General features: G+C 37.9%; 1 protein-coding gene across 3 annotated transcripts; it reads right to left on the bottom strand.

Annotated features, from left to right (window-relative positions):
* Positions 1 to 106,976: 106,976 nt before the first annotated feature.
* LOC149823495 (WEB family protein At2g38370-like) lies at positions 106,977 to 111,049 on the bottom strand. Of its 3 annotated transcripts, none has more exons than XM_090020064.1 (2): positions 110,776 to 111,049; positions 106,977 to 108,906 (listed from the first exon to the last, which is right to left on the bottom strand). In XM_090020064.1, exons 1-2 carry the CDS (start codon positions 111,037 to 111,039, stop codon positions 107,095 to 107,097), a joined length of 2,076 nt encoding a protein of 691 aa, XP_089876190.1. In that variant the 5' UTR covers positions 111,040 to 111,049; the 3' UTR covers positions 106,977 to 107,094. The 3 variants fall into 3 exon arrangements, with proteins under 3 accessions (XP_089876190.1, XP_089876191.1, XP_089876192.1); XM_090020065.1 differs by lacking the exon at positions 110,776 to 111,049 and adding an exon at positions 110,639 to 110,725 and having other exon boundaries at positions 106,977 to 109,217; XM_090020066.1 differs by lacking the exon at positions 110,776 to 111,049 and adding an exon at positions 110,639 to 110,712.
* Positions 111,050 to 144,179: the final 33,130 nt, after the last annotated feature.

The raw sequence follows: 144,179 nt of genomic DNA, 5'->3' as shown, positions 1-144,179 counted from the left end.
ATGTAGTAAAGACTCCATCCATTCCTTGTGTGTTGCTGCTTGTACCAAGACCTATTGACATATCCGTACTTATCTGTTGACACCAATTTCAACATTTACCTTCACTATGGCAGCCCTCAGCTGCAACTTGGGTGTCACTTGTTGTGTGCACCATAACATCTATGTGATAGTCACCTTTATTTCCCACCATATCTGTGTATATTCACTACACCATAGGCACTTCACACTACTGGTTATCCATTGTTCAACATCACTTTCACTTACACAAGCCTTCCACCTCATCATAGCAGTGCAGGGCATCATACAAAATTTGCATCAAGATTGATAAGCCCTGCATATTCTTCATCCACAGATTTTAGTTGAATTGAATGGCTGTTGTATTTCATTACATATGTTGTTAACATGTTCTTGGTGTCCACACTGCATGTACACTTATGACACCCTTCTCACTATGACACCTAATATTTTATAATATATTGGTTCACTATCATTCCATCTTACTGCTGAAATACTCACTGCTACCCAGCCTCTGTTTTCACACATTCCAACTACCAGCATACAATCTCCAGCTACATTCCCACCTATGCCCATCTGATCAGGTTGTCATCCAGCCCTATTGGTTGACGTGTTAAAATTAGTAAATGGATGCTGCTGGGAGTCTATTTGTTAAATGCCATTGAGACCCATGTAAACCAGCCTGTGGCTGCTGAAGGTAGCGCACAAAAACTCATTGAAATGGGTCCAGTAACTGTTGATTAGTCTTCCAGCAGCATATGATGCTTCTACCATAGGGTCATTGGCTTCAGTATGCCTGTTCATTGCGCCCACATGTTGATATTTACCTTAAAATTTGTATTTCACTTCCCATATTGTACTATCTTCTTCTCATATTTTACCACCTTCTGTTATGTCATCACTACAACCACTTTGGCTCACCTCCTCTTTATGACATATATGTCTATATATACATATATATACACCCATATATATGATATATGCATGTATATATATACATAATCATATATACCATATTTTCTATCTTTCCATCATTTACATCTTGATACATGAACATTTTTTTTTTTAGATATCCATGCGATATATGCAATTTCCTTCTATTTTTCTTTCATATTAATCAAGTGTTTTGCAGGAAATATGAGGAGAGCATCACCATTTGAGATTTGTATTTTCAAATAAAAACCTTGTAATAATTTAGATTTTAATGAGAATTTACATTCCTTGCTTTAGGTAGAATGAATGAGCATTGCAAATATCATAATTACTTGTTTTCATGCATTTTTGGCCTTTATTTCTCAAATTCTCACAATGGTGAAACACGAATGGCACGTGCACCATTTCGTAAGAGATAAATTAATCCTAAGTTGATGACTTACATCAACGGCCATAGTTGGGATGTAAACAAGACTTAGTATTTTTATCTTTTATGAAATAACACTGGATCCACACTGGATCCTTTTAAAAAATCATCATATTTTCAAATATTTCATCTTTTATCAGAGTTTAACTTAAAATTAATTAAATATATATACCAATGGCCATAGTCAGGGTATATTGAGAGTTAATTTCATTTTAAACTCTATAAAAGCACAAAATATGTTTCATTCTTCACCTGAATTTAAATATATATTATTATATAATACATTCAATGACCATAGTCAAGGATGTATTATATCTTCAATCTTATTTTAATTCATTTAAAGAATGGAATAGCTTTTCAAATTCCAAATTCAAAATCTTTAAATTCATTTCATCATTTAGGATATGATTGCATCATATTTTCAAAAATTCCTTTTAAAATCCAAGTGATTGTGAATATCTCTTTTCAAATTCCTATTTCAATTCTATCTCATTTTCAAAACTTTGAAATCAAATTCAAAGTTTAAAATTCAACTTGATTCATTTTATAAATTCCAAATTCAAGTTCAAAGTCCAATTTGACTTTAAAATTCATTCTCAAAATCAATTTTGAAAATTCAAAAATCCAAAGTCAGATCCAAAAACCCATTCTCAGATCCGGATTTCCAAATATAAACCTCCACTTTTGGATCTCAGATTGCAGATCCAAATTCTATTTTAGGATTCAGAATCCAACTTCACTTTGGATCTCAGACTTCAGATCCAGATCCATTCTAGGATCCAAAACACAATTCTACTTTGGATCTCAGACTTCAGATCCATTCTAGGATCCAGAACCCAATTCTACTTTGGATCTCAGACTTCAGATCCAAATCTATTCTAGGATCCAGAACCCAATTCTACTTTGGATCTCAGACTTCAGATCCAAATCCATTCTAGGATCCAGAACCCAATTCTACTTTGGATCTCAGACTTCAGATCCAAATCCATTCTAGGATCCAGAACCCAATTCTACTTCGGATCTCAGGCTTCAGATCCAAGTCCATTCTAGGATCCAGAACTCAATTCCACTTTGGATCTCAGATCTTAGATCCAATTCCATTTAAAATTCAAAATCCAATTTCATCTTGGATTCCAGAGTTTAGATCCAATTCTCACTTCGGATTCTAAATCCAGAATTCGATTTTAAATCTCAACTCTATTTAGAATCCAAACTTTGGATTCAAATTCCATCTTAAATCCCAGATTTCAAATCAACTTCTATTCCCAATTCCAATTCTTAAAACCAATTTCATTTCATCCCAAAATTCAAATCCAATTGCCATTTAGGATTCTAAAATCCAAGAATCCAATCTTCTCTTGAATTTCAACTCTATTTAGAGTTCAAACCTTCGATTCGAAATTCCATTCTGAACTCCAAATTTCAAAAAATCAAAATTCTATCTCTGAATCAGAATTTCATTCCAATCTTACCTTGAATCCAAAAAAAATCAATTCTATTTCTCAATTCTATTCTGATTTCTCAAATCCTATCTCAATTTCAAGCTTTATAATTCAAAATTCAAATTACATCTCTATCCTGATTCAAAGTCCTAATTCAAAATCCATTTATGACTTCGAATTTTCCTTTCTTCTTCTTTTGTCTCAAACTTCGAAATCATCTCTTTCCAAATCCAGATTTACTTTCCCAAGCACTTGATTATTCCAAAAAACTTAGAACTTTAAATCTTAAGTTCTAAGTTAGAAACCATTTCTTCACTCTATCATTTGATTCATCTTAGAAACACTTGGAGATTTCCAAATCATTTTGAAAAGAGCATACATCCTTGCATTTTGCACAAGCATGATTCATTGTGCATTTAGACTTAGGATAAATTCTTAGATAATTTCTTAGCAAAGCAAAAGGCATTAATTCGACCCTTGGTTTGATTACCCTTGGTAAAGGCGCCAGGAACGGTCGAACCTCGTACCGACGAGCGGATCCCGTCTCCCAGTTTTCCCGCAAATATTTCAAAACGGAGGTGAGTTATTTTCTCAAATATTTTCAAAATTAAGGTCAAGTGAGACCCTGTAAAAGAATTCCTCTTCTTCTTCTTTTCTTTTCTCTCTTTCTTTTCCTATCTTTTATTCTTCTCCTTTCAAAAAGGAGGAAAATAAAAGGTTAGAAAAGGAAAAGAGAAGGAGGAGAGAGAAACCACAAGAGAGGAAAATTTTTGCGATGATCACACCTCCCTAACTCTGAGTGACTGGAGGCCAAAGGGCGCTACGACTCCTGTCAAAACACGTGTCGTAGTAACGACAAGTCACTCAGGGCTGTACCATCCACCCTCTCCAAGGTGAACCGTTTTGTGAATGGGGCGAAGCAGGTTTATCTTTCTTAGGCTCATTGTTTAGTCATACCTCTCAATGAGGGTTTTGCCTCATAGTCCCCGCGGGGTATGCAAAATGAGGACTTGGCCTGCCCATCCACGTGCTCAGCCTCATGTGGCCAACAAGAGCACCCCGCTCGTGAAAGCGGTCACAACACCATATTATTTCTTTTCTAATTCAGGGTATAGTCACATATGAGTCCATTCACAATACAAGGGCCATTGCCCAAGGACTCCAACTGAGTCCAAAACACAAACCATGTTCATTCATACCCTATGGTGTTCAAGTTTCAGTCTTTTCATTTCATAAAGTAAGTGCACCTTGTGCACTCACCAATGCCTCAAGCACTGTACCAGCCGAGGTACACACTACTCAGTACCAGTGTCAGGATGTGCCACGTGCAAAGTGTAATAATACCACAGGCTTTCTATCTTTTGTACAACATAAGTAACAGAGGCATTATATGATTTCATTTCTGAGAGACAAGAAACATGCAAGCAAGTGTACAGTCTCATGCATATGACATTTCATCAATTCAAGTAGTTGTCTCTAAATCATCAATATTGGCACTTTGCATAACATGAAATTATTCTCGTAGGGAAAATTCATGATTTTGCATACTTAAGTGTTGAGATTGTTTTTAACAATAATTCCATACGTATGGGAATTACATTCGCATTTCAAGATGGGTCGTCGCTCTTGCAGAATGAAAGATGCAATCGCGACACGAAAGACCATCATACTTGATTTAACACACTTACGTGTTACGGTGAATTCTGAAAATAACCCATCTAATGGGGATTACATTGGCTTTCCACAGTTCGGGGTATCATGCCTGCGAACCCGAAATGAACCATTTGACAAGATGAAAGTAAAATAACACTAAGGAACTCATACCTAATTCGGAGTGTAAAATCATCTGAGGAAACACTTGGACGGGACACACGCGTGTCACATGTCCATTCAGTCGCACCGAAACACTCAATTACGTGCATTAACATATATATATCACGAAGCTTATAATTATCAGCATATATATATATATATATATATATTCATTTATATTGGTTCACTTAACGATGCCCAACCCTTTACATGTATATACATATACCTATATACCCATCTTACATATGAATATACCTATATATAAGGTTATCTAAAACTTGTGCATCCCGAGGCATGTGCACGCATGCCAAACACCCTAACCGAATCACGAAAGGGTGCGGGGCAAGACCACCCACGAGTTTTGGACCTACTAAGGTTTAGCTAGAAGTAGGTTTGTGCTGGCCTTAAAAAGAAAATGATTGACAGTTGATTTGATGGGGTTACGGGGCTGCAAGGGTGTCGGCGATGGATTCGCACATCCGCTGCCAAAGGGCCTATGTGCATACGTTGGTCTGGTCCTCCGAACCAGAATGCTGAGTCCACCATGCGAATCTGGTCCAATCACAGCATGGACCAGATCACGATGGTGGTCTGGTAGGTGCTGAAACAAGCTGCCAATGGTGACAACTGCGGGTATCTCTGCGGGTCTAGGTGTCAAAGGGGCTGGACAAGGGTCTAGTCCATGGGACCGGACCGCTGTCAAGCACACACATAGGTCTGAACCTTTTTGGTTCAGACGAGGACCAAAAAGAGAGTGCCACACATGGCCTGGGTGCCCAGCACCACACGGCTGGCACCCGACCCATGACAATGGGTAAAACAAGGCTGGCACCATATGCGACGCCCGAGTTGTCAACACAATCAGGTCTGAACTTTGGTTCAGACCTGAACCCAATAGGGGATAGCCGAAAAGCGACCTGGGTGCTCAGCATCTAGTGGTGCTCACTCGGCTCCAACGAGGGAAAAATCGGGCTGGCACCAAGTGCCAAGCCCGGGCTGGAGTTTGGCTCATGAACCAGCCAGCCCAAATGGGCTGTAGTACTGGTCTGAATTCATGATTCAGATCGGTACCTCAGCCCAAACGCTGGCACAAAAAAAAGAAAACACGAAAGAAATAAAATTTTGGACGCCTAATCGCTGAGCGCACGGGCCATCCGCAAGGAGCCCGGCTCTAACGCCTGGTAAACGTGTTGGCTGAAGGGTCTAGTCCGCTGGACCAGACCTTGCGCCTCTCTCAACTCATGAGCAGGAGCCCACTATGTCGAACTGCCAAACCAAAGGGGTTTGGCATCAGCATCTAGGCTTGCCTAGTCGGCTAAGCCATCCGGGCGACCCGGTGCGCCAACCAAAAGAACCGAAACATAAAAAAATATATATATAAAAGCGAGAGTGGCATTTGACGCCGGAGGGCCAGGGCCCTTCCAACTCTAATGGGGCTTGGTCACGTCGTGACCCAGGCCACGGGCATGGCTACAGCACCAGTCCCAACGTGTTGGGACTCGGTTGAACCCAACGCGCCAAACAAAAACCCAATGAGGATATTGACGGCTGCAGTGCACCAGCTGTGCTGCATGCACTCAAGAGAGTTCTCAAATGGGCTGGGTGCATGCTGGACGAGTCCAGCTCGGTCCAGTGCACCCCAGCAAGCTTCCAAGTCCACAAACACACCATGAACCCAACTAAGAGAGAGAGGGGCATGGCAGTACTGAAGCTAACCGAAAAAAATACATATAGGAGATGAAAAACTGAAATGCAAGAATGGAAAAAACAAAAGAAACTAATTTCAAATGGGTACAACAATCTAACAATGTAAATCATGGTGAACTAATGTAAGAAAACAAACATTTTCAAGCTAATCCACTGAAGAAGCATGCATGCATGGATGCATTGCTCCAGCGGTTTCATGTTGTTCCGAAACCTTGAGCAAACAAGTCGAGTCTTCACCTTGGAGTTGGAAATGAAGGTGGTGCAGCTTCCTTGCACGCCAAAGGTGGGGCACTCCCACGGCTGAAGGAAGAAGAAAGTGAGAGGGAAGAGTGGGAGAGAGAGTGAGAGAAAGATTTTTGGAAAATCGCCCCTCAAATGGGGGCTCGACTTTTCTAAAAGCTTTTAAAATAGTTGGGTTTGAGATGGAGGGTGGAGAATCACCCTCCATGATGTAGGGATGGGGTGGAACACGGTTTTCCACCGCCGCCCATCTCCTCCATTCATTTTATGAGATTCAATTTTTACTTTTTAAAATTTCAGAAATGCCATGGGGTTGCCGCCCCATGCATCCAATAGATTTTTGTCTACTCTAATCATGGCTCTTCCCTCTTGGGAAGAGCCCTTGGGATCTCCCTTGAGTCCCAAGGCAGCAAGCACTCAAGCTCCACGCCAAACCCAAGAGGGAATGACGCCCTCCTCAAGCCATGCAAGACCTCCTTTACTTCTTTAATGACATGACATTATTATTTAGATTAATTAAAATTTTCTTTTTTAATGATTTGGGTAGGGCCAATCGTGGCCCTCCCTTTATGAGCTATTAAAGTTTCTTACAATGATGCCACTAACCCAGTTGGTCAACATGACCAGCTGGTTCCATGGCCTTAGTCGTCCCAAGGTTCTCCAAAAGGGACGGATATGGCCTTGGTCGACCTTGACCAATAAAAGAAGGGAAAATTTATTTTATCGATTTCTATTTTTAAGTAAATTCCAAATGTTTTTCCATGATGTGTAATAATTTTATTTCACATTATCAATGTAAATGACATTACAAAGCTACTCAAGCAAAGAAATCTTTGTTTTGAACGAATTTGGTCTCGTTTAGGCCCTCGCTAAATTTCTAAGCGATCTCCCGTAATTCACATGCACTGATGGGGTTTTTTCGTTGTTCGGACCTCAAATTCGGGGTAAATCACCATAGACCTATTCTAAACTTGCTCTAAAAATTTTGGAAGTCAATTCGCTCTAGATTTCCCTCAATTGCCTTTTTACGAAAAATTATGCAATTTGACCCGTATCTCAACGTAGGCTAAATTACAAAAATTGCCACATCAACAAAATTTCATCGATCTCAACAAAATATACATAATATTATCACAAAATAAATCATGGACCTTACATCCTCCCCTCCTTAAAAGGATTTTGTCCACGAAATCACCCATAGGAGGTTACAAAAAGTTCTGGATATTTCTCTCTCATGCTCGCTTCTGGTTCCCATGTGCATTCTTCAATGCCATGGTGCTGCCAACGTACCTTAACTAGTGAAATAGTCTTGGTACGCAAAACCTGATCTCGTCGATCAACTATCTCGATAGGCCGTTCTGTCAAAGTCAGATCTTCCTGCACGTCCACATCTTCGTAGCGAATGATGTGCGATAGGTCAGGAATGTAATTCCTTAGCATCGACACATGAAACACATTGTGAATGTGGGCATATTGTGGAGGTAAACTCGACACGATATGCCACTTCACCGATCCTTGCCAAAATCTCAAACGGTCCAATGTATCTTGGACTCAACTTTCCTTTCTTACCGAAACGAAACACACTCTTAGTCGGTGAAACTCTGACGAAAACCATGTCACCAACTTCAAAAGATAACTTGTGTCGTCTCTTATCGGCATAACCTTTCTGTCTATCTTGCACTACCTTCAAACGTTCTTGAATCATCTCCACCTGCTGAGTGTAGTGCTGAAGAACAATCGGCGATTCTCTCAATCTGTCGCTGATATCGTCCTAATAAGAAGGTGATCGGCAAGGTCTCTGTAAACACCCCAAATTTTCACTCACCTTCTTGACATTTCCATCAATCATTACATTCTGGTTCTTCAAAATCAATGAAGGGTAAAATGGTCATTCTCTGAGATTGAACCTTGTAGAAAGTCCAAAATTTTATTCCTAAGCCTCAAAATTTCTCCATTTGGACTCAGAAATAGCTTCAAATGGCAAAATCTCAAAATCTTATTCTCGACAAGAAGCTAGAATTTCCAATTTTGAATTCAGAGCGGCATTTCAGGAAACATGTCTTTGCATAGCATTGCATGAGCATTTCATATCACCGCACTGCACAGCATCTCATTTTGAGATCCAAAACTCCTGATTTTCAAAATTGTCAATCCAGATTTGATTTCTAAACTTTTCAAAATTGATTTTCAAAACCCTGGGCCTTCAAAATTACCAATTCTTCCCATTTTACCCCCAGGACCCCGAGTTACAAAAGTTTTCTCAAGAAAACAATCTGGATGGTTTTTGATATTTCAAAATTTCGTCAGTTGGAAAGAGGGGGACACAATTTTAAATTTTGAACACCTTATTTCAAACTTTTACAAAAAGGGCTCCGGATTTCTCCGCATCTTTCTAAATTTTACCCTGAAGAACCATTTTCTTCTAAATTTTGAAACCGAACCAAAGTTCACTTCGTGTTTTCTAAACTTAACTTACTATTATGAAAATTCCAAAAATCTCACTTGGCTTTTATTTCCAATAAGTGACGTGGGACCCGCCTCGAGGTGGTGTCACACTCAAATTTTCAAATATTTCTCTTATTTTCAAAACATTGCCCATCCGAAAGTGGCACCGATTTATAAAACTCTTTCATTTGATTTAATTTTAATAAAATAATTAGTGGGCCCACGTAGGTGACACCCCACTAGAGTCCTCTGCAAAGAAAAACAAACTTTTTCAAAAAAGTTTTCAAATCCAGTGAGGTGGCACCACCTTAAAAAAGAAAAAAAAGAAAAAAGAAAGAAAAAAAACAAAATTCGTTTTATCACTTTTTTTGGTTTTTTTTTATTTATTACTTTTCAGCCCCAAATGGAGCCACCGTGAAACCCTACCCCCCCAAAAAAAACTTATTTTTACCTAAGTTTTCAAAAAAAATTGCAGGAGAAAGGGAGTCGTCCCCCCCCTCAAAACGGTGAGCTTTTCCTTTTTTTTTCAAAAGATTTCAAAAATTCGTTTTAAAAGAGTTATCAAAACCGTTCGGAAGACGGGGAAAAAGGGCGGATTTCATGAGAAAAAGAAGGAGGGTGTTCATTAAAAAGGGGGTCTGCGATTTGTTTTAAGGGTGCTATCTCTTGATCCCCCCCTTTTTTTACCTTTTATCCTCTCGGCTAGCAGGGACCGACCCCCAACTTCTTCTCCCCTCTATCGGTTGAAGCCCCCCCCCCCTTTTTTTGAACCTGTCTTTATTCCTTCTAGTAAAAAGGACCCACGACGCCAACTTTCCTTCTGGTTCGTCTGCGTTTTCCATACCCTCCCTTCTTTTAACACCCTTCTCCAGGATCGATGGAGAGTTCTCCCATCTTGCTGATTGAAGATAGTAAGCTTCCTCCATCTTCCGGCTAAAGATCTCCAAAGAGGTGACTGACAAGTGCGTTGCTCCTTTTTCCTTCCCCTTTTCTTTTTGTTGAAGTCTGACTCACCTCTGAAAGAGACGCCAGCAACAACCTCCACTTAGCCAAGGTAAAGGCCCCTCCTTCCGTTTTACTATGCATCTGCAGAAATTAAGTATCAGGTTCAGGCCATCAACAATGCAAATTCATTGCAGTATTCGAGGCGGTTTAGCGGCCCTATTTACAGCATCAAGAACCGATAATACCTCGCAATGGTATTATCGATTCAGCTGGAGATCATGTTTTGAATCAAACAGTCATTTTCCCTGCAGTCTTAACCATTTTACTTCAGTAGCATGAGCATCACGAATGCTTCAAAATCATTTTCTTTACCCCAAATCCATGATTTTCCTATGTGTACTCGACTCATCCTGTTATGCACCCATGTTTCATCATTTAAAGGGTTATTCTCTCAGAAATTTTAGTTTTTTTTGCAATCTGTTGCAAATTCAGTAATTAAGGTTTCAAGTGTTATCTATGACCATTTCTGCATTATCGCATGATTATCTTATAAAAAAAAATAGTTGTAAATCTTTATATATCAGGTGGTTCTTCCATTTTCTTTTTCTGCAAATGTGTGGGGTTTTGTTAAATCTGCATATCGTGGGATAAAATGATGGCTGGCAAGGCTCATCATACAGCAAACGGTGCTCTTAAACAGAGCACCACATTTAAATCTAGCGTTTTGCTCTTTACCAGATTCCATCGCGTCAATAATGTTCATACCTGCATCTTGTAACATTCCACAGTTTCATGTAGTCCCCAGTTTTTTTTTATTTCAGCTCATATCCTGTATTCATAAGTTTCACGTTTTATAAACAGTAAAGGATTTGAGCTCATTATGACTTACTGGACAGCATTGGATTTCCTAATCTTTTAAACAAACCAGCAATGTTATATTGTCATTCTCAGATTTCTGGTGCTAATGGAGATCTGATTAAGTACCTTTTTTTCTCAATTAATGCCAGCATCATGCCTTGGGTCCAGAGAATGGAGTATCATGTATGCTATCTTATATTTTCCTGCTCAAACCTGCATCTGCGTTTCCCTGTAACTACAATTCTGTTGTGTTAATAATAAACCCATCAAATGGGTCTTATGTCATGGCTATTTAATTTGCTTCAGCCATAGTAGAAGCTTTGTTGACATTGAAATCATAAGGGTGATAAAGATTACCTGTTGCTTGTATGTCTTTACAAAAAAAAAAAAAAAGAGAAGGGGAAGGTCTATGTCAGAGAAAAGTTCAGCTTGCAGAAACACTAGATTGATATTTGTCCTAGAAACCGATCATCTCAACAGGGTGAAGTTTTCCGTTTATTTATGAATCTCAGCATGATAATAATCCTGTTGATGGACCACTTCAAAGCAATGATTATTGGTAGGAGTATCATTTTCATCAATATACAGGTATGACATGTTTCATTTACTCATCTCTTTTGTGCATTTTATGCAGTAAGTTTCTTTTGGGAGTTAGGTTGTTCCATAAAGCTATTACTCACAGTTTTGTTTTGAATAACTATGAAGTTTCAAGATGCCAATCTCTAATTGACATTCATTCCATGCATAGTTAGGTACCTTTTGCTCGAGTTAACATTAGATAGTGAACTGGTCGATGGGCGTCTGTTAGCTTTCACCATTGAGGATACCGATTTGCTGTGTAAATCCATATTGCTGCCATTCATATGTTATGGATATGATAATTAACTATGGTATGGGCAGGCTGTAAGTGGCCATTTGCAGTCATTATGTGTAGGAGAAAGAGGCAATTGTGTTATGAGCCCCAGTAGAGTCATGAATGTCTTAACATAAGGGTGTGATAGTTATGATGTTGTCAAGGCTACATTAGATGGCATGTGGTCTTTATTGCATGCGCCGGCTAATGGTCCACATACACATTTCCCTTAACATAAACCTAAGAATTTAGGTGTATATATATGTGTGTGTCTTTCTTTCATTTAAACTCTAAGCATCTCGTAAGCGTCCCATATATACTTTAGGCCTCATATTGCCATTAATGTATATATTTTTGTTGTAATGTAGGCATAACTATGGATGCATTGGCATTAACGTAACATTTCCTTTTGGTAGGTTGTATCTCCGGTACTAACCCACTTTTGCAGGGGAATTAGGAGGAAGCTGATTCTTTTAACTCTGTATTTTTTTTTTTTTTGCTTTATGTCAGAGATGTAATAATCAGTTTGGAATAATATTTACTTTTACTGCTTAGGTTAGGATGCGTATCATGTAGTTTGATTTTGTAATATCCTGATCTTATGAATCATGCATTTTATTTCAAAATCACTGTGGATGAACACCAATGGCACGTGCACCAACTCTTAGGGAGTTGATGAACTCGATGGAGTCCATATTTACGGCCCTAGTCGGAATATGGACGAGACACAGATCCATCATCTTTCTACCAGTCACATTGGGCCTACACTCTTAGGCTATCTTAAAATGCACATCATGTTTTAAATTTTCAAAATATTGTGAATTAATTCAATTAAACTCTGAGCATGTTCATGGCCACAGTCAGAATATGTGAAGGATTTATTTCGACTTAATACACATTTTCCAACAAATTTTTCAGAAAATCTTTTCAAAGTGCATTCATTCATTCAAATCACCTGCATCAAGGCATCATCCGCTTTTCTCATGATTTTCTCAAGAAAATGTCATTCCAAGGAAATTAATTTCTCGAAAAACTCTGAAATTTTCAAAATTGGATTTCCCAAGTCAAGTTTTTCCACAGTTTTTTCTTGGAAAATGTTATTTTCTTAAGATTTTCAAAAGGACTTTTTCAATCTTTCTCAAGAATCAAAATCAATTTTCAAGGTTAAGATTCTCAGGGTTTCAATTTCCTGAGTTTCAATTTTCCTTTTCTAAAGAGTTTTCCAATGAATTTTTGCTCATTTTCCTGAGAAACGTTTCAAAGCCAGAATTTTCTTGATCAGCATTTTCTCTTCCAGTGTTCACCTTTTTCTCAAGAATGACTTCTATTTTTCCCAGGATTTTCAACCATTCATAATTTTCCCAAAACTTCATAAATTTTCTTGTGATTTCAAAACCCTTTCATCTGAATTTCCTGAGAGATTGATTTCCATCTTTTTACTGAGAAATGCTTTTCAACTCCAGAATGTTTCTAAGCATATATCATGTTTTTCCAACATATATTTTACAAAATCTCATAGCACATGCCTGAATTCTCTATGCATTTAGGATATAACACAATTTCGATGATTTCACTAAGTCAAGCACATTTTGGTTCTTGGTTCGATTACCCCTGTTAAAGGCGGCAGGAACGGTCGAACCTCGTACCGACAGGTCGAGCCCCATCCCATGGATTTTCCCACTATTTTCAAAACGGAGGCGAATATTTCAAAACAAATTTCCAAACTCGGGTCAAGTTTGACTCGCGAAAGCATTTTCCTCTCCCTTTCGCAGGGAAGGGAAGACGGGAAAAATTTTGCGATGATAACAGTTTTGGCGACCGTGATGGGACCTGTCCTTGTCCGATCAAAATTGTGCTTGACTTAGTTCAATTATCGAAACTGTGTTCACAAAATGTCAGCTCTTTTACTTCTTGATATCATGCGAACCTAGGAGCCTAGATTCTGAACCTAACTGACATTGACTGCATATAGACTAGGCATGGTTTGGTAGGACCAGACTGAGGAGATATTTTCATGCTCACATAGACTTAGGTCTAAATACAACTCTCCTCAATTTAGGATCTGAATGCAAACAATGTATGCTTCTTCAAAATTTTCAAAATCTATCTGTTTTAGGTCTTAGAGCCTTCTATTTCCCGCATGTGATCATTTTTTCAAACCCCCTTACCTAATTTTACCTGGTCTTCACGTTGCTGGGCTCTCTTCCAAAACCCTAGTTTGGGACAAAGCCTCACAACTGGGTCAATTATTTGGGTTAACACCCCCCTACCACGTACCACGGGCCACAGTCCGAAGTATATCGGTAGGCGCTCAAGGATGTTGAAAAACCTTACCTTAGAACCAGAGGTAAGATTATATGCCACATACCTCAGATTTTGGTTCAGGTATATCGGCATAACTGGATTGAACACAGATGATCTAAACTTAGAGTTAGGATTAGGGTCCTACAACTGTTTTTTAAAATGATGCATCTAGAGTCAGCCTTCTAGGGAGTGTTGTATGTGCATAAATGTTTGTGCAGGATATGATTGTTTGTATGTTACCTTTATTCCTCTCACATTTTTCCCAAAAACATTTTTTAAATATCCATATTCTCAAACCCTGAATGATTTTCTCAAATATCCAATTTCTTTCAAAACTCCAGGCAATTTTCCATTCTCCCATTCTACTGGATCTCAGATTTCCAGCCTTACTCCGATCTTGCCTGCAAATTTTTGAAATTTCAAGTTTTGCTTATATCTTCAAAAACTTTTCCATATCTTCCAGCATATCTTCCAAATTTTATCCAAAATTTTTGTTTGTCATCTCCTTCCAAGATTGCCAACCTGATCCCATCATTTGTTTTTCTCTTAAAAGTGTTGCTTTCAAAATTCTTTTTCCCATCATGCTAAACATCCCATTTTGTTCTGCAGAAGGCATTGGCATGGTTGTGTGATTCAGGCGAGATCAAAGATCGCGCTACTTCAGTATATTAGTTACAGATAGTGAATAAGAAATGAATCACATAAAGTCTGTCAAAAAGGGAGCTCAGACCAGTAAGGATGAGATCGATCCCTCTATATATCGGTTGTTCAAAAAAATGATGATTGAGATATTATCCGAGCAAGCTGAAGCCAATTTCAGAAAAGTTCCTATTAAAGAAGAGGCATCTATCACCATCCCTATGAGCATCATTGGCGACCACAACAGCGCAACCAGTTCTAAACCCAGCAACAACAAGAACAGTGGCAATCAAAGCAACAACTTAGAAGAGCCTAAGGGTTAGAAGGAAAAGTATTCCAAAATCCAGGATAGACCTTTTCAATCCAGCCCTCAGCAAAAGGAAAAAAATAAAGAAAAACCAAAGCGCGAAAACTAGAGCAAGGATCGAGATTTCACTCCTATAGATGAGCCACTCGACAAAGTCCTTGAATACATGTTGATCAAGGGATTAGTCAGGCTCCTAAAAGCCACGGATTCTCCCACCATCATGGGAAGATTCTTAAAGCAGTTCTGCAACTTCCATCGAGCAGTAGGGCATGACACTGATCATTGTTTTGTCTTCAAAAACATTATGCAAGACTGCATTAATAAGAACCTCTTTGTTGAAGACAGAGAAAAAGAACATCCAGTAGCCCTAACCAAGCAAGTTCGGTCCAGTTCCCAGAAAGAAGTCAAAGAAGTCATCACTTAACAAAAATCAAGCAATCCGAAGAAGATAAAGCATGATGGTTGGGGTTATGATCGCGAGTTTACTCCTTTAGGCCAGCCAATCGAAGAAATTCTTGGATATCTGCTCACGAATAATATGATCAAACTTCCAAGGATTGTTGATCCTCCCCGTCACCATGGGGAAATGGAAAGATTGTTTCTGCAAGTTCCATCGGGCAATGGGGCACGATACTGAACGCTGCTTCGTTCTCAAAAATATTGTATAGGACTACATTGATAAAGAGCTTTTGGTGCCGGAAGAAAGAGAGGGACGAGTTGCAGTCCTGACCAAGCCTCTCCCAGATCACTCGGAAGAATGACAATGCCAATGCCAATGCCTTCTCATTTTTGTCATATTTATTTTTGTCAGGACGATATAGTCCTAGTTGTTTTCCTTTTTTGAGTTGTCATCCCTTTTAAGACATCAATAAAATCATCAACTTTTCTCATTTAACTATGATATTCTTCTTTTATCGTTATGTTTCTTCTCAAAAGCCCTTTTTTTAAATATTATTTTCTCTTTCCCATTACACTGGGGCATTTTTTTTTTGAAAATTTGTTTTCAAACATTCTGTATGCAGGCAGGATCAAATAAAATCTCTCACCATTCATTTGCACTTCAATTGCATTTCATGTGCATGTGCATTTCATTTGCATTAATTATGCACCCAATTCCATTTCTCATTCAAGATAAGGGATAAATCTTGAGACTATGAATGATTTCCCATCTTAATCATCAATCTCCGACTCCAGTTTACAATCTTTGTTGATTTTTCCTCAAAATTCTTCAGCTAGAATCCTCTTTTCAAAAATCCAGTCCCCGCACTGACAATTTGCAAAATTTTGATCCCCTAACCGGGCTCTCCTCTGAAGATCTGAATTTCGATTCAGGCTTCTTTTTCTTTCAAAATCCAACTTTCAAGTTGGTCCATATTTTTCCTTTGAAAAACCGAGTTCTGACTCGAGTTTTCCTTCAAATTACTTTTCCTTTGGAAAACCGAGTTCCGACTCGGGTTTTCTTTCAAATTATTTTTCCTTTTGAAAAACCGAGTTCCGACTCAGGTTTTCCTTTAAATCAATTTTTTCTTTGAAAAACCGAGTTCCGACTCGGGTTTTCCTTCAAATCATATTTTCTTTGAAAAACAGAGTTCCGACTCGAGTTTTCCTTCAAATTATTTTTCCTCTTAAAATCTGAGTTCCGACTCAGGTTTTCTTTTAAATCATTTTTTTCATTGAAGATCTGAGGTCCGACTCAGGTTTTCCTTTAAATTATTTTCTTTTGAAGATCTGAGTTCCGACTCGGGTTTTCCTTTAAATTATTTTCCTTGGAATAACCGAGTTCCGACTCGGGTTTTCTTTCAAATTATTTTTCTTTGAAGATCCGAGTTCCGACTCGGGTTTTCTTTCAAATTATTTCTTTTGAAAAACCGAGTTCCGACTTGGATTCTCCTTCAAATTATTTTTTCTTTTAGAAATCTGAGTTCCGATCTAGGTTCTCCCTTTAAATTCTTTTCTTTCAAAACCCGAGTTCCGACTCGGATTTTCCTTCAAATTATTTCTCCTTTAAGATCCGAGTTCCGACTCGGGTTCTCCTTTAAATTATTCTCTTTGAAAAAACGAGTTTCGACTCGGATTTTCCTTCAAATTATTTCTCCTTTAAGATCCGAGTTCCGAATCGGGTTCTTCTTTAAATTATTTTCTTTGAAAAACCGAGTTCCGACTCGGGTTTTCCTTCAGATTATTTCTCCTTTGTTGATCCAGGTTCCGACTCATGATCTCTTTACTTTATTCGAGCTCTGACCCGAGCTCTTCATTTTCTTTGTTGATCCGAGTTCTGACTCGTGATCTCTTTACCTTATTCGAGCTCTGATTCGAGCTCTTCATTTTTCTTTGTTGATCTGAGTTCCGACTCATAATCTCTTTACCTTATTCGAGCTTTGATTCAAGTTCTTCATTTTTCTTTGTTGATCCGAGTTCCGACTCGGGTTCTCCTTTAAATTATTTTCTTTGAAAAACCGAGTTTCGACTCGGGTTTTCCTTCAGATTATTTTTCCTTTGTTGATCCGGGTTCCGACTCGTGATCTCTTTACCTTATTCGAGCTCTTCATTTTTCTTTGTTGATCCGAGTTCCGACTCGTGATCTCATTACCTTATTCGAGCTCTGATTCGAGCTCTGATTCAAGCTCTTCATTTTCTTTGTTGATCCGAGTTCCGACTCGTGATCTCATTACCTGATTCGAGCTCTTCATTTTTCTTTGTTGATCCGAGTTCCGACTCGTGATCTTATTACCTTATTCGAGCTCTGATTCGAGCTCTTCATTTTTCTTTGTTGATCCGAGTTCTGACTCGTGATCTCTTTACCTTATTCAAGCTTTGACTCGAGCCATTTATTCTCCTATGTTGATCCAAGTCATTTCAATCCTCAAGATCAGTCAATTTCTTAAATTTAACCTTTTTCCAATTTAAATCTTCGGATCATTCAATTCTTCAATTTTGACCCTCGGGTCAGCTAATTCTTCAATTTTGACCTCCAAGTCACTTAATTTCCAATTTCCAATTTCCAATTCCCAATTCCAATTACCAGATTCTCAATTTCGACCCTCGGGTCATTTAATTCTCCAATTTTGACCTCCGGGTCACCCAATTTCCAATCTTTCAAATTCAATTTCCAATTTCGACCTTTGTGTCACTCAATTCTCAATTTCGACCTCCGGGTCACCCAATTTCCCAATTTCCCAATTTCCAATTTTGACCTTTGGGTCAATCAATCTCAATATCCAATTTCAATCATTTTCTCTTGCGAGAGACCCTTTTTAGGGAGAGTTTAAGGGAGCTCGTTCTTTTCGCATGCTATCCTATTCATTCACTTAGCCCTGTTTCAGGGAGAGTTTGAAGGGACTCGCGTCTTCGTGAACCGTTTGCAAAACAATTTCCAATTTCACACAAGGAACCCTTTTATAGGGAGAGACTCGACGGAGACTCGCTTTTCTTGTGACCACCCCAATTTTCTACTAGGCCATTTTCGTCATGAAGGACCCTCTTTTCAGAGAGAGTGTGATGGACTCGTTCCTTTCATGACCCAATTTTCAGACCTCACTATTATCGGCCCCCTTTCTATAAGAGAAGCCTAATGTTAGGGAGCTTTGACGAAAGCTCAATTTCTCTTCGAAATTTCGTTTTGCAAACACCTCCTCTTCAGGGAAGAGAGGAGTATTTTCCATTTCCCATTCAGGTAAGGGCTAAGCCTCAGTCTCTCTTTTTGGGGAAAAAGAGAGGAGAATTTTTGTCACAGATGTGTTGAGCCGGACCTTAAACACTCTCCTTCACCAAGGATTTCAAGAATATTTTGTCAATTTTTCAATCAATTACCTGTTGATTTCAAAACTCTATTTCTATCTCAGCTTACCTTTAGCATTACTTCCAAAAGAGTGAAGCTTTTGCGAAAAGAGATTCGAAATTCAAATTCTTTCTATTGGCCAAACAAAGGATGAAGAATAAATCCTTGATATGGATAGAAAAGAAGATTCAACGTTATCGCAAGGCCATAGATGATTGATATTGATCGCAGTTATGGCACATCTCTAAAGATTATTCTTGTAAAGACGAGGCAGTGGAAATATCCTGAGCGCTAGAAAAAGAGAGAATTCACCCAAGCCTTGTCTCCTCAAAATCACCCAAGCTGCCATTAAATATCCGCAAAAGGGATCTCTCAATTATCGCCAAGATGAAGGCGAATTAAGCGAGTAGACCCCCGGGGCCAAAGAAGATTTGAAACATCTCCAAGATGACGGAGTTTGTGACGGATCCTTCCAGAGAAAGTCCAAAGCACTGTCAAGATGAAGGCAGATGCAATGAACCTCCCGACAATCCCTAAAAGATATTTAATTTTAGCTATCATCCAAAGATCTCTAAACCCATGAGCCAATAGCGTCAAAGAAGGATCAGAACATCTCCAAGTTGAAAAAGTTTGTGACGTACCCTTCCCAAAAGAGAACAAGAGAGGAAAAAGAAAGGGAGAAAAAGTCAGAACATCTCCAAAATGAAGGAGAATGTAGCCAAAACCCAAGAGAGCCAAAAGAGTGCAGAAAGATTATCATGAGAGAAGCTCCCAGGATATCAAACTGCCAAATCTATCAAGAATCTTCTTTAAATTTGTGAAATTCTATTATCAATATCCTTTCATCAATTGCTTTCATAATATCGAATTCTCTTTCGTGTTCATATCAAGGAAATTGATAGCTTCCTTGAAGAAGGTCAATCACAAGCAATTTGGATTCTCAGTCTTGATTCTACGAAGTGAATCTCGTCTAGAGGTAATGCTTCAGGTAGAAAAGAAGGAATATTTTTGCAACAATATGCATCATTTTCAAATATTTTGAATCAACAACAAAATTTTCAACATTTTGATGATATTTTCTAGCTATCCTGACGTGAAGTGAGAGCTTGATGTCCGTTTTTGATACATCTTGACACCAATTTTAAATCCCTCTTAAGGACTTGATTCATTCCCTTCTTTGAGAGCATGAGCTCTCACATCTGCACACTTCCCTGTGTCCCCACTGTCCCACCATAGACAATCCCATTTCGGTTCAAGGTCGAACCACCAATCATTTTCTCGCAAAAGGCAATTTCAAAAGCTATTTAGTCTCAGCAATGAGACGCCCAAAATCAACCCCTTTTCAAGCTTTAGGGACCCCATTTTCCTTCCTTTTGCAAAACCCCTGTCGGATTTATTATGCAAAATCCGAAGGTTCCATCATGGTCTCTTCTTTCAAGGATTCCATCCATTTTCTGCCCAATCAGGATAAGGGTACAAACATGAGCCTCATTCAAAGAGGTATTCCATTTTCTGCCCAATCAGGATAAGGGTACAAACCTGAGCCTCATTCAAAGAGGTATTCCATTTTCCACCCAATCAGGATAAGGGTACAAACTTGAGCCTCCCTTGAGGAGGTATTTCATTTTCCGCCCAATCAGGATAAGGGTACAAACCTTAGCCTCCTTTGATGAGGTATTTCATTTTCCACTCGATCAGGTTAAGGATACAAACCTGAGTCTCATTTCTATGAGATATTTCATTCTCCAATCAGGTTAAGGGTCAAACCTGAGCTTCGTTCCATACAAAGCATTTTCTGTCCCATCCAGGTTAAGGGCAAAGCCTAAACTTCACTCTTATAAAGCAAATCTATTCCTCTTCATTCTCAATTTCATATCTACCATCTTCCTCGGGCTAATTTCTTCATACCCAGTCAGATCCTTCTAACTGGGGCATTTTTTTTTTGTATATAGCCCAAATTTGGAGTGTTTTTCTTTGCCACTAAGCTCGGCCACGAGCCGGCTTAGTAGCAAAGAGGGACATCTGTAAACACCCCAAATTTTCACTCACCTTCTTGACATTTCCATCAATCATTACATCCTGGTTCTCTGAAATCAATGAAGGGCAAAATGGTCATTCTTTGAGATTGAACCTTGTAGAAAGTCCAAAATTTTATTCCTAAGCCACAAAATTTCTCCATTTGGACTCAGAAATAGCTTCAAATGGCAAAATCTCAAAATCTTATTCTCGACAAGAAGCTAGAATTTCCAATTTTGAATTCAGAGCGGCATTTCAGGAAACATGTCTTTGCATAGAATTGCATGAGCATTTCATATCACCGCACTGCACAACATGTCATTTTGAGATCCAGAACTTATGATTTTCAAAATTGTTAATCCAGATTTGATTTCTAAACTTTTCAAAATTGATTTTCAAAACCCTGGGCGTTCAAAATTACCAATTCTTCCCATTTTACTCCCAGGACCCCGAGTTACAAAAGTTTTCTCAAGAAAACAATCTGGATGGTTTTTGATATTTCAAAATTTCGTTAGTTGAAAAGAGGGGGACACAATTTTAAATTTAGAAGACCTTATTTCAAACTTTTACAAAAAGGGCTCCGAATTTCTCCGCATCTTTCTAAATTTTACCCTGAAGAACCATTTTCTTCTAAATTTCGAAACCAAACCAAAGTTCACTTCGTGTTTTCTAAACTTAGCTTACTATTATGAAATTTCCAAAAATCTCACTTGGCTTTTATTTCCAATAAGTGACGTGGGACCCGCCTCGAGGTGGTGTCACACTCAAATTTTCAAATATTTCTCTTATTTTCAAAACATTGCCCATCCGAAAGTGGCACCGATTTATAAAACTCTTTCATTTGATTTAATTTTAATAAAATAATTAGTGGGCCCACGTAGGTGACACCCCACTAGAGTCCTCTACAAAGAAAAACAAACTTTTTCAAAAAAGTTTTCAAATCCAGTGAGGTGGCACCACCTTAAAAAATAAAAAAAAGAAAAAGAAAGAAAAAAAACAAAATTCATTTTATCACTTTTTTTTGTTTTTTTTATTTATTACTTTTCAGCCCCAAATGGAGCCACCATGAAACCCTACCCAAAAAAAAAAACCTTATTTTTACCTAAGTTTTCAAAAAAAATTGCTGGAGAAAGGGAGTCGTCCCCCTCTCAATACGGCGAGCTTTTCCTTTTTTTTAAAAAAGATTTCAAAAATTTGTTTTAAAAGAGTTATCAAAACCGTTCGGAAGAGGGGGGAAAAGGGAGGATTTCGTGAGAAAAAGAAGGAGGTTGTTCATTAAAAAGGGGGTCTGCGATTTGTTTTAAGGGAGCTATCTCTTGATCCCCCCTTTTTTTACCTTTTATCCTCTCGGCTAGCAGGGACCGACCCCCAACTTTTTCTCCCCTCTATCGGCTAAAGCCCCCCCCTTTTTTGAACCTGTCTTCATTCCTTCCAGCAAAAAGAAGGACCCACGACTCCAGCTTTCCTTCTGGTTCGTCTGTGTTTTCCATACCCTCCCTTCTTTTAACACCCTTCTCCAGGATCGATGGAGAGGTCCACCCATCTTGCTGATTGAAGACAGTAAGCTTCCTCCATCTTCCGGCTAAAGATCTCCAAAGAGGTGACTGAGAAGTGCGTTGCTCCTTTTTCCTTCCCCTTTTCTTTTTGTTGAAGTCTGACTCACCTCTGAAGGAGACGCCAGCAACAACCTCCACTTAGCCAAGGTAAAGGCCCCTCCTTCCGTTTTACTATGCATCTGCAGAAATTAAGTATCAGGTTCAGGCCATCAACAATGCAAATTCATTGCAGTATTCGAGGCGGTTTAGCGGCCCTATTTACAGCATCAAGAACCGATAATACCTCGCAATGGTATTATCGATTCAGCTGGAGATCATGTTTTGAATCAAACAGTCATTTTCCCTGCAGTCTTAACCATTTTACTTCAGTAGCATGAGCATCACGAATGCTTCAAAATCATTTTCTTTACCCCAAATCCATGATTTTCCTATGTGTACTCGACTCATCCTGTTATGCACCCATGTTTCGTCATTTAAAGGGTTATTCTCTCATAAATTTCAGTTTTTTTTGCAATCTGTTGCAAATTCAGTAATTAAGGTTTCAAGTGTTATCTTTGACCATTTTTGCATTATCGCATGATTATCTTATAAAAAAAAAGTAGTTCTAAATCTTTATATATCAGGTGGTTCTTCCCTTTTCTTTTTCTGCAACTGTGTGGGGTTTTGTTAAATCTGCATATCGTGGGATAAAATGATGGATGACAAGGCTCATCATACAGCAAACGGTGCTCTTAAACAGAGCACCACATTTAAATCCAGCGTTTTGCTCTTTACCAGATTTCATCGCGTCAATAATGTTCATACCTGCATCTTGTAACATTCCACAGTTTCATGTAGTCCCCTGTTTTTTTTTTATTTCAGCTCATATCCTGTATTCATAAGTTTCACGTTTTATAAACAGTAAAGGATTTGAGCTCATTATGACTTGCTGGACAACATTGGATTTCCTAATCTTTTAAACAAACCATCAATGTTATATTGTCATTCTCAGATTTCTGGTGCTAATGGAGATCTGATTAAGTACCTTTTTTTCTCAATTAATGCCAGCATCATGCCTTGGGTCCAGAGAATGGAGTATTATGTATGCTATCTTATATTTTCCTGCTCAAACCTGCATCTGCGTTTCCCTGTAACTACAATTCTGTTGTGTTAACAATAAACCCATCAAATGGGTCTTATGTCATGGCTATTTAATTTGCTTCAGCCATAGTAGAAGCTTTGTTGACATTGAAATCATAAGGGTGATAAAGATTACCTGTTGCTTGTATGTCTTTACAAAAAAAAAAAAAGAGAAGGGGAAGTTATATGTCAGAGAAAAGTTCAGCTTGCAGGAACACTAGATTGATATTTGTCCTAGAAACCGATCATCTCAACAGGGTGAAGTTTTCCGTTTATTTATGAATCCCAGCATGATAATAATCCTGTTGATGAACCACTTCAAAGCAGTGATTATTGCTAGGAGTATCATTTTCATCAATATACAGGTATGACATGTTTCATTTACTCATCTCTTTTGTGCATTTTATGCAGTAAGTTTCTTTTGGGAGTTAGGTTGTTCCATAAAGCTATTACTCACAGTTTTGTTTTGAATAACTATGAAGTTTCAAGATGCCAATCTCTAATTGACATTCATTCCATGCATAGTTAGGTACCTTTTGCTCGAGTTAACATTAGATAGTGAACTGGTCGATGGGCGTCTGTTAGCTTTCACCATTGAGGATACCGATTTGCTGTGTAAATCCATATTGCTGCCATTCATATGTTATGGATATGATAATTAACTATGGTATGGGCAGGCTGTAAGTGGCCATTTGCAGTCATTATGTGTAGGAGAAAGAGGCAATTGTGTTGTGAGCCCAAGTAGAGTCATGAATGTCTTATCATAAGGGTGTGATAGTTATGATGTTGTCAAGGCTACATCAGATGGCCTGTGGTCTTTATTGCATGAGCCGGCTAATGGTCCACAGACACATTTCTCTTAACATAAACCTAAGCATTTAGGTGTATATATATGTGTGTGTCTGTCTTTCATTTAAACTCTAAGCATCTCGTAAGCGTCCCATATATACTTTAGGCCTCATATTGTCATTAATGTATATATTTTTGTTGTAATGTAGGCATAACTATGGATGCATTGGCATTAACGTAACATTTCCTTTTGGTAAGCTGTATCTCCGGTACTAACCCACTTTTGCAAGGGAATTAGGAGGAAGCTGATTCTTTTAACTCTGTATTTTTTTTTTTTTTTTTTGCTTTATGTCAGAGATGTAATAATCAGTTTGGAATAATATTTACTTTTACTGCTTAGGTTAGGATGCATATCATGTAGTTTGATTTTGTAATATCCTGATCTTATGAATCATGCATTTTATTTCAAAATCACTGTGGATGAACACCAATGACAGGTGCACCAACTCTTAGGGAGTTGATGAACTCGGTGGAGTCCATATTTACGGCCCTAGTCGGAATATGGACGAGACCCAGATCCATCATCTTTCTACCAGTCACATTGGGCCTACACTCTTAGGCTATCTTAAAATGCACATCATTTTTTAAATTTTCAAAATATTGTGAATTAATTCAATTAAACTCTGAGCATGTTCATGGCCACAGTCAGAATATGTGAAGGATTTATTTCGACTTAATACACATTTTTCCAACAAATTTTTCAGAAAATCTTTTCAAAGTGCATTCATTCATTCAAATCACCTGCATCAAGGCATCATCCGCTTTTCTCATGATTTTCTCAAGAAATTGTCATTCCAAGGAAATTAATTTCTGGAAAAACTCTGAAATTTTCAAAATTGGATTTCCCAAGTCAAGTTTTTCCACAGTTTTTCCCTGGAAAATGTTATTTTCTTAAGATTTTCAAAAGGAGTTTTTGAATCTTTCTCAAGAATCAAAATCAATTTTCAAGTGTTTCAAGGTTAAGATTCTCAGGGTTTCAATTTCCCGAGTTTCAATTTTCCTTCTCTAAAGAGTTTTCCAATGAATTTTTGCTCATTTTCCTGAGAAACTTTTCAAAGCCAGAATTTTCCTGATCAGCATTTTCTCTTCCAGTATTCACCTTTTTCTCAAGAATCACTTCTATTTTTCCCAGGATTTCCAACCATTCATGATTTTTCCAAAACTTCATAAATTTTCTCGTGATTTCAAAACCCTTTCATTTGAATTTCCTGAGAGATTGATTTCCATCTTTTTCCTAAGAAATGCTTTTCAACTCCAGAATGTTTCTAAGCATATATCATGTTTTTCCAACTTATATTTTACAAAATCTTATAGCACATGCCTGAATTCTCTGTGCATTTAGGATAGAACACAATTTCGATGATTTCACTAAGTCAAGCACATTTTGGTCCTTGGTTCGATTACCCCTGTTAAAGGCGGCAGGAACGGTCGAACCTCATACCGACAGGTCGAGCCCCATCCCATGGATTTTCCCGCTATTTTCAAAACGGAGGCGAGTATTTCAAAACAAATGTCCAAACTTGGGTCAAGTTTGACTCGCGAAAGCATTTTCCTCTCCCTTCCGCAGGGAAGGAAAGACGGGAAAAATTTTGCGACGATAACAGTCTCCCATACAACGCTTTGTATGGGGCCATCCCGATACTAGCATGGTAACTGTTATTATATGCGAACTCAACCAAACACAGGTATGAATCCCATTCACCCTTCCAGTCGAGTATACAGGCTCGCAACATGTCTTCTAGCGTCTGAATTGTTCATTCGGATTGTCCATCCATCTGAGGATGAAAAGCTGTACTGAACTTTAACTTTGTCCCCAAAGAAGACTGCAACTGACCCCACAATCGCGATGTAGACCGGGGATCATGATCGGAAATAATCGATCTCGGCACACCATGCAGTCGCACAATCTCTCTGACATACAAGTCAGCTAGACTCTCGAGAGATTGATTGATCCTGATAGGTAAGAAATGGGCAGACTTGGTGAGTCTGTCCACGACTACCCAAATCGCATCATGCTTTTGTCTCGTTTGTGGTAAACCTACCACAAAATCCATCGTAACATCTTCCCACTTCCATTGAGGAATCTTGATTCTCTGCATGGAACCACCGGGACATTGGTGTTTTGCTTTGACCTACTGACAAGTTAAACATCTCGCAACGTATTCTGCTATCTCGCGCTTCATGCTATTCCACCAATACTTTCACTGCAAATCCTTAAACATCTTCATTCTGCCTGGATGAATCGTATATCTCGACATATGCGCTTCATCAAGAATCTCTTTCTTCAGCTCAGGGTCGCTCAGAACCCAAAGATGATCTCTCATACAAATGCTGTCATCATCTGACACACTAAAGAAAGTATCTGCTTGCTCTGCCAAGGCTAGAAACTTACCATATTGGTCGTCAAGCTTCTGAGCCTCAATGATTCTCGGCAAAAACTCTGATCAAATGGTTAGACTAGACAATCCGATTGAACTGCTTCCAACTGAAAAAGGCTTCCAAACTACGAAATTCTCAATCAGCTTCTGGCTCCACACGAGACTAGCCAGAACACCACTCGATTTGCGACTAAGCGCATCTGCCACAATGTTCGCTTTACCAGAGTGGTAAGACAACGTGAAGTCGTAATCCTTGATGAATTCGAGCCATCGTCGTTGTCTCATATTCAACTCCTTCTGAGAGAACAAACATTTGAGACTCTTATGGTCTGAGAAGACCTCAAACGATTCCCCATACAGATAATGTCGCCACGATTTCAAAGCAAACACTATTGTTGCTAGCTCCAAATCGTGTGTCGGGTAATTCATCTCATGGGTCTTCAACTGTCTAGAAGCATAGGCAATCACCCGGTCGTGCTGCATTAGCACGCAACCCAATTCTGTACCAGAGGCGTCCGTGTACACCACAAAACCACCTCTGCAGGTAAAGCTAACACCGGCGAGGTTGTCAGCTTTGACTTCAAGATCTGGAAACTGTCTTCACAAGCACTGTTCCACTCGAACTTGATACCTTTACGCAAAAGCTTTGTCAAAGGTAAGGCAATCCTCGAAAAGTCTTGGATGAATCGTCGATAATAACCTGCCAATCCGAGAAAACTATGAATCTCTGACACATTCTGAGGTTGCTTCCAGCCTAAACTGCTTCAACCTTAGCTGGATCGACTGACACTTCGTCCTTGAATATCACTGCCCAAGAAACATAACTCGCTCGAGCCAAAATTCGCACTTGGAGAACTTGCCAAACAACTGATGCTCACGAAGAGTACTCAAAACAATACGCAGGTGCTCTCGATGCTGCTCAGGACTCTCTGCGTAGATCAAGATATCGTCAATGAACACGATCATGAACGTATCCACAAACGGACAAAAAATCTGGTTCATCAGATCCATTAATACAGTTGGTGCATTTGTGAGGCCAAAAGGCATCACCACGAACTCATATAAACCATACCTCGTTCGAAAAGTTGTCTTCGCAATGTCTTCTTCTCGGATACGAAGTTGATGATAACCTGACCTGAGGTCAATCTTTAAGAAAATCTTCGCCCTCTACAACTGATCGAAAATATCTTCGATCCTGGGTAACAGATATTTGTTCTTGATCGTCGTTTGGTTGAGCATTCGGTAGTCGATGCACAACCTCAAGGATCCATCCTTCTTCTTCACGAACAACACTCGTGCTCCCCACGAAGAAGCATTGGGTCGAATAAAACCCTGATCTAAGAGTTCTTCTAATTGTCGCTTCAATTCCTCAAGCTCTGCCGGAGCCATACGGTAAGGTGCCTTAGAAATAGGAGTAGTTCCAGGCAACAACTTGATATAAAATTCGATTTCTTGCTTCGAAGGTAAACCAGGTAATTCCTCCGGAAACACATCAGAAAATTCTCGGACCACGTCCAAGTCATCAATCGAAACCATCTCCTGTTCGACTGGGACAATACTGACCAAGAATGCAGTCCCCCACTCCGCAAATACTTCTGGGCCTTGAAGGAAGAGATCATGCGACTATCGCGCAAGGGTCGAGGAAGCTTGATCTCCAAGACATGACGATCAGGCTGAAAAAGAACAACCTTGCCTTCTCGACAGAAAACCTGAGCGTGATACTCAAAAAGCCAATCCATGCCTAGAATGACATCGAACTCAGTCATGTCTAGCAGGATCACATCAGCTGACAGGTTTTGTCCTGCCACTGACACCTCGATGCTCAGAATATACGAATCACAAAAAAACTGATCACCAGTCAAAGTGCGGACCTCCAACAGGTAATTCAAAGACTCTACGGTCAAAGGTAAAGTACGGGCAAATCTAGCAGCTATGAAAGAATGCGAAGCACCATAATCAAATAACGTAAAGGCTGCATGTTCGGCAACTGAGATAGTACCTTGGACCAATTCTCCCTTGGTCACTTGCTCCACAGTTGTCGCGTAAGCATGTCTGGCAATGACTTTCTGGTTGGGTTGCTTCGGCTGATGTTGTTGTTGCTGATACTGCTGAGGCTGCACTTGTGGTTGATATTTTGGAAGTGGTATTTTTAAAACAATATTTTTCAATAAAATCTTTGGAAAATCGTCAACCAAAAGTAAATAACCGACTTTCCACGAAATGGTAAGTACGGGTCGAATCCACAGGGAACGGGAGTTACTCAAATATTTCTAAGAAATTTAATTTATTAATCAATAAACACTAGTTATGAGTACAATGCTAAAACAATTACAAATTAATACTACAACTAATAAGAAAAGCTCTTCAGTCTTCTGTTGCACGCCAAGGGTATTTCTGTCTTTTCGCCACTGCTCAACTTTCACACTTGGACAAGAATCCCTGGAAAGAGGTTATGCTTTTCAACCTAAAAACACAGCAAAATACAAAGTTAGTAACTAATTTAATGAAACTAAACTAAAATATAAATTAAACCTAATTCTGAAGAATTTAAACAAACAAAACCTAATTACTAATAAAATAAAAAAGAAAATATCAAACTAATTCTAAAATCAAATAACCTAAGTCTAACAATATTGAATGATGCAGATGCAGCACTAAAAATGCAGAAACTGATGAAAATAAACCGAAAATAACTAAAAGAATGAAATTATGAAACTACCCCTAACTAGTGCAAAATAGACTTCTGACAGCTCTTCGGAAAATGACTGTTTAACATGGCAAACGAGCTCCAATTTTCCCAAAATTTATTCTATTCTGTAACTGACAGATTCAAGAATCTGACAGTTTGTACATAATTAAAAAATGATATTTGGAACTCCAGATATAAGCGTTTCAAAACTGGGAAAAATCAGGATATCGCAGGTTCCAAAATTTTAAAATCCAAAAAAGCGGTTTTCACAAAACGCTTAAAAATCAGACCAAATCAACTCGGATCGAGCTGAAATTTGGTATGAAGACAGTTAACACACCAGTAAAGTGAATAGAAAAATAATATTTGGAAAACTTGAAATTTTTTCACATAAAATGATGACAGGACGACAGGGAAAAAATCAGGTTTTGCTTTCAATGCACTATTCACTTTGTAAGTCTATTTTAAACACTATGAATGCAATCTAAGTGCAATGCAGACCTAAATGATACTGAATGGTAGTTTTTTTATGCAGATACTAAATGCAATGATGCTAAGTGTAATGAAAATGGAATAAACTATGCAAATTATGACTAAAGCTATATTAAGTACTAATGCAAATACAATTAATATAATAAAAAGTGCAAACCTAACTATATGAATGAGAAGCTGCAATTAATACAAACTAAATACACTTTAACTAAAGGAACTACTTAAATAAAACACAATGAACAATTACACATAAATGCAACACGGATTTCTAAAATCTAACTAATGTAAACAAATGAATCACTATACTAAATTATACTATATCTAATATGGGTTAAAACTAAAGTCAACTAGATCACAAAAAACCAAAATGGGGTGGTTTTAGGATATGACTAGGACTAGGTTCACGCCACACCTGGCTAGATCGACTTGACTTGGCTTAGACTAGGTACACGACTCATCTACTTGGGTTAACTAGTTTGACTAGGTTAGGTTGACTATCTTAGACAATGACTAATTTAGATACTTAAAATTAATACCTAATTAATTAAAACTAACACTAATGACTCCACTACTTACACGCCTAATATATAAAACCCTAGTTAAGACCTTCCTAAACAATAATCCTAATTACTAACCTAAGGTTAACACTATTACTAAAATAATTAAAACCTAATTTATAATAACTTACTATGGACAGTTAGAGAAATAGGAAAGAGTAAATGTCAAAGATAATTTTGGAAAGTTGATACATCCAAGAATTGTACAACTAGAGGGGAGTTACAATCTTTGATTAAATCGAATTTGATATTTTGGTAAAGTAGAAACCGTCCCAACCAAGAGGAGTTATTGCCTTTCCTTAAATGATTTGCAAAATAAATTTAGAAATCACTAAAACCGCCCAACTCAACAAAGACCACACGTTTTGACTTTCTCAGAATGAATGCAAGACAATTAAATTCTCTTTCTCAAAACCGTTGACACCCCTTTTGGCAACTCAATTGGATTTCAAACTGAATTTCCAAAACTAAATATGTAACTCCCTTCTACCTTGACTCATTCAAAATTTAAATCTTCCTATAGACACTGTTATCATCGCAAAATTTTTAACTTTTGCGAGTAAAACTGACCTTTGAAAAAAAAATTGAAAATAACTCTCCTCCGTTTTAAAATGCGGGATAATTCCGAAGAATGGGACTCGCTTGTCGGTACAAGGTTCAACCGTTTCTGGCGCCTTTATCAGGGGTAATTGAACCAAGGATCAATTGTATGCTTAACTTTGCTCAACTTGTCTAAACCATATTCTAATTCCTAAATGCACAAAGAATCAGGCATGTGCTATGAATTTCTGAAAATGCATATTTGAAAACATGATGTTTGCTTTGAGATTTGAAATACTTGGAGAATAAACTCTTTGAAAATCGTGAATCATGATTGAGATACTGTATTTGAGAAAGTAAAAATCGATTTCTGAAGAAATATAAGGATTTTGTGAAAATTGATTCTGAGAAATGTGAAATAACTTTGGAGAACTTGATTTCTTTGAATTCAAACTTTGAAATTGAAAATATAACTTAGAAAAATCGAATTTGAAACTTGGGAAATACTTGAAATATCATTGGCAAATCAATATTTTGAGAAAATCGATTTTTGAATAAGACTTAGAAAAATTTGAGAAAACTGATTTCTCTGAATTGAAATTGAACTTGAAAATTGAATGAAATGAATGAATATGAATTTGAAAGACTTTATTTTGAGGAATTGAGAAAATCCTTTTTGTATTTTTGAGAAATGCAGTACATTTTGAAGTTAGCCTAAGAGTGTAGGCTAAATGTGGCTAATACGAAGATTACAAATCTGGGTCTCATTCGTATTCTGACTATGGCCATAAATACAAATTCCACCAAGTTTGTCAACTCCATAAGAGCTAGTGCACGTGCCATTCGTGTAGAGCATAGTGAATTTATAAAATGTGCATGAATTGGCATACAAGCAGTTATATATCAAAGTTCAAACTATATGCAATGCATCCTATTCTATGCAAGAATTGAAATTCTTATTCCAAATTTACATTTAATTTACATCACTAATCAAACTTAAATACAAGAATTTAAAAGAAAAATAAAGTCTTCAATGTTCCTGCAAAACTAGAAAACTTGTTAGTTAAGATATGTTGGCTTTTCTAGATTTATCCAGTAATATCTATAAATTACTGGATTTTGCTAGATATAAGCCTTTTCCATGATTCCCTTAAATCAAAATGATAAAATATGCAATAAAATTGAATAAATACGAAATATAAGATATGAAATTTCAAAATTGGCATCAAAATGACCAAAATACCCCTAATAACAAGACTATGGCCTTGAAATTAGGGTTTTTAGAATTTCAAAATTGAGGTCAAATGACCAAATTGCCCCTGATAGCAAGACTATGGCCTTGAAATTAGGGTTTTTTGAAATAGATTTTGATAAAAATTTGAGATTTATGATTGAAATAAGCATAAAATCAAACATCAAAAATCCTAATATGATTCTAAACATGAAAAACCCTAAAACTACACACTTATGCACGAAAATCAAGAAATATCACCAAAATTGTGATTTTATTAGTGTTTTTGGATCTTTCAGGTATCCTGTTTTGCAATTTTATTAATTCAGGCATCAAACGGATTCCAAAACTCATAAAAATTGGTACCTGCACTTTTTATAACCCTAAAATCAGATTCGAATTGCAAAAATAATTTTTTGACATTATTTTAATATGAAAAGTGTATTAAAACCTTTAAATATGCTATTTTTAACCTAGGTCACAAACCAGTTTCAGAGTTGGACCTGAATCAGGGGTCAATCCTCCATGAAAACTTCTGAATTTTTACATAGATAAACTAGGAAGAAAAAAAGAGATTTCCCAATTTACATATTAGAAAAATCATCTCTGGTTAGGGAGAAACCCTTCCGGCAATCTGAACTAAAATCTAACAAATCTAACAGGGGTTAAAACAGCTACTTATGATTGAAAATACATAAATAAATAGCAAACCTAATAAAAAATTTCTTAACTTTTAGAAGTGAACAGATAACAATAAAATAACAATACTCACTTTTTACAGATCATGAATCGGATTTGTGGTTTGGGATCTATGAATAACACAAGTCTGATTAGGGTTTTGGTAAACCCTAACGAGTTTTAAATTTAAAATCACACTTTCTGTCAGAGGAAAAATAATAAACTGATATCAAAAAATCTCAAAATTTCCCAGTAGATATATATAATCAATATAAATCCATGGCACTTTACAGATCTTAAATCGAATATAAGATGAGAAAAATATCATAACAGCAAGTTACCTTCTTGATTTTAACAATGATTTTAAAGCTTTAAAAACCCGATTTGATGTCTGATTTTTCTGACAAGGTTTTCGAATCCCAAAATCTATGATTTTTTTACAGTAGTTCATTTACATATGCATGTATCACATATAAAAAAATCAGACATTAACAACAAGTACTTCAATCCGAAATAGTATGATCTTGACTGTTCTAAACTTAAAACACACAGAAATCTAAGAAACTTAAGAAATCATGCATTAACTATTGAAAAACAATAAAACAAACCATAAAACAGTAAATAAAAATTATTTCTATGCTGTAAAACGTATAATAAACATGAATAAACAAATAAATAAATAAAAATTCGGAAATCAATGGCTGGAATTTAATATTACCTTTAAAAGCATGGATTTAACCCATTAAAAGTGTAAATCACATGTTTTATTGGTTAATAATGAAAAGAATAATGCTAAAATCGATTCTAATGGGTTAGAATCCCTGTAAAACACAAAAAACAACGTTATATCATCTTCTTGGACCGTTCTTGATGATTCTTGAGATTGAATCTTGGTTGAATCCACATAAGGAGGGGTGTCCAAGGCTAAATCTAATTTTAAAGCATTAAAAACACTAAAAAAAAATAAATAAAAGTGAAGAAATTATTCCCTTGGAGTTGCAGCATTGGAGGAAGGGCTGGAGAGGAGAGATAAGCTCCAAGAATCCAAGGAGAGAGCAATTGGGAAAATCGTCCCCCTATGGGGAGTTTTTATAGAAAAAAATAGGTTTTAGAAAATCACACCTTTAAAAATTTTGGACTCTCTAAAGGGGGGGGGGGGGGCAATTTTGGGGTGTAGTTACTATCCTACCTCTAGCCTAAATTATCCTAACTAATTCCTAATTAACCCTTAGGCTATCCTAGAAATCCCCCAAATGTGATGCCACTTGGCATTTTCCACATTTGGGTTTTTAAAGCACTTTTAAAAACCTTTAAAATCACTAGTTTTAAAAACTAACTTTTAAAATGAGTTTTTGAAATAACTTTTGACTCTTCTAAACCACTAACACTAACCAAGACACTGACTATCCCTAGTTTAGCCCTGACTTACTCAAATATGGCGCCACCCCGAGTGGGCCCTACTTGAGTTTTTCAAAAAGCAATTTTAAAACTTGAAATTGAGAAAGTTTTCAAAAGATTTTCAAAAGTAAACTTTAAAACTGTATTTTTTGAAATGACATAGGGTTCTAACTGGGTCAGAACTCCTCTAAATATGGTGCCAACTGAGTGGGCCTACATCGAGTTTTGAAAATTTTGAAATAAACACTGAAAACAACTTTGAAAAGGGGTTAAAATCAATAGTTGAAATTCAAAGTTTTGAAAGTAGAGTCTCAAGCGAACTGGAACTCCGGGTTAGAGTCCTGGATTTTTAGGACTCTGTGATTTTGGTTTTTAAAAGCCAAATAAAGGTTGTTTTGAAAGATTTTATCAGAAAATGGTGAAATGAGTTAAAAAAAACACAGTCAGGGTTAGACTCCTAACTCGACTGAACTCTGAAATAGAGTCCTGAACTAACTAGACTCTGCAAAATGACCTAATTTTTTAAAACAAATGGAAATAAATGAAAATGGAATAAAAACAAACTTCAAAACAGTCTCCTGACTGGACTAGGACTCCGGGACAGAGTCTTGATCGGACTAAAACTCTAGATTTTTGGTATTTTTCTGAAAAACAAATAAAAGAACTTGTGAAATCAGTGAAAACAATAACAAATATTGAAATAAGACAGAGTTCCGATTCAACTGAGACTCTGAGGACAGAGTCCTGATTAAACTAGGACTCTCAGATTTTTGGATTTTCTGATAAAACAAATGAGAGAATTTTGAAAAACAGTTAAAAACAGGATGAAATCGAAGTTTTGGTTCAGAGTCCTGATCTGATTAGGACTCTAAGAAAGAGTCCTGATTCGATCAGAACTCTAAGAATTTTGGTTTTTCTGGTAAGCAAATGATGAATTTTAAGCAAAGCTTTTGAAAATCAGTGAAAATGAAGTGAGAAAATCAATTTTGGATAGAGTCCTACTTCGATCAGGACTCTAGGATAGAGTCCTGATTTGATCAAGACTCTGAGATAAAACCTCAGAATTCTAAAATTCTTTGATAAAAGTGTAATAGTTTTGGTAGATTGAAAGATTTCTAAAAGATTCTCTCAAAATTGAAATCAGAATCAGAGTCTTGATCCAACTAGAATTCTCTGAACAGAGTCCTGCTTTGACTGAAACTCTGAGTTTTTGACTCATTTTGAAAGATTTTGAAAGATTTGATTGAAAATGGATAAAAATAGTTGTAAAAGATTAGAGTCCCAATCCAATTGAAACTTTGAAGAAGAGTCCTGATCCGAGTGGACTCTTGAAGAAGAGTCCTGATCCAACTAGGACTCTGAGATTTTGGCCAAAACAGAAGATCTTGAAAGGTTATCTTCAAAAACAGGTAAAAAGGTAGTGAAAATTAAAGTTTTGATCCGACTAAGACTCCGGAAAAAGAGTCCTGATCCAACTAGGACTCTAAAATTTTTTAGATTTTTGATAAATGAAGGAATCCAGAAGCGACACCATCTAAATGGGCCTCATCTGAGAATTGAAATAAATTAAAATTGAGTTTGAAATGAATCCAGATTGTTTTCTGAGAAAACATTTTGAAATGTAAGGTCCCGGGGGTTGGAAAATGACAGAATGTTGAATAAAAACCCAGGTTTTGAAATTGATTTCGAAAGAAAAGTTTTAAAACTCAAATTTGGATTAAATATTTTGAAAACATGAGTGTTGGATCTCGAAAATGGGATGCAATGACATGCAATGCTATGCAATGCATTGAAATGGTATGTCGAATTCATGCAGTGATATGCAATGACACAAGAAATGTAGACACTGAATAAGAGTGAAAATTTGGGGTGTTTACAGATGCCCCTCTTTGCTACTAAGCCGGTATAGGGTCGAGCTTAGTGGCAAAGAAAACACACCAAATTTGGATTATAAAAATGCCTCAGTTTGGTGAATCTAACTGGGTATGAAAGAATTAATCCAAGTGATGATGGTAGATATGAAATGGAGAATAAGAAGAAAAATTTATTTCAAAAGAAAGTGAGATTCAGGTTTTGCCCTTAATCTGGATGGGACAGAAAATACCTCGTGTAGAAACGAAGCTCAGGTTTGACCCTTAACCTGACCGGGAAATGAAATACCTCATCAAAATGAAGCTCAAGTTTGTACCCTTATCCTGATCGGGAAATGAAATACCTCATCAAAGGAGGCTCAGGTTTATACCCTTAACCTGATCGAGCAATGAAATACCTTATCAAAGGAGGCTCAGGTTTGTACCCTTATCCTGATTGGGTGGAAGATGAACGAAATCCTCGAAAGAAGAGACCGTGATGGAACCTTCAGATTTTGCACAATAAATCCGACAGGGATTTTGCAAAAGGATGGAATTGGGGTTTGATTTTGGGTGCCTCATTACTGAGACTAAATAACTTTTGAAATTGCTTTTTGCTAGAATTGGTGGCTTAACCTCAAGCCGAAATTGGACTGTCTATGGTGGGACAGTGGGGACACAGGGAAGTGTGCAAATCTGAGAGCCCGTGCGCTCAGATTATACCAAAGAAGGGAAGGAATCTTGAAAACTCCCGTTATCAAGTCCTAAAAGGGATGGTGTCAGGATGCGCCAAAGATGAACCTCAAGCTCTCGCTTTATGCTAGAATGGCTAGAAAATATTGTCAAAATGTTGAAAATTATTGTTGATTCAAAGTAATTGAAAATGACGCACATTGTTTTGAAAATATTCCCTCTTTTCTACCTGAAGTATTACCTTCGACTGGGCTTAACTCCGTAGAATCAAGATTCAAATTGCTTGCAATTGGATTTCTTTCAAGGAAGCTATCAATTTCCTTGATATGAACAAAAAAGAAAGTATTCTTGATATTGCGAAAATCATTGGTGAAAGAATATTGATAATAGAATTTCACAAAATTAAAGAAGATTTTTGATAGATTCGGCAGTCTGATATCCTGAGATTCTTTTCTCAAAATGGACTTTCTGCCTGTACTCTTTTTTTTCCGACAGAATTGGAGCTCTCTTGGATTTTTTTCGGGAATTACATCATCCTTCATTTTGGAGATGTTCTAACTTTTCTCTCTTTTTGGGAAGGGTACGTCACAAACTCCTTCATCTCAGAGATGTTCTGATCCTTCTTTTCTCTCAAGGATTATCTTGATAGTTATTAGCTCTTTGGTTGGAAGTCTCTTGATGATAGTGGTAATTAAATATTCTTTAGGGTTTGTCGGTAGGTTCATCACACTCGCCTTCATCTCGACGGTGATCTGAACTTTTCCTAGAAGAATCCGTCACAAACTCCGTCATCTTGAAGATGATTCAAATCTTCTTTGGCCTCAGGGGTCTACTCTCCTAATTCGCCTTCATCTTGACGACAATTGAGAGATCCCTTTTGCAGATATTTAATTGCAGGTTAGGTGATTGAGGAAATATGAAGATTAAGTGGGTTTTTCTGTATTGCCCAGGATATTTCGACTGCTTTATTTTTCAAGAATGATCTTTAAAAATGTGCTATTGACCGCGATCAATATCAATCACTCATGGCTTTGCAACAACATTGAATTTCCTTTGCTGGCCATATCGCGGATTTATTCTTCATCCTTTTGGTTGGCCAATAGAAATATTTTGAACTTTGAATCCTTTTTCGCGAAAGCTTTGTCCTTTTGGAAGTAATATTGAGGGTATTCTGAGGTAATAATTTTGTGCAATAAAGATTTTTGAAATCAACAAATATTCGATGACAAATTGGCAAAATTTTCTTAAAATCCTTTATGAAAGCGAGCATTTGAGGCACAACGCAACACATCTATGACATGAATTCTCTTCTCCTTTTCCCAAAGGAGAAGATTTAGAAATTGGAATTAGAAATTGCTCCTCTCTTCCCTGAAGAGGAGGTGTTTGCAAAACGAACTTTTGAAGAAAATTTAAGCTTTCGTCAAAACTTCCTAACATTAGGCTTCTCTTATGGAAAGGGGTCCGGTATTGGTGAGGTCAGTGAATTGGTCATGAAGAAGCGAGTTCATCACACTCTCTCTGAAAAGAGGGTCCTTCACGATGAAATGACCTAGTCTAAAATTATGGTCACAAGGAAAGCGAACTTCCGTCGAAGCTCTCGCTGGACTAAGGGTTCTTTGTATGAAATTGGAATTTTGTTTTGCAAACGGTTCACAAAGACACGAGTCCCTTCAAACTCTCCCTGAAAAGGGGCTAAGTGAACAAATTGGATAGCATGCGAAAAGAACGAGCTCCCTCGAACTCTCCCTATACAAAGGGTCTCTCGCAAGAGAAATTTATTGGAATTGGTATTGGATGACCAAAAGGTCGAAATTTGGAAGTTGGAATTTTGAATTTTTGAAATTTGAATTTTGATATTTGAAATTAGAAATTGGAAGTTTGGAATTTGGAATTTTTGAAATTCGGAATTTGGGAATTTATTGACCTAAAGATCGAAATTGGAAATTTGAAATTTGGATTCTGAAATTTGGTATTTGAAATTGGAAGTTGGACATTTGGAAATTGGAAATTGGAAATTGGAAATTTGAAAGTTTGAAATTTGAAATTCGAAATTGGAAATTGATTGACCTAAAGGTCGAAATTTGAAGTTTGAAATTTGAAATTGGAAATTGGATGACCTGGAGGTCAAAATTGTGAATTGGTTTACTGGGAACGACATGGGTTCTGCAGGGATTCAGCCTAAGAACGACATTGCTTCAGTTGAGAACGACATTGATTCATTGGGAACGACATGGGTTCTGTAGGGATTCATCCTAAGAACGACATTGGTTCAGTTGAGAATGACATTGGTTCCGCAGGGGTTCGACCTACGAACTATCAATTCCATAGGGATTTAACCTAAGGATCATAGTTTAAGGAGGAATGATTCCAACTTGTGAGCTTTAAATGGACCAGGTGCTAAACTTGGTTTTTGAGGGAAGATTCGAATCAGAATTCAACTCTTCAAGGAAAAACTAGATGAATTGGATTTTGAAAGAAATTTTGAGTCAGAACTCGGATCTTTTAGACTAATTTGCAGGGTAGTTTGAGTAGAAGTTCAAATATTTAAAGGAAAGCTAGGCGAATTGGATTTGGAAGAAAATTCAAGTCAGAACTCTGATTTTCTAGACCAACTCTGAAGGAAAAGAAAACTCGGGTCGGAACCCGAATCTTCAAAGGAAAACCAGGTCCATTGTGGAAGGAAAAGAAATTCGAGTCAGAACTCGAATTCTGGAGGAAAACTAGATTAACTAGAAGGAAAGAAGATTCGAGTTGGAACTCAAATCCCGAAGGAAAACTAAACCGGTTAGAAGGAAAGGAAATTTGAGTCGGAACTCGGATCCCGGAGGAAAACTAGATCAACTAGAAGGAAAGAAGATTCGAGTCGGAACTCGAATCCTGAAGGAAAACTAAACCTGTTAGAAGAAAAGAAAATTCAAGTCGGAACTCGAATCCCGGAGGAAAACTAGATTAACTAGAAGAAGATTTGAGTCGGAACTCAAATCCCGAAGAAAAACTAAACCGGTTAGAAGGAAAGGAAATTTGAGTCGGAACTCGAATCCCGGAGGAAAACTAGATCAACTAGAAGGAAAGAAGATTCGAGTCAGAACTCGAATCCCGAAGGAAAACTAGATCAATGTGGACACTGAATTTTAAAGTGTACCAGTGCGAACACCGGATTTTAAGGATGTACCAATACAAGCATTATGTTTTGAAAAATTACTAGTATGAATACGGGTTTTGGAAGATTACCAGTACGAGCACTAAATTTTGGAAGATTACCAGTACGAGCACTGGATTTTGGAAGATTACCAGTACGAGCACTGGATTTTAAAAAGATTGCCAGTACGAGCACTGGATTTTGAAGAAAAATTTACCAGCACGAACACTGGATTTTGGAAAATTACCAGCATGAACACTGGTTTTGGAGAATTACCAGCACGAACATTGGTTTTTGAAAAATTACCAGCTCGAACACTGGATTTTGAAAAATTATCAATTGATTCTGATAGAAGATTTTCGGTCTTCACCCTCATGATGACTTGGACAACTGTCGGGGCCTCAGGATTTATCCCTTACCCTGAATGGGTAGTTCGATGCAAATGCAAATTGATGCAGATGAATACAGGTGAATGCAAATGAATGCATGCAAATGCAAAAGAATGTAAATGGGTGCACATGCGTGCAAAATGAGAGATTTGTTTGATCCTGCCTGCATACAGAAAGTTTTGAAGCCAATTTTCAAAATAATGCCCCAGTATAACTGGGGAGTGAGAGTTTGGATGAAAGGATAAGTAGTTGATATTTGAAGAATGCTTTCTGACTTTTGATTGATTCAGAGACTCTGAAGAGGATCATTCCTCCTGAAAAAACATTTTGCAGAGAAGGAGAATAAAAATGGCACCGAGCTTGCGGGAGAAATAAACAACTTTATTGATATATTGAAGGAAAGTGACAACTCAAGGAAAGACAAACGAGATTGTATCATCCCATAAAAGCAAGACAAGAAATTGGAAAAGCACTAGTGTTATAAAAAAAAAAATTGAATGATTGAGGAAAAGTGTGATCAGGATGATCGGTCCTCCTTTTCATCTCCAACGAGGAGATTCTTGTCAATGTTGTCTTGAACAATATTTTTAAAGACAAAGCAGTGCTCGATGTCATGACCCATTGTCCGATGGAATTTGCAGAACTGATCTTTAAACCTTCCCATGGTCACAGCAGGATCCGCTATCTTGGGGAGTCTAACCGTCCCTTTGGCTATCATATATTCCAAAACTTGCTCCAGTGGTTGTTCTAAGGGAGTAAAATTGCGATCGTATCCCCAACCATCATGCTTTGGTTTTCCTTGGAATTTTAATTCAAATTGGACACTTGAGGAAGAGTTTCCATTTCGCTTATCCTTTCGACTCGCGAGGTCATTTCTCTCTGGGTTTGGGTTTCCTGAGCCTCCAGCATGATTTTTTCTACCTCCTCTTTTGCTTTGTTCATTGCTATTTCTGGTGGAATTGGTGAAAACTGTGGAGTGAGCCTTCAGAGATCCAACTGTGTCTTTTGCCAGCATGTATTCCAGAAAAGTCTCAAATATTTGATCCAATGGGGCCATCTTGCGATCCTGGTTTGGATCATCACGCTGCACCTCTTGTTGAGTGCTTGATTTCTGCTGAGACTTGGATAAGACAGTCGACTGGTATTCTTTCTTATTCTCAACGAAGAAATTCTTGTCGATATGATCTTGGACAATGTTCTTGAAGATGAAACAGTGGTCGGTATCATGCCCTACCGCCCTATGGAATTTGCAGAATTGGTCTGTGAATCTTCCCATGACTGTAGGAGGATTTGTGACTCTTGAAAGCTTTACCAATTCCTTGGCCAACATATATTCAAGGATTTCATCGAGAGACTGCTCGAGAGGAGTAAACTGGTGATCGCAATCCCAGTCATCCCGCTTTATCTTTTCTTTCTGTTGATTCAATTTTCCACTCTGTTTTAAAGATTTCGCTTTCTGACTTGTATGATTGCCTTTGTTATCTTTGCACCCATCGCGGTTGGTATTGACAAAGAAGGCGGGATTCGTCTTCTTTTTTGGATCTTGATTATTCCTGACGGGGGTGATGCTCTTTTAGAGGTCTTTGCTCGTGAAGACCTTCTTGCCCTTGCCGCGGGCTTCTGAATCTTTAATCTTCTTTGCCATTTTCTTCAGTTGTATTTGGACTGGATCATCTATTGCTTGATTTTTCAATTTATAGGTTGTCCCTTGTCTATGAGAGGATCTTTGAAGTGCTTGTTGAACTTTATACTCTTCATCGGTGTCACCTACCGATCCTGATTCATCAGATGTATCTTCCTGTTGGATATGTTTCTTGGATAGCTTCAGAACTTTCTTGATTGCCTGGCCTTTTGCCCTCTGCTTGACCTGAATCTTTTATGTACTAGCTTCGGTTTGTTTTGCCAGCATTTTGGTCATCATTTCTTTGAACATGACATACATTTGGGGATCGATGCCATCATCCGCCTGCTGACCCTGACTTTGGATTGATCGAGGCGAGTCCATTTCTTCTTCTGAAGCTGTTGAATATGCAATGCCTTCAACTGATGCAGTTTTCTTTCCAGATCTTGTCTGAACCATTGAGTATAACGAATGCTCTCTGCAGGGCAAAATTGATGGTTAGGCTTTTGAAAGAGATTTGATTGGAGAAAAATATTTGTTGAGAATTTTGGTAGACAATTGAAATAATATCCCATTACTAGGGATTGAGTCATCGCTGGAGTTACGACAATTGCGTTGCTATTCTTTACAAAATAAACAACTGAAAATATGCCTTGTTACCTAGGCGAGGTCATCAAACCAAAGTGAAATGAAGATTAAAGGAATTTTATTGAAAATATGATTTTAATAATACATTTGACAGAGGGGAGGGGGACAGACAATTTTCCACCACTCCTGATAATCAGAGGACACTCGAGGACCAGGAAAAATAGTAAGAGTAACAAAGGAATCCCAGCCATGTCTGGCAGAATGGTATGCCCCGGACCACTGATCTGATGTGAGATCGAACTCTGGCAAGACCCCTGATAGTGGGTGAATCTCTATGCGCTTCTGTCTTTGAGAGAACTCCCTGACACACCGCTCTGGATGGTAGTATGCGCAGAAGAATGGGCCAAGTAGCCTGAACCGCTTGCTGTATGCATAGGTATATCTGGGAGGTGACTCTTGACGATCAAAGTAGTCCCATACGACTTCTTCCTCCTGAAGGTTATCGATCAAGAATCAGTATCGAGCAACTGGAAGAAGCTTTTCACCATTGTATCTGAATGAGCTGACTCGGGCTGGCACATGCCGAAGGAACCAAGATTGTAATGCGTAGGTGCACCCTTCAACTAGAATTGATTCTCCGAGCGTGAAACATGTCAACCCCCGGTACAGAAAGGCGAGTGCGGCCATGGCTATGGAGAGGTGGCTGGTTTGTCGACTTCTCCACCTTCGCAGAAGTTGAACTAAACTGATATCCATGTAATTCCGTCCGTCTGGAAAGAGAGCAAGTCCCATAGTGCACAGGACCATCGCATGCTGAATTCTTTCTCGAGATGTTCGGGATAAGGATCTGACTTCCACAAATGTCCCATATTGTCTGTAGATTTTGAGCAGGTCCACATATTCGTTTCCATCCTCCTCGATCAATGGCCAAGACTTGCGTCTTGTCATTCGAGCTAAAGCGTCTCGGGGGTCCAGACCCTTGACATTAATCAAAAACTGCTTCTCCAATGGATCTTCAGGTTGACCGGCTGGCTCGGGCAATCCCATGATTTCTGAAAATTCATCTATCAGCACTGTCATCTCGCCCCATGGGAACCAGAAAGTAGAAGTGCTCGGATTCCACCATTCTGCTAGTGCATGGATCAAATTGTCGTTGATTGTCTGCTTTCCCACTGCGGACGCCAGTTCTAACCCACAATCGTCCAAGTGGTCCGGAAACATACGAGAGAAGTTCTTGAACCATGAATAGTACTACTGGGGAAAGAAAGATCCGGTGTTGAGGACTCGATGTTCTGGAAGACCTTGTTGCACCTCGTAGGAGATGTGACCCTCAGGGAAGACTGAATCAAGCTGACTGGATGCCATCAGACTGGAAAACACGGAAAATTGGAATAAGACTTGGGAAAATATAGAGATTTTGAAAAAAATGCAGGCAGGATAAAATGAAGTAGGAAAATCGAGATCCAGAAGAGAGAAAGGATGAAAAATCACCTGGAGTTTTGAAGGAAATTAAGGGAAATTCGGAAAATCATCCAGGGTTTGATGAAATATGAAGGAATACTTCATAAAATGGAAAATGAAGCATTTGAAAAATCGTCCAAGGTTTAAAGCATGGACAGTATATGGAAATGGATTGGGGATTTCTGAAAAATCGTCCAGTATTTTGGAAAATTTGGAAAATATGGAAAATAACAAAGAAATGACTATAACACATTTTGCACAAACAAGTATGCATATACATCATTCCCTAAAAGCTGACTCTAGATGCACAAGTTTTGAAATAGCTGTAGGACCTTAATCCTAACTCTAAGGCTCAGATCATCTGTGTCCAATCATGCTATGCCTATATACTCAAGCCAAGGCTTGATGTACGTGGCATAAAATCAATTTCTCTGGTTCTAGGTTCTAGGTTCAAGTTCTCCAACATCCTTGAGCACCTGCCGATATACGTTAGACTATGGCCCTTGGTACGTGGCAGGGGGGTTTTCACCCAAATAGGTGGCCCAGTTGTGAGGCTTTGTCCCGAACTATGGTTCTGAAAGAAAGCCCAGCAACGTGAAGACTGGGTAAAAGTAGGTGGGGTGGTTTTTGAAAAACATGAGCACATGCAAGCAAATAGAAGGCTCTAAGTCCTAAAGAGATAGATTTTTGAAAAATTTGAAGAAGCAAGCATTGTTTTCATATAATTCCTAGATTGAGGAGGGTTGTATTAGACCTAAGTCTATGTGAGCATGAAAATTTCCTCCTCAATATGGTCCTACCAAACCATACTTAGTCTATATGCAATCCATGTCAGTTGGGTTCAAGTCTAGGCTCCTATGTTCACATGATATCATGAAATAAAAGTTGACATTCCATGGAACACAATTTTGACAATTTAAACTAAGTTAAGCACACAATTGATCAGGCGAAGACAGGTCCCATCTCGGTCGCCAAACCTGTTATCATCGCAAAATTTTTAACTTTTGCTAGTCAAACTGACCTTTGAAAAAGATTTTGAAAATAACTCGCCTCCATTTTAAAATGCGGGATAATTCCGAAGAATGGGACTCGCCTGTCGGTACGAGGTTCAACCGTTCACGGCGCCTTTACCAGGGGTAATTGAACCAAGGATCAATTATATGCTTAACTTTGCTCAACTTGTCTAAACCATATTCTAATTCCTAAATGCACAAAGAATCAAGCATGTGCTATGAATTTCTGAAAATGCATATTTGAAAACATGATGTTTGCTTTGAGATTTGAAATACTTGGAGAATAAACTCTTTGAAAATCGTGAATCATGATTGAGATATTGTATTTGAGAAAGTGAAAATCGATTTCTGGAGAAATATAAGGATTTTGTGAAAATCGATTCTGAGAAATGTGAAATAACTTTGGAGAACTTGATTTCTTTGAATTCAAACTTTGAAATTGAAAATATAACTTAGAAAAATCGAATTTGAAACTTGGGAAATACTTGAAATATCATTGGCAAATCAATATTTTAAGAAAATCGATTTTTGAATAAGACTTAGAAAAATTTGAGAAAACTGATTTCTCTGAATTGAAATTGAACTTGCAAATTGAATGAAATGAATGAATATGAATTTGAAAGACTTGATTTTGAGAAATTGAGAAAATCCTTTTTGTATTTTTGAGAAATGCAGTGCATTTTGAAGTTAGCCTAAGAGTGTAGGCTGAATGTGGCTAATACGAAGATTACAAATCTGGGTCTCATTTATATTCTGACTATGGCCATAAATACAAATTCCACCAAGTTTGTCAACTCCATAAGAGCTTGTGCACGTGCCATTCGTGTAGACCATAGTGAATTTATAAAATGTGCATGAATTGGCATACATAGCAGTTATATATCAAAGTTCAAATTATATGCAATGCATCCTATTCTATGTAGGAATTGAAATTCTTATTCCAAATTTACATTTAATTTACATCACTAATCAAATTTAAATACAGGAATTTAAAAGAAAAATAAAGTCTTCAATGTTCCTGCAAAACTAGAAAACTTGTTAGTTAAGATATGTTGGCTTTTTCTAGATTTATCCAGTAGTAGCTAGAAATTACTGGATTTTGCTAGATATAAGCCTTTTCCATGATTCCCTTAAATCAAAATGATAAAATATGCAATAAAATTGAATAAATAAGAAATATAAGATATGAAATTTCGAAATTGGGGTCCAAATGACCAAAATACCCCTAATAACAAGACTATGGCCTTGAAATTAGGGTTTTTAAAATTTCGAAATTGAGGTCAAATAACCAAATTGCCCCTGATAGCAAGACTATGGCCTTGAAATTAGGGTTTTCTGAAATAGATTTTGATAAAAATTTGAGATTTATGATTGAAATAAGCATAAAATCAAACATGAAACATCCTAATATGATTCTAAACATGAAAAAACCCTAAAACTACACACTTATGCACGAAAATCAAGAAATATCACCAAAATTGTGATTTTATCAGTGTTTTTGGATCTTTCAGGTATCCTGTTTTGCAATTTTATTAATTCAGGCATCAAACGGATTCCAAAACTCATAAAAATTGGTACCTGCACTTGTTATAACCCTAAAATCAGATTGGAATTGCAAAAATAATTTTTTGACATTATTTTAATATGAAAAGTGTATTAAAACCTTAAAATATGCTATTTTTAACCTAGGTCACAAACCAGTTTCAGAGTTGGGCCCGAATCAGGAGTCAATCCTCCATGAAAACTTTTGAATTTTTACAGAGATAAACTAGGAAGAAAAACAGAGATTTCCCAATTTACATATCGAAAAAATCATCTTCGGTTAGGGAGAAACCCTTCCGGAAATCTGAACTAAAATCTAACAAATCTAACAGGGGTTAAAACAGATACTTAGGATTGAAAATACATAAATAAATAGCAAACCTAATAAAAAATTTCTGACATTTTAGCAGTTAACCGTTAACAGAAAAATAACAATACTCACTTTTTACAGATCATGAATCGAATCTGTGGTTTGGGATCTATGAATAACACAAGTCTGATTAGGGTTTTGGAAAACCCTAACGAGTTTTAAATTTAAAATCACACTTTCTGTCAGAGGAAAAATACTAAACTGATATAAAAAAATCTCACAATTTCACAGTAGATATATCTAATCAATATGAATCCATGGCACTTTACAGATTTCAAATCGGATATAAGATGAGAAAAATATCATAACAGCAAGTTACCTTCTAGATTTTAACAACGATTTTAAAGCTTTAAAAACCCGATTTGATATCTGATTTTTCTGACAGGGTTCTCGAATCCCAAAATCTATGATTTTTTTACAGTAGTTCATTTACATATGTATGTATCACATATAAAAAAATCAGACATTAACAGCAAGTACTTCAATCCGAAATAGTATGATCTTCACTATTCTAAACTTAAAACACACAGAAATCTAAGAAACTTAAGAAATCATGCATTAACTATTGAAAAACAATAAAATAAACCATAAAACAGTAAATAAAAATTATTTCTATGCTGGAAAACGTATAATAAACATGAATAAACAAATAAATAAATAAAAATTCGGGAATCAATAGCTGGAATTTAATATTACCTTTAAAAGCATGGATTTAACCCATTAAAAGGGTAAATCACATGTTTTATTGGTTAATAATGAAAAGAATAATGCTAAAATCGATTCTAATGGATTAGAATCCCTGTAAAACACAAAAAACAGAGTTATATTATCTTCTTGAACCATTCTTGATGATTCTTGAGATTGAATCTTGGTTGAATCCACATAAGGAGGGGTGTCCAAGGCTAAATCTAATTTTAAAGCATTAAAAACACTAAAAAAAATAAATAAAAGTGAAGAAATTATTACCTTGGAGTTGCAGCAATGGAGGAAGGGCTGGAGAGGAGAGATAAGATTCAAGAATCCAAGGAGAGATCAATTGGGAAAATCATCCCCCTATGGGGAGTTTTTATAGAAAAAAATTAGGTTTTAGAAAATCACACCTTTAAAAATTTTGGACTCTCTAAAGGGCGGGGGCGATTTTGGGGTGTAGTTACTATCCTACCCCTAGCCTAAATTATCCTAACTAATGCCTAATTAACCCCTAGGCTATCCTAGAAATCCCCCAAATGTGATGCCACTTGGCATTTTCCACATTTGGGTTTTTAAAGCACTTTTAAAAACCTTTAAAATCACTAGTTTTAAAAACTAACTTTTAAAATGAGTTTTTGAAATAACTTTTGACTCTTCTAAACCTCTAACACTAACCAAGACACTGACTATCCCTAGTCTAGCCCTGACTTACTCAAATATGGAGCCACCCCCAGTGGGCCCTACTTGAGTTTTTCAAAGAACGATTTTAAAACTTGAAATTGAGAAAGTTTTCAAAAGATTTTCAAAAGTAAACTTTAAAACTAATATTTTTGAAATGACACAGGGTTCAAACTGGGTCAGAACTCCTCTAAATATGGTGCCAACTGAGTGGGCCCACATCGAGTTTTGAAATTTTTGAAATAAACACTGAAAACAGCTTTGAAAAGGGGTTAAAATCAATAGTTGAAATTCAAAGTTTTGAAAGTAGAGTCTCAAGCGAACTGGAACTCCGGGTTAGAGTCCTGGATTTTTAGGACTCTGTGATTTTGGTTTGTAAAAGCCAAATAAAGGTTTTTTTGAAAGATTTTATCAGAAAATGGTGAAATGAGTTAAAAAAAACACATTCAGGGTTAGACTCCTAACTCGACCGAACTCTGAAATAGAGTCCTGAACTAACTAAACTCTGCAAAATGACCTAATTTTTGAAAACAAATGAAAATAAATGAAAATGGAATAAAAACAGACTTCAAAACAGACTCCTGACTGGACTATGACTCTGGGACAGAGTCCTGATCAAACTAAAACTCTAGATTTTTGGTATTTTTCTGAAAAACAAATGAAAGAACTTGTGAAAGCAGTGAAAACAATAACAAATATTGAAATAAGACAGAGTTCTGATTCAACTGAGACTCTGAGGACAGAGTCCTGATTAAACTAGGACTCTCAGATTTTTGGATTTTCTGATAAAACAAATGAGAGAATTTTGAAAAATAGTTAAAAACAGGATGAAATCGAAGTATTGGTTTAGAGTCTTGATCTGATTAGGACTCTAAGAAAGAGTCCTGATTCGATCAGAACTCTAAGAATTTTGGTTTTTCTGGTAAGCAAATGATGAATTTTAAGCAAAGCTTTTGAAAACCAGTGAAAATGAAGTGAGAAAATCAATTTTGGATAGAGTCCTACTTCGATCAGGACTCTAGGGTAGAGTCCTGATTTGATCAGGACTCTGAGATAAAACCTCAGAATTTTGAAATTCTTTGATAAAAGTGTAATAGTTTTGGTAGATTGAAAGATTTCTGAAAGATTCTCTCAAAATTAAAATCAGGATCAGAGTCCTGATCCAACTAGGATTCTCTGAACAGAGTCCTGCTTTGACTGAAACTCTGAGTTTCTGACTCATTTTGAAAGATTTGATTGAAAATGGATAAAAATAGCTGTAAAAGATTAGAGTCCCAATCCATTTGAAACTCTGAAGAAGAGTCCTGATCCGACTAGACTCTTGAAGAAGAGTCCTGATCCAACTAGGACTCTGAGATTTTGGCCAAAACAGAAGATCTTGAAAGGTTCTCTTCAAAAACAGGTAAAAAGGTAGTGAAAATTAAAGTTTTGATACGACTAAGACTCCAGAAAAAGAGTCCTGATCCAACTAGGACTCTAAAATTTTTGAGATTTTTGATAAATGAAGGAATCCAGAAGCGACACCATCTAAATGGGCCTCATCTGAGAATTGAAATCAATTGAAATTGAGTTTGAAATGAATCCAGATTATTTTCTGAGAAAAAATTTCAAAATGTAAGGTCCCGGGGGTTGGAAAATGACAGAATGTTGAATAAAAACCCAGGTTTTGAAATTGATTTCGAAAGAAAAAGTTTTAAAACTCAAATCTGGATTAAATATTTTGAAAACATGAGTGTTGGATCTCGAAAATGGGATGCAATGACATGCAATGCTATGCAATGCAATGAAATGGTATGTCAAATTCATGCAGTGATATGCAATGACACGAGAAATGTAGACACTGGATAAGAGTGAAAATTTGGGGTGTTTACAGACACACTACACAATTTTAGGAGATCCCAACTTACCAAAATAGTTTGACCCTCTACACTTACTCAAAATCCCTTATCTAAAAAATCGGTATACTCTATATATTAAAATCAAATTCTATCTAAACTAATTAAATCAATCTTGCACTAAGATAAAGAGAGGTTAGAATTGGAAAAAAAACACACTATCTAGAATTAAGGAAAAAATACTCTAATTTAAAACTTACCATAGAAGGCAAAAACGTCTACACCTAGCAACTCTTAAAACAATAAACCTAGACACTCTAAGACACTTACCTAAATTCTAAGAACCTACCAAAAACAGCCTAGAGCTCAATTGGAGCTCTAATGGCTGACGCCCCTCCTTGGGGAAGATGACTACACTAAATAAAAAATTGACTTGTTAAATAACTAACACAAAATTCTAAAACTACGCAAATATTACCATAAAATAAACATCTACCTTAAATAAAACATTAATCAACAAATTAAGCTAATGTAATAAATTAAAACTAATGGAAAAGTCCTACAGCCGGCTGGACAACACTACAATCAAGAGAACAATAAAACTCAATTTTTGTATTTTTCTCAATATAACTAAAACACACAAAACACTAAAACATTAAAACAATATTTAGAACAATCCTAAAACGAAGACCTTAATCAACACAACCTTCATGAAACTATGAAACTAATAGGACGCAGGCATACCACATGACTTACACAATGGAAGCACACGCACATACTAGAATTTAACTCTAATTCAACAATTATTTTAAAAACAATCCACACGACACATAAGAAATCAAACCTACATAACCTTTCATTAAAAACGGATCTAGAGCATATAGGAAACAAATATAACAAATCAGATCATGCAGTAGAATCACAGAAGAAAAAAAAAAGAAAAAAAAAATTACAGCAACTAAACTTATTCAAACACAAAGATCAGCTAGAATTAATCTAGCCGATTTTTTTCTTTTTAATTAAAATAACAAACAATCAAAACCAGCAAATAAACTAAATCAAAATGAAACCTTTTTTAAAATGATTTTTCTATAGAAACAACACCATAAACACGCTGGACAGAAATGCAAAATCGACTAGGATAACATCTAGCCGATTTACACGTTTTGAGGGAAAATAGAGTAAAATCAAGACTCGAACAATTCAAAAACGAAACCAAACCTAGATCTACCGTGCTGGTCTATGCACGAGTTCTATACTAGGGATAAAACAAACACACAGAAAATATCAAAAGAAATACAACCACACACGATTTAGTCTTTATCTAGAAGAGAAGAGAGAAGAAGACCTACCTCAAGGGCGGTCCGACGATTGTGGGGGAGAAGAGAGCGGACAATGGCCTTGACTTGATGTCCTGAACTGTTCGAGAATGCTGGAATATCACCACGAGCAGGGTATCTACAGCTGCAACACGTTGGAGATCCACCAAAGATGGAACGGGTGCCGATTTGTGAAAAGAGAGATCGAAGAATGCTTGATTTCCAAGCAAAAACCCAATCTTCAATGGAAATGAGGTGGGATGAGGGGTTGGAGAGGGGATGGAGTTCGATTCACTGTAGGAGGCATCAATCCCAATGCCAAAGACGTCTAGGGCTCTTCTAAAAAGTATATTTATACTTTTGGGTATTTTCAAAAACCATGTTAGAATAAAAGTTTTTACCCTGCGCCACTTTCTGGGGGGTTTTCTGCAAAATGTTTTCTAAATGGGTATGGATATGCGTGTGGATTGGATTTGGGCTTTCTAAAGGTTGATCCAAAGTCCAAATAGCCTAATTGGGTCGGATATGGATCCGATCCACCTTGAAATCCGTGCCTGAACACTGAAATAACCATAACTCTCATTTTAACTCTGATTTTCCTTGAAATTCGAACCACAACCCCTTACTATCAAAATGCATCTAAACATGGGTTAAAAACCTTAATCTCACTACAAAATGCATGAATAACTTGCTAACATGATGTGCATTTCATGCCTCATCAAATACCCCCATGCTTGAAGGTTTGTTAGTGTAACGCCCCGGGGTTTTAAAACCTTTAAAAATGCAGATTTTTTTTTTTAAACAGCGGAAATAATTTTTGATTTTCGGTTTCCTAAACCTCAGGCACGTCACATTCCAATTAACAACAAAAACAACAATAATTTATATCAACATTATATACATAGTCTTTTCACAAGGTTCAAAAATGAAAACATTTAGGATTAAATTTAAAATAAATCCTAAATTAATCTCAGGATCTTGGGAATCTGGATTCTTCGATGCCACACTTGTCCAACATCCATTGTAAGATTTCCTATTCCATATTTGAACCTGAAATCCCCATAAAACGGGGTTAGACTTATGATAGCCAAGTAAGTCATTAATCAAAACCATACAATTCAAATATTAAGCATGATTTCAATAATTTACAAATCAAAATGCATTCATTCAAGAATAATTATGCAATTAAAAATAGGGCAATTAAAAACAATTTAAAACATGATTATGTGTTAAATCAACAATGCATAATTTCAAATCAAAATCTGTGGAAGAAAAAGGTCATTGTTTCGATATTAACGCCCTCCTGGTACGGTAGAGAGTACTCCGATCTCAAACTAAGTATTCCGGGGGTATATTATTCTATTGTAGATTACCCGGATACCTGAGTGAAACGGGCTCCCATGCGAGCGGTCAACGACCGGGAAGATTCTCAGCAATGGCGAGCAAACAAGGAGAGTTGGATGCATCCACTGGCATGCGGCAGCCTTGAGACCCGTTGTCTCGACCTCCTCAACCCGAGTGACAGGAGGTCCAGGGAATCTATCGCTCCCAACAATTATCATCTTCACAATGTCACTCCTGGTTGTACCACTACCCCTTCCAGGGTAGGCTAAACCTAGATGGGCTTAAAGGATTCTTTTATAGGACTTTTCATCTTTTCAAAAACTAGGCTCAATAGCCAAATCATTCCTTTCAAATAAACACGGTTCATATGTATCCAGCCCATCCAGAATTTTGCTCTATCACAACGAGCATTCGCCTATGAAGGCGAGAATTAAGTTTGTATAGACATGACTCCCGCAACAATAAAATCTTTCGAAAATCAACATGCTATACAAAATTCTTTTATCAAAATCAAAGTTTTGATCATAGTATCCATCCAAATTTTATTCAAATCATAAGATTGAAAATCTTGTCATTCAAAACAAATATTTATTCATGCGGATATTAAAATATGCATTTGATCAAGAATCAAATTTAGATAATCATGCATGAATTAAAAACATGAATCAAAAGCATGTCTAATATAAAATTATAAGATTTTGATAGAATAACTTACTTGGATTTTGATAGAACTTAAGGAGAACAGGATAAAGCGCTCGTGCTTTGATTTAATCTGATAGAATTCATTATATTAGTTAATATTTTTATATCGAATTTCGAGTAGTATTTGCCCTATATTTTAAAGAAGTATCTTTTGAAGAAATTATTAAAAATCTAAAAATTTATTTGTAATTGACTTTAAAACTTTTATAAGAATTTTCACAGAGTTTCCTCTATAATAACTCAAATGTTCGAAAAAGGTTTTGAACTTGAATTCGAGTTGTAAGAATTCGAACATGACTTTGCGTCACAAATATTTTTATAAAGGTTTTTCAAAAAAATTGATTTAAATATTTAAAAGGATTTTTGAAAATTTTAACAAAATTTCTTTTATAAAAATCGTTTTTTTTTCTGAAATAATTATAAAAATTTTGATATATCTTCTACTAAAAATTTCTAAACTATCTGAAAAGCTTTTGCCAAAATTCTGATTAAAATAATTAATCTTTAGAAATTATTTAAAAATTTGGTCAGAATTACTGCTATACTAATTCTACTTTTTTCAAAAATCATTAAATCATTTTGACAGAACTCCTGCTATAAAAACTCATTTTTTTTAAAAGTCTTTTAGAAAATTTTGCCAGAACTACTGCTAAAGTAGTTCGGAATACTTAAAAATATTTAGAAAAATTTGAACAGAACTTCCCTTGCGTAGAGGCTGGGTTGGATTAAATTTTGACAAAATTGTCAAAATTTAAATCCACACAAAGTAGAATTGGGGTTTAGAAGGAGAATTTGAATTCAGAAGATGGTTCTTGAATACTAACCTTGTTTAGTTGATTTGAGCAGCGCTTCCGCTATCCAAATCTGACTTTTCTGCTAAGTTTAGCAGAACTCCTGCAGGTAGTGCTTCCGAGGCTGTTTCTGATCTGACGGAGCTTCTTGCAGAAGAACGGACTTCGCTAAAAGAAAGAGGAAAAGGGCTAGAAGAGGTTTCTCAGAAAAAATCTGAGATTCTACGGAGGTTTTGGTTTAAAAGTTAGAGAGAGAAAATCAAAGGTAGAGAGAGAAAGTAGGAGAGAGAGAGCTTAGAGAGAGAAGGGAGGGTTTTGAACTTGGGTAGAGAGAGAGGGGGTGAGGGGGTATTTATAGGAGAGAGAAGGGAGGTCGCCCCCCCCCTTGTGGGGCCCACTTTGGTGACATTTGTCACCAAAGTAATTAAAAAATTAATTTTTTTAATGACACTTGTCATTCTTCTGACAAGTGTCAAAGAGAGAGAGGGGCTTAGTGTCACCTCCTCACTGAGGAGTGACACTTGTCCTCCCATGGTTTTGGAAAACCATGGCCTGTCCATGGTTTTGGGCCAGTGGTTTTTCTAAAACCATGGTCTGAGATTAAAATATTATAAATTAATATATTTTATTCAATTTGCTACTTTTTAATACCCAAGTTAACCTTGGCTCAATTCCATCTTTCAGAAATGCCATAAGGGAATTTAGAATTACTTGAGTGTCCTTCTGTAGTTCAATAAGTTACATAGCCTGCCATTGAGAATGGTAAATTACCATTTTCGTCCCTGACAATTTTATTAATTCCCTGAAAATATCCTAAAAGAAAGATTACTATTTTGACCTTATATAGTTGGGTATTTTACCGAAAAATGCCACTGAATTGGCAAATTACTAAGCTACCCTTTGACAATTTGATTAATGACTAGAATGTCCCTGAATTCTGATTTTTGAACAAGCCTCAACAAAATTTTATCAGGATTTTAAATATATATTCAGATCTTTACTTTGAACAATACTAACCATAAAAATAAGGGTTTTAACACTATAATTCACATTCAGAATAAATAAAAATTAAAACTTGAATTTTCTTCAGAATTTATAAATCATTAAAAATTTTGGGTATTACATTCTACCCCCCTAAAAGAAAAAATTTCGTCCTCGAAATTTATGTACAATTTAAACAAATAATTTTGGATGCTTCTCTCTGATGCTGTTTTCAGGTTCCCAAGTACATTCTTCAATTCCGTGATGCTGCCATCTGACTTTAACCAGAGGAATAGTCTTTGTTCTCAAAATTTGATCTCTTCTATCCATAATTTGTATAGGCTTTTCCTCAACAGTCATGTCTTCTCGAATTGCTATATCTTGATGCTGGATAATATGAGATGGATCATAAACATATTTTCGCAGCATTGAAACATGAAATACATTATGAATCTGTGCATACTGAGGAGGCAATTCGATTCTATAAGCAGTTTCACCGATTTGATCTAGAATCTTAAAAGGTCCTACAAATCTAGGACTTAACTTTCCCTTCTTTCCAAATCTGAACACACTTTTGGTTGGAGATACTTTGACGAAGACCATATCATCAACTTCAAAAGCGAGTTCTTTCCGTCTTTGATCAGCATATCCTTTTTGTCGGCTCTGGGCAGCGCGTAGTCTGTCTCGGATCAAATTTACTTGCTGAGTATAATGTTGTAGTATCATTGGTGATTCTAACTTTCGTTCACCAATTTCATTCCAATAGAGTGGCGATTGACAAGGTCTTCCATATAAAGCTTCGTATGGCACCATTCCAATACTGGTATGATAACTATTATTATAAGCGAATTCAGCTAGCATAATATGAATATCCCAATCTCCTTTCCATTCTAGCATACAGGCGCGTAGCATATCTTCCAGAGTTTGAATAGTACGCTCTGATTGTCCATCAGTTTGGGGATGAAATGCAGAACTGAACTTTAACTTTGTTCCCAAAGCCTGCTGAAGTTGGTTCCAGAATCGAGAAGTAAACCTGGGATCACGATCAGAGATAATTGAAAATGGTATTCCATGTAGTCTTACAATCTCTTGAATGTATAAATCTGCCAGACTTTCCAAAGATTGACTTATACGAATAGGTAGAAAGTGAGCTGATTTAGTTAATCGGTCAATAATAACCCAAATTGCATCATGCTGTTTTCGAGTTTTTGGTAAACCCACTATGAAATCCATAGTAATTTCTTCCCATTTCCATTGTGGAATTTCAATTTGTTGCATCATTCCACCTGGCTTTTGATGTTCTGCCTTAACTTGTTGGCAAATCAAACACTTTGAAACATAATTTGCCACATCTCTCTTCATACCAGTCCACCAGTACTTTCTTTGCAAATCTTTGACCATCTTTGTACTTCCTGGGTGGATAGTATACTTGCTTTTATGGGCTTCTTCAAGGATTTCATTTCTCAAATCAGGGTTATTTGGTACCCATATTCGATCATTCATCAAAATACTCCCATCTTCTTTAAGTCGAAAAGAAACATCATCTTCCTGTTGGGCTCGAGCTAAAAATTCTTCATGTTGAGAATCCTTACTTTGTGCAAAAATAATTCGGATGAGGATTTCTGGTCGAACAATTAAGTTTGATAATAAAATCCTTCCTGTATCAGTTGTAAAGGGTTTCCAATTAATGAAATCTTCAATAAGTTTCCATTCTTTGTCTATGAGACTTGCCAAAGTGTCTCTAGTTTTGCGACTAAGAGCATCAGCTACAATATTCGCCTTTCCAGGATGATAAGAAAGTGTGAACTCATAGTCTTTAATAAATTCTAGCCAACGTCGCTGTCTCATATTCAATTCTTTCTGCGAGAACAAATATTTGAGGTTCTTGTGATCACTGAATACTTCAAATTGTTCTCCATATAAATAATGTCTCTAGATCTTTAGTGCAAAAACAACTGCCGCAAGTTCTAAGTCATGGGTTGGATAATTCTTCTCATGATTTTTCAACTGTCTTGATGCATAAGCAATAACTTTTCCGTGTTGCATCAATACACAACCTAGACCAGTACCAGAAGCATCTGCATATACCTCAAATCCACCATGTCCCGAGGGTAAAGTAAGCACTGGAGATGTAGTGAGCTTTTCTTTCAAAATTTGGAAACTTTCTTCACATTTAATGTCCCAATCAAATTTAACACCCTTCTTCAGAAGTCTAGTCATTGGTGATGCTATACGGGAAAAATCTTGAATGAATCTTCGGTAGTATCCAGCAAGTCGAAGAAAACTTCGAATATCTGTAATATTCTTAGGTTGTTTCCATTCTAATACTGCTTCCACTTTAGCAGGATCCACTGAGATTCCATCTTTCGAAATTACATGACCCAAAAACATAACTTTTTCCAGCCAAAATTCGCACTTAGAAAATTTGGCATATAACTGATTTTTCCTCAAAGTATCCAAAATAATCCTTAAATGTTCCTGGTGTTGTTCCTTATTTTCAGAATAAATTAAAATATCATCAATAAAAATAATCACAAATGTATCTACAAACGGTCTGAACACACGGTTCATAAGATCCATAAAGGCTGCTGGTGCATTTGTAAGTCCAAAAGGCATGACAGTGAATTCATAGTGTCCATACCTTGTCCGAAAGGTTGTCTTAGAAATGTCTTCTTCCTTGATTCTAAGTTGATGATATCCAGATCTAAGATCAATCTTTGAAAATACCTTAGCCTTCTGTAATTGATCAAATAAATCTTCAATTCGTGGCAACGGATATTTATTCTTTATGGTAACTTGATTAAGAAGTCTGTAATCTATACATAATCTTAATGACCCATCTTTCTTCTTTACAAATAATACTGGTGCACCCCAGGGAGACATACTTGGTCTAATAAATCCTAGCTCCATTAATTCTAATAATTGCTTTTTTAATTCTGTGAGTTCTGCTGGAGCCATCCTATAAGGAGCTTTAGAAATTGGTGCAGTTCCTTGCATTAACTCAATACCGAATTCTATCTCTCTATGTGGAGGAAGTCCTGGTAATTCATCAGGAAAAACATCTGAAAATTCATGAACAATATCCAGACTTTCAAGAGAAATTTTTGCTGGCCTGGCAAGAGTAATGCTGACTAGAAAGGCCGTACATCCATTCCTCAAATATTTCTGGGCCTTTAAAGAAGAAATAACTCGATTTTTAGGAGTAGAATTGGATAATCTAAATTCTACCTTAGGAATACCTGGTTGAGAAAAAGTAACTTTTCCTTCCTGACAAAATATTCTTGCATGATGTTGATGTAGCCAATCCATACCTAATATAATATCAAAATCTGACATGTCTAATAGAATTGGGTCAGCAGGTAAATTCTGTCCTTCAATATATACTTCTAGATTCGGCAAGTATAACCCACAAAAAGATTTACATCCTACTGGGTTGACCACTTCCAGAGCACAGTTCAAAGACTTGATAGGCATATTAAGTAAAGTAGTAAACTTCTTGGAAATAAAAGAATGAGTTGAACCGCAATCAAATAGAGTAAAAGCAGCATGTCCAGCTATAGATAAAGTACCTTGAATCAGGTCACCCTTAGGTAGTTGATCAACATTGGCGGCATAAACGCGACCTGGTACTTTTTTATTCTGTGGTCGTTGTTGTTGTTGTGGTTGTTGTTGTTGCTGCTGTTGTTGTTGCTGGTACGAATACTGGGGTTGTTGTTGAGGGCGAGGTCTAATAAGGCCTCGAGCATGTTCATCCATTTCCTTTTTATAGCAGTCTTTAATGAAATGGCCAGACTTACCACAATATAAACAACCACCAGTTGTTCGGGGGCAGGGTTGTCCTGGATGGGATCGATAGCAATTCTGACACGATCTAGCTGGTAGTTGTGTAGCTGGTAGTTGTGGTTGATTGACTTGAAACTGCTGTCGTGGCCTCTTTGCTGGAGGGATGAACCTTCTTCCTTCAAAATTTCTTTTAGGCCAACTCCTTTGGCCTCTGAATTGAGAAACCGTTCTGCCAGATTGATTCTTCTGTATTTCTTCCCAATCTTCTTGTATCAATGTATCTATTTCCACCGCCTTGTCTAAAGTTTCTGGCCTACTAGTGAGGACTTTGGTTCGTAGAACTGGTTTCAATCCTCTAGTAAATTTCATTGCCCTCTCGTCTTCCGTATTATAGACATTTGGGCAATACTTCTCTAAATTTCTGAATTTAGTAATGTATTCAGATAAAGAGAGTTCTCCTTGTAGTAATTCAAGGAATTCCCTCATCTTACGACTTCTTTCATGCTTGGGGAAATATGCAGCATAGAAAAATTCAACAAATTGCTACCAAGTAACGGATCCATTGCTAAATTTAATTTCTAAAGTAGATGCCCACCATCTTTCTGCATCTCCCTTTAATCTGTATGCTGCATAGTTGACCTTACGATCTTCAGGTACGGTCAGAACACGAAAAATCTTTTCTATTTCTCGGATCCAAACCTCTGCAACTTCTGGATCCATCTTTCCTGAAAATGTAGGTGGATCTAATTTGAGAAACTTCTCATAAGATACTTCATTATGGTTTTGATAGGATTTTGAAGATGTAGCTGAGTCTTGCCTATTCTGATTCTGATCTCTTATAACAGCTGCCAAATTATTTAATGTTTCCATAATGAATTCTTGTTGACCATTCTGCTCCTTGGGTTGCTTCTTTGATGCTTGACGAGGCATCATTGATAAATAATGATCAGACTTAGATTAAAGTAGAAAGAACATTTATTCATATGAACATATATATACATCAAAACCCATATTTACAAGAATTTACATATTTAACAAAAGTTAACAAAAGATATCCTATGGAAGCTTGACGAATTTTCCCAAATAATTCCTCTTGTTCCTAATCTGCCCTGGTGGATGAGAAGGTCCTGCAACATTTGGATCTATATTATAAATTTGTTTATCTGGATTTCCTAAATATAAGCTAAGATCATCCGTAGGTTCTCTTGGGGTATATATAGGATCAGGAGGTTGGAGTGAAAATACAAAGTCCAAAGGAGTTAAAGTGGGTGCAGAAGCAGGTACTATGGGTGAGTCAGATGAAATGACAATAGGTTCCATTGGAGGAGGAGGAGCAAGAATAACCACACGAGATTGTTGATCTGGTAGGTTTTCAGCGGCTTGCTGTCTTTTAATGCAACCCGTCTTCACTTGGCATTCTTTTTCTATATGCCCAACTTCTCCACAAAATAAACATTCTTCCAATTCCAGTGGGCAAGGTTGTGATAAATGGGTCTGTAAACACCTATGACATTTTTCTAAGTTTTCTTTTTCTTTTGTGAGACTTAGAACTTGATTTTCTAAATTATCCACCACCCGTTTTTGTACTGTCTGTGATTCTTCTAGCTTTTGAACATCCTTGACAAGTTTTTTAATGATATTGACCAGATCTTGAGGAGTTATCTATAAGAAGAATAATGATTTAACAATAATAATAAAATAAAAATCTAAAGTACATACTTACAGTGTAATGTATGAACAAGGTGGATCTCGAACCAGATTTCCCAAAACTCTGCTCTGATACCAACTGTAACGCCCCGGGGTTTTAAAACCTTTAAAAATGCAGACTTTTTTTTTTTTAAACAACGGAAATAATTTTTGATTTTCGGTTTCCTAAACCTCAGGCACGTCACATTCCAATTAACAACAAAAACAACAATAATTTATATCAACATTATATACATAGTCTTTTCACAAGGTTCAAAAATGAAAACATTTAGGATTAAATTTAAAATAAATCCTAAATTAATCTCAGGATCTTGGGAATCTGGATTCTTCGATGCCACACTTGTCCAACATCCATTGTAAGATTTTCTATTCCATATTTGAACCTGAAATCCCCATAAAACGGGGTTAGACTTATGATAGCCAAGTAAGTCATTAATCAAAACCATACAATTCAAATATTAAGCATGATTTCAATAATTTACAAATCAAAATGCATTCATTCAAGAATAATTATGCAATTAAAAATAGGGCAATTAAAAACAATTTAAAACATGATTATGTGTTAAATCAACAATGCATAATTTCAGATCAAAATCTGTGGAAGAAAAAGGTCATTGTTTCGATATTAACGCCCTCCTGGTACGGTAGAGAGTACTCCGATCTCAAACTAAGTATTCCGGGGGTATATTATTCTATTGTAGATTACCCGGATACCTGAGTGAAACGGGCTCCCATGCGAGCGGTCAACGACCAGGAAGATTCTCAGCAATGGCGAGCAAACAAGGAGAGTTGGATGCATCCACTGGCATGCGGCAGCCTTGAGACCCGTTGTCTCGACCTCCTCAACCCGAGTGACAGGAGGTCCAGGGAATCTATCGCTCCCAACAATTATCATCTTCACAATGTCACTCGTGGTTGTACCACTACCCCTTCCAGGGTAGGCTAAACCTAGATGGGCTTGAAGGATTCTTTTATAGGACTTTTCATCTTTTCAAAAACTAGGCTCAATAGCCAAATCATTCCTTTCAAATAAACACGGTTCATATGTATCCAGCCCATCCAGAATTTTGCTCTATCACAACGAGCATTCGCCTATGAAGGCTAGAATTAAGTTTGTATAGACATGACTCCCACAACAATAAAATCTTTCGAAAATCAACATGCTATACAAAATTCTTTTATCAAAATCAAAGTTTTGATCATAGTATCCATCCAAATTTTATTCAAATCATAAGATTGAAAATCTTGTCATTCAAAACAAATATTTATTCATGCGGATATTAAAATATGCATTTGATCAAGAATCAAATTTAGATAATCATGCATGAATTAAAAACATGAATCAAAAGCATGTCTAATATAAAATTATAAGATTTTGATAGAATAACTTACTTGGATTTTGATAGAACTTAAGGAGAACAGGATAAAGCGCTCGTGCTTTGATTTAATCTGATAGAATTCATTATATTAGTTAATATTTTTATATCAAATTTCGAGTAGTATTTGCCCTATATTTTAAAGAAGTATCTTTTGAAGAAATTATTAAAAATCTAAAAATTTATTTGTAATTGACTTTAAAACTTTTATAAGAATTTTCACAGAGTTTCCTCTGTAATAACTCAAATGTTCGAAAAAGGTTTTGAACTTGAATTCGAGTTGTAAGAATTCGAACATGACTTTGCGTCACAAATATTTTTATAAAGGTTTTTCAAAAAAATTGATTTAAATATTTAAAAGGATTTTTGAAAATTTTAACAAAATTTCTTTTATAAAAATCGATTTTTTTTTTCTGAAATAATTATAAAAATTTTAATATATCTTCTACTAAAAATTTCTAAACTATCTGAAAAGCTTTTGCCAAAATTCTGATTAAAATAATTAATCTTTAGAAATTATTTAAAAATTTGGTCAGAATTACTGCTATACTAATTCTACTTTTTTCAAAAATCTTTAAATCATTTTGACAGAACTCCTGCTATAAAAACTCAATTTTTTTAAAAGTCTTTTAGAAAATTTTGCCAGAACTACTGCTAAAGTAGTTCAGAATACTTAAAAATATTTAGAAAAATTTGAACAGAACTTCCCTTGCGTAGAGGCTGGGTTGGATTAAATTTTGACAAAATTGTCAAAATTTAAATCCACACAAAGTAGAATTGGGGTTTAGAAGGAGAATTTGAATTCAGAAGATGGTTCTTGAATACTAACCTTGTTTAGTTGATTTGAGCAGCGCTTCCGCTATCCAAATCTGACTTTTCTGCTAAGTTTAGCAGAACTCCTGCAGGTAGTGCTTCCGAGGCTGTTTCTGATCTGACGGAGCTTCTTGCAGAAGAACGGACTTCGCTAAAAGAAAGAGGAAAAGGGCTAGAAGAGGTTTCTCAGAAAAAATCTGAGATTCTACGGAGGTTTTGGTTTAAAAGTTAGAGAGAGAAAATCAAAGGTAGAGAGAGAAAGTAGGAGAGAGAGAGCTTAGAGAGAGAAGGGAGGGTTTTGAACTTGGGTAGAGAGAGAGGGGGTGAGGGGGTATTTATAGGAGAGAGAAGGGAGGTCGCCCCCCCCCTTGTGGGGCCCACTTTGGTGACATTTGTCACCAAAGTAATTAAAAAATTAATTTTTTTAATGACACTTGTCATTCTTCTGACAAGTGTCAAAGAGAGAGAGGGGCTTAGTGTCACCTCCTCACTGAGGAGTGACACTTGTCCTCCCATGGTTTTGGAAAACCATGGCCTGTCCATGGTTTTGGGCCAGTGGTTTTTCTAAAACCATGGTCTGAGATTAAAATATTATAAATTAATATATTTTATTCAATTTGCTACTTTTTAATACCCAAGTTAACCTTGGCTCAATTCCATCTTTCAGAAATGCCATAAGGGAATTTAGAATTACTTGAGTGTCCTTCTGTAGTTCAATAAGTTACATAGCCTGCCATTGAGAATGGTAAATTACCATTTTCGTCCCTGACAATTTTATTAATTCCCTGAAAATATCCTAAAAGAAAGATTACTATTTTGACCTTATATAGTTGGGTATTTTACCGAAAAATGCCACTGAATTGGCAAATTACTAAGCTACCCTTTGACAATTTGATTAATGACTAGAATGTCCCTGAATTCTGATTTTTGAACAAGCCTCAACAAAATTTTATCAGGATTTTAAATATATATTCAGATCTTTACTTTGAACAATACTAACCATAAAAATAAGGGTTTTAACACTATAATTCACATTCAGAATAAATAAAAATTAAAACTTGAATTTTCTTCAGAATTTATAAATCATTAAAAATTTTGGGTATTACAGTTAGTCCCTTAACAAACCACTAACTATGCTATGCAATGGAGACAAGAAATGCTAGACAAGAATGCATAAAAACTAACTCACTTTCATAGGAATCATGGTTGCATTTAGCTTATGCAACAAGCCCTTTAAACCCCTGGATTACCCCAGTGGACGAGTAAGGTCTCGTGAGGGTTTGCAAAGATGCTACCCACAAACATCAATGAAATGCAGGAATGACTTTTCAAAAATAGTAGGCATTTTAAGAAAACAGTCATAACAAATATTTCATGTAATGGGCATTCTCAAAACAAATTCAGAAATCTCATGCTACCACAGTAAAAATCTTTTTCCTTCACTTTTCTAAATTTGTAGCTATCTATGATTTTTCTCAGAAAGTCAAGTATTATCATGTTTTTACTCATTTATTCTTACTTGTATATTTTTTGCACAGTACTGCACACACATTCCTAAGTAATGAACTTTTTCTCATTCAGCATATTCTTTTTCTTCTGATTTTCAATTTTTCACCCTTTTTCAATTTTCTCTCTTGAGCATTCTTCTCACATGAGCACTATTTCGAATATTCAATTTTCATGACCCGTGTAGAGAGCTTTGGGTCAGTGACTCCCAGGCCAGACGACCTTAGGGCACTAGATACAGAGTATCCCTCGGACTTAATTGCTCGAGTCACTAGACCTTCTATTCTAATAGTTTACGTATAGTCTTCCTCTCGTCATGTGCAATGTCTTTATCTCTTAGGCTTTCTATGCAGTCCATGTAACAAGCTTTCGAACCAATGACTCTCAAACCAGCTAGCTTTGGGGCACCAGGTGTAAAACACCCTTCAGATTCTACTTACTCGAACTACAAAGGCCACAGATATCGACTAGACAGGAGGATGATCTCCTTCGTTATCCTTTTCGTCAAGAGACTCAAATACTTCATCTCGTGTCTGAGTTCCACTACTAGGATTCACGAAGACATCAACAACTAAACGTAGCTCTATTCTTTTAAACTCATTTTTCAAAAACATCTTTCCATTGCTTATTTCTTTCACAAAACATATTGTGCATACTTATACTAAAGTGATTCAAAAATTTTCTAACAATCAAATAGTATCTTTTCTTTGAATTTTCTCATAAATAACTACTCTATTTGAATCAGTTCAGAAAAAAAAATTTACATGGAGCTTAAAAATTTCTAAACTGTTAGATTATGCCAGAAACAATCATATATGCTACAAACTTGTTCTCAAATGCCTACTTTAGCTACCAGACATAAAAAAAAAATTTAGTGTGCATCTAAACCACCCCCCCCCATGCTTGAATGACACTGTCCCTAGTGGCATACAAAATATATAAAAATGCAATGCAAATGCACACTAAAAGACAATAAAATAAATATGGGAGAAAGGATAGATACCACCTGATCTGTGTTAGGCTTCTAAATTTTAATTGACTTGACTTTTTCATCTGATCAATGAATTCTTTGAAAGCTCTGCTCTGTACCTGGTAACTGATACACTAATTGTTAGATGCAATCTGCATAAACCAAAAACAAATGTCAGCACATATGAAATGAAATATTGAAATAAAGAAAAATATTGAAATGAAAAACAAACTAATGTACATATGATACATCCCTCTAGTCGAATCCTCATGCCTTTGTGAGATGCACTATCTCACACTCACCATTCTGCAAGGAATCTGAAATGTAGGGCTCCAGTCTTTGCCCATTAACCTTGAATGTACCTTGGGTCATAGGATCGAATAATGTAACTGCTCCATGTGGAAATACTTCTTTCATGATGTACGGTCCTGTCCATCTCGATCTCAACTTCCCTGGGAATAAATGCAAACGAGAATTATATAGCCACACTTTCTGCTCCGGCTCAAACACTTTTCTGACAATGTGCTTATCATGAAATGCTTTCGTGCGAGCTTTGTATAACTTGGCATTCTCATATGTATCATTCCTGAGTTCCTCTAATTCTGAGAGTTGTAGTGCTCTCGCTTTGCCAGCCTGGGTGAGGTCAAAATTCAACTTCGTGATGGCCCAATACGCTCTGTGCTCCAGTTCGATAGGAAGATGGCATGCTTTCCCGAATACAAGGCGATACGGGGACATGCCAATGGGAGTCTTAAATGCAGTCCTATATGCCCAAAGTGCATCATCTAAGCGCTAGGACCAATCCTTGCTGTCTGGACGAACTGTCTTCTCTAGAATCCGCTTAATCTCCCTATTCGATACCTCTACCTGTTCACTGGTCTGCGGATGATACGACATGGTGAATCTATGATTGACAGAATATCTTCTCAGCAGAGAAGCTATCTGTACATTCCTAAAATGCTTGCCACCATCGCTAATCATCGCACGTGGCACTCCAAAACGACTGAAAATGTTGTGCTTAATGAACTTAAGCACCACTCTATGATCATTGGTCTTGGTTGCCACAGCCTCGACCCACTTGGACACATAATCAACCGCCACAAGAATGTATAAATTTCTGAATGAAGGCGGAAATGGTCCCATGAAATCAATGCCCCAAACATCAAAAATCTCGACAATCAAGATCGGAAGCAAGGGCATCATGTCCCTCTTGGACATGTTCCCAATCTGCTGACATCGAATACATCTCCTGCAGAACTCATGTGCATCCCTGTGGAGTGTGGGCCAATAAAATCCAGACTGCAAAACCTTTGCAGTTGTCTTCCTACTGCTAAAATGCCCTCCACAGGCTAAAGAATGAGAAAACTCAAAATGGACTCGTATTCCTCCTCCGGCACACATCTTCTGATGATCTGGTATGCGCAATGACTGAACAACTCTGGTTCATCCCAATAATAGTACCTCACCTGAGATAGGAATCTCTCTCGCTCATTCTTATTCCAGTGCTCAGGTATCTGTCTTGAAACCAGATAGTTTACAATATCTGCAAACCAGAGTAACTGCGATGTCCTGACTGACATGATCTGCTCGTTGGGGAAAGAATCACTGATCGGCCTCTGATCCTGCGTGGTCTTCACGATCAGTCTAGAAAGGTGATCTACTACTACATTCTCGCTTCTCTTCTTATCTTGAATCTCAAGATCAAACTCCTGTAGCAGCAGAACCCAACGAATGAGTCTCGGTTTGGTGTCTTTCTTATTCAACAAATACTTCAATGCAGCATGATCAGAATAGACAACCACCTTCGAACCGAGCAAATAGGACCTAAACTTGTCCAATGCGAATACTACATCAAGTAGCTCCTTCTCTGTCGTGGTATAATTCATCTGAGCATCAGACAGAGTTCTACTTGCGTAGTAAATCACATAGGGCTTCCTATCAATCCACTGTCCTAATATAGCCCCCATAGCATAGTCAGAAGCATCGCACATAATCTCAAATGGGAGCGTCCAATCCGGAGGTCTCAGAATGGGTGCAGTAATCAAGACATCTTTGAGAATCTCAAAGGCCTTCATGCAATCCTCGCTAAAAACAAAGGGCTGATCCTTCTCCAATAAAGTACAAAGCGGTCGAGAGATTTTGCTGAAATCTTTAATGAATCGCCTATAAAATCCCGCATGCCCTAGAAATGACCTAATCTGCCTCATAGTGGTAGGTGGAGTCAAACGAGAAATGGATTTTACCTTCGCTCTGTCAACCTCAATGCCTCGCTTGGACACAATGTGTCCAAGCACAATCCCCTCCTGGACCATAAAATGGCTCTTTTCCCAACTCAGGATAAGATTTGTCTCCGCACACCTACTCAGTACTTGAGTAAGTTTTTGGAGGGAATCTTCAAATGAAGAGCCATACACTGAAAAGTCATCCATGAAAGCCTCTATAACATCATCTATCATATCCGAGAAGATAGCAAGCATGCACCTCTGAAAAGTGGTCGGGGCATTGCAGAGCCCGAACGGCATACGTCTGAATGCGAAGGTGCCATAAGGACATGTAAATGTCGTCTTCTCCTGGTCGTCAGGATGGACAGCTACCTGATTATATCCTGAATACCTATCTAGAAAGCAATAGTAGCTCTGCCCTGCGAGTCTCTCTAATATTTGATCAATGAACGGCAACGGGAAATGATCTTTCCTAGTTGCCACGTTCAGCTTCCTATAATCGATGCAGACTCGCCATTCTGTAGTGGTCATCATCAAAATTCTTTCACCCTTCTCGTTCTCCACAACAGTGAGTCCTGATTGCTTCGGTACAACCTGAATCAGACTGACCCACTGGCTATCAGAAATAGGGTAAATAATCCCGGCATCCAACCACTTCACCACCTCATTCTTCACCACTTCCTTCATATTGGGATTTAACCTTCTCTGCATATCCCTCACTGGTTTGACTTCCTCATCACAATGGATTCTATGCATGCAGAATGAAGGATCAATCCCCTTCAAATCAGCCACTCCCCAACCAATCGCTGCCTTGTGCTCTCGAAGAATAGTCAGTAATCTTTGCTCCTGCTCCTTAGTGAGCAGTGACGAGATGATCACAGGTAGGGTCTCATCACCTCCGAGGTATGCATACTTGAGTGAATCCGGTAAGGGTTTCAACTCAAGTTTCGGAGGTGACTCGATTGAAGATTTGGCGGGGGTCTCCGCAAGTGGTGGGAGAGGCTCAATGATAGCGCTCCAAGGTGGGAACTCTGACGACACTCTAGACACATCTACGCTAACTGTACAACTATTCTTCTCTATATGGTACAAATCTAATGAATCCTCAGTAATGTACAACTCGGGCTGCTCCTCCAATAACTCCTGTGCAATGTCTACATGAAAGCAGTCCATGTCGCCTGCTGGACCCATGGCGGCATTGAAAATATTCAGCTTGACCTTTCTGTTGCCGAATGAGAGATCTATGGCTTCGGTTCTATAGTTGATACATGCATTGGCAGTCGCCAAGAATGGTCTGCCCAAAATGATCGGAGTCTGGTGCTGGCTATCCACTCCTTCCATATTGAGGATGATGAAATCGACGGGGAAATAGAAATTATCCACCTTAACTAGCATGTCTTCCAAGACACCTCTCGGTACCTTGACAGAATGATCTGCCAGCTGAAGTGTAATCAGAGTCGATCTCATCTCTCCTAGCCCGAAAAAATCATAGAAATATCCAGGCAGAATTTTCACGCTTGCTCCAAGATCGAGCAATGTGCGTTCTATCCGGATGTTCCCTATAGTACAAGCAATGATCGGGGCTCCAGGGTCCTTGAGCTTTGGTGGTGTCTAATGCTGAAGTACTGAACTCACCTGCTCAGTCAGATGGACCCTGTTAGGAACTCTCTCTCTAGATTTCCTCTTCTGCGTACATAGTTCCTTCAGGAATTTGGCATAAGCCGGCACCTGCTGAATCGCATCGAGCAAAGGCAAGTTGATTTGCACATGCTTGAAGATGTTAAGCATGTCCTGGATCTTCGTGCTCTGCTTCCCTCTAAATCTGGGAGACTCTAAGGCTTTTGGATAGGGTGGTGAGGGAATATACATGGGTGGCTCCTCCTCTTTGTGAGAAGGCTAACTCCTATCCTTCTTCTAAACTGAGAATGAAGATGATGATGATGGTGAAGGTGATGGTGATGGAACTGGGGATGATAATGATGGTTGAGCCGATGAAGGTGAAACACTGGTCTCTGGCTCCTCAATCCTCTCTCTGCTCTCGACGTGATACTCACGTCCACTCCTCAGGGCCATAACAGATTTGGCCTGCTGCTGTGACTCAGCATGAAACAGGCCTTCGGTCGTCTGGTCCTTGCCCTTTGGGTTCATGACAGCCTGGCTAGGCAATGTACTCTCGGGTCTCCTACTGATAGTCTCAGCTAACTGTCCCATTTGCGACTCTAGCTTCGCAATGGACTACGTATGTGAGCTCAAGATCTGGCTACACTTCTCGAAGGCATTCTGATTAGAGGTTTTCACCTCTTAGAATGCCTGGAGAAGTCTCTCCTTAAAAGATGTCTGCGGGGCAGACTCTTGCGGAATCGGGGGAGGAAATGAGGGAGAAGACTGAGAATAGCTCAGCCTCAGAAATGTCTGAGTAAATGATGGCGGCCGAGCTGGCTGAGAGGATGTAGGCATCTGAATGGAAGACTGTGGATTCTTCCATGAAAAATTGGGATGGTTACGCCAACCCGGATTATATGTAGATGAGAATGGGTTGTTCTGCAGTCTGGTGTAACCCTGAGCTGCCTGAACTTGTTCTTGAACAAATTCAAGGTACTGAGCTGCCGAAGGGCACTCAGTGATCGCATGTGCCGGACTGGCACAAAGAGTACACACCTGCTGAGTAGTGGGTGGTCCTGAGAGAAGCTGGTCCAACTTTTGAGCAATCATGTCTACCTTACACTATAGTGCAGTAGATGGACCAATCTCAAGAACACCAGCTTTCTTCTGAATGCTGGGTGTGGCTCTATCCGAATGAGAGCTTGAAGCATGGTGAAGGGAATTCTCTGCCAATGTATCAAATAACCTCCATGTTTCATCCTCGCTCTTCAACATGAATGTCCCACCACATGAAGAGTCGGCCATCTGACGATTCCTGTCAGACAATCCATCGTAAAAGCTCTGCACCAGCTGCCATCTCGGCACCTGATGATGGGGACACTTCCTGAGGAGATCCTTCATTCTCTCCCAAGTCTCATGAAAATGTTCACCATCTAGCTCCAAGAAGCTAGTGATGGCTCTCCGGTATTGGTTCGTACGACCAATGGGGAAATACTTCCGAAGGAACTCCTGCTGCAACTGATCTCAGGACCCTATCTCTACAGAATCTAAGGACTTTAGCCAGTACTTGGCCTTGTCCTTTAATGAAAACGGGAATAAGGTCAACCTCAAAGCATCATCGTCGAAATTCTGTATCTTCATAGTAGAACAGATCTCGAGGAATTCGTCTAAGTGCCGGTAGGGATCCTCGTGACTAAGGCCATAGAAAGATGGGAGCATCTGAATAATGCCGGCCTTAATCTTGTAGTGAGGCGCTCCTACATCGGGTCTCCGAATGCAGGATGCCTGGACATAATATGTGGGAATGAAGTATTCTCTTAGAGGACGGGGAGGAACTGGAGGTGAAGCTGGAGGATCCATATCAGCCATTGTTGTCGAACTTCGAGGAGAATGTAAAATCCTCTCTGGGTTGTCAACGAATGGATGTAATGGAGTTCCTAGAGCTCTTCGCCCCTGCATACACTGATACTAAGACCAGATGTAAGCACACGCCTAAATCTAAAACTAAAACTAAACTAACATAGATACTAAAATGTAAATAACACAAATCAAAACACTAAAAAGCAAATATGCTAAACTATCTATGTCAGACTAATTAACTAAATAAATGAAATAACAAAGTAAACTACTCTAAAATACTGAAAAGGAAAAATATAGGAAATCACAAACTAAGTTTTTCTAAAACCCACTTGTCTAATCGCTCCTTGCAGGATGAAAATGTAGTGAATCCTAGAAGAACAGTACGTGAATCCTATATGTACTAACTATGTTAATCCTATATTCACTTACTAATCCTACTAACTAGAAAATAAAAACAATTAACTAACTAGTTAAAACAGATTAATAAATCAAACTCTAAGAAATAAAATAAGTAATTCCCCGTTCCCCGGCAACGGCGCCAAAATTTGGTTGATATTTTGGAAGTGGTATTTTTAAAACAATATTTTTCAATAAAATCTTTGGAAAATCGTCAACCAAAAGTAAATAACCGACTTTCCACGAAATGGTAAGTACGGGTCGAATCCACAGAGAACGGGAGTTACTCAAATATTTCTAAGAAATTTAATTTATTAATCAATAAACACTAGTTATAAGTACAACGCTAAAACAATTACAAATTAACACTACAACTAATGAGAAAAGCTCTTCAGTCTTCTGTTGCACACCAAGGGTATTTCTGTCTTTTCGCCACTGCTCAACTTTCACACTTGGACAAGAATCCCTGGAAAGAGGTTATGCTTTTCAACCTAAAAACACAGCAAAATACAAAGTTAGTAACTAATTTAATGAAACTAAACTAAAATATAAATTAAACCTAATTCTGAAGAATTTAAAGAAACAAAACCTAATTACTAATAAAATAATAAAGAAAATATCAAACTAATTCTAAAATCAAATAACCTAAGTCTAACAATATTGGATGATGCAGATGCAGCACTAAAAATGCAGAAACTGATGAAAATAAACCGAAAATAACTAAACGAATGAAATTATGAAACTACCCCTAACTAGTGCAAAATAGACTTCTGACAGCTCTTCGGAAAATGACTGTTTAACAAGGTAAACGAGGTCCGATTTTCCCAAAATTTATTCTATTCTGTAACTGACAGATTCAAAAATCTGAAAATTTTTACAGAATTAAAAAATGATATCTGGAACTCCAGATATAAGCATTTCAAAACTGGGAAAAATTAGGATATCGCAGATTCCGAAATTTTAAAATCCGAAAAAGCGGTTTTCACAAAACACTTAAAAATCAGACCAAACCAACTCGGATCGAGCTGAAATTTAGTCTGCAGACAGTTAACACACCAATAAAGTGAATAGAAAAAAAATATTTGGAAAACTCAAATTTTTGCACATGAAATGACGACAGGACGATAGGGCAAAAATCGGGTTTTGCTTTCAATGCACTATTCACTTTGTAAGTCTATTTTAAACACTATGAATGCAATCTAAGTGCAATGCAGACCTAAATGATAATGAATGATAGTTTTTTTATGCATATACTAAATGCAATGATGCTAAGTGTAATGAAAATGGAATAAACTATGCAAATTATGACTAAAGCTATATTAAGTACTAATGCAAATGCAATTAATATAATAAAAAGTGCAAACCTAACTATATGAATGAGAAGCTGCAATTAATACAAACTAAATACACTTTAACTAAAGGAACTACTTAAAACCTAATTTATACTAACTTACTATGGACAGATAGAGAAATAGGAAAGAGTAAATGTCAAAGATAATTTTGGAAAGTTGATACATCCAAGAATCGTACAACTAGAGGGGAGTTACAATCTTTGATTAAATTGAATTTGATATTTTGGTAAAGTAGAAACCATCCCAACCAAGAGGAGTTATTGCCTTTCCTTAAATGATTTGCAAAATAAATTTAGAAATCACTAAAACCGCCCAGCTCAACAAAGACCACACGTTTTGACTTTCTCAAAATAAATGCAAGACAATTAAATTCTCTTTCTCAAAACCGTTGACACCACTTTTGGCAACTCAATTGGATTTCAAATTGAATTTTATAAACTAAATACGTAACTCCCTTCTACCTTGACTCATTCAAAATTTAAATCTTTCTTTAGATACACCACACGATTTTAGGAGATCCCAACTTACCAAAATAGTTTGACCCTCTACAATTACTCCAATATCCCTTATCTAAAAAATCGGTATACTCTATATATTAAAATCAAATTCTATCTAAACTAATTAAATCAATTTTGCACTAAGGTAAAGAGAGGTTAGAATTGGAAAAAAAACACACTATCTAGAATTAAGGAAAAAATACTCTAATTTAAAACTTACCATAGAAGGCAAAAACGTCTACACCTAGCAACTCCTAAAACAATAAACCTAGACACTCTAAGACACTTACCTAAATTCTAAGAACCTACCAAAAACAGCCTAGAGCTCAATTGGAGCTCTAATGGCTAATGCCCCTCCTTGGGGAAGATGACTACACTAAATAAAAAATCGACTTGTTAAATAACTAACACAAAATTCTAAAACTACGCAAATATTACCATAAAATAAACGTCTACCTTAAATAAAACATTAATCAACAAATTAAGCTAATATAATAAATTAAAACTAATGGAAAAGTCTTACAGCCGGCTGGACAACACTATAATCAAGAGAACAATAAAACTCGATTTTTGTATTTTTCTCAATATAACTAAAACACACAAAACACTAAAACATTAAAACAATATTTAGAACAATCCTAAAACGAAGACCTTAATCAACACAACCTTCATGAAACTGTGAAACTAACAGGACGCAGGCAGAGCACATGACCTACACAATGGAAGCACACGCACATACTAGAATTTAACTCTAATTCAACAATTATTTTAAAAACAATCCACACGACACATAAGAAATCAAACCTACATAACCTTTCACTAAAAACGGATCTAGAGCATATAGGAAACAGATATAACAAATCAGATCATGCAGTAGAATCACAAAAGAAAAAAAAAATGCAGCAACTAAACTTATTCAAACACAAAGATCTGCTAGAATTAATCTAGCCGATTTTTTTCTTTTTAATTAAAATAACAAACAATCAAAACCAGCGAATAAACTAAATCAAAATGAAACCTTTTTTAAAATAATTTTTCTGTAGAAACAACACCATAAACACATTGGACAGAAATGCAAAATCGGCTAGGATAACATCTAGCCGATTTACACGTTTTGAGGGAAAATAGAGTAAAATCAAGACTCGAACAATTCAAAAATGAAACCAAACCTAGATCTACCGTGCTTGTCTATGCATGAGTTCTATACTAGGGCTAAAACAATAAAAATAAAACAAACACACAGAAAATATCAAAAGAAATACAACCACACACGATTTAGGCTTTATCTAGAAGAGAAGAGAGAAGAAGACCTACCTCAAGGGCGATCCGATGATTGTGGGGGAGAAGAGAGCGGACAATGGCCTTGACTTGATGTCCCGAACTGTTCAAAAATGCTGGAATATCACCACGAGCAGGGTATCTACAGTTGCAACACGTTTGAGATCCACCGAAGATGGAACGGGTGCCGATTCGCGATCGGAGGGCTTAGAAAACCGGATGGAGGTAGGGCCGGCTCATCTTGTTGGGGTGTTTCGCACTTCCAAGCAAGATAAATGGTATTCACCTCTGCTACACCTGCAAAAACACAACAAATGGTGATTAAACACAACAAGGAAGATAAAAAAATGTATAGAATTGAAAAGAGAGATCGAAGAATGCTTGATTTCCAAGCAAAAACCCAATCTTCAATGGAAATAAGGTGGGTTGAGGGGTTGGAGAGGGGCTGGAGTTAGATTCACTGTAGGAGGCATCAATCCCAATGCCAAAGACGTCTAGGGCTCTTCTAAAAAGTATATATATACTTTTGGGTATTTTCAAAAACCATGTTATAATAAAAGTTTTTACATTGCGCCACTTTCTGGGGGGTTTTCTGCAAAATATTTTCTAAATGGGTATGGATATGCGTGTGGGTTGGATTTGGGCTTTCTAAAGGTTGATCCAAAGTCCAAATAGCCTAATTGGGTCGGATATGGATTCGATCCACCTCGAAATTCATGCCCGAATACTGAAATAACCATAACTCTCTCATTTTAACTTCGATTTCTCTGAAATTTGAACCACAACCCCTTACTATCAAAATGCATCTAAAAATGGGTTTAAAACCTTAATCTCACTACAAAATGCATGAATAACTTGTTAACATGATGTAAATTTCATGCCTCATCAACTTGCTGAGAAGTCCCTGGTGTATTTCTTCGTTGATCACCAGTTTGCTTCTTTCTGCAGTCCCTGATGTAATGACCCATCTTGCCACAGTAAAGGCATCCGCCCGTGTCACGTGGGCAGGGTCATCCTGGATGATCGGTGGTGCACTTTGGACAACCTGCCTCTGTGATCTGCCGCTGCGGTTGCTAGTACTGGCGTTGTTGTTGCTGATGTTGGGGTCATCGGTTTTGGTACTGATGCTGGTTGTTGTTGTTGTTGTTTTGATTCTTCTTTGACGGGGGATGAAACTTCCTTCCACCCTGATTCCTCTGAAACTGTCGCTTCCTAGGCCAACTCCTTTGGCCTGGATGTTGTTGTTGTTGTCCTTGAGATGCTGGAGCTTTTTGGGATTTTGTCCAATCGTGCTCTAATAAGGAGGTTGTCTCCAAAGCCTCATCCACTGTCGTCGGTGCACGCGTGTACACCTTCATTCACAGAACCGGCTTTAGACCTCAAGCAAACTTCAGTGCTCGCTCCTTCTCGGTGGTATACAAGTTCAGACATAATCTTTCTAAATTACGGAAATGGGTGACGTACTCCGCGAGTGACGAGCTTCCTTGCTGCAGATCGAGAAACTCTTGCATCTTCCTGCTCCTCTCGTGAGCCGGAAAGTATGCAGCGTAGAAGGCTTTAACAAACTGCTCCCATTCGATCAGCTGGTTGTCAAACTTAATCTCCCAGGTGGTAGCCCACCACCTTTCAGCATCCTTTCTGAGACGATATGTCTCGAAGTCAACTTTGAGATCGTCGTCGACCTGAAGAACACGGAAGATCTGCTCCATCTCTCGTATCCAATCTTCAGCTGCCTCAGGTGTTGCCTTCCCGTCGAATGATGGAGGATTCATGCTCATGAACTGTTTATACGGTACTGCTGCTGCTCGAACTTGAGCAGGAGTTCCCTGACCCTGGGTGGCCTGCTGAATGTGCTCGCCCATGTTTCGCATCGTCTCTGCCTGGCATCCAACTACCTCTGTAAGGTTGTTGAGAGTTTTCATGAGATCATCGCATTGCGTATGCCACGCCATCTAAATAGGTAAAAATTACACATAAGCAACTGGCAAGTACTCAAAGGTAGGAAATTCATTTCATTAATGGGAAAATTGCATGCATTACAAAAACACCCTTCAATCAGACAGGGTTAACCAAACACTGCTAACAACTTAAGCAAAATTCAAAACGAAACACTGACTCAATGTTTCTCACAACATAACACAATATTCTCAAGACTAGCTAATGTAAAAGTCTTGGTAGTCCTTTCGACTTACACAGCGTCTCGGCCTGATACGGGGAGAAGAAACAGGAATCCTTAACGGCGTATGAGAAATCTCTTGAACTTCCATCAGTACCGGCAACACTGGAGGTTCCGACACGTACTCCAATGAAACAACATAGGGATACGACTCAGGAGAATATTGGGGAGAATCTATCGCTCCACGCCTAATTCCATCCTGACTATCCACTTCGATGAGTAGGGGTCCAGTGACCGAAGATACATCATCGATATCATCAGCATTGCTCCTCCAGAGCTCATCCCTCAGCTTCGTCTGGCATTCTTCCTCGACATGCCCTCGAAGACTGTAATAGGGGCAATCAGACAACTCACAGAGACAAATTTATCCCGCGTGATCAACCAAACACCTTACATACGGAGGTGCCAACATGTGCACACTACATGCTAAGTGTTGCACAACTCCACTCAAGGTCGCCTCGCCTTGAGTCAGGTTCTGGAGAGCTTCCAAAATCTTCCCGTAACTTGGGTTAGTCGCCATCTAACCCACACACAGAACCAAGCACACAATACTAACTAAGAAGCAAGAAACAACAAAAGAAATAAAGATTAACCATACTTACAGTGCGATGGACGATGCACGATGAAGCTTGGACCACACTTAAACGCTGCTCTGATAGCAAACATTGTGGTGCCCCAAACCCCGACTTTGGAAAAACCTTAGATTTTCTATGATTTTTTTTAAGGGTTTTGCTAAAAACAGCGGAAAACAAGGCGTAAGGAAAGTGGCAAAGCCGCGAGTTTGGATGGCCACAGGATAGTGCAACCAAGTAAACAACAGAAGTATGCAAAAGTACAACCACAATATAAAGAGGGTATACACCCGACAGTTTAAAGTTTACAAAATGAACTAGTACAAAATTTCAAAATTTGGGAATATATCCCAACCAAGAACCCAAAAACCCAAAACCACAAGGGACAGGATCTGCAGCTTAAGTGTGGGTCCCCAAGCCTCCACCGTGTGTCATCGCATCAACACTGCACCTGTTCATCACCTACATCCCCATAAAACGGGGTCAGTTCTCTTGCGAGGTGGTGAAGAAACAACCACAATATATATATATATATATATATATATATATATCAATCTAACCGAAAAAACAGGAACAAAACTAGCAAGTGTAAGTGTCTGTGTCAGGCAAGTGCGTACGTGACAAGCAAAACAGGTAACGCAACTGAAGTAACTATAAAGCAAGTAACTCAAAGCAGTAATTGAACTATAACAAGTGTTGAACAAGTAAGTAACTAAAGTAATAGCTGAACAAGTGAAGTAACTGAAAAGAAAACTACTGAACAAGTAAAGTAGCAACTACAGTAAATCAGTTGTGATTGGTTAGTCTTTAAATTCTTCTGATTTCTCCTTCAGGTATGTGAAGGAACCTCGCATTCTGTGAGACATGCACCCGACATCTGTTATTCAAATTCTAGTGTGGTAACCAGGGATGCTACAGACCGAGTAAACCTCATGCAAGCAGCACGCAGCTGAGAGAAACTCTCGCATAGGCAAGGATTGCAATCCATACTAATGCAGTAGTGAGGTCCTAAAAAGGTAACCTCGACCTCCCTGACTCTGAGTGACTGGAGGCCAAAGGGCTCTACGGCTCCTGTCAAAACACGTGTCGTAGTAACGACAAGTCACTCAGCGTTGTACCATCCACCCTCTCCAAGGTGAACCGTTTTGTGAATGGGGCAAAGCAGGTTTATCTTTCTTAGGCTCATTGTTTAGTCATACCTCTCAATGAGGGTTTTGCCTCGTGGTCCCCATGGGGTACACAAAACGAGGACTTGGCCTGCTCATCCACGTGCTCAGCCTCACGCGGCCAACAAGAGCACCCCGCTTGTGAAAGCGGTCACAACACCATATTATTTCTTTTCTAATTCAAAGTATAGTCACATATGAGTCCATTCACAACACAAGGGCCATTGCCTAAGGACTCCAACTGAGTCCAAAACACAAACCATGTTCATTCATACCCTATGGTGTTCAAGTTTCAGTATTTTCATTTCATGAAGTAAGTGCACCTTGTGCACTCACCAATGCCTCAAGCACTGTATCAGCCGAGGTACGCACTACTCAGTACCAGTGTCAGGATGTGCCACATGCAAAGTGTAATAGTACCACATGCTTTCTCTCTTTTGCACAACATAAGTAACATAAGCATTATATGATTTCATTTCTGAGAGACAAGAAACATGCAAGCAAGTATACAGTCTCATGCATATGACATTTCATCAATTCAGGTAGTTGTCTCTAAATCATCAATATTGGCACTTTGCATAACATGAAATTATTCTCATAGGGAAAATTCATGATTTTGCATACTTAAGTGTTGAGATTGATTTTAACAATAATTCCATACGTATGGAAATTATATTCGCATTTCAAGATGGGTCGTCGCTCTTGCAGAATGAAAGATGCAATCGCGACACGAAAGACCATCATACTTGATTTAACACATTTACGTGTTACGGTGAATTCTGAAAATAACCCATCTAATGGGGATTACATTGGCTTTCCACGGTTCGGGGTGTCGTGCCTGCGGACCCGAAACAAACCATTTGACAAGACGAACGTAAAATAACACTAAGGAACTCATACCTAATTCGGAGTGTAAAATCATCTGAGGAAACACTTGGACGGGACACACACGTCTCACATGTCCATTCGGTCACACCGAAACACTCAATTACGTGCATTAACATATATATATATATATATATATATATATATATATATATATATATATATATATATATATATATATTCATTTATACTGGTTCACTTAATGATGCCCAACCCTTTACATGTATATACATATACATATATACCCATCTTACATATGAATATACCTATATATAAGGTTATCTAAAACTTGTGCATCCTGAGGCATGTGCACGCATGCCAAACACCCTAACCGAATCGCGAAAGGGTGCGGGGCAAGACCACCCACGAGTTTTGGACCTACTAAGGTTCAACTAGAAGTAGGTTTGTGCTGGCCTTAAAAAGAAAAGGATTGACAGCCGATTTGATGGGGTTACGGGGCTGCAAGGGTGTCGACGATGAATTCACACATCTGCTGCCAAAGGGCCTATGTGCATACGCAGGTCTGGTCCTCCGGACCAGACAGCTGAGTCCACCATGCGAATCTGGTCCGATCACAGCATGGACCAGATCACGAATGGTGACAGCTGCGGGTATCTGTGCAGGTCTAGGTGCCAAAGGGGCTGGACAGGGGTCTGGTCCATGGGACCGGACCGCTGTCAAGCACACACATAGGTATGAACCTTTTTGGTTCAGACCTGGACCAAAAAGAGGGTGCCACACATGGCCTGGGTGCCCAGCACCACACAGCTGGCACCCGGCCCATGACAATGGGTAAAACAAGGCTGGCACCATATGCCACGCCCGAGCTGTCAACACAATCAGGTCTGAACTTTGGTTCAGACCTGAACCCAACAGGGGTTAATCGAAAAGCGGTCTGGGTGCTCAGCACCTAGTGGTGCGCACCCGGCTCCAACGAGGGAAAAACTGGGCTGGCACCAAGTGCCAAGCCCGGGCTGGAGTTTGGCTCACGAACCAGCCAGCCCAAATGGGTTGTAGTACTGGTCTGAACCCATGGTTCAGACCGGTACCTCAGCCCAAATGCTGGCACAAAAAAAAAAAGAAAACACGAAAGAAATAAAATTTTGGACGCCTAATCGTTGAGCACACGGGCCATCCGCAAGGAGCCCGACTCTAATGCCTGGTAAACGTGTTGGCTGAAGAGTCTGGTCCGCTGGACCAAACCTTGCACCTCTCCCAACTCATGAGCAGGAGCCCACTAGGTCAAACAACCAAACCAAAGGGGTCTGGCATCAGCATCTAGGCTTGCCTAGTCGGCTAAGCCATCCGGGAGACCCGGTGCGCCAACCAAAAGAACCGAAACACACACACACACACACACACACACATATATATATATATATATATATATATATATATATATATATATATATATATATATATATATATATATATATATATAAGCGAGAGTGGCATTTGACGCAGGAGGGCCAGGGCTCTTCCAACTCTAATGGGGCCTTGTCACGCCATGACCCAGGCCACGGGCATGGCTACAACACCAGTCACAACGTGTTGGGACTGGGTTGAACCCAACGCGCCAAACAAAAATCCAATGAGGGTGTTGACGGCTGCAGCACACCATCTATGCTGCATGCACTCAAGAGAGTTTCCAAATGGGCTGGGTGCATGCTGGACGAGCCCAGCTCTGTCCAGTGCACCCCAGAAAGCTTCCAAGTCCACGAACACACCATGAACCCAACTAAGAGAGAGAGAGGCATGGCAGTGCTGAAGCTAACCGAAAAAAATACATATAGAAGATGAAAAACTGAAATGCAAGAATGGAAAAAACGAAAGAAACTGATTTCAAATGGGTACAACAATCTAACAATGTAAATCATGGTGAACTAATGTAAGAAAATAAACATTTAGAAGCTAATCCACTGAAGGAGCATGCATGCATGGATGCATTGCTCCATCGGTTTCATGTTGTTCTGAAACCTTGAGCAAATAGGTCGAGTCTTCACCTTGGAGTTGGAAATGGAGGTGGTGCAGCTGCCTTGCACACCAAAGGTGAGGCACTCCCACGGCTGGAGGAAGAAGAAAGTGAGAGGGAAGAGTGGGAGAGAGAGTGAGAGAAAGATTTTTGGAAAATCGCCCCTCAAATGGGGGCTCGACTTTTCTAAAAGTTTTTAAAATGGTTGGGTTTGAGATGGAGGGTGGAGAATCACCCTCCATGATGTAGGGCTGGGGTGGAACACGGTTTTCCACCACCGCCCAGCTCCTCCATTCATTTTATGAGATTCAAATTTTACTTTTTAAAATTTCAGAAATGCCATGGGGCTGCTGCCCCATGCATCCAATAGATTTTTGTCTACTCTAATCATGGCTCTTCCCTCTTGGGAAGAGACCTTGGGATCTCCCTTGAGTCCCAAGGCAGCAAGCACTCAAGCTCCATGCCAAACCCAAGAGGGAATGAGGCCCTCCTCAAGCCATGCAAGACCTCCTTTACTTCTTTAATGACATGACATTATTATTTAGATTAATTAAATTTTTTTTTTTAATGATTTGGGTAGGGCCAATCGTGGCCCTCCCTTTATGAGCTATTAAAGTTTCTTACAATGATGCCACTAACTCAGCTGGTCAACGTGACCAGCTGGTTCCATGGCTTTGGTTGTCCCAAGGCTCTCCAAAAGGGACGGATATGGCCTTGGTCGACCTTGACCAATAAAAGAAGGGAAAATTTATTTTATTGATTTCTATTTTTAAGTAAATTCCAAATGTTTTTCCATGATGTGCAATAATTTTATTTCACATTATCAATGTAAATGACATTACAAAGCTACTCAAGCAAAGAAATCTTCGTTTCAAATGAATTTGGTCTCGTTTAGGCCCTCGCTAAATTTCTAAGTGATCTCCCGTAATTCACATGCACTGACGGGGTTTTTTCATCGTTCGGACCTAAAATTCGGGGTAAATCACCATAGACCTATTCTAAACTTTCTCTAAAATTTTGGAAGTTAATTCGCTCTAGATTTCCCTCAATTGCCTTTTTACGAAAAATTATGTGATTTGACCCGTATCTCAATGTAGGCTAAATTACAAAAATTGCCACATCAACAAAATTTCATCAATCTCAACAGAATATACGTAATATTATCACAAAATAAATCATGGACCTTACACCTTGTCTTATCTCTTCATTACTTGTCTTGATATTTCTCATGCTATTCATTATGTTAGTCAGTTTCAGCATGCTCCCACTATAGTACATATGAGTGTTGTAATGAAAATTATTAGATATATTAAAAATTCTATTAATTATACATTATTTCTATTATTCTCTTTTTCATTAGAAGTCATTGCATACTCTGATTCTGACTTGGGAAGAGATGTAAATGATAGACGCTCAACCACTGGTAATTGTGTTTTTGTAGGTGATTATTTAATTTCATGGTGATGCAAAAAGCAACAGAAGATGTCTCTCTCCTCCACTGAAGCTGAGTATCGTGCCATGGCAATAACTATCTTTGAGTTGGTGTGGTTCAGACAACTTCTAGAAGACTTGGAAGTTCATATTGTGGAACCTTCAAGACTATGCTGTGACAACAAGAGCGTTGTATACATTGTAAGCAATCATACATTTCATTAGAGGACAAAACATATTGAAATTGATTGCCACTACGTTCGTGAAGAATTTTTGAGGAAGATCATCACCTTGCCCTACGTTTCGTCTGAGTATCAATTCGTAGACTTCTTCACCAAAGCGCTCCCGTCACCCATATTTCACTTTCTACTTGGCAAACTCTCGATTGTTCCACAATGAGTTTGAGGGGTGTTATATATATATATATATATATATATATATATATATATATATATATATATATATATATATATATATATATATATATATATAAACATACATTGTAATCGGTCTTTTACTATAATAGGTGTCAACCCATTAGGGGTTGACAACCTTTTTTATTTTTTCCTTTTAGTTTTTCTTTTATTTTTTGTATTATTAACTTTTTCATTTTTTAAGATTTTGGTGGCAACTCCAAAGTAGCTGTTGGAGCTTCTCCCAACGGTCATATTTATGACCGTTGGGAGCAGCCCAACAACCACTTTGGGCTGCTCCCTTGTCTCTCTTAAGAGAGAAATTCTTTTCAATAACATATATATTTGATCCTTGTGTGGGTCTATCAATGCACAGAAAACGAGGTGAGAATTCTTCAAGGCTTTGATACCATGTAATGAAATGGTGGTCTTTCATAAATGCATGAAAAACTCACAAAAGGTGTCGACTAACCCATGAAACAATATAAATGAAAGAACACTTTAAAATAATAATATTTTATTTTATACACAAAATGCTTAAAAAGAATTGATACAAGAATGAAGGGAATGACCCCTATTTATACACAGTTGAGAAGAGGAGGAGAGCTCATTTAGAGCTCTCCATAGAGTCCTTGGACCCTAGTCCAACGACTCTAAATATAGCCGTTCCAATGACTATGAACTAGTCAAGTCCTAGTTGAGACTTGACTAGTTTATTAAATCTAGTTCTAATAGAACTAGATAAAAAGCAAAAAATAAACCAAAGAAAAATACAATATATATATATATATATACATATATATATATATATATATTATATTTTATATTTTAACAACAAGCAGATGTGCGAGAGTGTGTCGTGCACCTTCTGGTGCTTTTTTGTTTGGTAATAAAAATGACCATTTAGTGGTCCCAAATGCCACTAAATGTCATTTTGACAACTGCAACGTGCGGGGTGTCTATCGATTCTAGAGTTTGTCAGGTAGGGGTAGATAGCTACCCCATATTCTCTCTCTGTATATAAAGCCATACCCGTGTATTCACAGTTAGAAATTCTTGAGTCGTACCCTTTGTACCTGCAACCCTGCTTGCACTTGTACCAATACCTAAGTGACGTAGCCTTTGTGCTAATGTCATTAAGGATTTTTTCATAAGAAATATTTAAACACGCTCACAAAATCTATACATGTTAATCAACTTCTTTTGGTGGGACATTTCCCCTTTTAGGGCCTTATTGGACTTAAGATTCCAATGTTGCATAAAGTATATCGAAACCCCTATCAAAAGGGCCAACAATATAGGTGTATCGTACCATATAATTTTGTATTGTAAGTCATGAGAAAAATGTGTCTAAAAATCACAAAACAATAAAAATTAAGAAAAAACATCAAATATAATAGAAAAAAAAACAAATTTAAGCATTATGAACAATTCAACATATACATGCACTACTAAAACATGCAAAATGATTTTGTAACAAACTAACAACTAATAACTAACTAAACACAAGTGTTTGTTGTTAAAGAGTCACATTAGATAACAAAACAAAGGAGAAAACACTACATAGATTCATCAATCATGATGAAAACTATACTAAAAAAAGGATGCTCCTCTTTAGAGTCATGAAACATGAAAAACTGGGTGAACACGGGTATTGTCGAGCAAATTCAACAGATAGGCCTAAGATCCTATGTGCTCCAATAAGGGAAACGACCCAAAATACCAGGGCATTAGTTTGTGCTGTCGAGCCTGCCTCAGTCAAGTGTCGATGTGGAGATGGTTTGAGTAGAACCAAGCCCCCTACTGCGAACTCTCGCCCCTTGTGATGCTGGTGATACGCTTGCCTCATGCGATGAGATGTGGTGATGTGTTGCTTTAGAAGTCGTAGGAATTGGTCTCGCTCTAGTAAAGCGGACTCTACCTCATTTGCCTGAGCTGCGCCCCCTATAAAGGCTGAAATAGTAGGTTGTGTTCTCCCATAAATGGCTTGGGAAAGGGATCATTTGAATGGAGTAATGACTGGTGTTACTAGGACCACTCAGCCCAGGGAAGAAATTGAACCCATGTTCTCGAGCTATCCCATGAAGGCTCTCAAGTAATCTTCGAGGCATCGGTTAGAACCTCTGTTTGCCCGTTTGTCTGCTGATGGTATGCACTGCTCATGGCCAATTTAGTCCCTTGCTGGGCAAGGAACTCAATCCAAAAAGTACTGATAAAGATTGGGTCCCGATCGCTAACTATAGTGCAGAGCATTCCATGCAAGTGAACTTCACAAATAGATTAACCACTAATTTGGTCATGTAGGGGTGTGCTAGGGCTATGAAATGCTCGTATTTGGTAAGTCGATCTACCACCACCATAATGGTTGACTTCCCTTGGACGGAGGGCAGCCCATCAATAAAATCCATAGCAATGTCCTCCCATACTCGATCCGGAATCGGTAGGGGCTGAAGTAACTCGATAGGAGAGGAAGTCTCATATTTTGTTCTTTGGCATACATCACAAGTGGCGAAAAACTCCCAAATCTGTCACTTTATCCCTTTCCAAGTGAATTCCTGATGCAAACAGTGATAAGTGCATTCGACCCCTGAGTGGCATGCCTTCGAGGTACTATGGAAGTTCTTAATCAAGTGGGAAATGAGCTTGGATCTCTCTGATACCACAATTGTGCCTCTATGTGTGACTAAAGCCCCGTGCCTCTCATAATTGGGGACTCCTCATCGATTAATCTGAGTACATAACTTAACCATAGAGCAAAGTTACTGGAAGCACCTAGGTAAGTGGGGAAGTGTGCTTCCTTGAAGTGCGCTTCAGAAGCGTGAAACGTCGCACTTTTGAAATGCACGGGGAAGCGCCCCTTTTAGATGGGAAGAACGCTTCCCTTTAATGGGAAATACACTTCCCTTTAATAGGAAGTGTGCTTCCCATCACGCTTCCCCCATGCTTCTCCCTCGCTTCTCCCATTTTTTTCAATTTTTTTTGTATTTTTATTTTTATTTTTTCCACTTCCCCCTCGCTTCCTAGGTCGCTTCCGGTTCACTTCCTAGGTCGCTTTCGAGACGATTCTCGATTCACTCCTAAGTGGTCCCACGCTTCCCGCTTTCTAAAATTTTGAAAGTGCCTCGCTTCCCGCTCCTGCTTCCCGCTCCCGCTTCCTCAATTGGCAACCATGCCATAGAGTCATGGCTAGAGTTCCTATGCTCTAATTCCTCTAGGAAAGGAAAAGTAACCATGGAGAGACTGAAAAGAGCCATCTCCTCCTCGTGGTGCCATCGCAAGAAGGCATCGACCACTCAATTGTTACCTCTCTTGCGTTATTGAATCTCAAAATCATAGTCCATAGGTTTGGGGATCCACTTTTGTTGAAGTGGTGTTGTGATCTTCTACTCAAGCATGTGCTTAAGGCTCTTATGATCGGTGCGTAAGATAAAGTGGCGCCCCAAGACGTAGGCTTGCCATTTTTCCTTGACAAGGATGATTGCCATAAACTTCTTATAAGTAGAGAGGCCTTTCTTACCTTCCGTGATGGCTTTGCTAAAATATGAAAGCGGGTGCTCTTCCTGGGTGAGAATAGCCCCCACACCCACTTCTGATGCATCAGTGCCAATCACAAACTGTTTGGAGAAATCTAAAAGTGCCAAAATAGGAGTGGTACCCATTGCTCTCTTCATGCACTCAAAGGCCCCTTTCGCCTCCTCACTCTAAACGAAAGAGTTCTTTTTGAGCAACAAGTTTAGAGGATGAGCGATTTGGGAGTAGCTTTGGATAAACTTTCGATAATATCTCGTCAACCCCAGGAATCCCCATAGCCCCTTGAGGGATTTGGGAATCAGCCAAGTGTGCATGACCTCGATCTTCTCATGATCTACCTCCACTTCCCGATTGCTAATAACATGCCCCAAATAGTTGGATTTGGTCTGTCCAAAATTGCACTTAGATTTCTTTGCGTAGAGGCGGTGCTTGGTTAGAGTTTCCAAGGTGATCTGGAGATGCTAAAAATGCTCTTCCCAAGAGCCATTGTATACCAAAGTATCATCGAAGAACACCAAGATAAAGCGCCTCAAGTAGGGTCGGAATACATCATTTAGCAACCCTTTGGTAAGCCCGAATGTCATGACCATAAACTCATAACGGCCATCGTGGGTCCAAAAGGCTATTTTGTGTATGTCATCAGAGGCCATACGGATCTGGTGATACCCAGATCTCAAATCCAACTTCGAGAATAAACTAGTTCTGTTAGTTCATCCAACAACTCATTGATTACCAAAACCAATAATTTATCCTTGATGGTGGATTTAGTTGAGGGACTCATACTTAATACAAAACTGCCATGAGCCATCCTTCTTTTTCACCAATAAAATGGGTGAAGAGTAGGGGATTTTGCTGGGACGAATCACACCGATCTCAAACATTTCTTGCACCAAGCGCTCTATCTCTTGTTTTTGGACATGCACGTATTGGTAGTACAGAACATTGACCGGTTTAGCCCACGGTTTGATAGGAATGGCATGGTCGTGGTTGCCCTTAGGTGACAAGGTTCTTGGAAAACCCCCGCATACCGGCAGAGAACTTCCTCCATGTCCGAGTGAAGGTAAGTAGGGACAGAAGGCTTCCCATCCATGGTCATCATCATCACATACATCTAGGAGACCCCCTTCCGCACCACCTTGGCCATTTGCTTTTATTCAGCTAGGGACAGAGGAAATATAAAATTGGCTAGGATCTCAACCCTCTTCTCCTTATGCTCAAACTCCATTTTCATGTCACAAAAGTTCCATGCAACACATCCCAAGGACTACAACCACTGCATTAACTCCAATTTTTGTCACACATACGCCACTATATCATTGTCTCCATATACGTTGAGCAAATTTAGACAATATGGGAGTCTAAAATCTACTCCGTTATTGATCTGAACCAAAAAAGTAAACAAAATATTACTTGTCACGGACATTTTTTTTTGCCCTTTCTTTCTCGTGTGGAGAAGGAGCTTTGGTGGACTCTCTGCGTCGTGCGACATGCAACTTGCCTTAGAGGCGAGGAGTTGCGTAAGCCTAGCGGAAGCAGATTCGAGGTCATGCATATCTCATGCACGCTTAGTACAACGAAATGTGTTGAAGTAGCCAAGTTGAGCGAGTCGATAGCGGGGTGATGCCAAAGCCTTTAGCAATTTCAAATGCATATTTGTCTACAACAAGTTGCCAAATAGATTGCTTTCTTCCTTCTAAAGTCTTCTTGGCTTTGGGTATGCACATCTAACTCTATATGAAGTCTCTTCTTTTTGGATTTAGTCTCAATGTTGTTCAAGTTTCCATTCCTTTAATGACCCCAAACTGACCCTCGAAAAATGTGAATCTTTTTTTTAACAATTGTAGAAAACATCCCAAAGATCATATGCACATTACAAATTTAATATTCACGACCCATCAACCATTTCAGACACATTATAAATTTAAACCATGAACTGAAATTTCATTTACTTAATCAAATAATGTCAATAAAGTTCCAAATAGTTTTAAAATCAAATCTAGTTATCCAATATACATCAGAACCCAGGCCACAAGACCATAATCCTCGTGTCCTCCAGCCATCCAATCTCATCATCACGGGGTCTTAGTACCTGAAAAATAGTTGTTGAAATCGATTAAGAACCAAAGTTCTCGTACGAGACCCTCTAAATTCCCAGCAGTAAGGAAATAACATAAACTAAATCAAACACAAGTTTAAGAAGATTCTTTAAACAACACATAATCTGAATAACTTACAATTTAAGCAGTTCAAGCAAGCAATCAATAATTTCATATTAAATTAAACATTTAGGGATACATAAAATCAATGCTAAACTTTTAGGGATGCATGAATAACTTTTTAAGTTAAATTATCATAATTGCTTTTGCATGCATATCCCTATTAAATGCACACTAATTTAATTTTCACTTTGTTACAAACTCATGGATACTCAAAACAGACAAAGTTTTCGAGGTCCAGGGCAGTTCCCAATTTTAGCTTAACACAATTTGTATTTTATTTACTGGGTTCTACGCTTGTTCCCCGACCGATATCAGAACTCCACACCATCAATCAGAACATTAAAAATTCTTATATAATGTCGGAACATTACGGAAATTTACATCCATTGATGTCACTTTCTTGGTATACCAATAACTACAACTGAGTCAACTACACCACCCCAAGTAAAGTAGCTGAAAGTTTTCTACAACCGTGGTCGGGAACATGAACCACGCATCGGGTTCTTGGGGACAACTAATGCACACAATGTTTAGTATCCTCACAATCTTCTATGACCGCCATCCAAAGTGAAAGAATGTAGCAATCCCTAACAAGGATTGTTTCTTCAACACTCACAAAGAGGATTTACGAAACAAAGGCATTCACACAAAAGAGATCACACTCATACATAATACCCAAAAAATGATATACATAAAATGAAGAACAAGATTTCATAAACTTGAGAGAGAATCTCCACAAGAACAAAGAACAAAGAACAAAGAACAAAGAATTACTTTACAAAGGGAAACAACCCCATATTTATAGAAGGAGAGAAGAGCCTCAAGGGAGTCATTGGACTCCCAACGGCTCCCTTGGAGCTGCACCTTTTTTACTAGGTCAAAAAGGCCTTTTTGACTAGTAAAAAAGGTGAAGCCTAAAGGTGTCTTAAAATTGAGTTTTAAGTGAGTTCTAGTTGGGTTTAAACTAGAACTAAACTAACTAAAAGAAAGAAAAACATTACAAGGGATTACATGAGCTGTCTATGAGATTACATATGAGATGTGAGTTGTCTATGAGAATACATATTTTAACACCCCCCTCAAACTTACGGTTGGATAACCGAAAGTTTGCCTAAGAGAAAGTGAAATCTAGGAGCAGCAAGAGGCTTGGTGAAGAAATTGACCAACTGGTATTCTGAAGCAACATAGGAAAGATTGATAGTGCCGCGCAAGAATTCCTCTCGAACATAATGACAATCCATTTCTATATGCTTGGTACGTTCATGGAATGTCTGATTGCTTGCAATGTAGATAGAGTTCTTGTTTTCATAACACATGTTGAATGCTTCTGAACTTTCAACTTCCATGTCGGAAAGCAGTCATCGAAGCCAGACTACTTCCATAGTTGCAGTAGCCATTGCTCTGTATTTAGCCTCTGTTGATGAAAGGGATACTTTTTGTTGCTTCTTACATCTCCATGAGATCAACGATTCCCCCCAAGAAGACACAAAAACCTGTCGTTGAATGACGATCATTCAGATCACCTCCCCAATTTGCATCAGTATAAGCAAGAAGCTTGAGATTAGAAGAAGCAGACAAAAATAGACCCTGAGATATAAAATTTTTAATGTATCTGATAATTCGCAAAACTGCTCTCATATGGACAGAGGTTGGAGCATGTTGAAATTAACTGGTTGTATGGACAACATGTGCAATGTCAGGTCTTGTAATGAAAAGGTATGACAAAGCCCCGACGAGTTGTCTATACTGAGTTGGGTTTTTAAGAGGTTCTCCATCATCACTCTTCATCTTGACATTTACAACTTCTGGAGTGTCCACATGTCTTTCATCTGAAATGCCTGACCTGACAACAATACCCAAAGCAAACTTAGATTATGTTAGCAAATATTCTCTAGAAGAATAAGCAACTTCTATACTAAGAAAGTACTTTAAGAAACCCAAATCACTCATTTCAAAGTGAGTTTTGAGAAATTTTTTAATATTGCACACTCCCTGTTTGTCACTGCCAGTGATGATTATGTCGTCGACGTAGAGAAGGAGGATAATGATACCTGCATTAGAATTCTTAACAAACAAAGCAATGTCAGTAAGACAAGATTGAAAACCAAAATCAAGCATCACCTTGCTAAATTTATCATACCAAGCCTTCGGAGCTTGTTTAAGTCCATATAAGGCTTTATTTAGACAAAGAGTTTTTCCTTTAGCAACATCAATTCCTGGTGGTGGATCCATGTATACTTCTTTAGTTAAACTACCATTTAGGAACACATTCTTAACATCCATTTGATATATGGACCATTGTTTTATAGAGGCAAGGGCAATTAGGATTCTAACTGTGGTCATTCTAGCTACTGGAGCAAAGGTTTCCTCATAATTTATTCCATATTCTCGAGCGTAGCCTTTGACAACTAATCTATCCTTAAACCGCTCAAGATTGCCATCGCTTTTAGTCTTTACTTTATAAACTCATTGACAACCAATAGGTTTCTTGTTAGACAGAAGTTATTGTATAGTCCAAGTGTTTGCCTTTTCTAAGGCTTCTAATTCCACTTGCATGGCTTTTACCCATTCCGGTTGAGTTTTGTCTATAGCATAACTGGGAGGTTCTTCATATGAGTGAATTAAGGCTATAAAGGCTTGAAAATTTGGCAAAAAAGATTTATATGACACAAATTTCTCAGGAATTTTTGACATCCTAGGAGATTTTCTTGTTGACATCTTGGGTTCTAATTCTACAGAGTATCTTTCAAGGGAACATGGTCTTTCTGAGTTTCCTCATCTAGAATATTGAATGAACTCTTGGTTATCACTAATTGGTTAAATAGGAGAAATATCACTTTGATCATCTTGCTCAACGTTACATTCTTCATTCTTTGAGACTAAATCAAATAGAAAGGAATACTCATCTGTTTTTGCAGATGCTTTGGTTTTAAATGGACTTTCATTTTCTAAGAATGATACATTTCTTGAGACATATAATCTGTTATCTCTAAAGTTAAAACATCTATAACCCTTTTGATGACTTGCATATCCTAAGAAGACACAAGGAATAACTCGAGAGGAAAGCTTGTCATTTTTATCTGAGAATACAAAATATTTGCACCTGAATACCCTTAACCTAGAGTAATCAGGAATTTGTTTAAGAAGCTTTTCGATTGGAGAAATATTGTTTAACGACGAAGAGGGCATCTTATTGATGAGATCAATAGTAGTTAAGGCTGCTTCAACCTAAAAAAAAATTGGTACTTGATGTGATATGAGAAAGGTTCTTGTTGTCTCAATAATGTGCCTATGATTTCTTTCAGCTAGGCCATTTTGTTGAGGAGTGTAGGGACATACATGACTTTTGATGTATAACTCCATATTGATTTAAATAATCTTTGAATTCCTTTGATAAGACTTCTCCCCATGAATCGGTACGAAATATTGAAATGTCCTCTTTAAACTGATTTTTGACCATATTATGAAAGATTTTAAAATGCGAGAAGACTTCGAATTTATGTTTAAGAAAATAAATCCAAGTGTGTCATGTAAAGTCATCTATAAAGATAACATAATAAACAAACCCACCTTTTGATATAATTTGTGCAGGACCCCAGACATCAGAATGAATCAACTCAAGTGGTCGTGTAGAAACAAAAGTTCTTTCCGAAAAGGGTAATATTTTCATTTTTCCAAGAATACAATTTTCACATGTAAAAGTTTCAAAATTATAAAAATTTTCTATGTTCAGAAAGTGTTGAATCTTGGATATACAAGGATGTCCAAATCTTTTGTGCAAAAGATCCAAATCCAACTTTTGAACATTGCAACACAATGTGTTCTTGAGAAAATCCAAAAAATCCATATAGTACAAGCTTCCTTCTCTATGGCCTTCCCCAATCAGCTTTCTTGACTGGTGATCCTGTACTCGACAATCACGAGAGGAGAAGGAAACATTACACCCATGATCAGTTAACTGAGATACGGATAAAAGGTTTAAATTAAGTTTCAGTATATATCTGATTTTTGGAATACAAAATTTGTTTGAGTTTTGAGAAAAAATTTCAAAACATCATATTCCCTTAATCTCAAGAGAAGTGTCGTCGACAGTCAAAACGTTTGAACCACTTGAGTTATGATATTGAGACAATAATTCTATGTTAGGGGTCATATGAAAAGATGCACCAGAATCAAGAAGCCAAAGAGGTTTACCTGGATTGGAGATGCTTACTGAAGAGACCGCAGCTCCAGCAGATGGGGAAGCTCCTTTCAGAAGTGGTTGAAGTGCCTCCACTAGCTGAGATAATGACATGCTTCCAATAAATGTTTCTTTTGTCTCTTGCTGGGCTTTAACAGTAGCAACCTTCTTTTTATAAGGCTTCTTTAACTTTGGGCAGTACGTCTTGACGTGCCCAGGTTCACGACAATAATAACAAATTACTTCTTTTCTTTCCACCTTACTTTCATATTTTTCATCATAAGTTCTTCCAAAATGTGGAGGTTTATATGGACGAACATGATTCCCTGGTCTTGAAACAGCTAAAACTGAGTCATCATCATTTTTTGAGATTCTTTTCTTTAGTCGGTTTTCTTCCATACTCAATTCTTTAATTGTGTCCTCAATAGAGGGAACCTTCTCTCGATGAAGAAGAGAGGACTCAGTTGTCTCAAATTCCGGTCTTAACCCATTAATAAATTGAAAAAAAATGCTCTACATTTATTTGATTCTAGCAAAGCTCTATATTTTGTGGACAATGCCACTTTGGTTCAAGGAGAGACAATTCTTCCCATAGCTCAGACAAGCTATTATAGTATTCTCTAATACTTTTATCTCCTTGAACCATATTGTGAACCTTTTCTTGAAGATTACATATATGGGCAACATCTTTAAGAGAATACATTCTCTTGAGATAGTCCCAAGCATCATTAGCGTGTTCAAACTTCGCAAGACTTGAACACTTCTTTATATCCACACTAGAAATGAGTCAAGATATAATTTTGGCGTGACCCATTCTCCATTCTTTCCACTTTTTCTCATAAGTGAAAATGGCTTTAACTTTTTCTACTTTCGAAAGAGGTATTTCTTTTCCTTCTTCTTTAGTGAGCATTAGTTTAGGTTCTTCATCGGTTCCATCCACTAATCCCCATAGCCCCTTTCCCCAAATGAGGTGTTTTATGATAGAAGCCCATGTTACATAGTTAGAATCATTGAGTTTTATGGGCTTAATGGTGACATTATCATTGTCATCCATTTTACAAGCTTAGGAAAGGAAGAAGGAGAGAAGAATGAAATAAAAAGAGAGAAATACACCACCACAAGAAGCAAAAATATCTAGTCTTCCAAGCTTCCAAGGCTCCACACAACTAGCTTTTCAAAGAGGCTTCTTTTCTTTGAGAAAAACATGAACGACACACTTCCCAATGCACAAGAAGAACTCTGGACTGATTGCTTCTATCAACCTTGCTTTGATACCATGAAAGAATGTAGCAATCTCTAACAAGGATTGTTTCTTCAACACTCACAAAGAGGATTTACGAAACAAAGGCATTCACACAAAAGAGCTCACACTCATACACAATACCCAAAAAAGGGTATACATAAAATGAAGAACAAGATTTCATAAACTTGGGAGAGAACCTCCACAAGAACAAAGAACAAAGAATTACTTTACAAGGGGGAAATAACCCCATATTTATAGAAGAAGGGGAGAAGAGCCTCAAGGGAGTCATTGGACTCCCAACGGCTCCCTTGGAGCTGCACCTTTTTGACTTAGTCAAAAAGGCCTTTTTGACTAGTAAAAAAGGTGAAGCCTAAAGGTGTCCTAAAATTGAGTTTTAAGTGAGTTCTAGTTGGGTTTAAACTAGAACTAAACTAACTAAAAGAAAGAAAAATATGACAAGGGATTACATGAGCTGTCTATGAGATTACATATGAGATATGAACTATCTATGAGATTACATATTTTAACACAAAGTTCTCACCCTTTCAGAGGGACACTAGAGAAGAAATTTATTATTGTTTGGTCTCTTTTACCATCTTAATTAATTCAAAGTTCTTCACACAATGACATTTATGCAAATCCACATGCAATAACAATTTTGGGCCCTTGCCCTACCACATCAATAGTGTAATTATCTCAAAACCAAAATTTTCCAACAAAATCTTTGCAATGCAAATTACAATTTACATTTTATGAGCAACACATGCTCATGGCCTCAAAAGGCTCATCAGTGATTCAGGCATTACCACAATCAGATGGCATTGCAAGATTTTTCAGTGAACATGAAACACACATAAATAATCAAATTTTCATGTTCATAATACATTTCATGATACAATCACAACGATTTAATGAATGCATACTGAACCATGCGAAACCGTCTTACCGCATTGTGAGAGAAGTCAAAATAGTTAAATATCCACAGATGAATAACAGTCCATAATATATTTCTACCGCAAAGTCTATCAAGGTCACATATACATGTATATATATGTATTTCTGTTGTAAGTGTTGTCACGATTACATACAATTATATATATACTCTCAAAATCACAGACTGATATACATGTATGTCAGTGCTGCGAACATAGTTAAACATGCAGACTGATATACATGTATGTCAGTGCTGCAAACTTAGCCAAACACGCAGACTGATATACATGTTTTTATGCTACAAATATAACCCAAATTGTAGGTTGATATACATGTATGTCAGTGTTGCGAACACAGTCAAAATATACATGTTTTCATGCTGCAAAAAAAGTTCAAGAACACGGACAATATATATATATATATATATATATATATATATATATATATATATATATATATATATATATATATATATATATATATATATATATATATATATATATATATATATATATATATATATATATATACACTAATCCAAGAATCTAAATAGCATATACTGCTGCGAATCTGATCCAAGAATCTAAATAACATATATTGTTTGTGTTCTTGGATCAGATTCGCAGCAGTATATGTTATTTAGATTCTTGGATCAGATTTGCAATATATATATATATATATATATATATATATATATATATATATATATATATATATATATTTCAAGAGCGCAGACAGATACATATTTTACACATGCAGAAAATCACAGATATGTACATAAATGCAAAAAATCATATTCAAGCATAAAAAATGCTGAAAATATATGTTTTATACATGCAGTTAATTGCAGACATGTTCAGGTATGCAGAAAATTAGATTTAAGCATCACATGTTTTATACATGCAAAAAATTAGATGCAAGCATTAAGAACGCTGAAAATACATGTTTTATATATACAGAAAATTACAGACATGTTCTGTGTAACACCCCAAAATTTCAACCCGAAAAATTTTGAGATTTTTTTTTCTTTTGTTTTTAAACATTTTTGGGCGGGTTATGGTACGATCAATCATCTTAGCTGAATTAAAATACAAATAACATTCACTATTAAAATTTAATTCAGTTCTAATAATTTAAAATTTACATCAGAATATTTTCAATCTAAAATAACAATAATTGTTTTTTCAAAATTATCTTGAAAAAGAAAAAAACTATCTCTTGACGCTGCCCAAGCATTCTACGTCTGCACTACAGTTGTACATCATACTTCACCTGAAACCCCATAAAACATGTCAGACTTGTGAAAGCCTGGTAGGAAGTACTATTCCATACACGCAAACCAAAACCAATATGCAAGATAATATCCCAACAACTCACATAAGCATGCAGACAACCATCAATTCAAACATGAACAGATAAATATGCATGCACTTACCATTGCAAAACAAGATATCATTTATGCATGAGTGACTTAATTAACTTTAATTAAATTTTCTTTTTACATAATGCATGTCATGTCTATCTAAATGCACAAACAAATTTAGGTTCTCACTTCTTATCCCCTTGGGTATTATATAGGCAATAACCTGGATCAGGGTCATGACGCAGGAGGTCTATCCATACAATTTGTGGCTTTATCCTGGCCGGACATATTTCACCAGTCCCAGGTGAGAGGCAACCATAATCGAGAAAGAGCTCCCAACACCACCAACTTGATTCATCAGACTTCTACTTATGAGTTTCGTAACCATCCACCCCACGACTAATGTGGAGGCTTTCCCTATCTTCGTGGCTCTAGAGGAGCAATCTTCCGTGTTCAAAACAATGCCCACAAAGCTGAAAGTATCACTTACCCTCTCAATGTAAGCTCAATAGATTTAGTGTAACATGATGGTCTTTTTAATTTGTTAATTTTATTCAGTCTATACATGCACAGTACAAATCTAGTTAAAGATCCAGGCTCCCTTCCGAGCTCATGGCTGCACAGTTGCAATGCCAATGAATCAATTATACCAAATCATCAATAGGCATTGACTATACATCATTAAATAATCCATACACATTAACATAATATACAATACACATCTCATTCATTTCAGTCACAATTTGCAACTAGGCATCTATGTGCAACGAATGCCATATTCAGCTCATGCCCCCCTTTGGGCACTCAATACATGCATAAACTCAATGTTGAAGTTGTATTTGCAGGTTCAATAAATCCTTAGAAACGCAATTCGAAAACCATTCATGCATTGCATGTATCGTTGTTTTGGAACTCGCTGGGCCTGAAACTGACCTACTAACTCTGACTATCACAGTGCAATGCAAAATATGAGAACAAAGCTCATTTTTTCACAGAATATAAAAAAATTTGTCAGCTTTTCGATGCCACAAACTGCTCGTAAAAGTTTCTTCGAATGAGGGAGATACGATCGGTTTAGGGTTCGCTTGTACTTTTAGGTTTCGACTGTCACTGTTCTGTGCACAGTTTGAGAACATAGCCCGAAATTTCACAGATTATGTGAAATTTTGTCAGCTTTCTAATGCAGCAAATCGTTCATAAAAACTTCTCCAGACGAGGGAGATACAAACAATTTACCAGATGTATGTTGGGTCGATTAGGCATATAGCGAGTATAGTGCATTCGGGTGGCCACAAACATGCAAACAGAATTGAAATTTTTACTATTTTAATAAAATTCATATAAAAACAACATAAGATTACTTACACATTGACCACATAACCACATCCATTTAACCTGGTAAATGACCCATTATCTTGAAAATGATTTCCTCAGAAACATTTTCAGTATTTTTCATATAATATGTGTAGTTTATTTGAACACCAGTTCTTTTCTAATTTTTTTCTTACATAACTGATATAGTAGTTCATAATTTAAGAATACATAATAATTATCAGTCCTTTCATAAGAATTAAAAACACAACTCACACTTAGTCTGTAACTCACTGATTGAACATACGGTTCAGTTGGTGCACAAGTGTGAACATCTTCAACTCCGGATCAGTCTAGTTGTGGAAACTAGATAGGAATAAATGTACCTGGACTGATCTGGGCTTGATGGATATCGACCTTGTGACTGATCCACAAGCGGATCAACCCTCTTCTAGGCTCTCGAAACAATTCCCCTAAAATACCGATTTCCCAAAAATCAGCTAGTGCAACCACATGAAATTTTATGTTCTTATAACCGGCCAAGCCTAGTCCATCGAGGGACTGATCTGGACTGTATTTATGGTTGATCAAAATTGATCCATATGTGGATTAGTTCGGTACATCATCCCATACTCGGTTTCGCTAAGAATTGTCAAGCCCCTATACTGATTTTTGCTTTCTTTTTTTTTTTTTTTTTTTTCAATAATGCTAACATACATACTATTATATCTTTATTTTCTAGGGACTGAACCGATGCAATACACAGGGTCTGATCCGTCCCTTCGTTCATCTATCAAAAACTGATCCACGAAGGGTTTCGTTCAAAACCCCTTGTGCATCCAGTTTTGGACCAATCGGCTATGCCCGATTTTGCCTGCATAAGGATATAACACATAAAAATTCCATTTTTTCCCATTTTATATCCTATATCGTAGAAAAAAATACCTTCATATGTATGTATATGTTTACATATCGAATATGATATGTAAATACAACATATACGTGCAACATAACAAAATAATTTATATCCATGACCGATTCGTGTTTGAATCAGGTCATAGATGCGTTTTTTGGTCTCAAAAACCATCCCTATGCTAAATATGGTAGAACCAACATTGAATCCTCGTATGAAAGGATCGATATATGGTTTCACCTATTCAGCCTCGAAATATACTCGTGCGTATGAGTTTCAGTGTACGGGTAAAGAATAGAACCCCCTACCTCTTTGCGAAGACGGTGAGTTCGATCGGCGAAAGGACTAGTTCGCCAACACAATCCGCCTTCTCCTTTTCGCAATATGGCTGCAGCCCTTGCGTTCGGTCTTAACCTCCTTTGTTAGGAGCAAGAGGAAGAAGAAAACACAAAAAGAAAAGAAGGGAAGAGAGAGAGAGAGAGAAGAACAAAAATAGGCAAAGGGGGGGGGGGGGGGCGTGAACCCCTCCCAGCCTATATATATTGTTTAATCCCCTCTACATGCCAAAAAGAAAATATCTTAGCCCTCCCTTCCTTTTCCTCTATTAATTCCCTTTTTTTTCTACTCTTTTATTTTTTCTATTTATTTTCTTTCTTTGACTTGAGTTTATTTTAGGTTTAATACATATTGTTAATATGATGTACATTGCCATGTACATCATATTGACATGCAAGCAAAGGGGGTCCACATGTGTTGGACGTCCCGTCCCTTGGTTGCTAGCTTACTAATTTTTAAAGCAAGCACTCTCACTTGCTTGATTAGCAAGTATTGACTTTTGTTAATTTTTTTCTATCTTCTTCCTTATCATACTTATTATATATTTATTTCTTGTCTAACACTCAAACATGGGATTCTTCTAGGATGGGACTTCCCATCCTAGAGGAGGTCCTCCCTTAGTCCAAAAGTCAACACAAGTTGTTGGTTTTTGGCAAGTTTAAAATTAACCCTTTTCTCTTATTTTTCTTGTTTTGTTTTTTAGGAACTTTTAAAATCACATTTTAACTAAGATTTTTAAATGTTAACTTTAAATTAAATTTCAGCATGAGGTGCCACATAGGATGGGCCCACATAGGGGGATTTCCCACCCTATGAACCTCTACCATTTTATAAAATTTAATTAATTCAAGTTTTCTATTATATAAAATCTATATTTAATAATTTATATTATTTTAGATTATAGATTTCAAATCTATATAAACCCAATTCTGATTTAATGAAATTACATCACATACATATCAAATTAACCTAAATTCATCGGAAATCATATTCGACTTTGTTTCGACAAAATTTGCCAATTATTCTACTAAAATTCTAATTTTTCATAAATTTGATTTTGAATGCAAATTTCACTAAAATCAACTTTAATTTTTCATAAGACATTTTTTATCATTCATCTTAGGCTAATTTGCATTCTTACATTTCTTTATCGTAAAAATCATCATTAATATTATTTTATTCATTAAAATGTTTAGAAAAATTATAGGTGTTACATCAAAATTCGATTTAAATTCCAAGTTCAATTTCAACAAAGATTCAAATTATTGTATAATTCGAATTCCGAATTGACATTCAATTTAATTATAGTTTAGATGAAAATTCGAATCAAATCCAAATCTGAATTTAAATTCAAAAAATTGAAATCAAAATTCAATGAGAATCCAAATTTAAATGCACACTCAATTCAAATCCTAACTAAATTGAAATATAAACTAAATTCCAATTAAGTTCAACTTAACTTCCGATTAATTATGATTAAAACTCAAAACAATTCAAAATAAATTATCAATTTGAGATTCATTCCAAATCTAATTTAATTTCGAATTACAATTAAATCACATCTTAAGTTCAAATAATATTTTAGCATTAAATTCACCTTTATTCCTCATAAAAATATCAAAAATTCACAAGATTTACATTCAGGTACACAAAAAATTAGATTCAAGCATCAAGAACACTGAAAATACATGTTTTATACATGCAAAAAATTGCAGACATGTTCAGGTATGCAGAAAATTAGGTTCAAGCATCAAGAACGCTAAAAATACATATTCTATACATGCAGAAAATCACAGGTATATTCATGAATACAGAAAATCAGATTCAAGCATTAAGAATGCTGAAAATACATATTCTATGCATGGAGAAAATCGCAGATTCGATTTTCCTTTAAACCCGTGCGATTTAAGCCATGCTAAACCCTTGTTCTATCGAAAAAAGAGAAGAACCCGTACCTTTTTCTGCAAATACGTGAAAAATATTAGAAGGTGGAGCAGGTGATGCCTCTCTCTCTCTCTCTCTCTGACGTTTTTGGGAGAGAGAGGCTTATAACACAAGAGGGGCTCCTCTTTAAAAGGTGACACCCCCCTTAATTGTTTTGGGATAGAGTTCTATTAAACATAGAACTCTTTCCTAACTTATCCTCTTTTAATATATATATATATATATATATATCTTTTAATTAAAGTTTTAAATTCTTCTTTATTTTAAAAACTTATGGATGGACTATGGGTCTTGGCTGGACCCATGATTCATGTCAAGATCCATTTGAATTTCAGCCCTTATATATATATATATATATATATATATATATATATATATATATAGGTATTAGTCAATATGGATCCTGGACCATGTCCAAATCCATATTGATATAAGCCCATATATATATATATATATATATATATATATATATATATATATATATATATATATATATATATATATATATATATATATATATATAGAGAGAGAGAGAGAGAGAGAGAGAGAGAGAGAGAGATCTCGTCAATGGGTCCTCGACCTTTCCCAAACCCATATTGATGTCAATCCATATACATTAATGTATATATATTTCTTTATAATAATTTTAATTTCAGACATAAAAATATATTTATTAAATAAAAATTATATATATATATATATATATATATATATATATTTTTAAAATTTAAAACAGAGAAAAAATTATGAGATATAACACTTCACTTCTTTATCCTCTACATATGTGAGGGAGAACCTGATGGAGGGGTTTAAATAGGCAACAACATAAATGCCTTGATGAAGCTGACCGATCCATCTCATGTCAATTATCTTCTAAATTGGTTCATAATATTTTTCCTTGCCCTTGAAGTTGTTTGCAATATATTCTTTTGCCTTGTCCATATCAGCATACAAATGGGGCAAAGCTGCCCTCTCATCGCTATCCACTTTCCTCGAACACTTTTACAAGTGGCACAGTTATCTTCAAATCTCCTTTAAGAACTTTGCAAAGAATACTGCCTTTACTATTTCAATCTTAATTGGCTTGCTTGCAAACTTCGAATTGCTCCACTCACATGAGGAAAACATTTGCTTTAGTTCATTTTGATGAACAACATGGCTTTGTACAGTCAAAACATTAAATCAACCTGTAATTCACAAGACTGCATCGTAGACAAAGCGGTTTGAATTATGTCTGTGCTTTCTGTCGCGATTGCAATTTTTGCTGCAGTATGTGGGCTGTTTTGTAGAAGCTGCCTGAAAAGGTTATTAGAACCACACTCACCAGCACCATCAGTTCTAAGATTTAGGATTCTATGAGAGAAATGGTTTTCAATAAAGGCTTTTGAAATGGAAAAGTATTAAATACATCAGATTTAATTTTTAGAGAATAAATCCACGTGTATCTGCTATAATTGCCTAAAATTTGACATGATATTTGGAATGTCAGCTCTTGGGGTTGGCCTCCACATATCGAAATGCACAAATTTGAAAGAAAAAGAGATTATTATGAACTAGGAAAAATAATACATGACTCTTGCAAACCTGACAGCTCATGCATAGAGATGCTTGAGAGCTTGATTTTTTAACGTGAATATGACTATTGGATATTAGCTTATCGGACTTGCTAGTTCTATAATGACCAAGATGCTTGTGCCAATTACCATAAGAATTTTTATTTAGACTACAACAATTAACACTAGAAACAAGGACTTGACTAGAACTAGGACCAAGGCTAGGATACTTCAAAGTCTCTTTCAGAAGGTAGAGAATCACCTGCCATGTTCTTTCAGTGTTCATCTTCCTCATGCGAGGATCCTACATTAGAATATATGTGAGTGAGAAAACGACATGAAACTTGGTTTGGTCAGTAAGTTGTGGTATTCAAATAAAATTCTACTTGAATTTATGAACAAGAAAGGTATTGAGTAAAGTGAGAGAACCAACAGAAAGTAGAGACACATCTCCAAAATGGGCAATGGTGTATGATTTTCCATGGCCAGTTATGACATTCCTTATTCATCAATAAGGAACCAATCTAGAGAACTTACCCACATCCCCAGACTCATGACTTGTGGCACTTGAATCAAGATACCATCCGCTTTCCTTCACTGCTTGTATATTCAAGCCAAACATTGCAATAACAAGGGTAGCATGTAGTATAGTTTGAATCCTATGTCACACATACACTTCACATGACATGCATATCCCGTGTTGACAAGCCATGACACTCGGACACACCAAGACACTTCATGGATAAGTCAAATAAGTGCAAGAGGTCATCAACAATTTTTCATTTACTTTACCTATTTCCTTTTATAATCTTGATCACTTATTTTGTATTGTGTTCTTTTTCTTTTAAAATTTATCAATTACGTTGCACTTCAATTTGAACTTAGTTTTATTATTTGATGTTTTTAGTCATAGTAATCTAGAAGTACTATTCAAGAATTTGCACTTGATATGATATATGTGTGTTGTACGTGCTTTAGATTAAGAATGATCATAGTTACAAATCTCGTTCTTGGGAATTTCTTGGCAAGGAAAAATCTCTAGAGATTTTGAAAAAAATGTTTTTCTAAAGAGAATTTCAGAAAAATCTTGGCTATTTTTTTAAAAAGTATGTAAAAATGACAAAAAAATAAAATGCAAAAATGAAAAAGAAAAGAAAAAGCCACATGTTTTATTCAAGACATGGGGAAGGGGTTTACCCATCAGTGACCCCTCCTGCTTCATGTTTGAAAAAGTAGGGTGGGGGTTGCTAGCCGGTGATCCCTTTTCTTTTCTTTTTTTGTTTGAAAGACAATGAAGGGGTCCTAGCGGGGACCCCTTCTGTTATTTTTCATGAGAGCAGCAGGAGGGGTTGTTTGCCAGCAACCCCTTTTGTGGTGTCTTTTTTCTTCTTTTTCCTTAGAGGCAGGAGGAGGGATCGCCGACTGAGCACCCTCTGCCAAAGTGTCAATACCAGAGAGAGAGAGAGAGTATTCTGTGAGCCCGTCATCTGTAGATTTGATCCTTTTACCCCAGTCCATGCTTCATCTAACATTAAAGCTACATTTTGGCAGTGTATGGCACTGGTCGACTATTACGCTCCTCTCTTTTTCATAGAGATTGCCATGGTAAAGTCCAGAGGACTTCTCTACGAAGGTGAATCTCTGTGAGAGTGCTTTTTTGGTTACTAAACAGAACCAAGATGGCTGTGAGATCTGCCACCAAGCTGTAGCTGAAATTCTTCTGAAGCTGAAAGACCCCGACACTCAGGTTGGACTTTCTATTTTATTATAAATGGGTAATTGTGGATCTTTCTTATAGGGATCAAATGTTTTTCAAACTGCCCAACTTCTATTTCTTCAATCTAGATATGTTGATAACGTTTTTCTTATTCATGATTTCTGGATGCAGTTATATTACTTGATTATGTTCAAGGTGCCTTTTTTCTTGTTTCTTTTTTTTTTGTGGGGGGGGGGGGGAGGGTGGTGGGTGGGTCATATGACCATTTTTCATTTTAAAAAGGAAAGAAAACAAACCATTATCTCTTATTCAAGCCAGACAAGCAGCAATCTGTTCTTTCCTTGTTACTACTGGCATTCTAACAGAGGTTTTCCCTTTGTAGTTGGAAGTAATCGAGATACTTCTCAAGGGGTGTGAGAAGGTGGAGAACCACATGAAAGAAGTAAGGTCCAAGTAATGAACCAGTTTCCTTGTACCTGGAAAGAATTATATGATGACGAGCTTTTGTTTTTTCTGTTTGTAGTGCAAGAGGCTGGTTCTTGAATATGGTCCTAGTCATGATGAATGCTGAGAAGTTTCTTGAGACCAGAGATGTATGTACAACTATTCGTGCGTGCAAGACATCTGCACCTGCATTTTCTGCAATTGGGATCACCTTGCCTACTGAAGCTCTTAATGGAGTTATGAAGGGAACAAGCCTGTTAACATGTGGGGCAAAGTTTTATGGCATTGGTTACAAAAATTGTCTGCCACGATTCTCAGATGCTATCCGGACAATTTAATGTATTGATTACTGCTCTGCCTTTGCTTAAAACTGTAATTGTTAGTCCGGAATTGGCATATTGAAATGTATATGTTACACAAACAGCCGTCTTGAAATAATAGTTGTCTTGAAATAATAATTTTCCTATTTGTATCAGAACAGATGGAATGCTGGTGGATCTGAAGAAAAAAGAAAAAAGAGAAACTTGAGTACCCAATGCTTCCAGGTAGGTTTGGGAAACGAGCTCATGTTCGGCTCATAAAGAGCTCGTTTGAACTCATGAAAATAGGCTCGGCAGACTCAAGCACGAAAAACCAATGTACGACTTGGGTTGGTTCGTCTAAGTTTATTAACTAATAATAAATATATTTTGCGTATATTTTACATCATAGAGTGAAAATGGTTGAAGTGTTTGGCTTGCAAGCAATAAGTTTAGAGTTAAAATCTTATTGCTTACAAGTTTTATATATATATATATATATATATATATATATATATATATATATATATATATATTGCTTATATTTTACATCATAGAGTGAAAATGGTTGAAGTGTTTGGCTTGCAAGCAATAAGTTTAGAGTTAAAATCTTATTGCTTACAAGTTTTAAACAATTATTTATTTTGTAAATGAACCATATATATATATATATATATATATATATGCTTTTTTAAGGTTTTTTTTAATTCTGACAATACAAATGATCTACATGCTTGTTTCATAAGGATCAGCCCAGTGCATGTGATTTCGACATGCCAGTAGGTTTTTATATGGTTGGAAAACTATGGCTCAAAATTTTCATTAATTTTTTACTCAAAAATTCATATTTCTCATTGAAAAAAATGATCCATGTCAATTCCTAGCAAATCAAGCATGTCAAACACATCTATATGGTCATAAGTGCGAAAACAGTACTGAAAGCCTATCCCAATCCATTTTGCATATTTGTGCATGTTCCCATCTCTCTCCCTCTCCCTCTCTCTCATATACTAGGGTGTGTTCTACTGTAGTTCTGAACCGCTCCAACTTATGGTGGCGTCCAGTCCCAAAGGTTTTTATATGGTTGGAAAACTATGGCACAAAATTTTCATTAATTTTTTACTCAAAAATTCATATTTCTCATTGAAAAAAATGATCCATGTCAATTCCTAGCAAATCAAGCATGTCAAACACATCTATATGACAAGTGCTAAAACAGTAGTGAAAGCCTATCCCAATCCATTTTGCATATTTGTGCATGTTCCCATCTCTCTCCCTCTCTCTCATATACTAGGGTGTGTTCTACTGTAGTTCTGAACCGCTCCAACTTATGGTGGCGTCCAGTCCCAAAGGGGTTTGGTGCAGTGGAAGGGGGGCCTAGACCTCTAGCCCAACGTGCTAACATGATCTTAAGATCAGTTTCCTTTTTTTGTTTTTGTTATTTGCATCAGTTTCTTTTCTTTTTTTTATTTAGCACACGGAGAAATGACCACCGGGCTGGACTTAGCCTGCTGTAAGTACGGTTGCAGACCCAGTAGCATAAAACTCCATGGGTCCTAGGGTGTGCCCTAGCCCTCAAGGAGTCACCTTGCTTCGGCTAACGCAAGGGGTGTGAACGCCTAGTACATGAGAGAGAGAGAGAGCAGAAACAACTACTTCACTCATATCATAGGCTAATTTGTGAGTCACTTCGTACTATTCTTTCAATCCCATGGCCTCTGGCCAGGAAAACCAAGAAAGCAATGAGTGTGTTTATATCTTAGTATGAAGAGCACAAAACTCCAAAAGGGGCAAATCTAGAAAACAATGCCAGTTCTGAATCTAGAAAATGAGGTCAAGAACAAGCGATAAGAACAAAGGCAATTTGAGTAAGTTAGGGTCTTACAATTGAAAACACGATTAACCATCAATGATGATTTAGAACCGTTGCTTCTTTTTCTTTCCCTTCACTAAACGTAGCGAAAAATGTGGCAGCCCTATCTTTTTCCTCTTCACAGAGAACTGCCTTCTCATAGCTTCTTCCTCAGCCTTAGGAGGTGCAATAGTTCCATGTCTTCTGCTCAACATCTGACCCAAGGACACTTTTGGTTCATCAGGTTCCATTCTAATCTCGAAACCTTCTGCTGACATCAGCTTCCTACTCAAAATTTGGCCAATTGACAAAGTTGGCTTCAACACTCTATTTGATTCATCCCCAATCAAACTCACACCATTAACATCTAATATCCCAGAATTTCTGCTACGCTGACGTCTGTGGGAAGGGTTAGAGTTCTTGAACTTCATGGAACCAACTGATCGACGCTGCTGACTGTGCTCTGCTCTCCATCTTCGTAGGGACTCTTCAACAGCAAGCTTTGCATTATTAGCAGTCTCTACTTTTATAAGTGCCTTCCGAAGTGCCTCCCTGCATACTTTGACGTATTCTGCAGATCTTTGCAGCTCCTTTAACACCTCCAACTTGGAGGCATTAGCTTCATCTATGCTAAGCATTGCAGCTTCAATTCTCTTCTTTGCGTCATGCTCTGCTGCTTTTGCTCTGCTAACTAAATTGCTATACTCTTCAAAAGAAAGCGTCAGCCCTGAGTGCTGTTGCATTTGGATGAAACCGACCTCAGGATTTCCACTCTTTTGGATGAAACCGACCTCTGCAAGCAAGGCTAATTCGGAAGCATGTGCAGCATCTTCCATTTTCTTTGCTACATGCCACCTGATTTCCACCGTCTTAATACTGGCCTTTGCCAGTTCGATATCTAGCATAGTTCTTAAGGCGTCACATTTAGCAGATTCAGCCATCTTTTTATAAAGGTCGGCCTCATTATGAAGATCCTGCAATACCTTTGAAATATTCCCTTTGTCAGTGCAACCCTTCGTTTCTGCATCCCTGACAGACTGCAACTTCAGTTGGGTCTCACTTAGTTTTTGCTCCATACATGCTATCCCTTTATATTTTGAATTTAATCGTTCCTTAGTTTGTCCAATTGACAATTTCTCTGCTGCCAACTGTGCATCAAGCAATTTTATTGACGCACGAATACCTGCTAAACTATCTGTTGCCTTGCTTAAATTTACCTTTGCTTGCTTCAACTGCATCAATATTCCTCCAGGTGTCAAATCTGCGTCCGCACCCACATCAGCTGGCTCTTGAACAGAGCCAAGAGTTCCACATACATATTGCTTTGGTGAAGTGTCCAAAGCTCTGTTAACAGGATTTACCTGAACTTCATCCACCAATCTTAACATTGAATTGGAGTCAGCCGTTCCATCAACATTTTCTTGTGCTGGCCTCTCCTTTACTTTCTTAGCAGTATTTGCATGCATTGGATGCAGTCCATCCATACACACCATCTTTGGATTGGAACAAAGGATTTCACGTATATGTTTCTGTGGTGATGTCTCTGGTGTTTGGTTTAAAGAATTTACCAGCAATCCACACATGCAAGTTGATCCATCATAAGGGCCCCATTTGTTTTTCACTGGCGATGTTTCCTGTCTTCGGGGGTCAGGACTTGCTGGCATCATGTTTGCATTTGTATTTGACATGGAAATTGCAGAACGTTCTGAAGCCCTGTTTTGAAATTTTGACTTCAATTCCTCAACAATTCTTTTTGTTTTGTCTAGCTCTTTTAGAACATCCAGAGTTTCCCTTTCTTTCATGATTAAATCATTTTCCAACCGTGAAGTTTCTTCCCCCACTTTTGCTAGCTCAGCATCAACAGAGTTGTACTGTTTCTGAAAAATATTGTGCCATTAGAACACCTCCATCCCCCAAAATAAAAAGAGTAAGATGAAAAAGACCACATGTATCTGTCAAAATCAGTTGAGGAAAGTGAAGCAGATCAGGGAAATGGACATAAGTAGCATGTGAAGGATCTCAAAGGTGCTAGAGGATCATGATTGGGTGAACTGGGTCAAGGTTTTATGGGTGTTATCTGTAAGAGGAGTCAACAGGGGAAACTCAGCTGAGAATTGAAATCGTTGGATGGGGAAAGTTACCAGGATTTTCTATCTTCCTTCTTTGTTATATAGCTGTATTTCATGTCCTGGTCAGAATTGCTCATCAGGTCAGATGACCAAACTAGAGGCAGACGACGTGCAATGAATGCAAAAAACATGTCAAGAAAGTGGGGAAATTCTCATTGAGCAAAGATGAAAAACAAAGGCAGCAAACATGCACTATATATACTTTTGACCATGCAAATATAGGGAAGCCAGAAACCAACACAAGTCACAGTGTGAATTACTTTCAATGGTCCAAACAATATATGCACTGTGCATATGATATTGAGGCTTCAAGGTGAAAAAAAGAAAAATACTGGAAGTTACCAAAAGAATATAACACAATTTTAAAGAGAAGAAGAAAAAGGAAAAAACAAGATAAAGTACAATTCGAGCACATCCATAAACTATATAGTGAAGGTAGTGGTCAATGTGATCGCTGAATGAAATATTTGTTTGCAAATCTATACGTAATTTCAGTAAGCCCTTGCGCTCCCTTTGTGACATCGGGACGTTAGGTGTAAGAGAAAATGAGCTAGGTGAGGCAACAAGAGGAACAATATCACCATGGTCCATAGCTGAACGACAGATAAGGACTGCAGGTACCATCTCCTTGAGGATCAGCCCTACGACTCGTTTGGGCAGACACCAACCAATCTACACGATGGATGCCTAATCACAATAAAAGTTACACCACCAAAACCAAGATATCCTAGTTTGCACACGGTACGTACTGTATTGCTCACAATGCTTGGTATCTCTTTGAGAGGCATCTTGTGTAGATCGGATTGCTCCTCTCTGACAGGAATACCGTAGTATTGCAGACAGAGATTAATCCGCTTTTCTTGAGAATGAATGAGGACGAATGAATGAAAGACACCGTATCGTTTCTTTCATGGTACAAATGAAAGCCTCCTGGACTTTAGCAAAAAAAAAAAAACGAAAAGAAAAGCATGAATGCACGAATCGAAACCCACCAAAAGGAAACGCCATTTCCACGTTGCCAAAATATGGTTTTGCCAAAATGTGGTGTTGAGGACAGAGTTGCCAAAAACATCCTCTTGTGAATGTGGTGTTGGCTGCCATTCCCAGTGCAGTGTTTTGGGAACACCACTGCTCCCAAACAGCAGAGAGCATGACACCACCGGGGGAAACCCCAACACACCTCCGATTCAAGGCTTCCAACCAGAGCCCACATGTGTTTGCATGATGAACACTGTAGATTTCTCAGATCGAAATTGACAGTTGCCAGTGCAGGCCAGATAGAACGCCGTACCTAGATAACTAAGCTAATAATGTGGACAAAAGGGCTAAAACCATGGCTTACTAAGATATCCAGTTCCTGGGAAATGGTTTGGAGCATAGATTGATGGACATTTTAAGGTTCCAAAATCCATGCATGTAACCGGCATGCAAAGAAGAAAGAGAAATCATTGAAATCAGAGGAGACTTCGAACTCACATACCAGGGGTTCTTGTAACAACAGAAGCAAGTGTTAAGGCATTCGTCTTTTTCTTCTTCAAATGACATAGAGCAGGTTTGGTTTGGAGAGAGAGAGAGAGAGAGAGAGAGAGAGAGAGAGAGAGAGAGAGAGAGCATTACAGCGCCACCGGGTGTGGTGGAGCACCTGCGGGGCTTCCACACTCCCTTGCCTCCAAACATGGTGACTGCTTCTTTCACCGACTCGAACGGTGGCGCGGTGTCGATCTCCACTCGGCTCTCCGAGGGGGCTCCCCTCCTCCATGCTCCACCCTGCCGGTCATCACCGGGACCCCTCGACTCCACCCGCTTCCCCGACGCATCATAACTTTGGTGGCTGCCAGGCTCCTCTAGGGTTCCTCTTCCACTCTCACTACCGCCCTCCATGGCTGCGATTCGATCTGACCTGACCCCAACGCCTGCGTATTTATTAGTGCAGCTTTCAACGGAAAAATTCCAACTTTACTCTCGAAGAGAGATGGAGACAGAGACGGACAGAGAGACGTTAGAAGTTTGCATCTTTATTCCCCTTTCTTAATGATGACGGGGAAGGAGGGAAGTCATTCAACCGACACGACACGCGATGTGGGCAGGGGCATCCAGTAAAAGACATAGGAAAAGGGAAAGAGCGCGGTAGAAAAACCATAACAACAAATAAAGAGTTTTTGTTTTTAACGTTTGGTGTGCGACAGTTTTGGGCACTGAATAGCTCGATCGAGTCGGTCTTGCTTACCCTGTTTTCCTGGTCAGCCTAGGCCTTGATTGCAACAACCATTCACCTCCTTCTTGAGTAGACCATTGCCATAGAAACACCGTGTGGCAACCTGCGACCAGACCTGGATCCTTCTTGGCGCCTCCTTTGAGGCATTCTATCAAATACCTAGTGTGCAGCTGCTGTGCACAACAGACTTTTTAAAAACCAGCTGGTTGGATCCTTATTTTCAAACAATAGGGAGTACGGGAAACGCAAGCGTTCTCAAACCCCCAGTGATATCATAGCCAGCATTTAGGTAAAGGGAAACTGAACAGCGCAGAAGGGAGGTCAATCCGGTAGAAGGTTTTATAGGGTTTACGGTTTGATGACATTAACTTACTTAAATTGCTAAAAGGTGCTAAAATTTATTTATAGTTCAGTGGTTATATTCTCTGACAATTAGAAAACGGTGGTTCTAAACAGCTAAAAATTCATTTCAATGGCTTTTTCCCCGGGGAATTTGTACGCACGTGGTTCTAACACCTGATACTGCAAACACAGTTTTATCATTTGCTGAGCAGTGGTTGCATCGTACATTGGTTTCAGAACAGTGCACCGAACTTTTGAATATCACATATCAGTGATTGTGCCTTGTGCTTCTTGATGGTCGGTGGCTTTGACTACGAATGTTTGCCCGAGATTGTTTAGACATTTCACATAATCTCCTTAGCTGTCTGAACTTTGAACTGCAATACTTTCTTTTTTTTTAAGTTACTACCATCAATTGAATTGATCATAGAGTGAGGGCTGTTTTGAACAAATTGTTGTTTGTACTTGAAAAGCCCTTGATAGTTTTTGAACAGTGCTAGAATTTTTGAAGTTACAAAATTAAAGTGGGTTCTGCTTTCGCCGAAAGCATTCTATTAAGATTGGTTCCATTGATTATATTATTTAGAAAGCTGCATTTTGGTGCAGACTTGTTTGATTATATTGGATCTTGAGTTAGATATTAATTATTGTTTAAGAATCGCTGCTTAATTATGGCTTAAATGGTGAATACTTTTGATAAGCTTATAAAAACTGTTACTGGGTTTATCCTCATTTCCCACTCTTTTGAGGCAAACAAGGTACCATCGATATTTCTAACATGTTCGACAGTGTCCTTAACAATCTACCATTTTGAAGCCTTTCTAACAACAATTCACTTAGATCTAATGACCATTAGATGATTTCTAATGATAATTACTCACTTATTAGAAAACAACATAAAGGCTCCCAACAGGTCCATTTAAATTGGTCACAACTCCTTTATCTGAATGTGAGGTGCAGTTGCGTTGAAAAACTAACATCCTCTGCTCTAATATTTTTAGAATGTAAAACCTGAATCAATCGTTTGGATGCTTAAAACCACACTCAAAATGGGTCGGTCTTAAGAAATAAAATTTTGGGCTGAACAAGTCATCTTGTTTTGGTTATAGTTATTTGCTGTGTTATCTGATTGACCTAATTTTTATGAAAAATGACCATACTATCCTCTAAATTTCGTGCATTCTCGTAAATACCTACTAATTTTTCAAAGTTCTCTGTCTATCCAAAATGCCTATTCCTGACTTTTTAGGACCATTTTACCTTTTATAGGTAATTTATGTGAAACTCCCAACATTCACAAAAACAAATTGCGAACCTCTGAAGATTTGAATAAACTAAGGGGATTCACAATTTAGCAAGGTATACGCGTGGATTTCAGGAGGTTCACATACTTTACCTATGCATCTCCTCTCATAGCTTCACAAGTTGTTTGTGTGGAGTTCCTGTCATTCACATGCATACCTCGCAAAACTTTAAAAGATTCAAATCAATGAAGGGGGTAGGGAGGTTTGCAAGGTACTAGTGCGAATGTTAGGAGGTACACATCAATTATGTGTGAATCTCTTTGGCCAAGAGTTCACTTTCAACAGACCTCGTGACATTCACATTAATACCTTGCGAACCTCTCTATCCAATATTCATAAGGTATTCATGTGAATGTCATGAGATTTTGCACATTATGTAAAACTTGCGAGCCTCTTCTCTTCCATGTATATACACTACAAGAAAAATGTGTATTAGCGACGGATGTTATCTGTCGCTAATCCATCGCAAACTCCATCACTAACATGTTTAGAGATGGATAGCGTCCGTCGCATAATCCTAGTCCCTAAATTGTGACGAAATTTATCTGTCGCTAAGCCGTCGCTAATTAGTGATGACTTAGCGACAGATAATGTTCATCGCTAATTAGCGACGGCGTAGCGACGAATTATATCCGGATATAAACTGTCGCTAACTTTTGGTTGGCAATTTAGTGATGGATTAAAATCCGTCGCAACCCATCAACTGAGTTTAATTGGTGACAGATTAGCGATGGATATTTCCGTCGCTAATCTGTCACTAATTAAAAAAAAATCATTTTTTTTTGAAATATGAAACTCGAGAAAAATTTCTCGTTATAGAATTCATATAACCTGCTTATAAAAAACAAAGTACACACAAAATATACATATACAGTAAAACAAAATTAACACAAGTTCTAAGTTAAACAACCAAGTCTTTGCCAAGTTATAATTAGTTATAATTAGTTACAAGTACGTCAAACAAATTAAATACATGAATCTAATCATCGTCAAGATTCGGGGCATCATCCACTTTATTTTCTCGATCTACCCCTCCCTCCATACTTCCATCAGCTCCTCTGCGGTGATCATCTCCAGCATCCTGCAAGAGAACCAAAATATTAGTAATTATAAACAAAATGCTCATATGTGTTATAAAGCAGTAAAAAAACATTATATGTGATTCAATCGTGCTCATATGTGTTCTAAGGCAGTTAAAAAACTTGCATATTGATTCAATCATGCTTATATGTGTTCTAAGGCAGTAAAAAAAACTTGCATATTGATTCAATCATGCTCATATGTGTTCTAAGGCAGTAAAAAAACTTGCATATTGATTCAATCATGCTCATATGTGTTCTAAGGCAGTTAAAAAACTTTATATGTGATTCAATCATGCTCATATGTGTTCTAAGGCAGTCAAAAAACTTGCATATTGATTCAATCATACTCATATGTGTTCTAAGACAGTTAAAAAACTTTATATGTGATTCAATCATGCTCATATGTGTTCTAAGGCAGTTAAAAAACTTGCATATTGATTCAATCATGCTCATATGTGTTCTAAGGCAGTACATATTGATTCAATTATGCTCATATGTGTTCTAAGGCAGTTAAAAAACTTGCATATTGATTCAATCATGCTCATATGTGTTCTAAGGCAGTTAAAAAACTTTATATGTGATTCAATGATGCTCATATGTGTTTTAAGGCAGTTAAAAAACTTGCATATTGATTTAATCATGCTCATATGTGTTCTAAGGCAGTTAAAAAACTTGCATATTGATTCAATAATGCTCATATGTGTTCTAAGGCAGTTAAAAAACTTGCATATTGATTCAATCATGCTTATATGTGTTCTATGGCAGTAAAAAAACTTGCATATTGATTCAATCATGCTCATACGTGTTCTAAGGCAATTAAAAAACTTGCATATTGATTCAATCATGTTCATATGTGTTCTAAGGCAATCAAAAAACTTGCATATTGATTCAATCATGCTTATATGTGTTCTAAGGCAGTCAAAAAACTATCATATATGCTAATATCATGCTCATATGTGTTCTAAGGCAGCCAAAAAACTTTCATAGTGATTCAATCATGCTCATATATGTAAGATCTGTGAAATTTTCTGAGGAATTTACTGTTTGCTTTGAGTTGATATGTATGCTTTTGTGTGTTTATGAGGCTATAGCATGTAATTAAGGATAAATTGACTATGCTTTATATTTTTGCTTTGTGCGCGCGACCCGAAAATCGCGTAAGTTCAGTGTATAAGTAAGAAGAGCCTAAATCCGAACCAATTAACCTTTGAAACTTTAAGGATAAGTTTATATTGTATTTGTATAGTTTGTCCCCGAATTTGGGACCTATACGACGTAAAAACCTCGTCAGTACATGTGAATTACGAGATTTGCTTAACGATTGTACGCGAGTCGTAATAAGTTTGTTTCTCGCAAATGAAGGGGAATTTATTTAAGAGGCATTGGACATTCCATGTTAATTGAGGGTTTGAAAATAACTAAATAATTTATTAAAGTTAATTTAATATTTAAAATCATTAAATAAGCATTGTTTTGAATATAGTTCATTTGGCGATTTTGGATTGGATCCGGATCGACTAGAGGTGGCCCAAACCTAAGTGGCACTCCTCTAAGTGGACGATTTTGGTCATGGTGGACCAGATGGTCAGTAGTTGACCAGCTGGGTGGCATTGTTGTAAAAGGTTTGCATGGCTTGGAAAAAGGGAGGGCCTCTATTGGCCCAACCCTTGATTCAAGACCTCATGATGAGGCTTAGAGCTCATCATGAGGGGTGCATTTTTCAAGAAAGGGAGCATGGGGCTGTCACCCCATAGTCTTTTTGCAACTAATTTGGAAGTTTTCAAATGGTGAAAATCGGTTGGCTGGTTTGGGAGGCAGCCTAGGGCAGCCTTTTGTAAATTTTCAAAAAACATTAATGGCACTTTGAAAACTTAAGGGAAGGGCGTTTTTGAAAAGAGTTTCAAAGAGTTCAAAAAGAAGGTCTTTATTGGACATGAAGGGGCGTGTTTCACCCCAGCCCTCCATCCTCCTTAAATGAATCCCAGCTGTCCAATCGTGTAACCCTATGTATTTAAGGTTTTGGGGAAAGAAAGAGAGAGAAAGAGGGGACGATTTTCCCTCTCTCTCTCCTCTCTTGCTCTTCTCTCCCTCTCCTTCCCTTTTTCTCCAAATCGTGAGGTTTAGTGTGGGATCCCAGCTCCATCTACGTTGAAGCTCCAGCCGTAGCATCACCATTTCCACCGTTGAGAAAGCCTCAGAGGTGAGGTTTCAATCGTTCCTCCATATGCTTATTTTCTTGTTTTGTTAAAAATGATGTCTATGCTGGTTTTTGCCCTGGAGATAGCATGAAACCGAACTCCATTTTATGCATTGTATGACATGCATGGAGATTTCGGTGGATTAGACAAAGTATGTGCATTTTTAGAATTCAGCCATGCCTTCTTGTGTTTGAGTCGAGTTTTGAATAGGTTGTTGCATGATTTCTCCTTTTCTTAAATAATGTGTTCGGGGTTGCATGTGTTCTTTTCGCCTTTTTAAAGATGTTGTGGGGCATTCGACTCCTCCATGAAACCAAACCACCTTGCACCCATGGCATGCAAGGGGTTTCCGGTGGATTAGACTAGTTTTGCTTAATACATGCTCGTTTCAAGATTATTGTTGTTTAGATTTTTATCTCATTCAATGTTGCATGTTGGGCTTCTCGATCTCTTTCTTTCTTGAGTTCGATGGTGGGGTGGTCTGCTGTGTTGCAGCCACCACTTGTGATGGAGGATGGGCAGCAATGCTGCCATCTCTTGTGGTGGTGCTAGGAAGCCGGTTTGGGCTCGCCCCTAGCCAAACCCACCAATCCTCCTCCTCTCCTTCTCGGTAGTCTCAGCCTGAACCGAGTTGGGTTCAGGCTGGACACTGGCTTCCCCAGTCCTGAGCACAGACCCAGACCAACGGGGAAGGCCTCCGCTTGAGCCTAGGGCACGCCGAGTGCTGGAAGAGCACTCGGGTGGCTTGGGTGCGTAGGCGCCCATGCGCCATGCGTTGGCGCCCTTGGCGCTGGCCTTTCTGCGGCTAGTGTGGTTTGCAGCGCCCTGCACCACCTCGATTGGTGCGTCCTGCACCCCCCCCCCCTCCCCCTCTGCTGATCTAGATGCCTTTGTCCAGACCATGCTGTGGAACTCTACGTTGGACCCGGGCCTGCGGCAGGCCCGAGTCATGGCCGTTGCACCTGAACCTAATTTGAATCAGGTGTCGCGCTTGATTTGCGTGGTGCAAGTCTAGACCAGACTTGTTGTGGGCTCCCTGTCCCTTTGGCGCAGGCACAGATCTGTTCCAGAGCTATGTCCGGCCTCGTTGCACCTGAACCAAACCCGGTTCAGGTGGTGCTCCATGGACACGGACCTGGGCGAGTCTGGACCGTATGTCCAGACTTGCTGCCAAGCATTTCAGGACCCCATGGTCCGGCTGCATAGGTCTAGACCGTTGTCCAGACCAGCGAGCCACTTGGACTCGCATGGCAGCAGTGCTTTTGCGGAATTCTTGGGAGGCTCCGCTCCCAAGTTGCACCTAGAGGAGTGGCTGCAGCACTTTGGCTGCATTTTGGTTTGGGTTGTGCTGCGGGTTTTGGGCCCAAGCGTGGCCTTAGTTGTAACCAGATTAGGTAGTCATTGTAGCAGTTTTGGGGCAGCAAGCGTTCGGGCCCCTGCCCTTGTGGTTTTGCAATCTTTTGCGTAATATAGCTATTTGGCTAGCTGCACATCCCAAATGCACGACACAGTTGCACATCATCTTTTCACATACGATCCTCCTCGACGCCGCCATGATAGTGAAAGTACATAGTTAAATATGTATTTATCATGCGTACAATGGCATGCTAAGTGCATCGTAGTTAGCACTTTACGCCATTTTGTGGTTCGCAAATATGTAAAGCAAATTAACGCTTGTGAAATGATGTGTTTCAAGGAAACCGCGTGCTTAGTGGCTTTTGCACAAAATCAGAATTTCTAGAATGTATTGGTTCGACATTCGAATGCCACATCTCTCTTTAAGTGTTATGACACGTGGCATTTTCACCTTCCCAATGCAAATGACTCTCGTTGTTGATTTGGAATTTCTCGGATTTGAGGGGTAACCTTGGGAAAGACACGTGACTATGACGGAGTACGTGTTAAACATGACAATACATTGTTGTATCCATGTCATAGAAATTCTTGGCGAGTTATTTCGAGCTGTAGACCCACCTCGTGAGATGTGCTCACAAGTGATAACCACGTGTTGTTATTTGCACTTTTGCTAAAGTACATCTCGTTCGATGTATGTCGAAGAATTTCCCTATTGCAATCGTGTTTGGCTCCTCTCTTTAAATAAACAAAATTTGTACCACTGCAATACTCGTATGCATACACTGTTTGAGCTATTTTTACCGTGGTTATATGTTTCTAACAGTTTCATCGTGATGCACCTTGCTCTGCAATGTTACAATTGCATGTTCACATACTTGTCACATAATGCACACGCATGATCGCTCACACTTGTGCTCCACTTGCTTAGTACGCATCATCGCATTGAATTATAAAGCATGCTCTCACTTGACTGTTTCTACACACTCGTTACTGCTTCTCCATGCTTATGACTATGCTTGTTAATTATTGCAAATGCATGATAATGCACGTATATGACTACTTGTACACATGCACAATTCACAGTACTTTACCAGTCCTGCACGATATTGGTTTATTATGTTCTGTGATGCATACCTCAATATAAATGTAATGAATTGTGGAAATGGACTGTTTTGGTTGATTTCTCACCAGCTTGAAAGAGTACTAACCCCGTTTTATGGGGATACAGGTGTTGCTTAGGCGTGCGATGGAGCTCGATGTGCGGCAGCGGACGTGAACCCACACTTCTGATACTTCAAGGATCTTGGCAGAGTTTTTGTAAAAGGATTGGTTGTATCATTGTAAACTGTAAATAATAAAAGCTGTTTCAAAACCTTGTTGTTTCACTTCTGCGACCGCCCAGGTTTTTCGCTTGTTTCCTTTTTGGTACTTCCGCACTTGCGCATTTGTTTTCAAATTTTTTTTTTTACCCTAAATCCAAAGGATTTTAATTTTACAAGTCAGAAATTCTGGGGGTGGCGCAATTGGTATCAGAGCAGTGTTTTAAAAAGTATTACAGAAGTATGGTTCAAGTCTTTGCACGCATCGACCATCGCACTGTAAGTACGCCTAACTCAGTAGAATTGAATTTTCCGTTGTTTATTTGCTCATCCTGCATGTTTAGATAAATTTGTGTGTTTTTCAGATGTCATCCGATGTGAGACCCAGTTTCATGATTAAGCTTCGTATTTTGACTTAATGCACTGATTATCGGAACCTAAGGGTTTGTTCGCGCTTGTGGATATAGTTTCCCAAGATGATTCGAGTCAACTCCTGCGAGAGTTGCAATTTCTGACCGAGACTTAGGGAACTACCTACGTAGTTCACCCTTCTCGTTCCATATTGTGTTGGTGGAGACGATTGAAGAATCATAGTGATGATCGAACTATTATCCTCATCGTGTAAAAGATAATGTAGTTCGTTGATAACTATTGTGTAAGGCTCTAAGCGAGTGTTTTCTCTCTTTTCCAACTTTGTTGGAATTGTTCGCAACCCTGTCTTTAACGAAGGGTATCTTGCTTGATGTGACATTTTTGAACAGAAGGTTGAAGCCTTGTCCGTGCCAGTGAGCCTCTGCGTATCCCGTAGGAGGATACTGTTGATTTCCCAGTCGTTCTTGGTGATGAGAACGTATCTGTTGTTACATGCTTAGCATGCCGCGTTTGTGTTGTCGGTGATGGCATTTGACTCCTGAGAGGGTCGTGTTCTGGGGATGGTTTAACATCGATCATCAGGGTGTTGTTGCTCGTGAGAGAGCATTGCGGGGATTTTTGTTTCCCCCACTACTGTCTGGAGGATTGTGGTGCATTGGCTCAGGAGGTGATTCCTGGTAGCGCCAACTGTGTCGCTGGATAGAGTAACTCTCCAGCGATGCCATTAGCATGGTGATTCACTAACGATGCCGTCAGGGTGGTGATTCTCTGATGATGCTATTAGGATGATGATTTCCTAATGATGCTGCTGAAGTGGTGATTCTTCAGCAATACCGTTAGCGTGGTGATTCACTAACGATGCCGTCAGGGTGGTGATTCTCTGATGATGTCATTGGGGTGGTGATTCCCTAATGACGCTATTGGAGTGATGATTCTTCAGTAATGCCGCTAGGGTGGTGATTCTCTAGCGATGCCATTAGAGTGGTGATTCTCTAATGAAGGTCATTGGGGTGGTGATTCTCCAGTGATATCGTTGGAGTGGTGACGCTTCAGCAATGTCGTCAGGGTGGTGATTCTCTGACGATGCCATTAGGGTGGTGATTCCCTAATGATGCCGTTGGAGTGGTGATTCTTCAGCGATGCCGCTAGGGTAGTGATTCTTCAGCGATGCCGCTAGGGTGGTGATTCTCTAGCGATGCCATTAGGATGGTGATTTCCTAATGATGCTGTTGGGGTGGTGATTCTCCAGCAATGCCATCAGGGTGGTGATTCTCTGACGATGTCGTTAGCGTAGTGATTCGCTAACGATGCCATTAGGATTGTGATTTCCTAATGATGCTGCTGGGATGGTGATTCTTCAGCAATGCCATCAGGGTGGTGATTCTCTGATGATGTCGTTAGAGTGGTGATTCTCTAACGATGCCGCTAGGGTGATGATTCCCTAACGATGTTATGATTGGCGATGGCATGCGAGTGATGTTTCTCCTCATTTTTTTGTGTTAGAGTGGTGATTCTCTAACATTTGTCGTCTAGAATGGTGATTTTCTAGCGATAGCGTCCTAGTATGATGTCGCTTGAGTCCATTCGTGGAACGTGCTTATTTGTCGTGTTGTGTTGCACGATTGAGCTATGATGTGGTTTTTGTCTGAATTATGTATGCATACGATCTTTATATGATTGTTGCGATTATCATTTCACGAGCATGGTTGTCAGACCTATCAATTGATTATTGTGTCTTTTTGTCATGATAGATGACCTGGAAGACTAGATGCAATGATATTATGGGCACTGTGAACAACCTTGCAGAGGTTGTGCAACAGCAAGTGGTTGCGATGCAACAGATGCGTGCAAACCTTCAGCACGTAGCCCAAAGTGGGCAGAATAATAGTACGGTTACCTATAAGTGATTCATGGAATTGGATCCTCCTGCTTTTGAGGGTAGGACAGACCCTGAAGCTGCTGAGTCGTGGATACGTGAGATAGAGCGTATTTTTCGCGTTTTGGATGTTCCAGAGGAATAAAAAGTGAATTTTGGTACTTATCGTTTGAAAGACCACGCTGAGAAGTGGTGGGACATGGTCTCTTCGGTTAAATTCAAGGATACAAATGTTATGTGGGATGAATTTGTTGAAGTTTTTAACTCTGCGTACTTTCCTAAGCATGAACGCAGTAAGAAGATGCAAGAATTTTTGGACCTTCAACAAGGAATAATGACCTTGTCTGACTATATTACGAAGTTTCGTTGTTTGGAACGATATTGTCTGAATGTTTACGTCGCGGAGAATGATCGAGAAATGAAGTTCACTCATGGTTTGAGGCCTACTTTGAGAACCAAAGTGTTCACTAGCGGGCCAAAGCCGCTCAAAGAAGCTATCGTGGTAGCTACTTTATTGGATGAAGACCAAGCCGAGTCACAGACTCAAATTTTTTGCGATTACGAGTGAGAAGAAACCTAGTTGAGTGGAGTCCTCGCCACCTACTTGAGAGCGGAAGTGTCAGAAAGTGCAGCAGAATCGCCAACGAAGGCAATCCCAGCGATCGAATGTCCAGCGGAAGTGTCAACGATGCGACGAAGATCACACTTTTGGAGCTTGTCCTCATTACGATGGCAAGTGTTTCAAGTGTGGACAACCAGGGCACATTGTAAGATCCACGATTAGAAATTTTTTTTTGATGTATATTGTGTAATTATACAGGAATCAATGAATTCTTATGTTTTGGCAACTTCTAAAGTTTTGCTTATTCTGAGAACTGAGTTAATCACGTAATTTTATGTAAAAAGAGTGATTGCGGGAAATCCAGACTGAATCAACCTCTAAAACTTTTAAGGTAAGTTTGGAATAGGGCTGTAGTGATACACCCCGAATTTGGGTTTCTGCATCGATACCTTGCTGCATGTATTTACATTCTATTCCTTTTTATTTTTTTACAATCTTGTTTCAGTTTACTCATCTTCCATGCTTAGCTGTTGTTTACCCTTCTAATACAATGTTGTTACTGTTCTCCTTTCTGCCGGAATGTTCATGGACCTTGCGATATCTCTAGGTGTGCTGGACCGAGCTGAGCTCGTCCAGCCTACACCCGGTCTGTTTTGATGGTCTATTGAGGTGCTGGAAGGCCGGCTGGTACGTTCCAGCCACTAGCACATTTTTTTTTACCTTCTCTTGTTGCTCTCTTCTTGAAGTGTTGGGCTCGACCCAGTCCCCACACATTGGGACTGGGGTTGCAGCCCTACCTTTGGGCTTGGGTCACGTCGTGACCAGCCTTGCTTGGGAGTGGAACCCCTAGGCAATTCCAGCAACAAGGTGACGCCGGTTTCTTATCTTTTTTTTTTGTTATTTTTCGACCCTCGTTGGTTTTCGGTTGAGTCCATTCGTTTGGCGCACCTGGGCATCGCATGGTCTAACCGACCAGGTAAGCCCAGTTGTTTGAGGCCAGACCCCTTTGGGTTGACTGTTTGGCCCCTTTGGACCTCTGATCGTGAGTTGGGAGTGGCGCAAGGTTTGGTCCAGTGGACCAGACCCTCCAACCAGCATGCTCACCAGACATTAGAGTTGAGCCCCGTTCGGATGAACTGTGTACGCGCTTAGCACTTAGGCGCCCAGCTTACGTAACTTAATACTTATGTGCTCTTTTCTTTTTTGTGCCTAGACCATCTGATTATACCTTTGTTCTTCTTTATTTTGGTTGGGTTTTCGACTAGACTAGGTGTCGGTCTGAACCCTGGATTCAGATTAGCACCATAGCCTAGACTGGACCGGCTGTGGCATGAGCATAGCCCAGTTGTTACCCTCCTCGACTGGAGTCGGGCGCGCACCACCTGGGTGCAGAGCACTCATGGTACCCTGTGAGTACCTTGTGGGTGCAAGTCTGTACCTTGGTTCAGACCTGAACCCAATGGCAGCCCAGCTAGCACCTAGTGCTAGCTGTGGCTCACGCATATTGGAGTCGGGTGCCAACTGCTTAATGCTGGACATTCCCGGGCCTCTCCTTCAGCAGAGCCCCTTTAGGCTTTGGCCTGAACCGAAGGGTTCAGACCTTAGCATGTCGTTACTGCAGTCTGGTCCTATGAATTAGACACCTTGATCGACCTTAGTTCCCTTTCACCATGATAGCGGGTTGCCCTTGTCATGGCTTGAGTCAGCCCAACCGAACCCATTAGTCAGTATGGTCCGATCCATGAGTCGGACCAGACCTGGTTGGTGGACATGTTAGTCTGGTCCGTGGGATCCGACCCCCATGTTAGTTGGAGTTTTTGGGCAGCACGTGTGCAGAATCCGCAGGTGGGCACACTTGTAATCCTGGTATTGCCCCTTATGTGACGGTCAACCTTCTTCCCCGATTAAACTAGAACAAGCCTACTTTAGGGTGGTCCTATTACGTTCGAGCTAGCCTTAGTAGTGCCCCGTACCATTCTTGCACCCCGGTTAAGTTTTGGCATGAGTGCATGCCTTGAGTTGCTTTGTTTTCAACAAATATATATATATATATATATATATATATATATATATATATAAAGAGAGAGAGAGAGAGATATTTATATGTATGAAGGTGTACACGTATATGTGAACATACGTATATGAATGTGGAACCTCAAATATGCTGTAAACATGGATATGCATGTAAATGTGTATATATATATATATATATATATATATATATATATATATATATATATATATATATATATATATATATATATATATATATATATATATATTAAAAGCACATGATGAACATTTCGGTGTAACCGAATGGACTTGCGACACTCCGGTGTCCTGTCCAAGTAATTTCTTTGAATGACTCCACAACTCCGAACTAAGTTCGAGTTACCCAGTGTTGTCTTACATTCGTTTTGGCAACCGGTTTGTTGCGGGTCCGCGGGTGCAGCACCCCGAACCGTGGCAATGCCAATGCAATACCCATTAGATGGATTATTTCAATATCACCTTCGACACGTAAGTGTGTCATATTGCGTAAGGAAGATCCTTATGTCGTGAGTTACATACAATGCCTAGTTAAAGAACCCCGACGAACACTATTGCAAATCCACATATTTGGAAGCTTCATTGAATTACAAGTGTAGTTGAAATATTCTTGCTTCGGGTCCGCAGGCGCGACACCCCACACCGTGGAAATAGCTAATGTTGTTCCCATAAGAGGGAATTTTAGATGAATTCAATTTTAAACCCTTGAGTATGAAAATGTTGATTAATGCAATCATAACACTGAAGTATGCAATATAGTGCAGTTTAATATCATGTGATGCCTCTGTTGTTTATACTTGTGCAAAAGATAGAAACATGTGATATTCTCTCACTTTGCACTTAGCACATCCTGACACTGTTATTGAGTAGTGTGTACCCTGAGGAGGTACATCGCTGAGGCATTGGTGAGCGCACTAGGTGCACTTACCTGATGTAATGAAAAGAAAGAAAACTGAACACCATAGGGTATGAATATTGAAATGTTTTGTTGTGGGCTCAGTTGGAATCTTCGGGCAGTGTCCCTTGTGTTGTGTGGACTCTTGTGTGATATACCCTAAACAGGAAATAAATAATATGGTGTTTTGACTGCTTTCACGAGCGGTGTGATCTGTTGGCCGTGTGAGGCTGAGCACGTGGATGGGCAGGCCAAGTCCTCGTTTTGCGTACCATGCGAGGACCACGAGGCAGATTCCTCATTGTGAGGTATGATTGAACATGAGCCTTAAGAAAGATAAACCTGCTTCGCCCCATTCACAAAATGGTTCACCTTGGGAGAGGGTGGATGGTACAACCCTGAGTGACTTGTCGTTACTACGACACGTGTTTGACAGGAGTTGTAGCATCCTTTGGCCTCTAGTCACTCAGAGTCAGGGAGGTCGAGGTTGCCTTCTTAGGACCTCACTACTGCAGTAGTATGGATTACAATCCTTGCCTATGCGAGTGTTGTCTCCTATCCGTGTGCTGCTCGCATGAGGTTGACTCGGTCTGTAGCTTCCCCGGTTACCACACTAGACAATTAATAACAGACGTCGGGTGCATGTCTCACAGAATGTGAGGTTTCCTTCGCATACCCGAAGGAGTAATCAGAAGAACTTAAAGACTAACCAATCAGCTGACTTACTGTAGTTGCTATTTTCCCTTGTGCTGTGGACTTTACTCCAGTTGCTTTACTTGCTTCAGCTGTTACTTGGTTACTTTGTTGCTCAGTACTTATTATAGTTGTTACTGACCCCGTTTTATGGGGATGTAGGTGACGAACAGGTGTAGTGCGGATGTGGTGATACACGGTGGAGGCTCGGAGGACCCACACACTTGACTGCAGTTCCTGTACCTGGTTTTTTTTGGGTTTTGGTTGTTGTTGGGATAAATTCCCAGTTTTGTACCCTTTGTACTTACATTTGTAAACTCTTTAAACTGTTGGGGTGTTTCCCCTTTTTACTCCACCGTTACACTTTTGTACACACCGTTGGTTACACAGTTTCCACTTGTTGCACTTATCTGTGGTAGCCGCCCAGACTTGCGGCTTTGTTGTTTTTCTTTTCCACACCTGCTTCCCGCTGATTTTTTTTTTCACTTAAACCCTTTAAAAAAAAAAATCCTGGAAATTCCAAGTTTTCCAAAGTCGAGGTTTGGGGCGCCACAGTGTTTGGTATCAGAGCAGAGTTTAAGTGTGTGGTCAGAGCTTCATCGTGCATCATCCATTGCACTGTAAGTATAAGTTAAGCTTCTTTATTTCCTTTATTTTCTGCTTTTTAGATAGTTGTGTTTCTGGTTCTGTGTATGTGATAGATGTCGACAAACCCGACTTACGATAAGATTTTGGAGGCTCTCCAAAACCTGACTCGAGGCGAAGAGGCCCTGAGTGGAGTTGTGCGACATTTGGCACGTAATGTGCATATGTTGGCACCTTCATGTGCCAGGTGTTTGGAAGATCACGCGGGGCAGATCTGTCCCCGTGAGTTGGCTGAGTGCCCCTATTGTAGTCTTCGTGGGCATGTCGAAGAGGAATGTCAGACGAAACTGAGGGATGAGCTGTGGAAAAGCAATGCGGAAGACATCGAGGATGTATCTTCGGTCTCTGGACCATTGGTGGCAGAAGTGGATAGCCAGGACGGAGAAAGGCGTGGAGCGATCGATTCTCCCTAATATTCTCCTGAATCCTACCCCTATGTTGTTTCCTCGGAGTACGTGCCACCGATTTTGAGGGAAGTCCAAGCGATCTCTGACACGTCGTTGAGGATTGCTGTTTCTCCTCCACGTGTTAGGCCGAGGCGCTGTGGTAGTCAGAAGGACTACAGGGACTTCTACACCAGCAAGACGTGAATTTGTGATGTGATGTTTAGAAACACTAAGTCAGTGTTTCATGTTGCTTTGGTCGTGTTTAAGTTGTTGGCAGTGTTGGTTTAACCCTATCTTGATGAAGGGTACTTCTATAATGTTTTAGTTTCCCTATTAATAAAATAGAAATTTTCCTATCTCTGTGCAATTGTTGGTTGCTTACGTATAGATTTTTGCGTAATTAGATGGCATGGCGAACCAAGTGTGACGATCTTATGGAGACTCTGAACAACCTTACCGAGGTTGTAGGTCGACAAGCAGAGACTATGAGGAACATGGGCGAGCACCTCCAGCAGGCCGCCCAGGGACAGGGAACACCTGCCCAGGTTCCTGTTGCAATAGTCCCATACAAGCAGTTTATGAGCTTGAACCCTCCCTCGTTTGATGGGAAGTTATCGCTAGAAGTAGCCGAAGATTGGATCAGAGAAATAGAGCGTATTTTCCGTGTGTTACAAGTTGGTGATGATCGAAAAGTAGATTTTAGGACATACCGTCTCAAAAAAGTTGCAGAGAGGTGGTGGGCGACCACCTGGGAGATAAAATTCGATAACCAGCCTGTAGAGTGGGACTAGTTCGTAGAGGCGTTCTACGCAGCCTATTTTCCAGCTCATGAGAGGAGTCGGAAGATGCAGGAGTTTCTTGACCTCCATCAGGGTAGTTCTTCTCTTTCTAAATATGTCACGCGATTTCGTAGCCTGGAGAGGTTTTGTCTGCACTTATACACGACAGAAAAGGAGCGAGCTCTTAAATTTGCTCGAGGTCTGAAGCTAGTCTTACGGACGAAGGTGTACACACGTGCACCTACGACGGTCGATGAGGCGTCAGAGACGACCTCTTTGCTTGAGTATGACTGGACCGAATCACAGAAGACTCCCACACCACGTCAGCAGCAGTAGAATCCTGGCCAAAAGAGTTGGCCAAGGAAGAGGCATTTTCAGAAGAACTAGGGTGGAAGGAAGTTCCATCCTTAGTCAAAGAAGCAGCGCAACAACAACAACAACAACAACAACAACAACAACAGTAACATCCGCCAGATTCAGTATCAGAACCATAGACCCCAGTACCAGCAACACCAGCAGCCGCAACAGAAGCAGCTTACCGCGGCCAGTTGTCTGAAATGTACCACACATCATCCAAGGCGACCTTGCCCACGGGACACAGGTGGATGCCTTTATTGTGGAAAGATGGGTCATTATATCCGGGATTGCAGAAAGAAACAGGCGGATGACCAACGCAGGAATACGCCGAGTACTTCTCAGCTAGCACAACAGCGACAGCCCGCTACACAGCAGCAGCAGCAGCAGTCTGTGAACACCCCAATTTTTTCAAGGTTTTATAAAAATGTCTTTTTTGCCCCTGGTTCCATTCTTTGAGAAAATCAAAACTAAAATTCAATTATTCTTCAAATTTTCTGGATTGAATTCCATGCTGATATATTCAAACTCGATTCCAGATCTGGACCCAGTGTTCAAAATCCAAATCTGACCTTCGTTATCCAAATTTTCAAAATAAAATTTCAAAATACCAAAAATAACCTTTTGAAAGGCTCAAACAGTCCGTCCGGTATCCATTTGGGTCCATCATGTTATATTCCTCGATTCGAGATTTAAAACTCGAATATTTTCTCAAAACTTGGGTCTAAACCCATTTTCTGAAGAAATCAAACCCGATTTTTTCAGAAAACCCTTCTCTTTGTAAATATTTTTGAAAAATTATAAAATGACTTTTAAATCCCTTATTTTTCTTAGTTTCATAACTTTATATACTAAAATGAAGAAAAAGAACAAAAAGAAAATCAAAAGGAGGAAAAAAATACGAAAAATTTAGAAGTAAGCCTTTTTATAAAAATCATTTCTTAAAAAAAAAAACCTTTTAGCAATTTTTTCTTAAAAGACCCCCTTTTTGAAAATTTCATAAAATGAAAAACCCGAAGACCCCCTTTACAAACCCTTTAGGGTTTTGAAAGCCCTGGGCAAAGAGGTCAGCCGGCTGGCGCATCCCCCCCCTTTCTCTCTTTTTCTCTCTCGAAAGCTCTCTCATCTCCTCCTTCCCGCACCTGAACCACCCATCGCGGAACCACCCGCCTTCTCCTACCTCTCCCGTCGATCTCTAACCGAATCCCTCCCGAAGCTTCTTCTTCCTCTTTAAAAGAGGCACGAAGGGGAAGGGTTCAGGGACCGCTTCTCACCCTCGCACCGTTCTCCTCTCTCACAGACCAGTTTCCACCCCTCTTTTCATGCATCGATCCATTTTCACCCTCCCATCATATTCTTCCCGATTTTTCTCTCAATCGTTCTCTCTAGTATCCTCTTCTGCAAGCGGCTGCCATCGACCCCTCTCCACGGTGCCTCCTCTACAGGTTTTATGTTGATTTCACGTTCTCCTGTTGATGATCAACTTGTATTCCCTGTCCTCTCGATTTTCAAATTTTTGTTTACCTGCTGATTGCTCCAGATTGAAAGTGGAGTCAGATTTGATTTGCTGGAAGCAAACCAAACCTTGATTCGTTCCTCTAAGAGCAAGATGCTAACCCATTTTTGTATCCAATCTGAGTTACATTTTCTTTAGTCTATTTCTAATAATCTTTTCATTAGTAACATTCTTCTGGTTTTGGAACTTCGCTTTCATCTATATCTTCCCCATACAGGGTCTCATTCCTTCAGCATCTGATCATTCCTAGTTTTGTATGTCAAAACCTCACGTATCCTGTCCCCTGTTCAGTTGCACCATCTTGGCACTTCATTTATGTTTGATTATGCAGACCATCATATTATGCATTCATTTTCACATTTAGATCATTGCCATGTTTTACATATTAACTTTACTTTCATTCATCATAAGTTGTAACATTTGCTATGTGTCCCTTTATTTGGGGTCGAACCTTTGACTTAATATCATGATTTTATCTATGTAATGGTGCTTCATCAGATCTACTTTTACGTATGTGGTTTCCTCTTGTACACTCTTTTTTTTATCATTCTTAGATCAAATTCCTTTAGTACTTAGGTCATTTTTGTTTCAGTGTATCAGTGTTTACAGGTTAACCCTCAATGCCATCATTGCCTTTTTTTTTGTGTATCTGATTAGATCATGAATTTGATGTTATCATGTTAGCATTTGTTTTATCACACTCTCATCCTCCACTAATGTAATGCTTCGGTTTGGATTCATTTTTCTTTTATTACATTTTAGGTTCATATTCTGCGATGTGCACAGACCCCTTATATCAAATTTCGATATTCAGAAGGCTTTGTAGTTCGTCCTATAATGTTATACAGTTTTATTTCAGCAAAATTTTAATCTATCATTTCTGTTCATCTGAATTACTTGCGTTACTAACTCTCATTTTTTCTTTTTTCTTTTTTTGGGCATCTTGTAAGTCTTGTATCACTGAATTTTGTTTCTGCTATTAGTTGGATATATTGAGAATCATTGTTTTTACTCATCAAAACCATACAAGTGCTTGGAAGGAATCCTGAAAATGAAGAGAGCTCTTACCAGAGCCTCCTTGCTGTTAGAGAGATCCAAATTCATCATTGCAATATAAGTTTTCCTGAAATAGAGGAGGTAAACCAGTAATTTGGGTTTAGGATGAAAGGATTTTGATGGATGACCTCGTAGCCCATGCAAGGTGTCACTGGAGCTTTTCGTGTAAGACCTTGATGTTCGCACTATGAATCGAATGGTCATGTTTTAGAGTCCTCGGAAGTCATATTTAGAAACCTTTACTAGCACATAACAGAATCACATCATAATTTGCACCCTAGAAAATAACTAAAGGGTTGAAGAATCCATGATAGCATTTCTCATACAGAGTCATCTGTATGAAAGCCAAGAAAAGATTTGTTAGTGATTTGTCCAAGATGCTGAAAAGGGGCTTCAAGCGAATATGGTGAAGAGGTCAAAACCAGGTTGGATATTCTTACTGCTAAAGATTCGGGATAACATCCTGAATCAAAAAGGTATGCCTGATCCTTCTTCACACTTCAACTCACATTATATGTATTTGCTCTAATTATTATTATTTTTTTATTTCGTCTATTCTTTGCATTTTTGAAAATCTGCTTCATCCCATTTGTCATTGCTTGAATCTTACCTTTCTGCTTACATTTTCTTTTGATTTAATCACTGTAGCACATTGACTTTCTATGAATCACTTAGCTAGGGTACTAGGTGACGAATGATAGTAAGTAATGATCAGTGAACATTGCTGAATTGTTGCTGGTGGAGTGGCAATTGTAATTTTTTTTTTTTTAAACTAAATGATATCATCGAATGAACCCTCCTATTTGTGTATATGATATGCCACTGTAATATATGGTTTACTCTGCGTCATAACATAATAGATTTGTTCTGTTTCTCTTAGGACTAAGCAAACATATTCCTTTTTTTCTTTTGAATCGTACATCACTTGAATGGCAGTCGATGCAATTTCAAACATCCATGTATTTTTTTCTTTCTTTTTATCTCCTTACTTCACTCTACCGAGGAATCTAGGGACTGCTGGAGGTCATCCCCTGGGCTCACTTGAAGATCGTCCAGCAAACAGAACTTTGGCAACTAAGGGAGGCTTTCTTTGGGTCATTAAGAATATCTTAATATTTGGTAGTAGTCTGAGGGTTGGTGAATCTAAAGCTAAGGCTCTTGGGAAGTGTTATTGTAAGGCTTAATTACATTTGCTCACTATGTTTCATTCCTCGGCATGACAAATCCAGCAATTAAAATCTTATGTAGAATCTTGAAAGGATGTCTCCAGATGTGTCAGATGTCAAGCACTTTACAAACTGTGCATAAAATTTGGGTATATATCATAGACTGATTAGGGTGTTCATTAGTTTGGTTGCCATTTTGCAAACACCCTTCCATACTTAACCATCCATATATACATTCTTTGTGTTATCATTGCACAACATGCAGAAATCACAACAGTTTCCATTAAACATTACCAGCACTTCACGAATACATTGTCTGGTATTGAAGTTTCATAAAAGAAGCTTGAGTACTGGTCTTCTTTTGGCTTTAGTGAAAAGGTTGCTGCTCCAGAAACCTGATCTTAAGTTTGTTATAACGTCTGTTACAAGAAAGCTTTCAGACTACTTTTGTTTCTTTTGCTGCGACACGTTAAAATGTTATATGCAGAGGTTACCCTGTTGATATTGAACATGTTCCAGGCTCTTCAGAATCTTCGTTTTCAAAAGAATGGTATAAGGCAATAGGTATTATGCCGAAAACTCTGATGTTTGCCATCCTTCTCACTTTTCTTTTCAACAAACATGCTGCTCACTCCCTTATGTATCTCCACAGTCTCACAGTAACACCTCCAGCATGGTATCATTAACACTACCACACAGCTTCACTTGCGGTTGTTCGTGGTATCACCCCTCACAGCACATCATGTGGTTGAATGCCTGTATATAAGCAGCCACCTGTTGTTTCATCTCACGATTTATCGTACTTACAGTGACACCCTGCCATCCACTGTGTATAATGCTGACTCATTTCAACACACCCTTTTGCTATCCATAGTCATGGCTGCTGCAACATTCATGATGTTGCCTATAGCTGCCAACACCCCCCCTTTACTACATCTCCTATCTATGCCCTATATATATATATATATATATATATATATATATATATATATATATATATATATATATATATATATATATATATATATATATACCTATATCTATAGACATATATGTATATATGTATATGCAGGTATATATATGTATGCATATAGGCATGTGTGTCATTTCCATCTTTCCATCCTGTAAATCTTGGTATATGAACATTTTTCCATTAAACATCCATATAATATATGCAACTCTCTTCTTTTCATACTAACTAAGTGTTTTGCAGGGAATATGTGGAAAATATCATTACTTGGAGTTATAAATTCAAATCTGTTGTAATAGTTAGATCTTAATGAGAAGTTATATTTCATGTCTTAGATACAATGAATGAGCATTGTAAATTGCTTATTTTCATGCTTTTTGCCTCTTTTTTTTAATCGCACAAATGTGAAACACGAATGGCACGTGCACCATTTCGTAACAGGTAATTAATCTTAAGTTGATGATTTACATCAATGGCCATAGTCAGGATGTAAACAAAACTTAAGATTTTTATCTTTTACAAAATAACACTGGATCCCCACTGGATCCTTTATAAAATTCATCATATTTTCTTTAAATATTTTTTCCCTTTTATCAGAGCTTGATTTAAAATTAATTCAATATATATACCAATGGCCATAGTCAGGGTATATTGAGAGTTAATTTCATTTTAAACTCTATAAAAGCACCAAAAATGTATTTTATTCTTCACTTGAATTTAAATGTGGTTATTATATGATACATCCAATGACCATAGTCAGGGATGTATTATATCTTCAATCTCATTTTTAATTCATTTAAAGAATGAAATAGCTTTTCAAAATACAATTTCAAGATTCTTTAAATTCATTCATCATTTAGGATAGAATTGCATCATATTTTCAAAATTCCTTTTCCACAATCCAAGTGATCTCAGAATATTTCTCTTCAATCTCTATTTCAATTCATTCTTCTATCTTATTTCAAAGATTTAGATTTCAATTTCAAAGTCCAATTTGACTTTGAGATTTCAAAATTCAATTTTATATTCAAAATTCCATTTCCAAATTTCATTTTCAAAGTTCAATTCAACTTTGAAACCTCTGATTCATCTTCTGATTTCAAATTCAAAACCAAGTTTATCTTTCTCACCTTCAAAATTCAAAATCAAGGCTTGAGTTTGATTCTGAACCTCAAAACTTAACTCTTCTTAAATTTTATATTTAATCTGGGTTTTCAAAACCCAGATCCATTTTCAAAAATCCCATTCGGACTTTCAGAATCCAAATTTAAAGTTAGATCCTAATCCCAACTTGGATCCAGATTTCCAAGTACAAATCTCCACTTTTGGACCTCAGACTTCAGATCCAATCCCCATTTAAGATCCAAAATTCAATTCCACTTTGGATCTCAAATTTTAGATCTAAATTCCTTTAGGATCCAGAATCCAATTCCACTTTGGATCTCAGACTTCAGATCCAAATCCATTTTAGGATCCAGAACCAAGTTCCACTTTGGATTTCAGACTTCGGATCCAAAATGCATCTTAGGGTCTAGAGTCCAACTCTATTTTGGATCTCAGATTTCCGATCCTAAATCCATTTTAAGATCCAGAACCCACTTTAGGATTCAGAATCCAATTCCATCTTGGATTCCAGATCTTGGATCCAATTTTATTCTGGATCCAAAATCCAATTTCATTCCCAATTCTAGATATCAAAACCAATTTCATCTTCAGATCTCATCTGAACTTCCTAAATCCATTTCTATTTGTAAATACCATTTGATTTTCTCAAATCCATTTTGACTTTAAATTTTAAATCTAGAATTCAATATCACTTCAAATTTCATCTCCTTCTCTTAAAACGAGGTTCAAAATTCAAATTCAAAGTCAATTTCTGTTTTTTGAAAATTCATTTCTTTTCCTTTTATCTCAACTTCAAAAATCATTCTTTTTAAATCAAGATTTATTTTCCCAACTATGATTATTTCAAAGACTTAGAACTTCTCTGATCTATCTCAAGTTCTAAGTTAGATTCTACCATTCAAAAACCATTTATTCACTCCATTATCAAGCACTTGGAGATTTTTAAATCATTCTTTCAAAAAGAGCATACATCCCTGCATTGCACAAGCATGATTCTTTGTGCATTTAGACTTAGGATAAATTCTTAGATAATTTCTTAGCAAAGCAAAAGGCATGAATTCGACCCTTGGTTCGATTACCCCTGGTAAAGGCGCCAGGAACGGTCGAACCTCATACCGACGAGCGAATCCTGTCTCCCAGTTTTCCCGCAAATATTTCAAAACGGAGGTGAGTCATTTTCTTAAAAACTTTCAAAAATTAAGGTCAAGTGAGACCTCGCAAAAGAGTTTCTCTTCTTTTCTTTTCTTTTCTTTTCTCTTCTCTCTTCCTTTCGGTCTTTTATTTTTTCTCTCTTCAAAAAGGAGGAAATAGAGGCTGGAAAGGAAAAGAGAAGGAAGAGAGAGAACGTTACGAGAGGAAAATTTTTGTGATGATCACAGTTTTGGCGACCGAGACGAGACTCGTCTCCGTCCGATCGAATTTGCGCCTTTTACTTTGCTTTGATGTTATCTAAAGTCGTTATTCTTCAAATGTTAGCTTCATTTCCATGCAAACCTTAGGAGCCTAGACTCTGTCCTAAGCTGACATCATTGCATATAGGATTTAAGTATGGTTTGGTAGGACCATATTAAGGAGATTATTCCATGCTCACATTAGACTTAGGTCTGAAATACAACTCTCCTCAATTCTAGGGATTGAATGCAAAACAATGTATGCAGGTGTATGCTTCTTTCATTTTAAATCTATCTCTTTAGGACTTGCATTAGAGACATCTGATTTCCTGCATGTTGAGCATATTTTGAAAACCTCCCTACCTATATTGTTTTGGTCTTCACGTTGCTGGGTTGTCTCACTGAACCATAGTTCGGGAGAGAGCCTCACAACTGGACCACTTATTTGGGTTCACGCCCTCCTACTACGTACCTAAGGGCCATAGTCTGAGGTATATCGGTAGGTGCTCAAGGATGTTGGGAAGCCATTACCTTAGAACCAGAGGAATATTTCTATGCCACGTACTTCGAGCTTCGGCTTGAGTATATCGGTATATCTTGATTGGAATCAGATGATCTAAACCTTAGAGTTTGGATTAAGGTCCTACGAGCCATTTCAAATTATTGCATTTTAGAGTCAGCTTCTAAGGAGTACTATTCTGTGCATTATTGCTTGTATAAATTAATTCTTTTATAGATATTATCTTGAAAATTCTTATTTTTTAAAACCCTGGATATTTATTTCATAAAGAAATTCTTTTATTTTCTCAAATCCAGGATTGTATATTTTTCATTTTTTTATTCCTTCATTTCTTAAAAACCTGGACATGTCCTTTAAATCTTCCTATCTTTCAAAAAGTCCAAGCATATTTCTTTCTTTTCTTCTGATTTATTTTAAATATTTTGATCCTGCCTGCAATTTTTCAAAAGTATTCAAGGTCTTGTCATTTATCTTCAAGATACTCTTCTTCATACATTCTACCTTCTCTATATAAAATCCTTTTTATCGAGAGATTTTTTAAAAATTCTCTTTCACTATCCCTCTTCCTTTCAAAAAATTCTTTGTCCTGAACCTTTCATTTATTTCTTCAGAAAATGTCAAACATTTCATCATGGTTCAAACAAGAGCAGGAAAAAGGGCAGCTCAGCGGCACAATGACAGTGAAGTGGAAGAAATAAACTCTTCCAGATTATCCCGAAAACATAATTCAGAGAAAGATGATGTTGACCCGACAATGTATAAGATCTTTCAAAAGATGATGACAAAAATGATGTCCGAGCAAGCTGGGGCAAGTTCAAAGAAGACATCCTCTAAAAGCAAGACCAAGAGAAAGCCAGTAAAGAAGCATGTCAGAATTAACAAGAAGAGGGTCCAGCAGGACAGCACATTTGAGGGCACATAATCAGCAGAAGAGGATTCCGAGGAAGAACAATTTGTGTTCATCCCAAAACATCTGCGACAACCCAAGAAAGTGGCAGAAGAACCTGAATCAGTCAACAAACCTAAAGATGGGGTCCCGACAGAAGATTCAGTTCAGGTATTGACTAAGATGGTCAAAGATCTGCAGATTCGAGATAAGGAAAAGAGGGTATATACCAGACAAGACTTCTACCTTGGTTTAGATGTGGACAACAACCTGGAAGATCTACCCCAAAAGTTTATTAAGTTCGATGGGTCCGGCAATCCAAAGGCCCATCTCGCAATGTTCTTTGCCGAATGTGCCAGGTTCAGTGAAGACAATTGTGCCCTCTTCTTGTGCTTTGCTCGCAGTTTGGAGGGCGTAGCAGCTAAGTGGTATGCGGAGCACATCAACCCTGTCGAGCTGCGAGATTTCGATAAAGTTGTCAAACTGTTTGTAGAGAGATTCATGTTTAATACTGAGGCACCGCCAACCCTCAATCACTTATGCAATTTGAATCAGGATGACAAGGAAAAGGCCATAGATTTCATCTGTAGGTGGAGAGATACCTGCAATAAGATGAGAACCCCCATTTCAGAAGAGCATGCCCTTCAACTCATCCTCAATAACTTCTCTCAACCCCTGAAAAGCCTCATTTTATCATAACCTTCCAAGTCATTTATTGAGTTGACTGAGCGAGCTGAATGGCTCGAGATGGGAATAGATAACAGAGTCTATGATGGTACCACCCTGGCAAGGGGCAATCAAGATGCAAAGAAGAAAGCCCATTTCACTCTTTCCGCTGGTCCCACATTCGACAACAAGGGTAACAAGGATGATCATGTCAGCAATTCATAAGGATTCAGAGGTAAAAAAGGAAGGTCTTCCAACAACAATAAGCCTTCCCAACCCAATTCTCAACAACGGTAAAAAAATCAGGAAAAACCAAAGTGCAAAGATTGGAGTCCTGATCGCGAATTCACCCCTTTGAAGCAGACACTCGAGGAGGTTCTGGAATATATGCTCACAAAGAATATGATTCGTCTGCCAAAAGCTGTCGATCCTTCAGTAGTCTTGGGCAGCTTCAAGGAACAGTTCTGCAAGTATCACCGAGTAGTGGGGCACGACACAGAGCACTGCTTCGTTCTGAAAAATATCATCCAGGACTACATCGATAAAAACCTTTTGATAGAAGAGAAAATTGAAGAGCAGCCCGCCGTTCTGACATAACCTTTTTTCAGATCATTCAAAAGGCTGATGATACTAGAGTCTTTTCTGTTATCCTCCCTTTTCTTTACCAAATCTTCTTGTAAGGGCAAGTCAGCCCGAGTCTCTTGCGACCTTTTGGTAAAAAATACCTGTAAATATTTCAGTCTTTGCTATAAATTTTGCTTATAAATGAAATGTTGATTTCCTTCCTATCTTTGAGATTCAATTCTTATTTCTTTTCGCAATATTGGGGCATCTTTTATTGTTTAAATTTTCATTTACACTTCAAAATATTCTTTTGCCATCAGATTCCTTTTCTTTTCAAAAATGCGAGATAATCCAGACATCATTCATGAGAGAAATGATATTACCTATGAGGGTCTTTCAAAAATCATGAATTTTTTTCATATTTTAGTCCAACCCTTTTCAAAGATCAACCCTCGTGTTGATCATCTTTTCCAAGAAACTAGGTTTTCAAACATTATATTCAAAGATCAACCCTTGTGTTGATCATATTTTCTAAAAATTGGTTTCAAACCATTATATTCAAAGATCAACCCTCGTGTTGATCATATTTTCTAAAAATTGGTTTCGAACCATTGCATTCAAAGATCAACCCTCGTGTTGATCATATTTTTTTAAAATTGGTTTCGAACCATTGCATTCAAAGATCAACCCTTGTGTTGATCATATTTTCTAAAAATTGGTTTCGAACCATTGCATTCAAAGATCAACTCTTGTGTTGATCATATTTTCTAAAAATTGGTTTCAAACCATTGCATTCAAAGATCAACCCTCGTGCTGATCATATTTTCTAAAAATTGGTTTCGAACCATTGCATTCAAAGATCAACCCTCGTGCTGATCATATTTTCTAAAAATTGGTTTCGAACCATTGCATTCAAAGATCAACCCTTGTGTTGATCATATTTTCTAAAAATTGGTTTCGAACCATTGCATTCAAAGATCAACCCTTGTGTTGATCATGTTTTCTAAAAATTGGTTTCGAACCATTGCATTCAAAGATCAACCCTTGTGTTGATCATATTTTCTAAAAATTGGTTTCGAATCATTGCATTCAAAGATCAACCCTTGTGTTGATCATATTTTCTAAAAATTGGTTTCGAACCATTGCATTCAAAGATCAACCCTTGTGTTGATCATATTTTCTAAAAATTGGTTTCGAACCATTGCATTCAAAGATCAACCCTTGTGTTGATCATATTTTCTAAAAATTGGTTTCGAACCATTGCATTCAAAGATCAACCCTTGTGTTGATCATATTTTCTAAAAATTGGTTTCGAACCATTGCATTCAAAGATCAACCCTTGTGTTGATCATATTTTCTAAAAATTGGTTTCGAATCATTGCATTCAAAAGTAAACCCTTGTGTTGATCATATTTTCTAAAAATTGGTTTTGAACCATTGCATTCAAAGATCAACCCTCGTGTTGATCATATTTTCTAAAAAATTGATTTCGAATCATTGCATTCAAAGATCAACCCTCATGTTGATCATATTTTCTAAAAAACTAGTTTTCAAATCATTGCTTCAAAAAATTAACCCTCATGATGATCTCTCGTGAATGATCCCCTTTCAAAGATCAGCTCTCACGGATAATCTTTCTTTCCAAAAAAGATTTTCTCATATTCTTCTCTCATTTTGAAGATCCCACATGCAGGCAAGATCAAACTCTTTTTCTCAATTTTTATCAACTTTTTGTTTATCAATCTTTATCAGTTTTATCAGCTTTTATTCATTTTTATTGATTATTCATCCATTTTATTAATTCCTCTTGTCAATTCTTATTTCAAAAATTCCCTTTCAGGTTAAGGGATAAACTTGATGCCTCTTTCCCATGAGGTATTTCTTTTTCTTTCTTTTCTTTCTCCCCCTTCAGGATAAGGGATAAACCTGAAATCTCGTCCTACGAGGTCCTTCTTTCTTCAGGATAAGGGATAGTCTTGAATGTCTTCTTTCATCTTTAAAGCTTCATTAATCTACCAAATCTTTTTCTTTATCAATTTTATTTCTTTATCAAACTTCGTTGATTCTTTTTTATTCTTTATCAAGCCTTTTATCAATTTTTGCCAAAAAATTTATTCCTTTCCCATTCAGGATAAGGGATAAATCCTGAGACCACTCATAGGAGCAACAATGCTACCTGTGAAAATTCTTTTACAAAGATGATTTTCATAAATTTTCTTGATTCTTCTCTTTAGTCAAATCTTCCATAAATTTCTTTATTTTCTCATCAGTTCTTCGCAAATCTTATTTCTTCCCCAGTCAAGATGAGGGGGAAATACTAAAAACCAGACCATATACAACTAACTATGATGGTCTATTTCAATCCACAAGTTGAATTCTTTCTTCTTAAAAATGAGATCTTTAGGTTGAATTCCTATAGAATCAAAAGCCCGTAGGTTGAACCCCTGTCAAACCAATATGGCTCACAGGTTAAATCCCTCTTGAACCAAAATTCCTTCTCAAACAAGTCGTTCTTTAGGCTGAACTCCTACTGATCAGCGAGCTTTAGGTTGAAGTCCTACTGATTCGCAGTCCTTAGGTTGAAATCCTTTAGGACCATTTCTTTCATCAATCTTTAGGCTGAACTCCTACTGATCAACGAGCTTTAGGTTGAAGTCCTACTGATTCGCAGTCTTTAGGTTGAAATCCTTTAGGACCATTCCTTCCATCGATCTTTAGGCTGAACTCCTACTTATCAGCGAGCTTTAGGTTGAAGTCCTACTGATTCGCAGTCCTTAGGTTGAAATCCTTTAGGACCATTCCTTCCATCGATCTTTAGGCTGAACTCCTACTGATCAACGAACTTTAGGTTGAAGTCCTACTGATTCGCAATCCTTAGGTTGAAATCCTTTAGGACCATTTTTTTCATCAATCTTTAGGTTGAACTCCTACTGATCAGCGAGCTTTAGGTTGAAGTCCTACTAATTCGCAGTCCTTAGGTTGAAATCCTTTAGAACCATTCCTTCCATCAATCTTTAGGCTGAACTCCTACTGATCAGCGAGCTTTAGGTTGAAGTCTTACTGATTTGTAGTTCTTAGGTTGAAATCCATTAGGACCATTCCTTCCATCGATCTTTAGGCTGAACTCCTACTGATCAACGAACTTTAGGTTGAAGTCCTACTGATTCACAGTCTTTAGGTTGAAATCCTTTAGGACCATTTCTTCCATCGATCTTTAGGCTGAACTCCTACTGATCAGCGAGCTTTAGGTTGAACCCCTACTGATCCATGATCTTTTAGGTTGAATTCCTACTAATTCGCAGTTCTCATTTTGAATCCCCTTCAGACCATTCATAAATCGATCTGTAGGTTGAATTCATACTAATCTATATTTCTTCTGCGGTTCTTGGGCTGAATTCCTATTGAACCAAATTCATCTTTCAAAAAGTAAATCTGTAGGTTGAAATCCTGCCAATCTATATTCTTTGGCGGTTCTTAGGTCGAATTTCTACTAAACCAAAATTCATTTCTTTCCAAAATTTCAGTCTGTAGGTTGAAATCCTGCCGATCTATATTCTTTGGCGGTTCTTAGGTCGAATTCCTACTAAACCAAAATTCATTTCTTTCCAAAATTTCAGTATGTAGGTTGAATTCCTACAGATCTATATTCTTTTGCGGTCCTTAGGTTGAACTCCCATTAAACCAAAATTTGTTTTTTCAAATTTTAATCTGTAGGTTGAAATCCTACTAATCCATATTTTTTTATGGTTCTTAGGTTGAATTCCTATCGAACCACATTCGTTTTTCAAAAAATAAATATGTAGTTTACAATTCCTACTAATCTATGTTCTTTTACGGTTCTTAGGTTGAACTCCTATTAAACCAAAATTCGTTTTTTAAAAAATTTCAGTTTGTAGGTCGAATTCCTACCGACCAAATATTCTTTTACGGTTCTTAGGTTGAACTCCTATTAAAATAAATTCGTTTTTTAAAAAATTTTCAGTCTGTAGGTCGAATTCCTACCGATCAAATATTCTTTTACGGTTCTTAGGTTGAATTCCTATTAAACCAAACTCATTCTTCAAAAATTCAGTCTATAGATAAATTCTTATTAGTCAAAAATTCTTAGGTTGAATTCCTCTTAAATTAACTTCATTTTCAAAAATTCTATTTGTAGGATGAATCCTTACGGATCCAAATATTCTTTGCGGCTCTTAAGCTGAGTCACTGTTGAGCCAATGTTGTGTGATAAAACCAATATTTTCATGTTTATTTCTTCCAAAATTTCAGCTAAAGGAGGTATCAAAATCTATATTGAGTGATTGTTTCATAAAGGATTCTCAAAAACTTTGCCAATCTGCCAAATGTGTGTTGATTCCAATATTTTATTGCACAAAAGAATCACCTCAGATTACCTCTAGTATTCTTTTCAAAAGGGTGAAACTTTTTGCGAAAAAAGAGGTAAAATTCAAATCTTTTCCTGTTGATCAACCAAAAGGATGTAAGAAATGTCCTCGGTATGATTAGAAAAAGAAATATTCAATGACGTTGAAGAGCCAGAAGCAAATTGATATTAATCATGGCTATGGCGCATGTTTAAAGACAACTATCTAGCAATCAGGCAGTGGAAATATCTTGAGCTATAAAAAGAATCCACTCAACCCATGTCTTCACATTCATTTAAAGTTGCAATCAAATATCTGCAAAAGGGATCTCTCAACTGTCGTCAAGATAAAGACGAATATGCGAGCTAGACCCCCGGGGCCAAAGAAGATTTGAATCATCTCCAAGATGAAGGAGTTTGTGAAGGATTGTTCTAGGGAAAGTTCAGATCACCGTTGAGATGAAGGCGAGTGTGATGAACCTACTGACAAACCCTAAAAGATATTTGATTTCTACTATCATCCAAAGACCCTTTGAGCCTATATAATTCCTGAGATAAAGAAGGATCAGAACATCTCCAAGATGAAGGAGTTTGGGACGTACCCTTCCCTAAAAAAGAGAGAAAAGTCAGGACACATCCAAATGAAGGATGATGTGGAAAACCAAGAAAAGTGCAATAACTCAAAAAGAGTGCAAAAAAAGATCATCATGGGAAAACACCCAGATATCAGAGTGCCAAAGTTGCCAGAAGTCATATTTTCTCATGCAAAATTCTTTTATCAATATCTTTTCAATACTTGCTTTTATGAAATTAAGAATATTTCTTCTATTTTCATATCAGTGAATTGGATAGCTTCCTTGAAGAAAATCATCAGCGTTAAAATTTTGAATTTGACTCTTAAAAACCGAGGAGTTAACCCCATTGGAGGAAATACTCTAGGTAAAAGCTGGAAATATCTTTGCACATACGTGCACATTTTCAAGCATTTGAGTCAACTATAATTTTATCTTATTGGCAAAATTTTCTAGCTATTTCGAAAATGAAATAAATATTCAATATCCATTTTGATGCAACCTAGCGTTGTTTATATCTTCCAGGAAAAGTTGCCTCATTTAGTTGAAGTATCTCTTCCTATCCCATCACGGTTTTCTCCATTTGAGAAATCCGTATGGTAGATTTTCCCACTTAGGTTAAGGGTCAAACCTGAATTTTCTGCGAGAGGTCATTGATTTCAAAAGCTATTTCAGTCTCAGCAATGAGACGCCCCATTTCATCCCCTTTTCAAAGCTTTAGGGAACCCTATTTTCCTCCTTTCGCAAAATCTCTTTCGGATTTGTTCGTCCAAAACTCCGAAGGTCCCATCATGGTTTCTCTATTTGAGAAATCCGTATGGTAGATTTCCCCTTCAGGATAAGGGTTAAGCCTGAACCTCGTGCCACGAGGTATTTTCCTTTTTCAGGTTTGGGTTAAACCTGAGTTGCGTTCCAAAAAAATTCCTTGTTTTGACAAGATGTTTTTTCCCAGTCCCATCATGGTTCTTCTCATCAAAGAATCCATGCTTTGTATATCCATCCAGGATAGGATCCTACTTGAACTTCATTTCACGGGGCATTTTCCAAAAATGTCCCATTAAGGTCCTCATGTATTCCTTTCCTCATTCAATACATTTTTGATATATCTTCGTCCCATCCAGGTTAAGGGCTAAACCTGAATCATTCCAAAAAGAGTATCTTGTCTCACCCATGAGACCTGATCAAAATTCTGATTTTCCAATATTTCAGGATTTTCACCCAGAGTCCCATCACGATTTCCTCATTTTTTTACTCAATCATATCATTTTTTAGGATTTCATCTCCCCAAAACCATTCAGGATAAGGTTCTAAGCCTGAGAAGCCATATTTTCAAAATTAATTCTTCCACACCCAGTTCGGATCTGCTGACTGGGGCATTTTCAAAATTTGGAGTGTTATCTTTGTCACTAAGCTCGACTTTCAACTGGCTTAGTAGCAAAGAGGGGCATCTGTGAACACCCCAAAATTTTCAAGGTTTTATAAAAATATCATTTTTTCCCCTGGTTCCATTCTCTGAGAAAATCAAAACTAAAATTCAATTATTCTTTAGATTTTCTGGATTGAATTCCATGCTGATATATTCAAACTCGATTCCAGATCCGGACCCAGTGTTCAAAATCCAAATCTGAGCTTCGTTATCCAAATTTTCAAAATAAAATTTCAAAATACCAAAAATAACCTTTTGAAAGGCTCAGTCAGTCCGTCCGGTATCCGTTTGGGTCCATCATGTTATATTCCTCGATTCGAGATTTAAAACTCGAATATTTTCTCAAAACTTGGGTCCAAACCCATTTTCTGAA

Source organism: Nuphar pumila, chromosome 10, assembly GCF_984573655.1.
Source record: "Nuphar pumila chromosome 10, dmNupPumi1.hap1.1, whole genome shotgun sequence".
Lineage (NCBI taxonomy): Eukaryota > Viridiplantae > Streptophyta > Magnoliopsida > Nymphaeales > Nymphaeaceae > Nuphar > Nuphar pumila.
This window is presented reverse-complemented; position numbering and strand designations above follow the sequence as displayed.

What these genes read in the sequence shown, in the direction of transcription:
- LOC149823495 (XM_090020064.1), bottom strand. Translation starts at nt 111,039, where the DNA reads ATGGAGGGCGGTAGTGAGAGTGGAAGAGGAACCCTAGAGGAGCCTGGC. An exon ending in CCACCACACCCGGTGGCGCT is followed by an intron (nt 108,907 to 110,775) that starts GTAATGCTCTCT and finishes AATATTTTTCAG; the next exon opens with AAACAGTACAACTCTGTTGA.